At 39.9% G+C, this 107,654-nt stretch overlaps 1 protein-coding gene and 1 long non-coding RNA gene across 6 annotated transcripts; both read right to left on the bottom strand.

Annotated features, from left to right (window-relative positions):
• Positions 1–17,853: 17,853 nt before the first annotated feature.
• Positions 17,854–40,239, bottom strand: LOC106007477. Its single transcript, XR_001182230.2, has 4 exons — positions 39,468–40,239; positions 27,389–27,492; positions 25,011–25,086; positions 17,854–17,974 (listed from the first exon to the last, which is right to left on the bottom strand). It is a non-coding gene; the product is annotated as an uncharacterized LOC106007477 (long non-coding RNA).
• A 9,803-nt stretch (positions 40,240–50,042) lies between these two features.
• Positions 50,043–96,599, bottom strand: MBTPS2 (membrane bound transcription factor peptidase, site 2). 5 transcript variants are annotated; one of them, XM_004769187.3, is made up of 12 exons: positions 96,383–96,596; positions 93,167–93,315; positions 89,707–89,941; positions 83,117–83,220; positions 80,450–80,577; positions 72,371–72,489; positions 71,295–71,475; positions 62,983–63,077; positions 62,442–62,637; positions 60,982–61,057; positions 59,224–59,442; positions 50,043–50,602 (listed from the first exon to the last, which is right to left on the bottom strand). In XM_004769187.3, the coding sequence occupies exons 1-12, from the start codon at positions 96,455–96,457 to the stop codon at positions 50,551–50,553; spliced, it is 1,629 nt and encodes a 542-aa protein (XP_004769244.1). In that variant the 5' UTR covers positions 96,458–96,596; the 3' UTR covers positions 50,043–50,550. The 5 variants fall into 5 exon arrangements, with proteins under 5 accessions (XP_004769244.1, XP_012920357.1, XP_044945339.1 ...); XM_013064903.2 differs by lacking the exon at positions 50,043–50,602 and adding an exon at positions 56,522–58,514; XM_045089404.1 differs by lacking the exon at positions 50,043–50,602 and adding an exon at positions 56,522–58,457.
• Positions 96,600–107,654: the final 11,055 nt, after the last annotated feature.

The raw sequence follows: 107,654 nt of genomic DNA, 5'->3' as shown, positions 1-107,654 counted from the left end.
TTGGGGGATCAAATGAAAACCTCTTGGTTTTACTTACCTACGTTTGCATGAAAAATGGGAATGGTGGAGAAGCAAGTCAGAGAATAAGGCTGTTAATGCTGATTTGGGATAGTACAGATTCCAGAGTTGCTCCCCCATTACTGATGCCCCTGTTCGAGGTGGTGAACCTTTCCCCTGTGGGCTTCTCTTTGACTTTGGGCTTATGGCTGTATTCAACACGATGTGGCAAAGGAGAGAACATCAGCGCGCCCTAAAGCCCTCCTTGATTCCACTGAGAGTAGCACTGAGCAAACGGTTCCATCATGCCAGCGGTCTTCCGTGCGTCCCTCCGCGTCCGGAAGCTCCACAGGAATCACTGTAATGGCCAAACTTTAACTGCTTGAACTTCTGTACCCTCGTGAAAGAATAAAGAACCTAGGTATTGAACTCGCCTCTCCGGAGACCAGTCCCTAGTGGCTGTTTTTCAGAGTCTTTCACCTTTCTACAAGAACTGAACAGTACAGTCCATCCTGTAAAGAACTGGATCTCCCTTTTCGCACTTGCTCTGTGTATGTTCCTTTCTGGGATCCCAGGGTCTCAATTTCTCGAGCTATTCTGTTATCTCAGGCGTGCGTCTAGCTACCTTAGATTGCAGCTCCTGCTTTCATCCTTGGACATTCTCCAGTACTCGCCACTTCTCTGAAGTCCTGTCAGGGGGACACAGTTGTCCCTAGTCATGCTGCATGGACAGCAAGACTCCAAAGGTCCCAAGTGTACCTCCTGTCACTGTCACACAGTCGCAGGGCAGGCCTCTAGGGCATGTAACCTGCACATTGGCACAGCGCCTCGAGCTCAGACAGGCCCTGAACTTGGTTTCTCTGCTCCTTCTTGAAATTCTTAACCATTTTGAACAAGGGACCCCTGGCTCTCCTTTTGCACTGAGCCTGCAAAATATGTAGCCCGGCCAGCTTAGCAGCTTGTGTCCTTAAGCACGAGCAGCAGTGGCCAGTGAAGGTGTCTCCCCTTACTTCTGCAAGGTGGAAAATAGAGGTGAACTTCCTCAAGATGCTTTCTCATTAGCTAATCAGATTGCCATAAAAAAAAGTGGAGTTTAACACAAGTGGTTCATGATGTCAGCACAACATCAGTGATAAATAGGCCTCGAAATGGAGCCCACACTGTTGAGGTGCTTTTGGGAGTTATTATTTGCCAATGACAGAATCCTGGCAGATTTGCTAAAGGTAAGTCATGGGCAGAACCAAGGTCTTCAGCCCTCTTTAAGCATCTCCAACTGGGCTGTAAGTACCTGTTTGGACTCTAGAATGTGTTCTCATTCTCTGGGTTTTATAATCCAGGCCCCTGGCTTCAAGGCCTGTTACAGGATGAATAATCATTTTGTTTGTGGGAATTGCTTGTGCTACAGTTGACCAGTGTGTCCTATGCAGCTTTTGTCACACCAGATAATTGAGCAGCCTATCCTGCAGCAGAGAAGCAGGAGAAATTTACCCAACTACAGCCTGCGCTCTCAAAACAGCCTCCTAATCAACAGAATCTTGGCAATGGTGAAAATGTGGATATTCATGGATTCACATCCTCTGGCCTGACCTTGTCTGCTCTTGGCCAAAACTGAGGCCCGAGACAGAAAAGCAGCCCCTGCCATCTGGGAACTGGCCAGGCAGTCTTCCATTGAACATAAATAATTCCCCAGGACACCGGCATCAGACAAGGCCACTCTGTGGCCAGGATGGGACAAGACAAAAACAAGACCACTCTGTAATCCTGTGTGAACACGGAGAACAAGTGAACCTTGTCCAAATCACAAATGTCCCCACACATGCCCGCATCCTGACTAACAGGAGGGACTGCTGCTTCCTCACCAGTCGCAGCCTTTGTCGGGTCCTCCCTGCTTCTGGAGAAGATTGAGGGGGACGCCTGACCCTGGAATTACCTCGCTCCCGGCCCGCATCCAAACCAGAGCAACACCCAGCTTCCTCGAACGCTCCCCTAAAGCCCCTGCCACGGGCCCAGTCCGCCACGGGGTTCCGTCCCACACGGCTCCCCGTGGTCCGTCGCTGCCTCGAGAAGAGAACCGCTTGGTCCACGCCAGGTGCGGTCCTGGGGCCGGGGGAGGGGCGGCGGCTGGAGGGTGGTAACAACAGTGACAATAACCTTAGAGCGAAAACCGCGGGCTCTTTTATAACCAAATGCTACTGATGCTAGGTATTACTCTTAGCCAAAACTCACCTTCATATGGTCCCACCTGCTTCTTCACAGTCGGGCCAATTTAGATGTCTGCAACAGGAGTTTTTATAAATTCAGAGGAATAAGGGCGCCTAGGTGGCTCAGTTGGTTGAGCTTCTGACTCTTGATTTCGGCTCAGCTCATGATCTCAGGGACGTGGGATTGAGCCCCACATTGGGCTCTCTGCTCAGCACAGAGTGTGCTTCTCCCTCTCCCTCTGCTCCTCCTCTCTCTCTCTCTCTCTCTCTCTCAAACAGATAAAATCTTTTTTTTTTTAAAGATTTTATTTATTTATTTGACAGGGAGAGATCACAAGTAGGCAGAGAGACAGGCAGAGAGAGAGAGAGGAGGAAGCAGGCTCCCTGCTGAGCAGAGAGCCCGATGCGGGACTCGATCCCAGGACCCCGAGATCATGACCTGAGCCGAAGGCAGCGGCTTAACCCACTGAGCCACCCAGGCGCCCCAAACAGATAAAATCTTTATAAATTCAGAGGAATAGCCATAATGTCTGTCCAGCTCAGTTAGCAACAGTAACTCTCTAGTGGGAAGAACAAAGTAGAAAATGGAAAAAGGCTGTCTGTTCACAAGGGGAAGGTGGTGGCAGGGAAGCAAGGTGCTAAGTGGAAACCTCGCCAGGGTCTAAGAACCCAGAGGCCAACAACGGTGCTGCTGTTCCAAACCTTCTTGTGAAGGGAGGTGGGGGGCGCGGTGGGGACCAGCAGCCCTTAGCAGCTGCACCTGCCATCAAAGCCAGGGGCCTTTTGTTTTTTCTGTTTTCAGCAGTTCACTTGGGTCCCTTGGAAACACTCTGCCTCCCTGCCCCCTGTGTGCCGCTGTGGTGAAATCACTTCCTCTCTTAAAAAACAACAATAACAAACAAACTTAAAAACCTGGCCTTAGGGACGCCTGGGTGGCTCAGTTGGTTAAGCAGCTGCCTTCAGCTCAGGTCATGATCCCGGCGTCCTGGGATCGAGTCCCACATCAGGCTCCTTGCTCAGCAGGGAGCCTGCTTCTCCCTCTGCCTCTGCTTGCCATTCTGTCTGCCTGTGCTTGCTCTCTCCCCCTCTCTCTCTCTAATAAATAAATAAAATCTTTAAAAAAAAAAAAAAAAAACCTGGCCTTAGCTGTTAGGGTTGGAATGGCTGACAGAACCCTGTATCGCTCCCCTGCCATTCTTCAGATAGAGGTGGGCCTGGACCAATAAGCTGAACATGATTTGAATTTCTGATTAAAAAGACCGTGTAACTGAAACCATTCTAGGATCTTTGGCATAGTGATTCCCAACTTTGCCTCCGTAGTGGAATCACCCCCGGAGCTTTAAATCCTGCTGACAGGGATGCAGTCTTAACATCCAGATTGTTAGAAGAAACCAAAAACCCAGGAGAGCCCAACGTAAAACTGTGTCCCTGCAAAGCCAGAAAGTAGTGTGAACCACGAGCCATACGAGGCCACACCCACAAGGCTAGCTCTGATATAAGTAAACAGATTTTGAAAGCCAGGAAATAACAAGTGTCAGCAAGAATGTGGAGAAAGTGCTGGTGTAAATGTAAAATGCTGCCTCTGCCTTGGAAAACAGTTGAGCAATTCCTCAAAAATTTTAACAGACAGTTACCATATGACCCAGCAATTCCACTCTTGGGTATGTACCTCAAAGAATGGAAAACAGGTGTCCAAACAAACACTTGCACACAATTGTATTTACAATCGCCAAAAAGTAGAAAGAACCAAATTTCCATTGATCAATGAATGGATAAACAAAAGATTATTCCACCATAAAAAGGAATGAAGTTCTGACCCATGCCACAACATAAACGAATGTCAAAAACATTACACTGAGCACAAGAGGACAGACAAAAAGACAAATAATGCATGATTCCACTTGAAATGTCTAGAATAGGCAACTCCATAGATTTAGAAATCAGGTTAATGTTTGAGTGTGAGGTGTGACTGATTAATAGGTGTGGGGTTTCCTTTTGGGGTGATGCAGCATCTTGGAATTAGACACAAGTGGTGGTTGCCTAATACTGTAAAGGTACTAAGTGCCAGTGAGTTTTTCACTGTTAGAGAGTTAATTCTATGTTATGTAAAGTTTACTTCAACTTTAAAAAAAAAAAAAAGACTTGAAGACTTACCAAGTTGGTAAGGTGAAACTATACAGAAATTTTTTAAAAGATTTTATTTTTATTTATTTGAGAGACACAGATAGCAAGAGAGAGCACAAACAGGGAGGAGAGGGAACTGCAGGCTCCCCGCTGAGTAGGAGCCCAACTTGGGGCTCCATCCCAGGACCCCAGGATCATGATGTGAGACAAAGGCAGATGCCCAACCAACCAAGCTACCCAGCTGAGCTGCTCCATACAGAAATTTTTAATTTTTTGTTTTTTAAGTAGGTGCCATGCCCAGTGTAGGACTTGAACTGAAAACCCTAAGATCAAGAGTCACCAACTCTCGGGACTAAGCCAGCCAGATGCCCCTGCTGTAAAGGAATTTTTAAGTGAGCTGGATTCCCTGAAGCAAATTTCAAGTACATGACCCATCAGATGGAGTTGAAGTGAGGTATTTACAAAAAAGAGCAAAATTGAAGGTTGGTAGGAAACCATCCTCATGGTCATGGTTTTCCCAGAGAAAGGCATTCTTAAGCCTCAAATGCTAACTTACTTAATCCTAACAATAGCTGTAAGACGTAGGTATAATTATCCCTATTTTACAGACAAGTTAACTGAGGCATGAAGAGGTTCAAGGGCTAGAGAAACGGTCAAGCTCCAGGGTTGGGCTGTTCACCTCCTCATGGTACTGCCTCTGATTGCCCTGCCTGCTGGCTCGAGGCATCTGCGCTTTCCTACAGGTCCCCAAAGCCAAGGTGTATGAGTCCACCTGCCTCCCCATCAGGGTGTGTATGTAATCAAGAGGCTGTTCTGCCTCTCTCTCTCTCTCTCTCTCTCTCTCTCTTGAGCTCCCAGCCGAGCTCCACCAAACAAGGTCTGTGGTGAATTCCTAGCCCACCTCCCACCAGCTATGTGACAGTCGTCAACAGGTTCAGCAAGTTTTCTGTGCCTCCTTCGCCACGTCTGTAAAATGAGCTAATAATAGTACCCACCTCACAGAGCTGTTGTGAAAAATTAAAGGAGTCAATAGATGACAAGCACGGAGGGCAGTATCTGACGCATGATGAGTATTCAGGAAATGGTAGACAGCAGTGAAAGAAGGATATTGATTTCATCATTATTTTTTTAAGATTTTATTTATTTATTTTACAGAGAGAGAGCGAGAGAGCACAAGCAGGGGGAACAGAAGATGGAGAAGCAGGCTCCCCGCTGAGCAGGGAGCTTGATGTAGGACTTGATCCCAGGATCCTGGGATTGTGACTTGAGCGGAAGTCAGACACTTAACAGACTGAGCCACTCAGGCTTCCCTGTGGATGTCATTATTAAGGCACCATCTACTTTTGGCCCCGTGCTCCTTCGGGACGCCTGACCTTTTACCTTTACACTCCCAGTGCTTGGCACGGGGCCTAAACACAGTAGGCCTTCAACATCTGTGTCTTTGGAATGAACTGAGGAATAGATCATCATGCTCGACGCCCCAAAGAACTCCAAGCAGCGACCAGGTTCTCTGAGTTCAGATGCTGGAGAAGGGAGATGTGGATGCCAGGCAACCCGTGCAATTTCCCACTCTGTTCTTTATCATTTGACTCCTATTCCCAACCCCCAGGGTGCAGAGGCAGTCCACGGCCCATTCAGAAGCCTCTAAAAGTTTGTTGGTAGAACTCTCTGGATAATTATTTAAGAAAGGTAAATGACAAACTGGGTTTTCCTCAAGACATTTCAAGACAACGTTGTGGGTGCCATCCATAATCCTCATCTGTGTTTGGGCTGACTCTTTGATTTTTTATTTATTTACTTTCATTTTTTAAAAGATCTTATCTATTTATGTGTGAGAGAGACACACAGAGAGAGAGAGAGAGAGAGAGAGAGAACCTGCACTTGACACAAAGCCCCCACATGAAACGCTGTCTGACCCACTCCACTTCCTCCTTTCCTCTCACTTCCGGCAAAGAACGGCATTGGGGGAGGGGAGACTTAATTACTGCAATGCATTCCTTAAGGGCCTGTGCCCAAGTAGTGACGTAAGCCAAAGTGTTACCAAAGAACATAGAGTGTATTTGGGTTCAAAAAGTAAGGCCTGGCTTCTTGTCTGAGTGCGGCATCTGCTACAGCTGTACTTGAAGGTGGGTCTACATTCTCAATTATTAGTGCTACTTCCATATCTATTTTTCTGTAAGAATGATTCCTTAGTGCCTAAAGCCTCTAGAGAGTCAGTTCCCAGAATCGTTAGGGTCAGGGCCTTGGTCAGCCAGCCTGGATCCTAACCTTGATTCTCCCATTAGCTTGCGGGTGACCTTTGACGAAGCCTCTCAACTTCCTGTCAAGTGTGCGTCATTATAGGCACCTGCTTCACACAGTTGCGGGGAGGATTAAGTGAATTCATAGAAGTATAGCACTTAGAACAGTGCTTAGTGCATAGAAAGCCCCACAGAAGGATTAGTTACTAATTATTAATGAGTTGCGATTAATGTTTAGCTGATAGTTTCTTTTCCCTTGTCCAAATGGGGAGTACCTGGGCATTTACAGCGCACTCCCATTTCAGCTGCCATTTCCCTGCCGCAGAGCCAAAAGTTTTCCAAAGCCCACAGAGGGGCCACTTGTCTTAAAATGTATTTGATACGGGGCACCAGGTGGCTCAGTTGTTGGGCATCTGCCTTTGGCTCAGGTCATGATTCCCGGGGTCCTGGGATAGAGCCCCATATCGGGCTCCTGACTCAGTGGGATGCCTGGTTTCTCCCATTCCCCCTGCTTGTGTTCCCTCTCTCGCTGTGTGTTTCTCTGTCAAAAATAAATAAAATCTTTAAAAAATTTGTATTTGGTATAACCCGCCAGTCAGAGGTAGTCCCAGATGCCAGGCGCAGTGGGTTTGGAGTGGAGCTGCCGTTTTTGCAGCATGGCAGCCTCTACCCCCGCCCCCACTTTTAAAGTAGGTTCCAGGCCCAGCAGGAGCCCAGTGCGGAACTTGAACTCACGACCTTGAAATCAAGATCTGAGCTGAGATCTAGCCTCAGACACTTAACTGACTGAACCACTCAGGTGCCCCTGGGTTTTGCCGTTTTACCTACCAGAACTTTGGGTCTTTGCCCTCACCTGAAACATCCTTCCCCCACTGGAGAAGCCCACACACGAGCATTCGAGGCCCAGATCAAATGCCAGCCGCAGCCCCCTCATTTGCTCAGCCGAGTTCCCATAGGTCAGCAGTCAGATCTCCAATGAAGAACTTTCCACCTTGCATTAGTGGCAGCGTGTTAGAGCCCCTTGTACTTGGCCTGTGTTTCTCTCCAGCTAACACTCCTTCCTTCCTGGGGCTAAAATCCAGAAAGTTTGAGTGACCAGCCCAAGGTCAGGTATCAGGTGCTTGTTAGTGAAATGAAGGCTTAGGGACCAGGATCCTGGTGCCCCAATTTCCAGGCCAGGGCTCTTTTCTTTTCTTTTAAAGAAAAGAGCCCTTGGGCTCCTGGGTGTCTCAGTCCCTCAAGCGTCTGCCTTAGGCTCAGGTCATGATCCTGGTGAGCCCTGCCTCGGGCTCCCTAGGCTCTGCTGCTCCTCCTGCTTGTGCTCACTCTCTCTCTCTTTGTCGAATAAATAAATGAAATCTTTAAGAAAAAATAAAGTTAAAAATGGTCTTTTAGGGGCACCTGGGTGGCTCAGTGGGTTAAGCCTCTGCCTTTGGTTCAGGTCATGATCTCAGGGTCCTGGGATCGAGCCCCATGTCAGGCTCTCTGCTCAACAGGGAGCCTGCTTCCCCCTCTCTCTGACTGCCTCCCTGCCTACTTGTGATCTCTTTCTCTCTCTCTTTCTCTCTCTCTGCCAAATAAATAAATAAAAATTTTTTTTTAAAAAAAAGGTCTTTTAAAAAATAAACTATATTGCTGTTACGTCCAACTCCCACTACTGAATGTTGTTCAGTATGGGCCACAGTATTCGTAAAGTATGTCATTTCTAATCTTTCCAATTCAGCAAAATTTATTCCGTTTGAAGACATAATGGGGTGCCTAGCTCACTCCATAGAGCCTGTGACTCTTGATCTCGGGGTTGTAAGTTCAAGCCCCACACTGGGTATAGAGATTGCTTAAAAATAAAATTTTTAAAGACGTAGACACCGAGGCCAAGTGACCTGCTCAAGGCCACGTGTCAGTCTGACGCAGAGTAAGGTCTGGAATGTGGGTCAGATTGAGTCCAAAGTCAGGAGAATTTCTCTTCTATCATGTTGCCCTCAGGACTAAAAACGAGAGCACATAAAAGCACTGAACGGTTCATTTAAAATATAGTCATTCTGCATGCAGACAATTGTTGTTTTAAAGCAAAGGAAGAAGAAAAAGAGAGATTACATTTTGGCATGCAAAGGCAAAACAATAAATATTCTTTTTCCTGTTTCAGATCCCACTGCAGCTTCTTCAAAGCAAGTGAATTTATGCATGTTGACACAGCTCTTCTTTTAAAAATCTGCTTTGGCTCCGTTTTCAGCTTCTTCCCTTTGGCACAACCAGTCCCATGATTCCCCTCTGTCAGGCTCTGAGACTACCTAAAATCCTTATGCAGCAATTACTGTTAAGATCCATACTGCAAAGGAGACTTCATTCCTCCCCACTAAGCCACAGGTCTCTTCCAGTTTCATACTGTATTGCCAAGGCACATCAACTTGTTACTCATAAAAGTCTTGCACTGTAAGGATATACTCACATTACTATTTAAAAAAATGAGTTCATGGGTGCCTGGGTGGTTCAGTGAGTTAAAGCCTCTGCCTTCAGCTCAGGTCATGATCTCAGGGTCCTGGGATCAAGCCCCGCCTCGGGCTCTCTGCTCCTCTGCTCGCCTCTCTGCCTACTTGTGATCTCGGTCTCTCAGATAAATAAATAGAAATCTTTAGAAAAATAAAAAATAAGTTCATAAGTTTTTTCTTAATCTTAACTTGCACATTTTCAAAATCATTTACAAATACATAGTTTTCTCATTTTTGTCTGAAATAGATATTGTTTCAATCTACATATACCAGTTGACATTAAAATTCCACAACTAAAAATTAACAGATATTATTTTAAACATGCTTCCTTTAAAAATAATAGTTTATTGCATTTTGGTTATTTGTGATTAATTAAAAATAGTTCAGAAACTTTGCATAATCATGCTTGTGCAAAAGAGAAATTTGTACTGCAATGCAAGATGTCTGCCAAATGGGAAAAATAAAGCTAAAAGAACATTCCATTGCAGTTAAATAGCAAAGGTAAGATCAACAACTGGGCCAAACTGACCTCATATGCCTCCCACCGCGAGACACAGAGAAGGACCCAATGTCCCTTCTGTGATCTTCTTGCCAAAAATGCACACACAACCTGAATCAAATCATGAAGAACCATCAGACCGACTCAAACTAAGGGACCTTCTACAAAACGAATGGCCCATGTTCTTCAAAAAATGTCGAAGTCAAGAAATACAATGAAAAGTGGAGGAACTATTCCAGGTGAAAAGAAACTAAGACGATGTGACAGTTAAATCACAACATGTGATTCTGGATTGGATCCTGGACTAGAAAAGGAAAATAGCCATACGAGACATTATTAGGACAAATGACAAAAGTGGAACCGGGACTGTGGATTGAACAATCGCTTTGTGGTCAATGTTAAGTTTCCTGACTGTGATCAGTGTACTGTGACTGCATAACCCAATGCCCTTGTTCTTAGGAATTACACCCTGAGGCATTTTGGGTAAAGGGGCATAATGTCTCCAATGAACTCATGGTTTGGAAAAAAATTATAGATGCACATATAAATATGTATATGCACATACACATGCAGGGCGAGAGACAGGGAAAGAGAGGGAGACGATAATGCCAATGGGATAAAATGTCAATGATGGTTGAAACGGAGTAAAGATAAACAAGAGCTCCTTGTACCTTTTTTTGCAACTTTTCTGTGCGGGCATTTAGAATTATTATTATTATTTTTTAAGATTTTTATTTATTTATTTGATAGAGATCACAAGTAGGGAGAAGGCAAGCAGAGAGAGAGGGGGAAGCAGGCTCCCCGCTGAGCAGAGAGCCCGATGCGGGGCTCGATCCCAGAACCCTGAGACCATGACCTGAGCCGAAGGCAGAGGCTTAAACCACTGAGCCACCCAGGCGCCCCGGCATTTAGAATTATTATTGGGGGGGCCTGGATGGCTCTGTCAGTTAAGTGTCTGCTTTTGGCTCCGATTGGCTGTGATCCCAGAGTCCTGGGATGGAGCCCTATGTTGGAATCCCTGCTCAGTGGGGAGTCTGCTTCTGCTTCTCTCTCCCTCTGTCCGGGCCCAACCCTCCCCCTCCCCCGTGCATGTGTTTTCTCTCTCTCTCTCTCTCTCTCTCTCAAATAGACTTTAAAATGAAATAATTATCAAAATAAGGTTACCAGGGAACCTTGGTGGCTCTGTCAGTTAAACATCTACCTTTGGCTCAGGTCACGATTCTGGAGTCCTGGGATGGAGCACTGCATGGGGCTTCCTGCTCAGTGGAGAGTCTGTTTCTCTCTCTACCCCTCCCCACAGTCTGTGCTCTTTCTCTCTTCTGTCTTGCTCTCTCAAATAAATAAATAAAATCTTTAAAAAAAAAAAAAAAGGGTAGTAAAGTGGCGCCTGGGTGTCTTAGTCCGTAAAGCCCTGGCTCTTGGTTGCAGCTCAGGTCATGATCTCTCAGGGTCCTGGGATTGAGCCTGAGTCAGGCTCCCTGCTCAGCAGGGAGTCAGCTTGAAGGTTCTCTTCCTCTTCCTCTGCCCCATTCCACCCCACATGCTCGCTCTAAAATGAATAAATAAATCTTAAAGAAAAAGAAAGTTACCGAAAACAGTGACTGTACAGAAAACATAAGAATGTCAAAAAGAAGAAGGAAAAAAATCCCTAAGGCTCCTGAAGTGTAGATAACATAGCAGCATCTAAGACATGCTTGAATCTCTTGGTAACAGGCAAGCTTGACTTAAGGGAAACAGCCTGCTTTTTAAAGTGCAGGGTTGAGGAGGTGGCTCAGTGGGTTGAGCCGCTGCCTTCGGCTCAGGTCATGATCTCGGGGTGCTGGGAGCCTGCTTCTCCTTCTGCCTGCTGCTTCCCCCTACTTGTGCAAGCTCTCTCTCTCCATCTCTCTCTCTGTTACAAATAAATAAAAGTCTTTTAAAAAAATTAAATGCAGGGTTGGGGAAAATAGGAAGGTCTCCTTTTGGATACTTTCAGCTCATTGTTCACAGATTTAATAAAAATACCCAGTAGGTTCGTGCCTTCTCCAGCCTCTCCAGGAGGTCTCCAGGTCGCCGCTCACCTTCACTGCTGGCTTTGACACCTGTATAACCTCCGTTCAATGCCCGCCTCATCCTGGGTGGGGCTGGGCTTCTGGGTGGAAAATTTCAGTCGAAGCCCTATGGGCAGTTCCTTGATCACCGGATCTCCAGTAATTCTGGATGTGGCGCCAGGTACAGGCCGAGGGCCGCTCCGATCTGTGTGCTGTCCCTGATGTTAGATTGCACGAAGCCCTTCAGTCCCTCATCCCGCACTATTTCCTGCCCCTTCTCACTCTCCTCATCTCCATTCCCTCCCTATGGTTGGTCCTCACATGCTCAGCCCCTCAAGCCCTAGTTCTTGGTCCCTCTGCACTCCCAACCCTGGATCAGTCCAGCTTCCGGCCTCCTCCTGTCCTTTCTACTTGTTGCTCAGGATAACGAGGAAAACCTCACATTGGTGCCGACTGGTACACACACACACACACACACACACACACACGTGTAAGTGTGCATGTGCGTGTGCACACACGCGCGCATACATGTGTGCGCATGTGTGTTCTTTTACCCCCAACGCTGGGCTCTCACCACATTTGGCAATCTTTGTTCACCTTTTTTTTTTTTTTTTTTTGGTTCTTTTGTTACATGATCTTTCTTGGCTATTTTATATCTTTGAAACCTCTTTATCCCGTGGCTGCTATGATATCACTATCTCCGGGCTCGGCTACTTCTTTGACTTCACAGCTCCTTCACTAACTTCTTCATAGGTTCCTGTTTTCTGTCTACATGCTGGGTTTCTGCAGGGTTCCATCCATGGCATGTGTGCTCTTCTTATCATGCACCAAAGGTTCTCAAACCTGGCTGCATATTAGAATCACCTGGGAAGCCTTAAAAAAAATGGTCATGCCTGGCTCATCATCCCTGATTTGATTGGCTGGTGGTATGGCCTGGACATCGGGGTTTTTCAATCCCTCCAAAGGACTGTAAGGTGCAGCAAAGGTGGGGAACTTCTTTCTCCAGGTGATCCTATCTACTCCTACAATTCTAGCCACCTATATGCAGAAGACTCCTAGAGCTCTGGCTCCTGGCTCCCCCTCTTCCCCTGAGCTCTGCACCTGTCTGGTTATATTTACCCCTACAGAGTCAAAGTTAGATGACCCAACTGAATGCTTTATGTTCTTCCCCAACATGATCTTTCTCATGCAATCCCAAACCCAAAAGAGTCACATGTTAGTAAATGGAGAATAAAAAACAGACTGTCCCACTGTCCACTGAGTTGACCACATCAGAAACTTGAGACTCATTCTTGAGTCTTTCCTTTCCCTTCCCACTCTACCAAACATCAAATCTTTCTTCCTTCCTTCCTTCCTTTCTCTCTCTCTCTTTCTTCCTTCATTTTCTCTTCTTCTTCTTCTTTTAAAGATTTGTTTATTTGAGAGAGCGAGAGAGCGAGCGCACAGGGAGAGAATCCTCAAGCAGACTCTGCGCTGAGTGCAGAGGTTGAAGCGGACTTGATCCCAGGGCCCTGAGATCATGACCTGAGCCAACATCAAGAGCTGGATGCTTAACCGACTGAGCTACCCCGGTGCCCTGACCATCAAATCTTCCTTAACTCTGTCCCATTGTGTCCTCCTATCCCCTATCTCCCATTTCCTAAATTCAGGCCTTTATTCCTACTATCTTGTACAATAATAAGCGGATTCCTGAAATTCATGCCCCACTTCAACTGTTATCTTTCTAGAATACAAATCTAATGATACAATAACCCTCTTGCTAAAACCCAACGATGGCTGCTAAATGCCTGTAGAATAAAGATCAAGGGCTACCTATACTTTAAAGATACACCACAGTCTGATCTTAGCCTTAGTCTCAGCTACCTCATTGTCTTTCAGGAGCCAGTAATGTTAAAAAAAATTGTCCAAAATTTGGAAATAAGATTACTTATCAAATAATAAAAAGATTAGTCTATGCTCTTTCAATGTCATACTAGACTACTGTGTTACCGGATGCTGAGCAGCACTGTTTACTGGAACCACAAATGCAATTTTAAATTTTCCAGTAGGTACATTAAAAAAGGAAATAAAAACAAACTGGAGAATTCGATGCTAATACATATTATTTTACCCGATATATTCAAAATATTATCCTTTCAATGTGTAACAAAATAATTGTTTTTAATTAAAAAATTTTTTAAAATAATCTCTGCACCCAGTGTGGGGCTTGACCTTACAACCTCGAGATTAAGAGTCGCGTGCTCTACTGACTATGCCAGCCAGGCAGCCCAACAAAATTATTAAAGAGATATTTAACTTTTTGAAAATATTTTATTTATTTATTTGACAGAGAGAGAGAGCACACATATGTGTTAGCGCAAAAGCAGGGGGAGTGGCAGAGGAAGCAGGCTCCCCACTGAGCAGGGAGCCCAATGTGGGGCTCAATCCCAGGACCCTGGGATCATGACCTGAGCCAAAGGCAGATACTTAACCGACCGAGCCACCCAGGTGCTAAGGTGCCCCTTAATGATGTATTTTAGATTCTTTTTTTTACTTTAAGTCCCTGAAATTCAGTATGTATTTTACCCTTACAGCATATCTTTGTATGCTATGTTTGCAAGAGAAGTATTTAATTTGCATTTAGATTTCATACAAGTTATGAAAAAATTTAGTTCATAAAAAAGTTAGTTAATAAAACCAACTTGTTTTTAACATACCTAAAAATTTTCCTGAGTACCAAAAAATTGTTTTTAATATTTACATATACATTTACAAAACTAGTTGATTTTTTGGAAGACGTGATTTGTCTTTGAAGTAAAAGGGATGGCAGTTTCAAAACTATGTCTGTCGAAGCTATGTAAATTCATTAATTAGTGTCAATTCTGTATTAGTTTCAAAGGGGTATTATGCTACTTGAAAAGCAATGCTAAATTTATCAATATAAACAAAGCATCCTTCAATTTTTTTCTTACTTTTTACAACTAATGTACATAACACTATTACAATGAAAATCTTCCCCATATTGATTCATGTTAGAAAAAGGTGTAATATTATTATTATTGATTTGAATCATGAAAAGTGTCAATTTTAACATGAATTCTTCTACCTGTCTAGTTAAATGACAAATAAGCTTTTCTCTTCCTAGGAGCTTTGAACTCATCCATGAGAAAACATGTAAATCACAATGCCATTTTAAAAATTAATATTTAGCAAGCATTCTTTTTGTTTCAAGAATATATTCAATCGCTGTCAACAGCACAGTAAAACTTTGTAAAACTTTTTGTGGCTCAACCAAAGAGCACTGGCAGCAAACACAAGATCATTAAAATCATTGTCTACTTCTTTCAGCGGTTCTGTAACCACTGGTGATGAGTCACAGCACTTGTATATGCTGCATAGTTTTAACAACTGTATCCATGATGGTTTCATACGTTGTTTCAGAGGACTGAGCAATCTGAAACAGGTTTTCTTTTGTGTGCAGAGATCCAAGGCATTATCAAACCCGCCAAAGTGGCAAGTTCAGAGCCTGTTATCATTTTTGAAACAATTTTTATTGTACATTCAATTTTGAATGTAGGCAACTAATTTTATTGATTTTTTTCTTGATTATTCTCATCAAATTCACTCTGTATCTGCCAAAAAGTCCATTATTAATTGTTCACTTTATTATCTTTATTCAATTTTTATACAACAAACAGCTTTTCTGCTTTGGTTGGCTACAGCAAATTATATGACACTTACAACACACTTACTTCAAATCTCTGTCTTCTTCTTCTGGTACCATACGAGTATCTCCATCTCCACTCAATTCTGCCTCAGGAGCATGCTTTCAGTTTAAACTTAAAATTAGACCATACTTATGTCTTATTTTTAAAACAGTTTAATTCAGGGTGCCTGGGTGGCTCAGTGGGCTAGGGCCTGTGCCTTCGGCTCAGGTCATGATCTCAGGGTCCTGGGATCAATTCCCACATCGGGCTCTCTGCTCAGCAGGGAGCCTGCTTCCTCCTCTCTCTCTGCCTGCTTCTCTGCCTACTTGTGATCTCTGTCAAATAAATAAATAAAACTATTTTAAAAATAGTTTAATTCTATTATAATCGAAAGCATAAGAAGTATTTCATTTTGGGGACACCTGGATGGCTCAGTCGGTTAAGCATCTGCCTTTGGCTCAGATCAGATCAGGTCCTCGAATCAAGCCCCGCACTGGGCTCCCTGCTCATCGGGGAGCCTGCTTCTCTTCTGCATGCTGCTCTCCTTGCTTGTGCATACACTCTCTCTCTGACAAATAAATAAATAAAATCTTTTAAAAAAAAAAGAGGTATTTCAGTTTAGGAGCACCTGACTGGCTCAGTCGGTTAAGTATCCAACTCTTGATTTCAGCTCAGGTCATGATCTTGGGGTTGTGAGACTGAGCCCCTAGTGAAGCCCCACGCTCAGCATCCTTCTCCCTCTCCCTCTGTCCCCCCCACCCCCTCTCTCCCTCTCTTAAAAAAAAATCAGTTTAGTTACAAATTATGATTTACCCAGGTATGCCTGTAAATGGTAAAATCTGTACAAAAGGTTCAAGTAAACACATTTTGGTGTTAAATTAGTGCATAGGAATTTACTGAATTACTGAATTGAATAGACCTTTGACACTAACTAGAGTGATGATGTGTTTTTGTGTCATACTGGAGATAACTCAGGTACTCAGCACAGGCCTACAGTACGGCAATGTCTATGAGCTGTAACAGTTAAAGTGAAATGCAGTCCTACTTAAACAATGCAGTTGAGTTTCATGGAAAAATATTTTACACCATTTCAATTTTAAAATAAAACTTAAAAGATTTCCTGAACTCACCTTAAGAAAAGCTAAGAAGGGGCTCCTGCGTGGCTCAGTCGGTTAAGCATCTGCCTTCAGCTCAGGTCATAATCCCAGGGTCCTGGGATCGAGCCCCATGTCAGGCTCTGTGCTCAGCAAAGAGCCTGCTTCTCCCTCTCCCTCTGCATGCAGCTCCCTTGCTTGTGCTCTCTCTTTCTCTGGCAAATGAGCAAGTAAAATCTTAAAAAAAAAAAAAAAAAGAAAAAGAAAAAGAAATATTGCCATGTGTAACAGCATGGATGGATCTAGAGGGTATAATTCTAAGTCAGTCAGAGAAAGCCAACATATAATTTCACTCATATGTGGAATTTAAAAACAAAACAAATGAACAAAGAGAAAAAGAGACAAACCCAAACCAAAACGAAACCAACCAACCAACAAAACCCCAGACTGTTGGCTACAAAAAACGAACTGGTGGTTGCCAGAGGAGAGGTGGGCGGGTGGGTGGGGGGGAATACATAAAGGGAATTAAGAGGACACTCTCTGTGATGGTCCCTGAGAAATAGAGAGAACTGTCGAATCATATTGTACACCTGTAACTAATATAACACTGTATGGTAATTATATTTGAATAAAAATAAGTAAATAAATCATTTATGGTGAGAGGCATACGTATGATATCAAAAAAGAAAAGAAAAGAAAAAAGCCAAAAAACCAAACCCAAAAAACTTGAGGTTCTCAGTCCCACTAGCCTATCTTTTTTTTTTTTTTTTGAATTTTTAAATTTTTTTACTAACATATAATGTATTATTAGCCCCAGGGGTACAGGTCTGTGAATCGCCAGGTTTACACACTTCATAGCACTCACCATAGCGCATACCCTCCCCAAGGTCCGTCACCCCACCACTGCTCCCTCTTCCCCCGTGCGCAACCCTCAGTTTGTTTTGTGAGGTTGTCTCTTATGGTTTGTCTCCCTCCCGATCCCATCTTGTTTCATTTATTCCTTTCCTACCCCCCAAACCCCCCACATTGCCTCTCAACTTCCTCATATCAGGGAGATCATACGCACGCTAGCCTTTCAAGTACTCAGTACATGTGGCTAGTGGCTGCCATACTGCCTAGTGCAGATCCAGAGAAATGTAACCTTAACCTAATGACTACTATTGGCTGGAGCTGAGACATCATGAAGTTACATATATGCTTGTTAACTTGTAGAAAATATTGATAAGACGGGGTGCCTGGGTGGCTCAGTCAGTTAAGTGGCTGCTTTCGGCGGCTCAGGTCATGATGCCAGGGTCCTGGGATCGAGTCCCACATCGGGCTCCCTGTTCAGCGGGGAGCCTGCTTCTCCACTGCCTCTGTGGGTTTTTTGCACTAATCCTTCCATGTGCCCAAACTGTGAATAAACTGAATGACAATGCCTTGTACATACAACAACAAATGCAGCGCATATTTCTATCAGTCCCTGTCCCCTCCCAAATTTTATTACTCACTGTTTATGTTTCTCTCTTGCCCGCTAGCCTGCGAGCCCTTGGAGCAGGGGCTCTGTTTTATTAACCTCTGTGGTTCAATGCCTAGGATACTTCCCAGCATAGAGCAGGAGACTGGGCAGGCTGTCATCTGTGAGGAATGAGGACAAGAATGAGAACGCCCATGTATTCACTTCCGCGTGCACGCACACAGCCCCTACTATGTGCCAACCTAGGCACCAGGGATAAAGCCATGAACGCTTGCAAGTTTGGAATACAAAAGGACCATGATTTAAGCGCTTGGATATGATCAGACAATGGATTTCAAAGCAGAAATCAAAAGACATAACCAAGAAGGCAACATAGACCAGACTAGCTTTACAAAGTGGGACCTTCGTCCCATCTAGGAATCAACTGCATCGCTCTGAAAGTGAGAAGTAGTGTCCTTAATAGACTTCTTCCTCAGTGGGCGTCCCATCCGAACACCTTATGAAAAGCCTGAAAGAAAAGGACAGCTCTTTGCTTCGTTTCTTTCTCCCAATCTCGTGATTCGGGATCAGAATCACAAGTTGGCAAACCTACACAGAGTTTGTAGCATTCTGTTTCAAGCACAGACTCTGTTGAACTACAAATAGAATTAAGTGTTTTCATCACAGTTGGACTTCCACCTTCTCTGCAAGCCGTGGAGTCCACCTGCTGGGTAATCAGTCAAAGGCACTCCCTTTCTCTCTGTATTCCTATGGCATCAAGGCCACTATTTCCACAGAGAAAAATCTAACTCTGAAGTAGGGTCCTTTTATCGCAGTTATGGTGCTCTTACGTTCACGTAGCAAGATGAGACACCCCAGGGATAACTTATTAATTATAATGGAGTGATCTGGGAGATGCGACCTGAACCAAATGATCCAACTTTTCGACATGGATAACAGGACAAACTGACATCATGTGTCTCATGGTGTGATGCTGTGGTCTCTGGTTATCCACTGTTGCGACATAAACCATTCCAGAATTTAGTGGCTTAAAATAACAATTCAGGGGAATCTTCAAATCAAATACAAACAAATGAACAGAAGCATTTTTTTTAAAGATTTTATTTATTTATTTGACAGAGAGAGATCACAAGTAGGCAGAGAGGCAGGCAGAGAGAGAGAGAGAGAGGGAAGCAGGCTCCCTGCTGAGCAAAGAGCCCGATGCGGGACTCGATCCCAGGACCCTGAGATCATGACCTGAGCCGAAGGCAATGGCTTAACCCATTGAGCCACCCAGGCGCCCGAACAGAAGCATTTTTCAAACGCATAACATAGTCCCATCGGGGAAGGGGTCATTAATCCAAGTAATTCTGATATTCAGAATTTGGACTACATGCTCTCAAGCTAAAAAGAACTCCAGGCAAATATTGAACTCTAGTAAGAAGATCCTTTTAGCACAGGTATGAGATCACAATTCTGAAACTACTTTCTATGCATTCTAGGATTAATCGAGTAAGTCAATATATTGTGAATGGTGGGATCCCGATATTCATTGTTGGAGAAGGTAGAAACCATTATGGAAAAGGGGAGGAACAGACTGAACATTGCTGTGTTGGATTGGAACCAAAGGTATCAGTTTTTGTGGGTTTTTTTTTTTAAGATTTTATTTATTTATTTATTTGACAGGCAGAGATTACAAATAGGCAGAGAGGCAGGCAGAGAGGCAGGCAGAGAGAGAGGAGGAAGCAGGCTCCCTGCTGAGCAGAGAGCCCGATGCGATGCAGGGCTTGATCCCAGGACCCTGGGATCATGACCCAAGCCAAAGGCAGAGGCTTTAGCCCACTGAGCCACCCAGGTGCCCCAAAGATATCAGTTTTAATATGTAGAGATAGCTAGATATAGAAATGTTACAGATACATGTGGCTGTTATGTATGTATTCAACACATATGTGTGTACATGTGTGTATACACACACATATGTATATATACATCTATTTCCCAGCTCTGTCTGCTGCTTAAGGGCTCTTATTCTGGTTATTTTTAATTCGACTTTAAAAAAATACATTTTCAGGGCACCTGGGTGGCTTAGTAGGTCAAGGTGCCTGCTTTGGGCTCAGGTCATGATTCCAGGGTCCTGGGATTGAGTCTTGCATTGGACTCCTTGCTCAACAGGAGGTCTGCTGCTTCTTCTGCCCCTCCCCAACTAGCTCTCTCGTGTGTGCTTTCTCTCCCTCAAATAAATAAAATATTTAAAAATAAATAAAAACAAACTTTGTAAGGCGTGGAGTAAAAAACGTTTTAAAAAAACATTTTGGGGCCTCCTGGGTGGCTCAGTGGGTTAAGCCTCTGCCTTCAGCTCAGGTCATGATCTCAGGGTCCTGAGATCAAGCCCCACATCAGGCCCTCTGCTCAGTGGGGTGCCTGCCTCCTCCTCTCTCTCTGCCTGCCTCTCCGCCTACTTGTGATCTCTGTCAAATAAATAAATAAAATCTTAAAAAAAAAACCATTTTGAAACCAAATAATTGACTTAATGTAGCAAAACAACTTATTGATTTATGATAACTCCTTTATCATGTATTAGATTATTAAATGTACTAGTGTATACGTCTTGAATACATAATTCTTTTATTCTTATGCCATTCCACTCATGTGCTATATGTCGACTCACCTAATTACACCTCTGAAATTTTGGACATTTGAACGATAATAATAACAACAATAAAATAATATTTTAAAAGAAGTGTTCAAAAATGCCCTGTTAAACAAAAGAATGTCTAGCCTTGAACTGAACTATTGCTATCCAGAGATCCTGAGCCTCTGTATCTTTCAAGCCTCTTTGAGTACTAGCAACAGCAAGAAATATATTTTTGCCTTGGAACTTATCACACACATATTTATTTACTTGTGGTTTTTTCATTCATTCATTTAAATGTGGACTCATATATTCTTACCTTATTCAATAAAATATAACCCTTAATGTTATTTATGTTTATGCTCAAACTGTTTCAGTGTTTTGACCTGTATTCTGTGACCTAGTAACATGTCCGCACCATTTCTCGAGCATCCCTTCTTTGATGGCACAAGATGATCCAGGCTTATCCTATCCTAAGTTGGCCATTTCTCCGAGGATCCCTGGTTCCTTTTATTTTATTTTTTAAAAGATGTTATTTATTTGACAGAGAGGGAGACAGCGAGAGAGGGAACACAAGCAGGGGGAGTGGGAGAGGGAGAAGCAGGATCCTGCTGAGCAGGGCTCAAACCCAGGACCTGAGCCAAAGGCAGACACTTTACGACAGAGTCACCCAGGCACCCCCAAAAATAGACTCTTAAATACAGAGAACAAACTGGTGGCTGCCAGAGGGGAGAGGGGTAGAGGGAATTGGTAAAATAGATAAAGGGGATTAAGAGGTACAAACTCTCGGTTATAAAAAAAAAAATAAGTCATGGAAATGAAAAGTACAGCATGGGGAATATAGTCAACAATATTATAATAATGCTGTTTGGTGACGGATGGTGACCACACTTACTGTGGCGAGCAATGAGCCATGTGTAGAATTGTTGAGTCATTATGCCATACACATGAAACTAATGTAACATTATATTTTAATTATACTTCAATTTTTAAAAAAGCTGAAGTTGTTTAAGGGCAACTTCCCTTTTCCAAGTGTTTATTTTTAACCCAAGTTCCTTAAAGGAGTTATGCTGAGTTGAGAGAGGCCAATGGCATAGACTCTACCAATGGTTTCCTTTTTTTAAAAATTGTATTTATTTATTTTTAAAGATAGTTTTATTTATTTATTTGACAGAGAGACAGCAAGCACAAGCAGGGGGAGCCGCAGAAGGAGAGGGGAAGCAGGCTCCCCGCTGAGCTGGCAGCCTAACATGGGGGTCAATCCCAGGACCCTGGGATCATGACCTGAGCTGAAGGCAGAGGCTTAAATGACTGAGCCACCCAGGTGCCCTAAGTGTTTTTATTTTTTTAGCTTTTATTTATGTATTTGAGAGAGAGAGGGCACAAGGTGGGGGAGGGGCAGAGGGAGAAGCAGACTCCCCTGCTGAGCAGGGAGCCCTGCCCAACATGAGGCTCCATCCCAGGACCCTGAGATCATGACCCATGGTTTTCTTTGAATTAATTTTATTTGAGCTCATTGAGCGTATTTCAGATAAAAGATTCCTCATCTTAAAATGAAGAGATTGGACTGACCCAGGGGTTATTAACCTGAGGTTTGGCATATCAGTGACTTTTAAAGAAAAACATCTGCTTTTCCTTTTCAATGAACCCTACCAAAAGTGTTTCCTTCAGTTGCAAATATAAGTATCAAACCGCAATCCCGCTAGCAGGAACTGTGACTTGTCACTAGTAGAAATCACAAGTACTTTCATATCACATGACTGTTCTTGCAGATATCTTAAAATATCATTTATGATCAATATTACATCAAAATCATGGTAGTTATTAGATTGCTGTTAGATCTTGTATTTAGTGGATTAAATAAAGATCTACATATATCACATATTTATACATTTTTATACTTCAGTAACCATATTTTCAATGCAATTGGTTTCCTTTGTATCCCTATGTAAGATGTTTTATGCATCCAAAAACATTGTTCTGGGGCACCTGGCTGGCTCAGTCAGTGGAGCATGGCAACTCTTGATCTTGGAGTTCTAAGTCTGAGCTCCACACTGGGTATAGAGATTACTTAAAAATAAAATCTTTTAAAAAATAAAAATAAAAACCAGACATTATTCTGAGAAGCCAGACTGAAAGGGCCCCTGGCTGGGTCAAAAAATATTTAGAGCCCTTGAACAGGACGCTCTGGTTTTTGATGTCCACATTGGTATGTACACAGGATCTCTATCTGTCTCTCTGGGAACACTGCCCATAATTTAGATAATTATCTCTGTGACAAGGTTACACTGACATTTTGATCATTCCATATCTGACTTCAAATACAAGCTAGTCCCCAAGCCAAAACACCGAAACCTTTAAACTCAACCTTCCATACAAACCCTTCTCTTCAATTATTCTCTAACACTTTCACAGCAAAATGTGGGAAAAACAGAACGAGAAATGGAACCAAAAAACCCATGTCTTGTTTTTAGTTCTGCTCTCCGATCCTGGGAAAGTCATGTAATTTTTCTGAACCTCATCTATAAACACATTTAGATCATCTTTAAAATCTGTAAGTTCCCAAGGCAACTGGGTGGTTCAGTTGGTTAAGCATCTCCCTTCAGCTCTGGTCATGATCCCAGGGTCACAGGATGAAGCCCCACACATAACCCTAACCCTGCTCAGTGGGGAGTCTGCTTCTCCCTCTTCCTCTGCCCCTCTCCCCCATCCCCCAGCTCACCCTCTTTCTCTCACTCTCTGTCTCTTTCAAATAAATAAACAAAAGCTTTAAAAAAATAAAATCTCTAAGTTTCTTTTCAGTTGTAAACTTTTATACTTCTGAAATTGTCTGATTTTCTGCTAGGTGTGTTCTTTGGCATTCAGTTCTTAGTATTCTATCTTTAATTAATTCATTCACTTATCAGTTATTGATGGGACTAATTAAGCAACTAAACCAGAGGGTCCTGGAAACATTTTCTGATGAGCCATATTTAAGCTGAGTTTTGAAGACTAAGTATGAGCCCATTAAGCAAGGACAAGACAAGAACTTTCTAGGCAGAGAACACTGCCAAGGCCCAGTGTGCTTAGTGCCCACAGTGCACTGAAGGGCTTTACAGGGGGTCAAAGGGTACCAGATCTGTACAGTATCTTTCTTATAAGCCTGGCCTCCTTGGCTTATAGGAAATGGGAGAAAGTGTACGAACAGGTGAAGTGACATGGTCAAGTTTGTGTTTTGGGTAAACAGCCTTGAGAGCAATGAGAAGTAAAGGGGAAACTGAAATCAGAAAGATCAGTTAGAAAGGAGGATCCTGCAATATTTGAGGTAAGAGATAATGGAGACTCAAATCAAGGCGCTGGCAATGAGAAAGAATAGTCAAATGAGTAAAAAGAATGGAAGTAAATGATCTCATGAGAAACTGGATGTGATGATGAAGGAAGAATCTAGGGCGACCCTAGCTTCTAGTGAGAACACCTGAGTGAAGAGTGGTATTAAGGAAGCAAATATTCACCAGAATAGGGAAAACCAGAAGAAAAGGCTCTCTGGGGAAGAAAGCTAGGCTTTGAAATGTTGAGTTTGAGAAGCCTATTAGACCTCCAGAGAGAAAAATTCTGGCCAGCCCTTGGAAATGAGAGCATGGAATTCTGGAGAAAGATACTCCTGGAGATGTAGAATTATTTTTTGTTCCTGGAGATAAAGAATTATAAAAATCACATGAGGTAGCTGAAGCCATTCAATTAGCTCCTCCCTGCCCCCTACCAATAGCACCACCCATCCGGCCCCTCTGCAGAGCCTCACCTCACCAAACCCAGTCCTGAGTCCTGAGCTTGCTATTAAGGTTTGCAACAGTTGCTTCCTCCTCTTTCTCACCTTTCCCATTGACCGTTGCTACTCGGTAACACATCTCTGTGTTCTTTAGGATACAAGCAAAATCACTGTAGCAAAGGAACCCCAAAGTACAATAGCTGATACATGACAGGAACTTCTTTCTTTCTTATGTAACAGTTCAGGGCCCACAGGCCAGCTCTGTTACATTAAGGATACACAGGAACCTAGACTGATGGTCAGCTCTTGGTTCTCAGCATCCCACTTAGGACTCAAGGAATCGTTCCAATCCTTGTCATTTCAACTGGGGCAGCAGGGGGTGGTGGCGGTGAGAATCCAGGCCAAGAAGCTTCATCTTTTTTAAAGATTTTTAAAAAATTTATTATTTATTATTATTGTTGTTGTTATTATTTATTTGACATAGAGAGATCACAAGTAGGCAGAGAGGCAGGCAGAGAGAGAGAGGGAAGCAGGTTCCCCGCTGAACAGAGAGCCCGATGTAGGGCTCCATGCGGGGATCGATCCCAGGACCCTGAGACCATGACCTGAGCTGAAGGCAGAGGCTTAACCCACAGAGCCACCCAGGCGCCCCTTTTCAGAAAAATTTTTAAGTAACCTCTATGCCTAATGTGAGGCTCAAATTCACAACCAGGAGAGTAGAGTACTCTACCAACTGAACCAGCTAGGTACTCCAGGAAAACTTCATCTTTATTAAAGATAAATACACATGACTTCTGCTCACATCCCATTGGTCCAAACTCAGTCATGTGACCACACCTACCTTCATGGGAGACTGGGAAATGTAGTATCTTGCCGGGTAGCCAGATGGTAAGCTCACACTCAGAGAGGCCCTGATACTAAAATGTAGAAAGCAAAAATGGATACAGGGAACAATTAGCGAACTGACATTTCCAAAGCCCTGGCTATCTAAATATTCATGCACACCCTTATTTACACACATAGAATGCATTCATCTCTCCCCTAAAGAGATAGCCCAAAGTATAATCCATTCATTGAATGTAAAATAAAGTTTAGCATCTCTGGGTAGTGTTTGGTCCTCTCCATCAGGTCTAGCACCAGCAGTATATCTAACAGAATGTAATTCCTCCACCATTACTCAACTCTCAGTATATAATGTGGAGTGGGAACAGGTTAGCTACAGTGAGAATTCCTGTTTTGTAAGGGGAAGAGTGGAAAGCATTTAGCAGTCACAGGTTCATAGCAATGATATATTGTGTTGAACAAGAAAGGCAGATTCCCTGTCTTGGAGTAAAGGAAGTCCTTGTGTCAGACCTTGGTGATGCATTCTGGGAGGAATGTCTTGAACCTTGTCCTCTCTGGAGTTTAGCTTTGTCCTTGTTCATTATTCTACATGGTCATAACTACATGGGCTGTGGAGAGGATCCTGTTCTTTCTGTCTGTTGGTTTACTTGTTAATAAGAAAGTTGTATTAAAAACTCCCACTATGGGATGCCTGGGTGGCTCAGTTGGTTAAGCGGCTGCCTTGGCTCAGATCATGATCCCAGCATGCTGGGATCGAGTCCCACATCAGGCTCCTTGCTCGGTGGGGAGCCTGCTTCTCCCTCTGCCTCTGCCTGCCAATCTTTGTCTGCCTGTGCTCCCTCAGCTCTCTCTCTTTCTAACAAAGACAAAACAAAACAAAACTCCCCCTATAACTAAGAACTGTCTTCTTCTTGTTGTTGTTTTATCAATTTTTATTTAATGTATTTTAAAGCCATGATATTACCTACATAGAAATGTAAAATTGTTCTATCTTCCTGGTAAATTGAATCTTTTCTTAAGAAAGGAGTTGCTCTGGGGCTCCTGGGTGGCTCCGTTGGTTAAGCGTCTGCCTTCAGCCCAAGTCCTGCTCCGCGAGGAGTCTGCTTCCCCCTCTCCTCTCCGCTCTTGCTCTCTCTCACCGTCTCTCTCTCTCAAATAAAGTCTTAAATAAATAAATAAAAATGTTTAAAAAAAAAGAAATTACTTGCTTTATTTCTAATAATGCCTTTTGCTTTGAAGTCTATTTTGTGTGATATTAATATAGGTAGACCTTTTCATTAGTCATTGTGGGGAAAATGTTTCTACCTCTCTATATCATTATGTTTTAAATATAGCTATTTATTTATTTATTTAAGATTTTATTTATTTATTTGACAGACAGAGATCACAAGTAGGCAGAGAGGCAGGCAGAGAGAGAGGAGGAAGCAGGCTCCCTGCTGAGCAGAGAGCCAGATGCAGGGCTCGATCCCACGACGCTGGGATCATGACCTGAGCCAAAGGCAGAGGCTTTAACCACTGAGTCACTCAGGAGCCCCTAAATATAGCTCTTTAAACACATAGTTGGATTTTGTTTGTTTGTTTTTCATCTCACAATCTTTGTTTTCTCTCTGGAAAACTTCTTCCACTTACAGTCAATGTAATTGCTGGTATAATTGTATTCAAATCTACCATCTTCTTATGCACGACTCTTCTTCTGTCCTGTGTTCTGTTTTCTTTCCTTCCTTGCCTTCTTTTGGATTGATGATTTTTATCATTAAATTTTAAAGTCTCGTGTAGTTTAGGTATCATGTACTCTTTTGGTGGCTATCCTAGTTACAACATGCACACTTCACTTATAAATATCAAATGCGAACTGCTATTTTTCCTCCCCTCTAAATGTGAGAAATAAATATTTAACCTCCTCTTAACCTTTTAGGCTATCATTGGCAGGCATTTTAAATATCTATTTCCACTGGACATCATAACAACTGTTTCACATAGTCAATGATCATTTAAATTTACCCAGTATATGGAGTTCCTCGGAGTCTGTTTTGCTGTTAATTTTTTCCTGGTGGTTGTGGCTTATGGTTTTCCATCTCCTATTAAGGCTTAGTTATCTTTAATTGTGTGGTAGAAAAATAGTTTATAGAAAAAGTGGATGCCCAGGTTGATGTTTCCTTCTAGACAAAATAGTCATTTGCTTTTTTCCAGGATCACTTTAGTTCACGATCAAGATTTGAGATTTTTTTTAAGCAAGCCACTTCCAGTTCACCTTTCCTTCTGGGGGAATGTGTGCGTGTGGAATGGGAAATGGTTTACCAGGTCTCCACCCTTGTCAGGTTGTGATCTGACTTTTGTTCTGCTCATCCCATAAAGGTTGATAAAAAGACAGCTTACCCTTTCAATTGTCTCTTCAGGATCGGCTAATGTCCATAAGGTGAACACGTCCAAAAATGACCAGGCTCACTCCTCTGGACTTCCATCCTGGTCAGGGTCTCACCCTAGGAATTTGTCAATATTTTGTTAGTGTTTTTATGCTTCTAAAAATATTGTCAGTAAATTATGTTCAGCAGGAAGGATGATCTGAATTAGCTAGTGTGCCATTATTGAAATTGGACGTGTGACTTCCTTAGAGTTTTAGAACAATGTTTCTTCAGATGGGAGTCCATGGACCATGTGTATCAAAATCACATTATATGCATTAAAAAACTGGGATTCCAGAGCTGCCATCTCAGACTTCATTCAGAACCTACTGTCCTAAACCCAGAAGTCTGCCTTTTGGGTAAGTTCTCGAGCTCTATTTCTTAAGACTTTAAGTTTGAGAAATTTTGCCCCAGAGCACAGTAATGGACATTCAAGGAATTTGACTTGTTTTTTGTTTGTTTAAGGGTCATGTAGGTCAGAAGAAAGCCAAATAAATGCCCCAGTCAGAATTTGGTCAATGTTGAAATCTCCCATCTCCTCACCTTTTGAGAAAAATCCTCCTTAAGACAAGATGATCTCTAAGAAGAACTCTAAAGAACCAAGACCTTAATCTAGAGCCAAAGTCCAATCCCATCACACTCCCCTTTCTCAGGAGTAGCATTTGTTTCGATCAGTCATGGATGGCAGATACTTTAGCGTGCTTATTAGTCACTAATGAAAGGTTTGAGAAAGAACCTAAGTTACCCTACAGATATCTTGACCCCAAATCTACTATTTTGTAAATAATTGTAAATATTTGTAAATTGTAAATAATAGTTCATAATTGTAAATCCAATTATGAACTAGCCTCAAAAAGCAAAAAAACCAAAAAACTCCCAAACCTAACCCCCAAATGGTTTTTTTTGAGACTAGTTCATAATTAGATGTCAATTACAAAGTGAAAATATTAAGATTTTCCCCCCAATATTATTGTTTGCCAAAATGATTTAACACCATATTGGCCTTCAACTTTATTTTGAACTTTACTGGTCCAAGAACTCTGTAGATCTTTAAATCACTGTCTTACAGCTCCTCAAGCCACTCTAGAGTCCAGTATTTTTAGCCTGCCTGCTAAAGTTTCTGCAAATAGCAGGCAAATCTGCATTCCACCCTGTCAGGAACATGATTAATTATCTATTAGGATCAGCCAACAAAAATCTATGTTCCTGCATTTCTGTCACACACTTACTTAAATTTCTTAGCTTTGGTCATGCCTTTAAGTTAGAGAGCTTTCAAAAACGTTTGTCTTTGCTTTCTTGCAAGACTAAAAGAAAAACAAAAGAAAAACAAAACAACCAAACAAAACCCACTGCCAAGCAGTTGGCGACCAACATTTAAAGATTTCTCGTTGCTGCACCAATGTGTGGTCTTAGATTTCTTCAACTTTTAAAGGAAAAGCTTTGCGTGCATTCTTGTGTTTTCCACAGCTGAATAACCTTAATATGGAAACGTGCTCATGTTACACACACCATAGACATCAAGAGAAACTTTTAGAAAATTTGAGCTTTTTAATCAGATGATCTTGTGCTCTACTCAGAAAATGAAATTCCATGGGGGAAACTGCTACTCAGAGTAGGCTTTGTTCTTTTATAATATTCATTTTCTTTCATTGCTTTCTAACCAAGAGGATACTTCACCAACCATTCGAATAGGGAGGATGGTATTACAAATGAGCCGTTATGGAATTTTTAAAAATCAGGTCTGTTTTGGAAACTACTATCAGCTGAAGAGTGGTTGATACGTGAACTGTGCTAAATTCCTTAAAGTTAAGCCAACTCTGAATATGCTTGACTGAGGAAATAATATTTGTCACTTCAGTAAACGAATAGGCTAGCATACATTACATGGGCTATAGTAACCTACGTAACATATGATTGAAAAATAATCACATGTCCTTATGGTTTCCTTTAACCAGATTAATCTGCTTTGGTAATGGAATCACTTATGCATAATTAAATATATCTAGATTATGATTCTAAGGAAAGGGTAATTTGTACCTAAAAAGATATCTCTAAAACCTGCAGGTTTGGAGCAACTTCACAATTTTAGGTTTTTAAAAATACCTCTTCACGTGTACCTCTAAGGCAGAAAACTGGCCTTGCTTTAAATAAATCACATCTCTTATTTCTATAGGCTCTTTATAAATCCATTCATGGCCCTTTATTTCATCAGCTCCCACTGTACTGGGTTTATAACCCTTAAGGTGAGTGGGATGTATGCAACATTTCATTATGTGAGGAAAAGTTACCTAACATTGGAACCAAAGGAAAAAAATGACTGCTTGTCCTTTGAACATTGGACTAAAGCTTTATTTCAAGGCCTTTATCTAACAGCCCCACTCAAGGAATATTTAGTTCTTGAGAGGAATGCACTGCTGCTTGGTTAAAGCTCAGACATGTTAACTTGTAGATTTTTGTCCAGGAGCGATACAAAAGATTTCTGTGCAGAGGTTCTGGATTTATTGTCCTATTTTGCTTCTAATTTAGTAAACTAATTTCAGCATGCTTTTCCTTTAGGAACATATACATCTGTCTTTTGAATTCTCCTTTGTACCATATTTACCATTCTCCCGCTTCTCTCATTAATGCATAAAACCTGGGACCAACAATATTCATTCTATATTTTCATTAGGGTCATGTTTTTGAACGTTATACTTTGTCTCTATGAAGAAAAAGAGATGGTGCTTACAAGACACCCAAGGAAATGAATCTCCTTTCTTTAGTTCATGCAATTTCACCTGTCTCCCTGGGGGACATGTTTTATAGGTACCAAACCAATGCATTTTGATTGCCCCCCCCTTAAATCCCAGGTCCTGCTAGCCTTCTGACAGAGTCATCAACTTTACTGTCCCAGGGAAGGAAGGATGGACAGGTGCTCTCATAAGAGAGAGGCCCTTCACCTCTTTTTAGTAAGACAATGTACAGAAAACTCGGGCTTTTGGGGGAAAGGGCTTTCTAAATGACAAAGCTTTCTTTTAAATACATAGGGTCTGTGTGCACAATAGAAGGGAGACCCCCCCCCCCGCCCAGGCTGTAAAGAATGAGGGGAAAAGCAACTGTGGATCAGTTACAGGGAAACGGGGTTGGGGGGGAGTGGAGTTCGGGAGGAAGGTCACAAGACATAATTATCCTGATCTCCTCCTTCCAGGCTGAAGTCCTGGGGCAGGAAGTAGGTTAGCCAGGCTCCTGGGAAAGCAGAAGACAGAAGTGGGGCCATCTGGATTCTGCTTTTCTTTGGGAGGATTAACATATGCCCTTTGCCTCTTTGAGGTCATGACAGCCATACCCCTCGCTCAGACACCTGGGTGTCTTCTTGGAGAGGAGTAGAGGGAGAGAGGAAATCTGAAGGACTGAGTTCTTCACTGAGTCATCCAAGTAGAGACTCTTTACCTACAAAGACATTTTACAGGATTGAATTCAGGTAAATAAATTAGACTTGATCTTCTTCCTCCTACCAGTGTCCACACAGAATACAAGAGCTTGTAAGGTCGATGAGGGCAAACTTACCGAAATAAGAAAGCTACATTTTTAGCCCAACTAGGTATATCATGAATAAATTTGAAAGGTTGTGTCAAGGAGGAAAAATTTCTTCTGCCCTTCAAGGTCCTTCCAACTGGACCAAGAGTCAAACTGACATGAGAAAGATTAACAGGAATAAATCAAATTTAATTTCATGAGTATGGGGAATCCACAGACAAGGCTGATAGTAAAGGAACAAGAGCCTTAAATGAGCTCAGGAGCCCGGTAGGGGTCTGGATACAAAGGGGAGAAAACCATTAGCAGAAAGATGAGAGGTGTTTGGAAAACAAAGTTGCTCTATTATTTGGTGAAGTCTCTTGGGTAGAGAGGAATCTTTGTAAATAGCTCTTTTCCTGGGACCAACAAGCAGTTGAGGGAGAGGTAGAGAGTTTTTCTTGAATGTGGTGGGTTCTGATTGCTTTTGACTCAAACTAACATTAATGCCAAAGTGGCCCATCTTGGGACATAATTCCTTGGCCCTAGTTTCCTCCTCTGAAACTTCTCCTAAGTTTTACATAGAAAATTTAATCAGGGGCACCTGGGTGGCTCAGTGGGTTAAAGCTGCTGCCTTCGGCTCAGGTCCTGATCCCGGGGTCCTGGGATCGAGCCCCGCGTCGGGCTCTCTGCTCTGCGGGGAGCTTGCTTTCTCCTCTCTCTCTCTCTGCCTGCCTCTCTGCCTACTTTGATCTCTGTCAAATAAATAAATAAAATTTATAAAAAAAAAAAAAAAAAAAAAAAAGAAAATTTAATCAGGTAGATCATTCTGTCTTGTTGAACCAGCCCCTGCAATAAGTTAGTCCATTTAAACTCATTTCAGGAGGCAGTGATGCAATTGTGTTCTCAAAGTTAGGCCTATGGTTCAAGCAATCAGGTTTTAAAGTTTTATTTATTCACTCGACAGACAGAGACCACAAGTAGGCAGAGATCGCAGAGAGAGAGGGGGAAGCAGACTCGCCGCTGAGCAGAGAGCCCGATGCGGGGCTCGATGCGGGGCTTGATTCCAGGACCCTGAGACCATGACCTGAGCCGAAGGCAGAGGCTTAACCCACTGAGCCACCCAGGCGCCCCCAAGCAATCAGGTTTTAAATAAGAGGCATTTCTATGGAAACAAAAGAAAAAGAATGGTTAATGGTTGGATCAAATTATAAACCAGTTTCTGAGTTCTGAGGCTAGCCAGCCAGTTGAGATTTCTGGATGCCAAGCTTGAATCATCTTTGGAGAGCGTGACAGCAGGCAGTGTCAGTCTGATAGATTTTCTTGGTTTGTAGTTCAAATGTTTGTGGTGATTTTTTTTTTTCAAGGGGAGGTTCATTTAACATTATTTCTATTAGAATTACATATTTCTGGAAACCTAATTTCTTTTTTAAGTAAGCCCTATGCCCAATGCAGGGCTTGAACTCATGACCCTGACATCAAGAGTCACACACTCTAGTGAAAGCCAGCCAGATGCTCGTGTTAATCTTTTTTGAATGGCCCAAAGAGCAGTAGACATGTAGATTGCCTACATGTGAGCTACTGAGGCTCAGTCAGGTAAGTGTCTGTCTCCCTTCAGCTCAGGTCATGATTCCATCCTGGGATCATGCCCCGTGTGGACTCTCTGTTCATCAGGGGGTCTGCTTCTCCCTCTCCCTCTGCCCTTCCCCCCAACCCCACCTCACATGCGCCCTCTCTCTCTTTCTCACTTTCAAATAAACAAATAAAATCTTTTTTAAAAATGGGAAATATAGAGAAGACATAGCTATTTAGAATGCTCATAGAGCTTTGGTAACATCGCAGGTTTTTAGACTGAGGAACATTCTCCCAAAATATGAAATGGCACACACTTTTGGTTGTCTACCAAAAACCTATTCCTCTCTCTCTTTTACCTTCTGGAAGGGTCTGCATCCTACAATAGAGGATAGTAATGCCAGATACTCTCTTTCCCACTCTCCTTGCAGGTAGCCAGGCCATGTGGACCAGGTTTGGTCAGTGAGGCCTTCAGCAGCACTCTCTTTAGATGCTTCTAGAAGGATTTTCCATCCTGATGAAAGCAGGATATTCAAGGAGAGCTTTCTTTCCACTCTTCCTTCCTGTCATTTCATAGGCTATGGGAGCTGTGGAACCATATTGCAGCCATTAAGCACTAGACAAAAGTGCATGGGTCATTAACAATACTGTTTAGCTTGGGATGACTGTCTACCTCTAAACTTCTTGTTAGGTAAGACAATGAAACTTCCTGTTATACTGCCACTTTTAGTTGGATATTCTTATTCATAGGCAAACGCATCTTAACTGATTCAAGATTTTAAACATAATCCAGAGAAATCTATTTTATACCAAATATTTACCAATTTTCCCTCAGATATTGGGAAGGCATGTTACTGAACATAAGCATATGAGAAAGTCCTTTCAACATTGGGATAAAGGGAGGCTCCCAGCACAGAGCCCTGAGGGTTGACCTGGTAACATGTCAAGTTTTATGGTGTCAGAAATAATTGTTCATAATGTCCAAGAAAAGACATACTACCACAGTGAAAATATATGTTAGAAAAATTTTTTGGCTAAATTTATTGGCACAATTATTAGAATATAATTCAAAAATAATTGGTTTAAACTTTAAGAGCAAAGATATGACTGCTAATCTTAATTATTTGAGATTCTTCTTAAGGATTTAATTCAAATGTGTCATTTATTCTGATTGTAACAGGAATTTTGAATTGTCCTATTTGAAATGCCATATGAATTCTCAAGATTGAAAGTAGAATTCATAAACAAAGCAGCTTTGAAATTGTTTCTGAAATGTCTTAGAAAACCCAGATGGGGCGCCTGGGTGACTCAGTGGTTAAGCGGCTGCCTTTGGATCGGGTCATGATCCCAGGGTTCTGGGAGTGAGCCCTGCATCAGGCTCCCCGCTCAGTGGGAAGCCTGTTCTCCCTCTTCCACTCCCCCTGCTTGGGTGTCCCTCTCTCACAGTGTCTCTCTCCGTCAAATAATTAATTAAAATCTTAAAAAAAGAAAACCCAGATATCTGACCTGGTATTTTACCTAATGAAACAGAAAAGGCCATTTGCTAAAAAAATTGTTATTCATAACATTATGAATTACATTATAGATAATTATATTATGAATTACATTGTTTTTAACCAGCATTTTGCTAGAAAACTTTCTTCATTAAAATTTTAGATTTGGGGTGCCGGGGTGGCTCAGTCAGTTAAGCATCTGCCTTTGTCTCTGGTCATTATCCGAGGGTCCTGGGATCAAGCCCCACGTTGGGGTCCCTGCTCAACCCTTCCCTCTGTTCCTTTTCCTTGCTGTGTTCATTCTTTCTCAAAAAAATAAATAAAACCCTTAAAAATGTTTAGATTTACTGTAATTTATATGGAACACACATATTCTACTTACAGATTTGGAACACTTAGCAACTGACTCCCATTTTCCATTTGCTTTGACAAGGCATATAATTTTTCTAAAATGTATTAGATCAAGTTGAAAAAGTGAAATTAATATGAAAATATCTATTAAAGGATGTTAGTATCCAAGCTGTCCACCTTTTCCATCTGTCATTCATCTAGATGTAACCAGAGTTTATTAAATATACCATATGTACCACAACCAGGATAATTCTGTCCCCCAGGGAACATCTGGCAATGTCTAGAGACACTTTTGATTGTCACTACTGGGAAGGGGGCAGGGTGCTGCTGGCATCTGGGGGCCAGAGGCCAGGGATGCTGGTAAGCATCCCACAATATACAGGTCAGCTCCCCAAAAGAAAGAATGATCCTGACCCAAAATGTTAATAGGGTTGAGAAACTCTGGCCTATACCAAGCATTTTGATGTTTAAAATGCTTAAAAAGGGCTGCCTGGCTGGCTCAGTCAATAGAGCCTGTGATTCTTGACCTTGGGGTCATGAGTCAAGCCCCATGTAGGGAGTAGAGTTTACTTAAAAAACTAAGTAAGGGGTGCCTGGGTGGCTTAGTCAGATAAGCATCTGACTCTTGATTTCAGCTCAGGTCATAATCTCAGGGTTGTGGGATCCAGCCCTGTGTTGAGCTCTGGACTCAGTGGGGAGTCTAAGATTCTCTCTCTCCCTCTCCCTCTGCTCCTCCCCTGCTCTCTCTCTAAAATAAATAAAGATAAAAATCTTTAATGAATAAAATTAAAAATTAAATAAAATATAACACAAAATGGCTCTTGATAAGGGAAAAATAGATTATTATCATTTTCAAGTCATCTTTAGAGATTGTCAGGGGAAACCTTGATTCTTACACACTGCAAAATATTAGGTTGAAGTCTAGCTTGTATTATGTATGTATGTATGCATTATTACTATTATTATTATTATTATTATTTTGAGTGTTTTTTCAAGTAATCTCTCCACTGAATGTGGGGCTCAAACTCATGACCCCAAGATCAAGACTCAGATGCTCTACTGACTGAGTCAGCGAGGGCCCCTGTGTTACTTGTTTTGTAGGAGAAATTCCTTCTTTTGATGTGATAATATTTTCTTTCATGTAAAGATGGAACTTAGATGGAGCCTTCCTTCCTGGAATTCCATCTTTGAAAAAAAACCTGTTGTTTTTCTAGTCTGTCTGGAGGTGAACCTGAATGTTACTAACATTGCAAAGATTTCTCACCAAGGCATGAAACTATAGATGTGAATTTAGTGTAAATTATACAACTATAGGAAAGTCAATTTAAAAACTTTTTTAAAAAAGATTTTTATTTATTTATTTGCAGAGAGAGAGCACAAGTAGGCAGAGTGGCAGGTAGAGGGAGAGGGAGAAGCGGCTCTCCACTAAGCCGGGAGCCTGATGTGGGGCTGGATTCAGGACCCTGGGATCATAACTCATGACCCAGTTTGAACTCATGATCAAACTGAAGGCAGCTGCTTAACTGACTGAGCCACCTGGGCACCCCTAAAAACTTTCTTTGTGTCTCAGTATTTCCCTGTCCATAGAATAGATACCCACTTTGCTTATACAGATAATGTGGTAACATTTTATTTGGAAGGAAAGTCACAATCCAAATCTAAGATCTGATATAAGAGAGCAGGTCAAGAACACCAAGTCCATGTTAACCTTCCTGGTGTTTGTAATTTATATGTCTTTTTAAAAAAGATTTATATATTTATTTGAGAGAGAGCGAGAGCGTGAGCATATACACATGTGAGTTGAGGGGAGGAGCAGAGGGAAGAGAGAGAGAAAGAATCCGCAAGCAGATTCTCTGCTGAGCGGGGAGCCTGAGGTGGGGCTCGATGCCAGGACCCCGAGATCATAACTTGAGCTGAAAACCAGAAGTCAGACATTTAATTGACTGAGCGACCCAGCAGCCCCTAAACATCTTTTCTTTTTAATTGAGAGATGGCATACATTTCTTATGTCTGTGAAAGTTTAAACTGCAACACAGAGAAGGAAATTTGCTTTCTTTTTTTTTTTTTTAAGGTTTATTTATTTATTTCAGAGAGATTCAGAGAGAGAGACAGAGAAAGAGAAAGCAGGGAAAAGGGCAGAGCGAGAGGAAGAGGGAGAAGCAGACTCCCTGCTGAGTGTGTAGCCTGATGTGGGGCTCAATCCCACCACCCTGAGATCATGACGTAAGCCAAACTGACTGAGCCACCCAGGCACCCCAGGAAAGTTCTTTTCTTTTCTTCTTTTTTTAAAATATTTTATTTATTTACTTGAGAGAGAGGGAAAGCAAGAGAGATCACAGCGGGAGAAGGAGAAGTAGAATTGCTTCTGAGTGGAGAGCCTGATGTGGGAATCGATCCTAGGACTCTGGAATCATGATCTCAGCTGAAGCAGTTGCTTAACCAGCTGAGCCACCCAGGCACCCCAAATTTATTTTGTTTTTAAAGATCTCTAAGGAAAGTTGTTCTGTAGCTCATCCGGGTGTTCTAATATCTAACCTATGTAAGATATGACACATTACAATGTAGACTGATATAACTAGTTTGGAAAGCAGTTTGACAATATTTATCAACTAACCTCAGAAACTTCCAGGGTGCCTGAGTGGCTCAGTAGGTTAGGCACTAACTATTGATCTCAGCTCAGGTCTTGATCTCAGGGCCCTGAGCTCAGGCCCTGCATTAGGCTCCACACTGGGCATGGAGCTTACAGAGAGAGAGAGAGAAAGAGAAAAGAAAAGAAATATCCATGGCCTTTGAGGCAGTAATTCCTTTTCTGAGAATTTACCCTGAAGTGTCATCCTAAATATACACTAGCCTTTCTATAAAGAGATATTCCTAAAAGTGTGTTTTACCCCAGTGAAAAAGTAGAAAATATCTAACTGTACCACAACTAAAATAGTAGATTAAATTGACTAACTTGACTCAGCTTTACGTCCACATAACAATATTAAAAATTGGGGACCTGTCTGGCTCTTAATCTCTGGGTCGTGGGTTGAAGCTCTACGTTAGGTACTGAGATTACTAAAAGAAATAAGCTTAAAAATTGTTTTACAGAACACATGTGATAACATGGGGAAGTATTTTCATTAAAAATAATACAGGATATGAAACATCATTTGCTGCATGACTATAACAGCATAAGAAAATAAATCATTTGAACCCACCAAGGACTCAAAAAAAAAAAAAAAAGAAAGAAAAGAAAAGAGAAAAGAAAGAAAGAAAGAAATCAAGCAAAATCCTATAAACTCATATAATCAAAACTGTTTACCCAGAAATTCCCTTTCTAAGAGATTATCTTAGGGACATGATTGGTATAAGAAAATTAATCACTAAGCAAAAAAGTTTAAATGACTTTAATGGTTTTTTAGTAAAAAAGTAGAAACAACTCAAATGTTCTATCTGTGTGGATACACTGTACATTTACTATTAAATTTGACTTTCTTCTACTGATCTGTCTCATGTCACTTTGACATGAGCTAGAGGGTCTTTTTAAAAAAGATTTATTGGGGCACCTGGGTAGTTCAGTGGGTTAAGGCCTCTGCTTTCGTCTCGGGTCATGATCTTGGGGTCCTAGGATCGGGCCCCGCATCAGGCTCCTGTTCAGTGGGGAGCCTGCTTCCCCCTCTCTCTGCCTGCCTTTCTGCCTACTTGTGATCTCTGTCTGTCAAATAAATAAATAAAATCTTAAAAAAAATAAAAAAATAAAAATATAAAAAATATTTATTTATTCACTTGAGAGAGACCATGAGCAAGCAGGGTAGGGGCGGGTAGAGGGAGAGAGACTCTCAAGTGGACTCAATGCTGTGTGTGGAGCCAGGTGCTGGGCTGGATCTCACAACCATGAGATCACGACCTGAGCCAAAATCAAGAGTAGGGTGCTTCATCAACTGCATCACCCAGGCACCTCCCAGCTAGAGGGTCTTGAAAGACAGAGGAAAGTCCTCCTCGCCAACAGCTGATGCAATCTGGAGGAAACTTGCATTCGCTGAGCACCTGTCACCCTGAGAGACCCTTGGGACATCTGACATTCAGCCAGTAGCAGGTAAGATTTCTTACCACGTATGTCTCCTAGAATTGCTGTCTGGGGAGGCAAATGGAACCAGAGTGGTGAGAGGCCTTTTTCTCTCTAAGCTTAGATTAGCAGGAGAAAATACTTATGGAACCAGTTCCTTGCGCTAGGTTACTCTTTGGCTATATTTGGTAGAGTACTCTTTGGTCCCTGATCCATTTCCTCCCAGAGATGGTTTTTGTTTCCCTTTGTCTTGTCTTCAGTGTCCCTTAATGCCCGCTTGAGGTAAAGGCTGTTGCTAAGGAACGTGTTGGAAGCCGAAGCTGCAAAATTTTAAGTGTTTTAAGTCAAACACTTAAAAACTGTTAGAGTGTTTACCACCTCAAGAAGATTCCAGTAAGTTGTCACAGAACAGGTTAGATCAACACTATGTCACCCCTGAACCTCAAGAAAACACCCATGCAATGAGATATACTGTAAAACAACACATAATTCCTAACCTCACTGCACTTCCCTCCTAAGTATTAGTGTGGCTGTGGCTCCAAGAGACCCAAAGCCTAGCCAAGGCTGTTAATGTGCATGTAAGAGATTTGTCCTTTCCCTCTTGTCCTCTGTGTGTGTGTGTGTTTAAAGATTTATTTGTTTATTTGAGAGGGAGAGGGAGCATGAGTGGGAGACGGAGAGAGGGAAAGAATGCCAAGCAGACTCCCTGCTGAGTGTGGAGCCCAACATGGGCTGAACATAGGCTTGGATCCCATGACCCTGGGATCGTGACCTGAGCTGAAATCAAGAGTCAGATGCTTAACCAACTGAGTCACTCAGGTGCCCAGTCACGTGTTCTATGTCTAAGAGTATAGCCGGGGCACAGGAGTGCAAAAGCACCTGGCTCTGGGGCTCCCAAACAGAACAAACAGGTTTGGCCACTTGCCACTGAAAATCCAAAGGCAGAGAAGGGAGTGGTGGTGAAACAAGAATGGAATTTATTTCAGTGAGGCCAACACCAAGAAGACAGTGGATTAGCATCTCAGAGACTATCACCAAAGTGCTAAAAATACTTCCAGGTTTACATCAGGAAAATGTGGGGCAAAGGTGGTCCGTACCTGCAGGCGGGCAGTGAAGGTCAAGTGGATCATTGTCCTGTAAGTCAAGCACGGGCAGGGTCTTGCTGGCTCAGGACAGTCCTTCTTGCTTGAAGTAGTTTTGGTTCCCAACAGGAGTGCTTTGCCCACAAGGTCTTTTGCCTGAGTTAAGAGATAAACAGGAAAGAAGAACTTAATCAATTAGAAAGTTTGAGGTCAAATGGAGGTAGTTTAAGTCCTCTTTTAAGAGCCTTGCTTTGTGAGCAGTGAGAATATTCTCTTGGTCTCCACCATTCAGAGGGTGCACTTTCTTGAGTGCAGTGGGTGGCCAGTCAAATACACGGAGATCCAAGGCTCGCTCTCTCTGTCCGGCCGTGGGAAGTTTGTCATAAGAGGTTCCCGCCCAGAGGAAACCCTGTCATCTCAACCTTCCTTGCTTGTCAGTGCTGGAAAGTCCCATTCCAGTAACACCTGCCCCATGTCACAGATGACCAGGTCTCTAACTGAAGGCATCTCACGATTTTGTGAGGACCAGAGACTGTTTCCCCTACAGCATCCTTCCCTCATATGCAAGAAAGGCCTTTGCTTTCTCAGATGAATTCTAGAAGTTAACTTTTGAATCACGGATGCTGTGTCATCTAACCCCTCTTTGGATGCCTTGTATCTCCAGTTAAACTGTTAAGGCTTATTGGTTTATTAATACATCCTACTCATCAATGGCTGAAGGATGGAGCCTTTAAATTGGTTATATTAAAAACATTTTTTAGGGGTGCCTAGGTGGCTCAGTTGTCAAGCGTCTGCCTTTAGCTTAGGTCATGATTCCAGGGTCCTGGGATGGAGCCCCCTGCTCAGCAGGAAGCCTGCCTCTCCCTCTCCCACTCCCCCTGCTTGTGTTACCTCTCTCGCTGTCTCTCTCTGTCAAATAAATAAAATCTTAAAAAAAAAGAACATTTTTTTAATAGACAGCTCTCAACTGTCTTATTATTATAGTGGCTAGCCTTAGGGATCTCCTTGACAAGATGAAACAACAGAAATTAGACTTATGACTTAAAAATAAATGTCTAGGGGCACCTGGGTGGCTCAGTCCGTTAAGCAGCTGCCTTCGGCTCAGGTTATCATCCCAGGGTCCTGGGCTCAAGCCCCGAATCGGGCTCCCTGCTCAGCAGGGAGCCTGCCTCTCCCTCTCCCTCTGCCTGCTGCTCTACCTGTGCTCTCTCTCTAGCTCTCTCAAATAAATAAATAAAATCTTTTTTAAAAAATAGAAAAAAATAAATCCACATCCAAAGTAAATTCCCCTTTTTTTTTAAGATTTTATTTATTTATTTGACAGAGATCACAAGTAGGCAGTAAGAGAGAGAGAGAGAGAGAGAGAGGAAGCAGGCCCCCCACAGAGCAGAGAGCCCAATGCGGGGCTCAATCCCAGGACCCTGGGATCATGACCCAAGCTGCAGGCAGAGGCTTTAATCCACTGAGCCACCCAGGTGCCCTGTAAAGGCCCCTTCTTAAAACCCAGCTTCACCTGCCTGTTGTAACTTCCCTTTCCCTACAAGACTTACAGGGAGCACTCCAGCCTAATCCATAGGCTCAAAGTATACAGGTTGGGTTCCTGGGTGGCTCAGTTGTTAAGCATCTACCTTTGGCCCCGGGTCACGATCCCAGCGTCCTGGGATCCAGCCCCGCATTGGCCTCCCCTTTCCGCTGGAAGCCTGCTTCTCCCTCTCCTACTTCCCCTGCTTGTGTTCCCTCTCTCGCTGTGTTTCTCTCTGTCAAATAAATAAATAGTCTTTTAAAAAAGTATATAGGTTGTTCATGTAAATATTATATGATTTTTGTCCCCTTAGTGCCTGTGGTTCTGGGTCACACTGCTTCGAAGAATGAAGAGGTAGACCAGATGCAGTGGTGGGCAGCAAAGCAACGTTTGTTGAACAAGAGTATAAAGCTCCCGGAGAAGTGGGCCCAAAAGGGTTGCCCTCAGAGTTTCTAAGGTTAAGGATTTTTATGAATTCTTTTGCAGAACTTTCTCTCTCTTTTTTAAGATCTTATTTATTTATTTGACAGAGAGAGATCACAAGTAGGCAGAGAGGCAGGCAGAGAGCGAGGGGGAAGCAGGCGCCTGCTGGGCAGAGAGCCCAATGCTCGATCCCAGGACCCTGAGGTCATGACCTGAGCCGAAGGCAGAGGCTTAACCCACTGAGCCACCCAGGTGCCCCTTGCAGAACTTTCTTACGCAATCAGGGCTTTGGCCACATATCTGTCTACCTATTAGGTTAATGTCTCTGAGCTGATGGTCCTTTTTGCTCACATCTGGAGGCTTATGTCTTAATTGCCTCTTGCCTGTAATAGAGACAAATGCTTTGTGGTTAATTGCCTTATTTTAGGACGTTTTGCTGAAGTCATTTCTGCAAAAGCTGCAAAGCAGAATGCTAGTGTGGTCCTGTCTAAGCTGTAAAATGAGATGTTAGTGTTTTATCTTAGCTGTCCTGACTCCATATTTTCTTGCTGGGGACTCTGGCCCTGACTACCTACCTGTCCAACTAACTCCCAACAGTATTGCTAAAATTAACTTGTAAAAGGGATGTATGTAGCCAGTTTGAAGGCAAGAGCTTGTAAGATTAGGCATATAAAACTCAGAATGACAAAAACTAACCCAAATGTTTTTCACTTTCACATAATCTGGGGAAGTATTCAATATGAATGCTAATTTAAGGTTGTTGATTAAATTAAAATACACATTTTTAGAGTTAACAGCATTAAATATAAAACTTATAGTCTGCCTGTATTCACTGAAAGTCAAATAAGTCTGTCATTTCTGCTGGAAAATTTGTCCAAAAAACCCCAGAGTAATGGTTGACTTTGTCCAATGGCTCATAAAGTTTTGTGGGTAATCTAAATGTAATTGTTAAGAACAAGTAGATTAAATAGATGTACAAAGGCTTATAAGTAAACTTGTAAGTAGTTTGAATACCTAAATCATTTCCAAATAAGACAAAATAATAAAGCATCAAGTACTAAACAGAAATTTATCTGTTTTTCTCTTATACAGAGAAACTAAAGATAAATACGGGTCTATTAGTAAACTTGGCTTTGTTTTATTGAAATATTATACTATGAAAAAGCACATTTCTGGAAATATTAAATGTATTCATAAATTTGCTAATGTAAAGAATAATTGTGTAGCAGATGGCTCAGAACTGCTTACCAGTTTTCACTAGAAACTAAGTTTTCAAAAAGTTATGATTTCTAATAAATGTAAATGAAACTACTGGAAATAATAAGGGGAATAACTCTGTATGCAAGGAAAATACGACATTTGTTTTTGATAACAAGTAGTATAGGGAATAGAAATGCATTTTTGTTGCGTTGAGGGAAAGAAAATGATTTTGTTCTAAAATGAGGCTGATCATTTAAAGTGGGAAAACTGGGGTACCTGGGTGGCTCAGTGGGTTAAAGCATCTGCCTTTGGCTCAGGTCAACCCTAACCCAGGGTCCTGGGATCAAGCCCCGCATCGAGCTCTCTATTCCGCAGGAAGCCTGCTTTCCCCCCTCCCCTTTCTCTGCCTGCCTCTCAGCCTACTTGTGATCTCCATCTGTCAAATAAATAAATAAATAAATAAATAAATAAATAAATAAATACATCTTTAAAAAAATAAAGTGGGAAAACTGAGGACAAATGGGAATGTAAAAAGAATTGCAGAAGGTTTATACAAAAGGAATCTTTTGAAAGGAATTTGTGTGGTCAATACTGGCTAAGATTAAGATATATTTAAGAAAGTAAATGAATTTTAATATAACAAATGAGAATTGTGCTTTCTCTTTACTAAAAGGATGGAGTTTTCTTGAACTATTGGTCTTAATAAGAAATTCTTAAGAACTATCGTTCTTAATAAGAAATTATAAACTTAAGTTTTTCTTTACCTTTAATGTTTTCTGCCTAGGGATGCCTTGGTGACTCTGTTAAGCATCTGCCTTAGGTTCAGGTCATGACAGAGTCCTGCACTGGGCTCCCTGCCCAGTGGGGAGCCTGATTCTCCCTCTGCCTCTGTTCTCCCCCTGCTTGTGCTTTCTCTCATTCTCTCTTCCGCTGTCAAATAAAATTAAGTAAGTAAGTAAATAAATAAATTAATTAAAGTTACTTGCCTAAAAAACAAGGATTCTATGTTTTGCCAAAATAATTTCCTTTTTGTCAAGTCTTTATTTGAAAAAAAAGTCAAAACAAAAATTAAAAAAAAACTCGAGTCTTAACATTAAAAAAGCTAAATTTTGTTTACTATTATATAACCTTCTGTATTTGCCTTTAATATATTTTATTGTCACTTTGGTTAAATGGATAAATACCATTTTGTAATAATTTGTGATTTTATTTAATCACATGTTCAAACCCTTTAATATTTTTAACATACTTCGCAAAATCAAATTCTTTTTTTAAAAAAAGATTTATTTGTGAGAGAGAGAACACATGAGAGGCAGGGAGAGGCAGAGGGAGAGGGAAAAGCAGATCCCCCACTAAGCAGGGAGCCGGACTTGGGGCTCAATCCCAGGACCCTGGGATCGTAACCTGGGCCGAAGGCGGACACCTAACTGAGCCACCCAGGCACCCCACAAAATCAAAATTCTAAAATAAAGTCTTTTGGCCACGATCTGTGGTATTAAAATGGACCCATGGAACATTTTAAAGTTTTTGTGAGACATTAAACTAATTAGACTTATTTGATATGTTAAATCACATAAGGAGCAAATTCAAAAAAGTGGTGCTAAACCCTCTTAGACTTTGAGTAGATGTGTTATTAAGATGAGTGTTCTAAAAATGGTATGAAATGCCAAAAATCTGACGTCCTGGTATGTAATTAACTTGAAATGTTCTTTTACAGGTACTTTACTCTGATGCTGTTACAAATGTGTTTCATATTCAAAAATACTCATAGAAAACCTCTGGGTATAGGTTTCTGATAACCTTAAGATCCTAAAACTGAATGAGTAAGAATTTCTAAAACAGGGAAAACTGGATTTAAGTAGAACAAAAAGTACTAACATGGAACCACATGAACTGAGGAGGGTAATTACAATTTTTATGACTTTGTTTAAAACATTGCTGAGCTTTTAAAAAAATGCTTTGTTTTTCCAGATTTTAAAAAAAGTACTCTTAAGCTTATTGATATATAACAACTTGATAAAATGTACTTTTGTGAACAGATTGAAACATTTATCTTTTGTCCCTACATGATCCCAGAATTCAGAAACTGTCAATGTTATTTTTTTTTAGACTTTAAACTTTAAAAAAGATTTTATTTTTAAAGTAATCTCTGTACCCAACATGGGGCTTAAACTCACAACCCTGAGATCAAGGTTCACATGCTCCACTGACTGAGCTAGCCAGGCTCCTCGAGTGTTTCTATATTTTTATGGCAATATATATTTGTATATATTCAATAAGAATTTGTTTTCCTTGTAGCAGGACACAGTTGGAAACATGGATTATACGACACAATAGAAAATGAAAGACTTTGGCTGCCTCCATTTTGACCTCAAACTTTCTAGCTGTGTTCTTCTTTCTGGCTTATCTCTTGGCTCGGGCAGATTTTTTTTTTTTTAAGATTATTTATTTATTTATTTATTTGAGAGAGAGAACAGAGTGTGTGAGAGCACAAGTAGGGGTGTTGGGGCAGAGGGAGAGGGAGAAGCAGACTCCCCACTGAACAGGGAGACCGATGTGGGGCTCAAAACCAGGACCTGAGCCAAAGGCTGAAGCTTAACCGACTGAGCCACCCAGGTGCCCCTGTACTTCCCATTTTGATTTGAAAATTTTAAAAAAAGGAAGGAAGATCCTTTGAGATAGTGTGTGTTGTCTGATCTCCACAGAGCCTGCATGTTCAAAACTTGTGTTTTTGCAGACACCCAGAGGGAAGTCATTTAGTGTACTGAACAACTTTACTTTTCAGGTTGAATCTAATTATTTTATGCCTCCAGTGTCTGAAGTGTGGTAGAGATCCTGGCTCAGAAACACATGGGTGAATGCCTCAGGCTGTGTCTCTTCTGGGTACCCTTTCTTGAAGAAGAGTTAGGCTGGTTGGGGCAGAGCCTTTCTTCCTAAGGAGCAGGTGGCCTCTGCTTTTTGGACATCCCCCTTGAGAGGTCTGCTTCAGGAGTAGGACTGGTGGCATGTGGTCCCGCAGCATCTTCTGTTAGACAAAGGGATGAAGGCCTTCGATTTTCTTGGGGCTGCTCCTGACAAGACTACAGCCTCTCTGGCCTCCGAGGCCAGGTTGGCCCTTGAAGTTCTGTTACTCCACATGGGTGAAGGCATGGGTGTACTAGTGAGAAGGGACTGCAAAGTCTTCCCCTCCTTGAAGTCACGAGTAGGTGGAAGAACTAAAACTTGGACTCAAAATATTTCTTACTCCATTTCTCCTCTTTTTATCCTTTAATATGTATAGGAACTATGTAATAATCAAATAGCATGGCAAAGGCAAATGTATCCCCAGCACACTCCACTCTGATGACATCAAGGATTGATGACCAATCATCCAAAGAGTTCATTCTTACCAGAATGTGGCAAGCCACTTTTATTTTTCTCAGGGGAGAAAACAAACATTACCAAACTTTCATTCATAGGACTACAAGATTTTTTCCTCTTTTTAAAGACTACTGCATATATGATTTTTACAGTAAGCAGGGAGCTAAAAATCCATGAGTAAAATTCCTGTGCCATCCTTCCAAACCTGGGGAATTTTTTAATGTTATGTCTGGCCTTCCACTGTAATAGTAGAGAGAACAGTTCTGCTCATCCGTCTTCTTGGCTCCAGTAGCTGAGGGTAGGTGTGAAATTGGAATGTACCATATAAGAAGGAGGCTCATTTTCTACCTTATAGAATGGCTTTAGCCATCTGCTCAAGAGAGCTCATTGACTACCATTATGACCTAGGCCCTATGATGGTGGCCATACCAAGGGGAAACAAAGAGTCACAGCCCTCAAGGACTTTATAAACCAGGAAATGAAATAGGACACAGGAGATCATAGGTAAATGCCATGAGTACAGATATTTATAAAACACATGCTACAAATGGATAAGCCTCGAGGACACTAGGCTAAGTAAAATAAGACAGTCACAAAAAGCGAAATACTTTATGATTCCACTCATACGAGGTAGCCACAGTAGTCAAATTCACAGAGACACAAAGTAAAATGGTAGTATTTCAGGGGCTGCGGAGAGGGGGGAATGGGAATTATTGCTTAATGGGTATGGAGTTTCAGTTTTTCAAGATGAAGAGTTCTAGAGATGGACAGTAGTGATGGTTGCATAACAATATGAATGTATTTAATGCTGTACAACTAAAATGGCAAATTTTATGTTATGTATGTCTTACCACAGTTAAAAACAACACTTGAGGAGAAATATCAAATTATGGTGTAACAAAAAACACAAGAGTTGGAACTAAAAGAACCTGAGTTCTCATCCTTACATTTCTACTGACTGACTGTGTGAGCCTAGCCAAGTCATTTAAGTTCATTAAGTGTCCTAATCTATAAGGCAAAGAAAATGACTGTGAGGTTATTGGGAGAATTCAAAGATGTAATGTATGAAAGAGCCACTTAGCTAAGTGTAGGGGTGATACAAAATAACTTATCTTGGAGGTGATGAGGGAAGGTTCCATAGGGCACTGTAATTTGAACTGGTCCTGGAAAGGTAGGGGAAAACATTTATTGAGTGCCAACTTTGTGACTATTTCAGTTAACACAACAAAGTTTTGAAGGTATCATTCTCAAAAAGAAGAAATTAAAACACAAGGATATAATTTGCCCAAATCCAAAAAGCAGCTCTGTCTTTAAAATCCCTCATGCTTGCCATTTATAGGAAGCTGTGGAATAAAAAGTGTTGAAATTGGGAATCAAATAAAATAGAAAGCTAAAAAGTGGAGATTCAATAAATGCAGAAGCTGGTTCTTTTTTAAAAACATCATTTTATTTTGAAGTAACTTCAAACAAAAATTTCAAGAATACAAAGGGAAAAAAAATACAAATGACTCCCTCATGCCCTTCAACGAGCTTCAACAATTGTTAACATTTTCCATTTTTTGGAAAGATTTATTTATTTTACAGAGAGATAGAGAGAAAGCACGCACAAGCAGGGGGAGCAGCAGGCAGAATGAGGGAGAGAGAAGCAGGCTCTCCGCTGAGCAGGGAGCCCAACTCAGGACTGGATCCCAGGACGCTGGGACCATCACTTGAGCCCAAGGCAGACGCTTAAGCGACTGAGCCACACAGGCAACCCAACATTTTGCCATCTTGGCTTTATTATCTCTCCCTCTGAACCATGTGAGAGTAAGTTTCACGTATCATGCCCCTTCAGTCTATCAGAGAAAAAAAAACTTTTCCTCTACTCTGTTAGGTTAATAACTTGATGTCTGCAAATTAAACTAGACAGATAAACAAGAGAAAAAAATAAATTTATTTACACACACAGCACAGGAGTTCACAAAGACATGTGACTCAAGGCACTTTGAATTTGGGGCTTATCTGGCATCTACCAGGGGACAGATAGGAGCACAGAGTCACTGATGGGAGAATAAATGACTTCTCAGAAGGAGGGGAGAAAGGGCACTTATGAAAGAACAAATGGCTTTTCGGAAAGATAAATGGGCTCCTAAAAGAACTGGTGGGAGATATGATAGTTTTGTGTCAATGCCTGTTTGAAAAGATTTGAGGGGCTCCTGGTAGAAGATTCATGACAACTGAGTTCCTTTGGGAAGCCCTGCTTTTAGGCAGATAAGGCATTTTAGGAACTCAAATGTCTTTAGCTCAAAATCGTTTTTATGCCAGACTGTCTTATTCTGGACCCTTTCAACTTCTAAACTTCTGCTCTGTGTTTTCCAAGAACTTAGGTAAACATAGAACATTCTCAAAATCAGGAAATTCAGTGCTATCATCCCAGAGCTGAGTACTCTGTACCTGTTCTTCAATTACCTCTGCCAGTGTGTCTTATCTAGAAGGGGGGTTGGCTCAACTGCTCCTTGCAGCTATAGGAGAACTCCATCTTACTCAACAAGGATTTCTGGAGTGCCTACTCTGTGCCAAGCCTGTACTATACACTTAGGATTCAAGATAACTCTATTTGCATCCATGTTTCCTCTTCCCCCCGCTGACACAGGGCATCTCTCTTGCTGAAGGCTATTGCTCTACTTGTGCTCTAGAGCCCATCTCCTCCCTTGACGATCTGCTTTCTTTTTCTTAGGTTCTTCCCATCAGCACCAAAAACATGCCCATGATTTTCCTATTGCTAAAACAGTGACAACAATACTGACACTTTCCTCTATATCCTTTACCAAGTCCCATTTCTCCCCACCCCTTCCAAATAGAACTTTGTTTTTTAAGATTTTATTTATATTTATTTATTTATTTGAGAGTGAGGGAGAGAGAACAAATATGAGCAGGGAAAGGGGTAGAGAAAGAGGGAGAGAGAATCTCAAGTTCACTCTGCACCATGCCCAGGGTTCTACCCTGCGACGCCAAGATCACAACATGTGCCAAAACATATAGTCCCAACATGAGTCAGATGCCCAATCAACTGAACCACCCAGGCACCCTGCCCAATGGAATTTCTTGGGTGTTTTCTGCATTTGCAGTCTCTCCCTGCACCCCCACTCCCCACCCCTCCATCCACAACAGCTAGGCTCAGCTTTCTGTGCTGTATTGGGGCTGCTCTCTCAAGATCACCTATGAACTGCTAAATGGACATCTGGCAGCCTCTCTCAGTAACATCTCATGTTATCGACATCTTCTTGCTACATTCTCTTCCCTTTGTTTCTCTAATACCAAACTCTCACTTGTGATTTTCTTCCTAATTTTCTAAAGTTCATTTTCCTCTTCCATTGTACCCTTTTTACCTAAATGCTGGTGTTCCTGAGTGCTCTGTCCTAGGACACCTACTCTTTCCTTTTCCTTTTCTCCTCTCCTAGACTATCCATTCTCATAGGTTTAATCACATATTTGGGGTAAATCAGCTTATACCTGGTGTCTCCAACTAGCTTCTCCAGAGTTCCAGACCTGTCAGTCCAACAAACTACTTGAACTTCTCCAGGGCAGTCAAACTCAAGAGTTCCAAATTGAACTGCTCCGTGTCTGGTGTTCCCTAGCCCCCATTCAATTGTCCAAGCCAGAAACCTGAAGTCTTCTTGACTCCTTCCTGAATCTAAACCACATGAAACCATCAAATAGAGTGAATCCTACTTTTGATTTGTCTTTCTCTCTTTCAACCTCTACTATCACCATCCTATTTTATATCACCATCAGCTCTTGCCAAAAATAGTGAAATAGTCTCCTAACTAATTTCCCTGCCTCCAGACTTGCCTCCCTCCAATCTATGCTTTAGCCTTAGTCAAGGTGATCCACAAAATGCAAATATGATTATGTCACTCTTTTGCTTGAAACTTCCAAACACTTCCCATTTGCAATTAGGCTAAAGTCCAAAACATATTTGTAGGACCTGGCCTCTACCAACCTTCCTGGCTTAATCTCTTGTCACCCCATGCCTGCAACATTTAGTAATGCTTAGCATATATATTTTGTTTTAAAAATAAATGGTATTTTTTCCTTACAAAATACAAAAGAAAAAAAAATTGACTTATTTATTGCTGTATCCCCAGAGCCCAGAACCGTGCCAAGAACACAGTAAGTATGCAATAAATGGTTCTTTAAATGAATGGAAGAATATTTGTATCAGTTCTAGTGGCTATAGAAAGGGAATAAGCAAAAAAATGGAAACTTTCAAATCCAATAACCATCTCCTGGAATAGCGCATTTACAAGAGTCATATTCTAAAATTTGGCAAATTTAAAAACCAACTACAATGATCTCAGAGGAAAAACATTTTGAATGGGGAAAAAAGCACCCTTATTCAAATTTTATAAGAAATAAAATACAAATTCATAATATCTTCATTATCTCTTATTTTCATGATTTTAAATTATGACTAAAAATGCATATATGTGAACAAGTAATCAAGGAATGCAGTGTTTCAAACTTAATCATTATATAATTAAAACAGATGAAGATAAGATACTTACTTTAAAGTTTGGACATCTATTCCAAAGACAGTTTTCTTTTTAACCTTTAAAGACTAATATTAAACAATCCACAGAGAGAGGAATTAAAGCTTGAAAATCTAAGAAGCAAAAAAAATAATTAAGAAGATGATGAAAACAATACCTTTTAGATAATGATATATATATTAAGGATAATCTCCAGATTGCTAATCTATATTGCTTAGGAATGAGAAACACTATTTCAATAAAACTAAAAATGCCTCAGGGAAAAAAATGATTTAAGGACTCTTGTCAATTAAAGTACAAGACGTATTCTCAATTCACTGTATTACTAAACTGAAAAAGTTAATAATAAATAACTGCCTCCTATATGAATAAGAATGGTTTATTAAATGAGCGATAATTTCATGTATTATATCCGTTCTCTCCAAAGGATATAAATTCATGACTTCTTGGCTGGCATGAAATATCTCTTAAGACTAGCCATCTCCTTTCAGATGACTGGCTGATCATTTGGGGATAACAAAGCACAAGGTTATATTCCTACTTTGCACCGACATCAAAAGACATTGCTTGTAAATTAAAGATTATAATATTTGAAAAAAATGAAGTCATAAAATGATCATAAAATGTTTGTGAATATTTATGAAATCTTGAGAAGACTCTGAAAACATTTCACCAAAGGTAGAAAACATAAGGCAAAGGTTGACACATCAGGATATATAAAAATGTAAAAATAAGCATTAGCATTATACTTAAATGTAGTTTTAATTTATTCACATGTAACAAATCAAATGGCAGAGCTGAGCTCATGGTGAAAAGCAGTAAGACAATAATCATTCCCATGAAAAACGGGCAAAGGATAGCAATAAATGAAAATAACACAATGGCCAATAAATACATTTTAAAATGTTCAACCTTTTTTCTAATCAAGGAAATGCAAATTAAAATGAGATGCTATTTTACATATCTAATTAAGAGAAAAAATGTAAACGCAACAAGGCAATATGTATATATAAAACATTCACATTTTGAGACAGTGATTTTTCTCTTAAGATTATTGTAAGAGTTTCTAGAATTATCCAAAAAATCATAGATATGCAAAAAGACTCAGTTATAAGTATGTCCCTAACTGCTCTGTTTATAACACTGCAAAACTGGAAATAATAGGGGTTGGTTAATTATGCCATATTCAGGTGTGCCTGGCTGGCTCAGTTGGTAGAGCATGTGACTCTTGATCTCAGGGTTGTGAATTTAAGCCCCATGGTGGCCATAGACCTTACTTTAAAAACAACAACAAAAAAGAAAAAAATATGGTACATTCAATGCTGCAATATTATATATCCATTTAAATAACACTAGAGTATTAATAACATTGAAAATTGTTTATAATACATGATAAAGTTTAAAAAGCAGTTTACCAGTTAATCTATAATATAATCCTATTTTTCCAATTACAATTTACTTTAAGGTGTTTTCTATAACAAATGTGTATTTCTTTTTTAGTAAGAAAATTGTTTTTCTTATAAAGGCCAAAGGAATCACATTTATCTCCCTCATTCTGTTCCAATTCTATACTCTCCAAGTAAATTCCTGATTATCAACTTCTTTTTCCCAGGTATTTCTGTAACAAAAAGGGGATGCCCTGGACTGGAGAAGTGAACATTCTGTAAATTGCAAAGTGCTACCCACTTCCCATTGTGGATTTCTGGTGATACATACAGCCTAGAAAGAAAATTAGAAGCCATTAAAGGAGGGAAACAAAGTGACTGAAAGGGAAGAAAACAATGTTCGGAATAAAGTATTAAAGTCAGGGACCTATAAGAGAAGGTAAGGTATGGTCAAATGTATTTGTAAACTCTTGCAACAAATGTGAGTCCTGAGTAATGAAAAGTAGTAAGAAGGTGATGATTACTGCAGGGAAAGAGGGACAAATGATGTGGATTTAAAAACCAACATAAGAACACACATTAAAAAAGAAAGCTTAGCCTCTTTTCTAATTAATTAATGCAAAATAAAATGAACACGTAAAAAATATAGCTTATTTTGAAATACAATATCCTAAACTTTACACAGAGTAGACAGCTTTCTATAATCTGATGTAGTCCTCAAAGTCCATTCTATCTCAAATTCTCTTTCATATTGGTTCATCAAAATGTGTCCTTCTGAGTTAAAATGTTTGGGTAAGAGCAGGTTTAAATGCCCAAGTTACTATCAGTACACATACCCACAAAGGTCATTTTGAATTGTTTCACTGAGCAAAATCTTTAGCCAACATCTTAAGTATTATGATTTTTGGCTCATTTTGATTGGAGGAAGAAATATTTTAAAGGGTCAAGGACTGGAAAACATCTGGACAACAAGAGCGAGCCCAAAGGCCGTGGAAGCCAAGGAGGCATATCAAAAGGAGGCAGGATCTGCCACTGTGTGATCAGGGATGTCAAGGCAAATTTATGTCATAATTCTGCATTATGAAAATAAGTAATTTAAGTATATAATATCTTGAACATTCCAGGCACCATATTAAGAATTTCATGTAAACTGCTTTAACAATCTTAAAAAGGAAAATACTGTTATATCTATTTTTATTTTTATTTTTTAAAAGATTTTTATTTATTTATTTGACAGAGAGAGATCACAAGTAGACAGAGAGGCAGGCAGAGAGAGAGAGGAAAGGAAGCAGGCTCCCCGCTGAGCAGAGAGCCCGATGTGGGACTCGATCCCAGGACCCTGAGATCATGACCTGAGCCGAAGGCAGTGGCTTCACCCACTGAGCCACCCAGGCACCCCTGTTATATCTATTTTTAAAAATAGGTCATGCTACATAGAAAAATAAACCTGGAACCTGGATTTCCTACCTCACACCATATATTGTAGAAATCAAAGATCTCATTGTGAAAGTACAACTCTAAAGTAAATAGAAGAAATTGTAGAATATTACTGTGACTTTGGGAAAGGACAGGACTCAAAAAATTAATGGATTTTACTGTATCAAACTAAAGATACACTTGTTCAATGACAAAACCTCATGAATAAAACTTATAAATGGGTGACAGATGGAAAAATTATTTGCAACATCTAAGATGGACAAGAGATTGATATCTAGAACATGGGCTATTCTATAAACAGTTAGTAAATATTTTAGGCTTTGGAGGTCATATGTTCTTTGTTGGAACTGCTCAGCTCTGCTGTTGTAGCATGAACAGAGCCATACACAATATATAAATGAATGAATGTAGCTGTGTTTTTTTAAAAATACTGATTTATTTCAGAGAGAGAGAAAGAGAGACCGAGAGAGCAGGGGAAGGGCAGAGGGAGAAAGCGAATCTCCAGCAAACTCCCCATTGAGTGCGGAGACTGAAGAGGAGCTTGAATCCCAAGACCCCAAGATAATGGCCTGAGCCAAAGTCAAGAGTCAGAGGCTCAAATGACTGAACCACCCAGGGGCCCCTGAATGGGGCTATGTTCTAAGAAATCCTTATTTACAAAACTAGGTGGTGAGCAGGATTTGGCTTGCAGGCTGCAGTTTGTTGACTCCTAATCTAGAATATACAAAAAATTCTTAAGGATCAATAAGAAAAATTTAGTAAACTCAATGGACAGCCCGGCCAAGGATATCAATAAGCAGTTGGCAAAATGAAAAATCGAAGTGGCTAAACAAGTATATGGATGCCCAACTTTATTAATCGAGAAATGCCAATTAAAAGTAAATACATTTTGTACACATCTGTGAGAACATGAAAGTCAGACAATTCGGGTGGAGGCAAGGGCATGGGGAAACATGGAACCCTCAAGGGTCAGTTAGACATTCTGCAGAGCAATCTAGAAGTGCTAAGTTAATAAGTATATGTTTCCATAATCTAAATAAAGGAGAACTCCTTGATAAAGGGTAGCAGGCGCCTTATAACAACAAAAATATATTTGCCTTATTTTGTAATTAGATTTAACATATTTTTCTCATTTCACTAGAGATAGACAAAAACACCATCATAGACTGTCACTAGTCTACAGATCAGCTGTTATAAACTGCTTCTATCAATGTGTTTTAGATATGGAAAAAATATTAATATTCTTAGCATCTAATTCTTTCACTGTTTAGAGTTTCGTATCTTTAAGAGAACTGGTTTTAGATACTAGACTGAGTGCAAAATTTACATAAACTTAAGATAAAGCAAGACTTCAATTTTGTAGGATGGACAGCCAATTAGAGGGTTCTATTCTTAGATCTTTCTGCATTTTTTCTCTCTTCTGAAGAGTGTCAAGAGCACATCAGCAGAAAAATCTGAGAAACGATCAGTTAATAAGAAGGGATGATTATTGAATATCCATCAATCTTTAGCTAAATAAAACTAAGATATGGCCAAAACACCAAGAGGAGCTTGCAAATACACTGATTAAAAAGGTGTATTATCTCGGGGTGCCTGAGTGGCTCAGTGGGTTAAGCCTCTGCCTTTGGCCCAGGTCATGGTCTCAGGGTCCTGGGATGGAGCCCCACGTTGGGCTCTCTGCTTAGCAGGGAGCCTGACTCCCCGGCTCCCTGCCTGCCTCTCTGCCTACTTGTGATCTGTCAAATTAAAAAAAAAAAACTAAAAAAAAAACTGTATTGTCTCAAAGAAAATATATCCACATGCTTTATCTTTTCTTTTTTTTTCTTTTAGCAGGGGTAAGGGCAGAGGGAGAGGGAGATAGAATCTTAAGCAAGCTCTACACCCAGCATAGAGCCTGACATGGGGTTCAATCTCACAGCCTTGAGTCATGACCTGAGTCAAAATCAGGAGTAGGATGCTTAACCGACTGAGCCACCCAAGGCACCTTCACATGCATTATTAAGTAATCTCTACACCCAGCATGGGACTTGAACTCACAGCTCTGAGATCAAGAGCTGCATGCTCTACTGACTGAGCCAGCCAGGTACCCCTTTACATGCTTAACCTTAAAAATGATTTATTTAAACTCTATTCTAGTATTGAAAACCACTTGCAAGTTAAAAGCTGTGAAATAAATGAAACATTTTCTTACTTTCCAGTGTTATATCACATGTTCATTTGCTTAAAAGTTAGTTTATACTAAAGCTTATGTATACTATTGTTTTTTTGAGTAGTCATTGAAAGAAAAGTAGTTTACCCAGTGAATTGTACATGTTAAACAGGTAGATTTTATAGTATTTAATTCTATCTTCAGCTGCTAAAAAAAGTGGTTTCGATAATAGTCATCTAGTCTTGTGGCTCTTAATCGTAGCACAATGGGATCAGAGGCAAAAAGGAGGAGGGGAATGATGCCAGCCAATCGGGATTTGGGCTAAATTCCCAGTCTGTTTTATCTGGCCTTTAGGTAATCTAGAAAGAGAATATGTGCCCGTGTGTGTGTGTGTGTGTGTGTGTGTGTGTGTGTGTGTGTATGTGTGTGGTGGGGGGAGGTGTAGAGAGGGAAAGTGAGAGACAGTGGGGAGGGGGAGAGAGAGGAAGAGAGGGAGAGAGAGATTGAGGCTGGCACTGTGGACAAGGGAGGGAGTGCTAGAGCAAAAGTTCAAGATGAACCAAATGTCAGAGTTGAAATACTTTTCCATGAATTCCTAAGAAATAGAGAAGACTTCTGTTGGACACTACTGAAAGGAAAAGTAACAGTCCTCTAAAACAGTAGTGGGAGCCCAGGAATCTTATTTAAAAAAGATTTCTTTCAGGTGCCTGGGTGGCTCAGTTAGTTAAGTGTCCACCTTCAGCTCAGATCATGATCACAGGGTCTTAGGATTGGGTCCCACATCAGGCTCCTTCCTCGGCTGGGAACCTGCTTCTTCCTCTCCCCACTTATGCTCTCTCTTGCTATCTTTTTCCTCTCAAATAAATACAATTTTTTTTAAGACTTCTTTCTGTGGCCTGCAACAACTTTCATATAAGGACTGCTTGAGTGGAAACTGAAGGTTGCTTTTAGAAACAAGAATTTAAAAACGAAGATCACACTGTATGTAAAGGGAACACTTTTGGTAGAGAAGAACACTTTTTTAAAAAAAAGACAACACATAGATATGATAAAACACAGAGTGCTGGTACACATTTATTCTTTTATTGCTAAACATCAAATGCCAGCGGCTATGGTATCTTCAACTTGAATACTAGGAATGAATTACAGCATAGTTGAAAGAAAGATCCGTAGAAAAAAATACCTGTGCACCATTAATTAGTATGTGGACATTCAATAAATACCACAGGACAAACTGATGATGGAGAGCCATGTATCCATTAAGTGCCTGTCTAAAATTTGCTGTTAGAATAGATGACAATGACCCTATAAGAACGATTATCAAAAGGTCAAGTTTAAACGCATGTCTTTTCCAACTGAGATGAAAAGAATATATACGTTCTTTACACATTGTAGGTGATTTAAAAAACTGTGGAAAATGTAAACAATGTAGAGCAGAACACTGAAAATATAGTACTGTTGAACAACGTGACAACACAGAAAGCACATTTTTTTTCAAATCCTCAAAGTAATTCATTTTTCTAATTGCTCTATGTTAACCAAAATGGGTTATTTTCATAAAGATGATAATATACTAGGGACACAAAGACTTTCCAAGTTATTTTGTTGTTAACATATATTTACAGTAAATATTCAATAATACTATTCATAGCTTACTTAAATAGAAACATGCTTTTCTAATCCATAAATACCAGTATTCATCATTCATTCGACCACGTTTATTAAGTATTTATGATGTCTCATGCACTGTGCCAGGGATGCAAAGCTGAGTATGGCATGGTCCTTGCTCTAGAAGTGCCCACAATCAAACTAAGAGACAACAGATAATATTTCCTTTCTTACACGATGAGGCCATTTCTATGCAAATGCAACTGATCTACTCATTATCCTAATAAGAGTGGTTCTCAAATCCCAACCCTTTAGAGCAAGAGACCAAGATGTTCAAATGCTACAAGAAAGTGAGGTGTTTGGTTGTAGCTGTTGGTTTTTTTTTTTCCCCACCCAGAAAAAGAAGTTAATGGGTAGGATTTCCTCTATTAAAATTTTTTTCTGTTTTAAAAAACTGACCTGCACATATACAACATGTTCATTAGTAAACTGCATAGTTGATGTTACCAAATTAATTATGCAAGTATTTCATGGTATTCTCCAAGTTCTACTATCTAAACAGGTCTGAGCTCTCTGCTAACAGACTTTGATCCTGAATGACTATCTACCTAAGAATACAACAACCACCTTTTTCCTGGGATAAAAGAATAACTTGTATGATTTTAGTAGTGGTAATAACTGATGACATCAAGTCATTCATAAAATCTTAACAGTATACTCAATAAATAATTTCTATTTAAGAAGGCAGGCAAACTTGCAATACAGTCTAAAGAACTTCTTAAAAATTAAAAACCTTTATTGCTGAAGAGCAGCTTAATAATCAGAAAAAGGTGAACCCCATGGAATGCCTCACTTAGTGAAAAAGTTGGGTACACAGTTGTTAATGTTCTTGAGTGTATGAAGGAAGCACGTATTTTTCAACAAAGAACAGTACGCTCAGACACTTAGAAGACCAAGAGCTTCACAGTGGCCTGTTGACTTCCTGGGTCTTCCAGGGTTCCAGCTCCAGTCCAAAAGACCTTGAACTACTCAGGGCTCTTTTGGGCTCAAGAGTCAGTTCCCAGGCTCTGGCAAATCCACATCTGTACTCATGTGTAGTCATTCTCACTGTACTACCAAGTCTTCTGTGGACCCATAGAGGTAGCTTAGGAGAAAGATGGAAAGCAAGGACTGGGTGTTTACAGTCAATACAGAGAAACATGGAAGCTGCTGGTGAGGACAGAGTATGGTTGAGAGCTTAAGGTAGTTGCTCCTTGAAGGCAAGAACCCAGGACCGAGGCCCCAGATAACCCCAGCAGCACAAGAGAAAACGTCTACCCTGAAAGGGTTTTGAGCTTCAAAGCTTTGTGGAGAATGGTAACCAGGACTGCAGCAGATCTGTCTCGTGATCTGGAAGAAGACCAGGCTCAGTTCTGATGCTCAACTTTAACTTCCTCAGCTCACATGCTGCAAGTGGAAGATACTTCTTATAGCGCACTCTGAATGTCAGAACACAGTGCTGCTTTATGAGGGTACGTACGGGGACACTTTATCAAAGAGGCAACTCTTGTAGGGCAAAGCATGTGTCACTGTAAGCCCTACTTCCTACTTTGTTCCCTTATTTGGTATCATTTAACAAAGATTTTCCCTTTCATGTCAGCAGATGCTTTTATAGAATTTTATTAATTGTAATCAGACCTCAGTTGTCAGCGTACAAAATAATATATCAATAAATCTCAAAATACTTTTCAAACTAAGAAAAAAGACAAGAGATGTAGGCCAAGGAAATGCTCACCCTTCCACTTGGCCAGAGTTTGGTCTTCTTCAAATCTGGGTTAATGATGCTTTTTCAGAAAGTTTGCCCCAATTAATTCCACTCAAATCTCTTCTCCTTTACACTACTGCAGTATGATATGCAGTCACACGGAATGGTTTAATATAAATTTTCACTTGTTTAGAAATTGTTTCACAAGCATCTGAAATTTGTTAAGTTCAGTCTTTAAAAGTAGGATGTGGTCAGGGACTATGCCTTTCATTTCTTCTGTTTATCCCCCATTCCAGAGTTTGGATATTCTGATACAGGAGGAGCTTAAAGTTGTTGGTTAAAATGTAATTTTAAGGAAATGCTTTCTCTTTCATATAAAGTATAATTCTGCATGATGATTGCAAACATTACCGTGCTGTAACCATCCAGAGTCCCAGGGTCACGTTGGCAGCCAGAAGTACACTACCACCAAGCAAGATGAAAAATCCTATCAGATCTTTGATATCATTGTCTCCAATCACTGAGGTAAGGGTAGCATCTAGGAAAGAGTTTAAAATCCACTGACCATCCAAGGCAAAGCAGGGCACTGCATTAACAATAGCCAGAGCTCCTGAGAGAGAAATCAGGTACCTGGTTGAAATGAGTTAAGGAGCCGACTGTGAAGTCTGAGTGGAAAACACACATTTAATAATCAGAAGAAGATATTTTACTAGGACTACATTTGAGATTATACTTGACTTCCCTCCTTTCTTTAAATTTCTGCCCACTAGTATAGGATATTCCTTCTTAGATCCTGGTATTTACTTATTTATTTTTTAAAAGATTTATTTGAGAGAGAGAGAGAGAGAGAGAGAATGTGGGTGAGCAAGGGGGAGGGGCAGATGGGGAGAGAGAGAGAATCCTGAAGCAGACTTCTCACTGAGCAAAGAGCCCCATGAGGGGTTCAATCCCACAACCCTGAGACAATGACTTGAGCCAAAAACCAAGAGCTGGCTGCTCAACTGATAGCCACCCAGGCAATCCAGATCTCTACTATTTCAAACAAATCATTTATATTATTTTAAAGCTCAAAAACCTTGACTAGAAAAATAAAGGCCAACCATTTGCAAACTAAAGCAATCAATAACAAACTCAGAGGAAGATTGAGTCTTTGCAATCTTCTAATGACACAAGGAGGGAAAGGAATGTGGAAATTAATTAGAAATTAATTAATTAGAAATAAGGGAAAATCACTTTTTGATCCTTACAAAGTACTAACTTATCTTAGGAAACATGAAGATTCTGGCCCCTTCAACTCTGTTTTACTATTATCTATGAGGTGATAGAGTTAATATAACTATAACTATTTTATTATCATCTATAAGGTTATGTCTATCATAAATCTCTGAGACAAAAGTACAATCTACAAGGTACAATCTTGACTGTACATATTTTCCAGTAACTGCTCATTTGTTTTCCCTTTCACATTTCTGCAAATTATTGAGGAAAGAAATGAAGATGATTTAAAAGCGACAAAAATATGTATTGTGCACGTGAAACTGATATAACACTGTAATGTTAACTACAATTGAATTTTTAAAAAAGATCCATACTTAGATATAAACTTAAAATCTAGAAAGTTTTTAAAAAAGTGACAAAAAGAAAGAACCCTTACAAACTGCTCAGTTTGTTCAGATTCCTCATAATGATGGATTTAAAAAATCAAGTTTTATATTCAAACAAAATATGCTGAAGAACTCAAGATATTGTCCTCTGAATTGCTATTTTGATAGTGGAAACCAATTCGATCTCCTTTTCTCATTCCTCCATTTAGTCAGAGTTAACAGGCTCAGACAGGGCAGAATTCGTCACCGTGGTAGAAATTGAAGCTTTCAATCTTTATAAACTTACTAAGGGGCCTTAGATCAGTAAATTCAACTCTCAACTTCCAATTTATAGTCTCGGTTCCTTTTCTTCCATATCTTAACTTTTTTCCTTCCCGGATCTCTCTCTCTCTCCCGTGACTTCTTCCCTCCTAGTTACAATTTGATCTTTTTCAACTTTAAAGTCTCCTTTTTAGTTGTTAGCAATCAATCAATATTATAAGGTACGTGCATGCTCTATTCAAGGTAAGCCTGATCATGTTCCAAGTAACACTTTTAAAAACATTCTTCACACCAGAAAGGATACTTGACAAATGTCTCCACAACCACAGGCAGATCTATGCTTAGAAAGTTGAAACGTGGGATAAAACTGGTGATGCTCACTAAAAAAGAAAAATAAGGAATAATGAATATTGTTCATACAGGTAAGTAACAGTATTATAAAAATTTTTTCTATATGGTCAAAAATTAGGCTAGCCTATTAAATTGGTTGAGAAAGCACTTCCCAAACATATGCAGGCAGCCTATATGCCCCACATATAAAACAATTATTCTAGAACACCTAATAAATATAGTGGAATATAGAAATTCATGTTCCAGTGTGTACTTATATTCCACTGTATACCAAGTATGACTACCAAATACAGAGACTGACTTAAAAACTATGGCAGAATTTATCGAGTCCTTATCCTTCAAAGAGGTATAACCTTAAAATCATATTAATTCTAACTATTAATTAAAAAGAAGAATGACCCAGGTTGTAACTCAGAATATGACTATGAAGCAATGGGAGAGCATTTTAAAGAGTAACATAAAACCTACATATTCATCAACTGAGGAATGAATAAAGAGAATGTGGTATGTCCACAGAATGGAATATTTGGCCATAAAAAGGAAGGGCATACTGTTGCTTGCTACACCATGGATGAACCTTAAATATATTATACTAAGTGAGAGAAGTCAGTCACAAAATATTCTACTTATATGAAATGTAGGACAGGCAAACTTATAGAAAGTAGATTAGTGGTTGCCAAGAGGTGGGGGGCGGGGTTGGGAAGAAATGAGAACTGACTGCTTAATGGATATGGAGTTTCTTTTTTGGGGTGATGAAAATATTCTAGACCTAGATTGTGGTGATGGCGACACAACTCTGAATATATTAAAAACTCTTCAATTGTACACTCTAAAAGGGTCAAATACATGGTATGTGAATTATATTTCAATGCAATTGTTATAAAAAAAGAGCAAAATGAGTTGGATCATATGATCTTCATCCATATGGAGAAGCTATCTATTTAGTCCAATCACGTAGCCACTGTTGAAACAATTATGCTGGCCCAGTTTTGAAATTTATATTCATATAAAATTCATGTGTTACACACAAATTATAGTCTTAACACGATAACTCCTGGATTCTCTGGGATATGTTGCCCTTGCCACTGTTTGGGGAGTTTAGAGAGATGTAAAAAGCTCTCAGAGAACATCTGAGAGCGCAACTATGTGACTTGGGAATAAATGGTGGTGAAAAGAAAATACATTACTCTCTATAGGCAGACATGGGAATCAGCTCCATCTTGCTTCATAAATTCAGATTATTTTCCTAATGGTAAATTTCATACAACACTTAAGAACAAGTCAATAAGACTTTGAAAAGTGGTCACATTTATATAAATAAAATTAACATAGGATTTGTACTGAGTTTCTGCCATGGAGAGAGAATATATACCATCTTAATGATTTTGGGGGTCAACCACAATAAACACTCACCTGTGTAGTGAAGGTGCAGTGGATGGCCTACATACAACATATCAATTTGAGGTGGATGTTTCACTTTTATTAAGCGAGTATGAGTTTCCAAAGAAGGTATTATACAGAAACTTGAACTTGAACTTTTTTTACAATCTTTATTGGTTCTACAAACTTGCGTGGCTTCAACTGCTTTCCGGGCAGGTAAGCATGTGTGCTATGAACAAAATATTAATTAGTCAATACTAAAAATAATTTACTAACAAGAAAGTTATAGGTCTTTAATATCTTTTATGTCACAGAGAATATAAGGAACAAATTCACAGAGAAGAAATGCCATTTATGTGCACCTACTATAAATTAGATTCAAATATTCCACTTTGGCCAAATAAGGTATCACACCTGTAAATTGTTGAAAAGTCTCAGTTGAAATGTGACAAGTGAAATGTAGAAATGTTAATAAAACAACACGAAGCAAAAGGGAAAAGTTTTCAGAGATTCCATTTTAGATCTATATGATTATTTTGTAAAGACTGTATCAGACAAGCAAGGGACAACTCACCAAACGCTTATTAAAGTTATTTCTGTAGGAAAAGCACACATCCGTGAGGCTGTGATTGTTACAGCATTCGGTCGAACCATCTAGCCGTTTGTATGCTGAAGAGAAATAATTTTTTAGAATCTGTTATACATAAATACATTAAAATTTTTTTTACTTATTTATTTGACAGAGAAAGACACAGCAAGAGAGGGAACACAAGCAGTGGGAGTGGAAGAGGGAGAAGCTGGCTTGCTGTGGGCAGGGAGCCCGATGCGGGGCTCGATCCCAGGACCCTGGAATCATGGCCTGAGCTGAAGGCAGATGCTTAATGACTGAGCCACCCAGGCTACCCCAGAAGTACATCTGTAATAAAAATTTTGCTTTCAAGACAAAAAATGTAAGTAAAATGCACATAAATTTGGAAACAATTGTATGATTGAGGGTTCAGTTTGACAGGCTACTTGCTGCAGTGACTTTATGGTACAAAAAAGGACATGATACTACAAAAAGAGATGTGTCTGGTTTGGAATCAAGAAGCAGTACTATAAGGGCGCCTGGGTGGCTTAGTGGGTTAAGCCTCTGCCTTCGGCTCAGGTCATGATCTCAGGGTCCTGGGATAGAGCCCGGCATCAGGCTCTCTGCTCAGTGGAGAGCCTGCCTCCCCTCTCTCTCTGCCTGCCTCTCTGCCTAGTTGTGAACTCTCTGTCAAACAAATAAATTTTTAAAAAAGAAGCAGTACTTACCCTAGATTACCTGTCCTCACAAAAACTTACCTACAAATAAAGCTGGAGTTCCAGGGTCTCAGCAGGTTTTGCAATAACTCCAGCAGGTCAAGCACAAATATTTAATGAGCCACTATTAGCAGCTATAATGCTACTGATCTAGGATTACTACTCAGTTCCTGCATTGTAGTGTTAGCAGAATGGGCGAGAGGATGCCTAAGAGGCTCTTATCCCTAAAATCCCTATTATAGCAACTATCTATCTTACCTCCATGCTTACCTTGGGGCTTTCCTCATAAAATCAGGGAAGCCCAATTTGACCCCAGAGATGTGCAGTATTTGACTGCCTACCAGTAATCCAGTTACCGTTTTTGGAAGACAATGGAAACAGGGCAACTACTTATTCCCATTATTCATTTATTTTTAAAAGTTCTTTGCTATAGAGGGCACAGATTGCATGGAGCACTGGGTGTGGTAAAAAAATAAAAAGAAGTAATAAATACTGTTTTTCTGAAAATAAATAAATTAAATGAAAAAAAAAAAGTTCTTTGCTAGACTGCCTCACTTGTATTTAGGGCAGAATAAGAAAGCTAAGTCATTGATACAGGTGGGATAAAAAATTATTTCCATGTATTTATTTTGGAAGGTTTCCTGTATTCAGCATATCAAACTTGTAAAGCATAAATCGATGCACAACAGGGACCAATTAAACTTAGAATCTTATATTCGCACTACCATACTCAGATGTGCTGAGGAAGATAGACTCAAGAGCAAAGTTACCACAGAACTACCAAAAAAGAAAAGTACATTTTTCCAGTCCACAGGAAGTTTTTCTATTACAAGAGTGTCTTCAGGAGCACTGGCAGGAAAATCTTAGTCGATGTGCAATGTGATTTTATAAAGATTTTCTATTTTTGCCATCAGTTGTTGTTTGCTTTTAAGGTTTTTTTTTTTTTTAAAGTTTTATTTATTTAAGTGATCTCTATACCCAACGGTTGGCTTGAACTCCTGACCCTGAGCTCAAGAGTCAGATGCTTTACTACTGAGCCAGCCAGACACCCCAAAACAGTTAAAAAAAAAACTGGGTTATTTGAGGGGTGCCTGGGTGACTCAGTCCATTAAGCATCTGACACCTGATCTCGGCTCAGGTCTTGATCTCAGGGTTGAGAGTTCAGCCCTGCACTGGGCTCCACACCCAGTGGGGATCCTACTTAAAAAAGAGAGGAAAAAATACATCTTGTATTGGTTAGACTGTCACCATCTTTCCTTGGCCAACATAAAACGAAGAACCAAACAGAGATGACAAAAACTAGCTGACAAATCAGTTTCTTCTCTGCATTGCTTGGGTGTGTGGGTAGTTTTGATTTGTTTTCTTAGCATAATTGAACAGGTATTTAAATTTTGGATGATGAGTTGTCTTTGAAATATGAAAGCAAACTGTGACTATCTAATGGCACAGACAAACCTGTGCCTGAAATCATTCATCAGCCCTAACTGTAAAGTATAAGGTAAAAAGTTGTTTAGGATTTTTTATTTTTTACCAATTCAGGCTACAATTTCAATGTTCTCTCTGATTAGTTGCCAAGTCCCACCAATTTTAACCTCCTTATTATTTTTCTCCCTATATATTCCCATTTGAGTATAGACTCTATTTCCTCTCATGTGACCCATTTGAAGAATCCTAGTAAGTCTTGTTTGCTCACAAGCTAGCCAACACATGCAAGCCTTTCCTACATAATGAATGCTTCAGATTAACCTTCCAATGTAGAACTATGAGACTATAACTCCTCTAATCCAAAACTTCCAAAGATTGCACTGCTCCCAAATAATGCTAAATTCCATAGACTAAAATAGAGAGACTAGAAACTTTTATCATCTTATCTCATACCATTAACTTGCTGAACCAAATTACCAGCAGTTCCCTGACCACTTTCTAGTCTATGGTTACGAGGTTCATTTCTATCTTGGCCTCCTGAAATTAAACTCACTGCTGAAGCCCAACTCAGGGGTTGCTGCTATGAAATCTGCCCTCCTCTTCTCAGTCAAGACTGATTGCCACCAATTCCCATAACTCCGCCAATTCCAGTCATTACCCACAGTTAACCTTGTATCGCAATAATATGGCTATGGTCTGCTTCTTTTTAAAAAAAGTTTGTATTTAAATTCCAATTGGTTAATATACGGTGTAATATTCATTTCAGGTATAATATAGTGATTCAACACTTCCATACCTCACCCAGTGCTCATCACAAATACACTCCTCAATCCCTATCACATGGTCTATATCCTTGACTAGATTGAGCTCCTTGAGAAAAAAATTTCTCCATCTTACATAAGGTACATAACTCAATATACATTGACTACATTTGCCTTTGTTTTAGTAATTATTTACAAAATTTACATCTGATGCTTGATCACTAACTTTTCTTGGAGGAATGTATGCAATACAGAATTGAAAGTCAAGAATCTGATATCACTTTTGATACAGCATGTCTGGTAACACAAATGCTTAAAGGGGCCGACCAGGAAGCAAATAAAGGAAGTGCATAGTGTTTGGAAAAAATAGGAAGTGTTGGGACTGTGATGAATTAGGAAACATACATCCTGTTTTAAAGGGTTAGCAGCTAGGCTACTCAACTTGGGGCCCTGATTTCACAGATCATCTATTTTATTCCAAAAGAAATCTGAAATCTGTACTTTCATGTGAAACCTCTTGAATTTTAATCATTGGCATCTAATTGATATTCATATTAAAAAAAATTACCACACAGACCAAACCAAATGTATCTGTTGAAGTTGGCTTTGGCCTCTGGGTTATCATCAATTTTCAACCTCTATGTTGTGACTTCTTCTTATGATGAATACTCCAACCAAAACATAAATCCATGGCTGTGGCCATCCTGACAAGTTTAAATACCTCCTGACAAACATAATTTTCCAATAAAGAGTTAAATATTTTGTTGTGACTTGAGAAGTAAATTTGATATTTCTATTTATCCATTAAAAGGAGTTGTAGTTTTAAAAACTATTTTATAATCTTTTCTACTGGGTCACATTTAAGGACAAGTTGCTAAGCCAGTTTTTGTAACTCATTTCTTAACCTATAAGATAGGAATGCCACAGACAATTTTCACATTAGTGTACATAGTTTTATTAAGGATGAGAGACCAATCTAATTCTACTTTAGAACGAGAATTCAAGATTGCAATGAGAGGCCCTGGAGGCATTCATAGGTTGAATTTAACTCTAGATGATTAGAATTGTCCTTTAAATCTCCTCAGTCTGGGAGACAATTAGGTAATTCAAGAACAGATCAGCGGCAGAATTCTACTACAGGGAGAATCTGCATACTCTAAATATACACTAAGATGGGCCTCTACACAGTTGTTGACATAGTCTAGCCTCTAAAGACTGGTCTAGACCAGAGGCTTATTTTATTATATTTTTAATTTTTTTTAAAAAAAGTAATCTCTACACCTAAATGTGGGGCTCAAACTTAACAACCCTAAGATTGAGAGTTGCACGCTCCACTGGCTGAGCCAGCCAGGTACCCTACCAGAGGTTAATTTTAGAATAAGACTGGAAAGAAGAGACTTTTTCAATCTACAGTTCATAGTCCCTACTACTTTCTTTTTTTTTTTTTTAAAGATTTTATTTATTTATTTGACAGAGAGAGAGAGAGAGAGATATCACAAGTAGGCAGGGAGGCAAGCAGAGAGCCCAATGTGAGACTCAATCCCAGGATCCTGGGATCATGACCTGAGCTGAAGGCAGAGGCTTTAACCCACTGAGCCACCCAGGCGCTCCCCTACTACTTTCTATATTACTAAAATGAACTGAACAATTTTCTTACACTAAATATATAAATGTAGTTAGGGCTCCAACATAGGGAGGCAAGCCTAGTTATTTATTCTTAGTTCCACAGTAGAATTTTTATCAGCATCACCTAGTAACCGGTAGTTAAAAAATTATAAACTTACACATACAGACACATGCACACACACACATTATCTCTTCAGTTTAGGATAGCAAAAAAACCTCTGGATCATAACTTGATGTTCACAATGGAAAAACAGATACTTTACTCCAAACATTAAAGAAGATTCAGGCATAAAAACAATCTAGGTACTCAAAATATATGGAAAGTCTTTCTGAAATTTTCCTCTTATCATCTTAAACCAGGTGGGAAAGGGTCTTTTCTCATTTGAGGTAAAGATATGTGGGACAGGACAATATTCTCATTGCCAGGCAGTTACAGGGATATACTCTTGCCTCCTCCGAATAGGCATGCAGGCTATTCAAGGGGGCTATCTGAATCTGAGCTCAAAGCTTCATTTTAGGGAGCAGTTGCTGTTTTTTAAAAAAGATTTTATTTATTTATTTGACAGAGAGAGAGAGAGAGCGAGCACACAAGCAGGGGGAAGGGCAGAGGGATAGGAAGAAGCAGGCTCCCCCACTGAATAACGAGCCCGATGTGGGACTTGATCCCAAGACCCTGGGATCATAACGTGAGCTGAAGGCAGTCACTTATAAAGCAACTGAGCCATCCAGCTGCCTTTAGTTTTCAATCTCATGATCCTGAAAATGTAGTTCAAATGGTGGACTTGTTTAGTACAGCCTTTCTTACTCAAGATAATGCTTTCAGGAAAGAGAAAAAAGGAAAGGATTAACAGAAGAAAAAGTAGGTCTAGGGCGCCTGGGTGGCTCAGTGGGTTAAGGCCTCTGCCTTCGGCTCGGGTCATGATCCCACGGTCCTGGGATCGAGGCCCGCATCGGGCTCTCTGCTCAGCTGGGAGCCTGCTTCTTCCTCTCTCTCTCTGAGGACTGCTTCTCTTCCTACTTGTGATCTCTGTCTGTTAAATAAATAAATAAAAATCTTAAAAAAAAAAAGTAGGTCTAAACAATTTAAATCACAAGGTAGATTAACCACATTTTTCTAACTTGACAGAAATCTATTTGTTAATACTTTTAAGGAGAACTTCCAGTCTGCTTGATTATATTTTAAAAAATTTAATAATATACCATGAGAGGTAAGTGGCCAGATATGACTGGTTGGGACAGCTTACATGCACTTCCAGGGTCAGATCTTTCTAAGGTGGCTTTATTTTTCTGCAGTGGTGTAAATTCCTAGAATTTTAATTATGTATACTAAATTCCACTCCAAAATGAACACAAATCATCACTTTTGGATTACTGGCCACTTTGTATTACCATATTTAGCTGTATGTTTCCCCAATGTTTATAATGAAGGATAAAAAACCATATCTAGATATTAAAATACTATTATTAATCCATAGCTTTTTAAAAAATGTCCACAGCCCCAGTGGTCAAGTCTGCCATTAAAAATTAATCTGGTATTTATTTGAAGTTACATTTACAGTCATTAGGATTCCTATAAGCTAGCTAAATATATGTACTCCATTTTAAAATGGTTAAATAGAGGTAAAGGTTTATCAGACACAGTCATCATGTAGAACCAACCTGTATCCTAATACAGTCACTTCTAAGGAGATAAAATGAATACTGAAGAATTATTTGGGGGCTGATTTTTTTTATTAGTGTGCAAAGAATAATCACTGCTTTAGGTGTTTACACAAACATCTCCAAAATACAGCATATGACCCACAAAAGTGAAATACTCAGAAAGTAAATAAGAGCTTCAGAGTATTTCAGGAAGATTTTCATTTCCATTCTGTCTGACAGGAAAGGACAATACCTTAAATTTCTGAAATGCAGTTACCCTAAATAAAACAGTTCTACTAGAAAGAACTTGACTTGATTACTGTGTCAGTTTGGCTTTTGTAATTCAATAGAAATTATATCAAATTTAAAGAAATTGGGAGGAAAATTATAAAGGACTTAAGAAGTATGAGATAATGTATCATTTTTCTCAGAGAAGAATGCATTATAGGACATATACCAACCTTGCGTCATCTGAAATGTTTGGGAAGATGGTAAATGGTTCTTGAGAACAAGAAAAATTGATAAATATTTCAACCTTCAAGAATCAGGTTAGCCCACTGAACAAAGTTAACATTACCACAGGGTGTAACACTATGTGCCTCTGGACATGATGCAATAGGAAGTAGTGAGCAACAACTATGAAATATTTTCACCCCCTCAAAAGATGGATCCAGAATTTAAGCAAGCCTCTAAACCTAATGACCATTTATAGGGGATTTGGGAGATAACTGAACATATTAACAACATCATAAGGATAACACAGAGCCAGACAAATCCAGAATACGGGCAATTTGACAAAACAAATGACTGTTTCTTAAATGATATCCTCCCCCCCAAGAGGGGGAACTGTTCCAAGTTCAAAGACACTTAAAGTGCATACCATTCAACCTAAACCAACTATGAGAAAAACAATTAGGAAAACGTGAATGCTAACTAGTAGAACAAATTGGTGTTAATTTTTCTTAGATGTGAATAACAGTACTATGGTCATGTTTAAAAGGTCATCATATGCTAAAGACATGCTAAAGTTCGTGGAGAAATGATATGATGCCTGGGATGTGCTTTAAAATACTCCCCCCAAAAGTGGGCTAATTAGATAAAAAAAAAAAAGCTGGCAAAATGCTGATAATTGCTGAAGCTGGGAGAAGGATGCAGGAGGTTTCATTTATACTACTATTTTTTTCTTTTCATTTTTTAAAAGTTTTATTTATTTAAGTAATCTCTACACCTAATGTGGGGCTCCAACTTACAACGCTGACCAAGATCAAGAGTCGCATGCCCCTTCGATTGAGCCAGCCAGGCACCCCCATACTACTTTCTTGACTTTTATGTATGTTTGACAACCTTTTATAGTAATAAAAGTTCTTAAGATTGTATTATACATAGAAGATTACACTTGAAAAAAATTTAAAAATCAGTTCCTACTACTCTGCCATTCTTGCACACAGTACTTAAGTTGTTCTTGATTATTTATATTTCCTAGCCCCGAGTAGATGTGGACAAGCATCCAGGGTACTTCTTGACTTAAAAATATAGTCTGTGAACAAAATTTGTGTTTTTCAACACTGACAATAATCTGGGCCCCATGATTTTGTATAAAGACTTGGGAGGCTGATTTTTCAGAGCTGAAAGAATTCAAAATAAATCTGGCAGCTTCTGAGAATAAAGTTGTTTCACCTTGTCACTTGCTACACAGAACAAAAGATCTGACTTCAGAGTGCTATTTTTGGATGCCAAAATGATTTCCTCTAGATGCCTGCCACATAGAATAACTCTATCCCAAATAGCTTTGGATATGATACCACCCATACAGCAAGGGGGTATTTAATTACTGGAATTTAGTTAATTGGTTATGGTTGAGCTTGAATGCTGACTTAACACAAGTTCTTCTAAATGAACAAAGAATCAGATACCAAAGTCCTAGAAGTCAAATATAGTATTATGAAATTAGTTAGAAATTCAGTAACAATTAAAAATATTAGTACCCAACTTACCAAGAAGAAAATTTCCTAGTTTGGGCCTACTAGTACTTTACTGATTTGCTTTAAAGAAATTAGAACAAAATAAATCTATAGACATGGTCTAAGAATTGATGAATGGCAAGCACTGTTGCTTGAAGCATTATATTATACTGAAGAAATATACACACCTCTAACTGGGAAGCTTAACTGCTGTAAGGTTGATGCACTAATACAGTAACCAATTTGGGGCTCATAGGCGATGGTATCTAGACATTCATTCCAATCTTGTACATTAGTAACAGGACAATCCTGTAGATGGGTGACAAGGTCTCCCACAAAAAGGCCTCTGGGTCCAACGGCAGGTGAGTCCTTGGGAAGAGGGTACAACCAAATCAGATAACGTATGAAGACAAGCTATGATTAATCTGACCAAATAATAAAGACACTGAGCTACTTAGGTACAATATTTTCACCAATGCAAAAAATAAGCCGGCTTTGAATCCAAGATGTATAGTCCTGGAACATTAACAAAATACCTAACAATTTTCCTACTTTTCCAAGATTCCGAATTTTTCATTACTGAAAAAAAACCCCACTTGCCAACTATCAAGATTAAAATGATAAAGTTTTTCCCAAACTATTAGAATTTTTTTGTGTAAGTAGTCATCAGAATGCCTTCGTTATCTTGTATACCCTCAGTGGATAAAATTATAAGACAAGTCCTTATCTAAACACACTCCCAAATATGCAGACAATACCATCAGCACAATGAACATGTGAGCCAGGGACTCACAAAGGTAATTTTCCTCTTCGGAAGGTCTGAATGGAAGACTTGATGCCATTGTAGTAATTATTGCCTAAGGCAGTGAAATGAAGAGTTGAAGAAAGTAACTTAAACTCCTATGAAATGTTCTGGCCATCAGTTTCAGTCTTTTTACTTAGGACTAAGGACATGTGACTCAAAAACCACAGTTACAAAAATAAACAGTAAAGGCAAATGATGCATTTTATCAACAAAGTACAGGCAGAAAATCTTGATACTCTCTTTATTTATAACTCAGAACAGAAACAATTTTAAGTAATTTTAAAAAGCCAATGGGTTTCAAAATACTTTTTGCTCAACTTAAAAGGATTATAGTAATTTCTTCAGGAGAAACTGAACATTCTGCATGTGAAAACTTGAATATATGTTCCTAACATAAAATGCAAGTGTTATACCATGAAGTCTGGTAAATGAACACCCCACAAAATCCTCATTATTTACCTCAGCAACTTCCGTGATAAGCACCCCGACTCCAGTGTAGTAAAATGGCAAGAGAATTACAGGGAGGAGCACAAGAGCTAAAATACCAAGGAGTGCAAGGACGAAATTATGCCAGATACCTGAAAAGAGAGGAAAAAAAAAAAAGAGTAAGCTCAACCGGGTACAGGAATGATCTAGGTGTGTGACTTCGTAACATCTGGGCATTCTGATAAATTAGCGAAGTAATCACAAGAAGCTGTGAAGCAGATAGATCTACTTTAGTACTAAGGAAAGATGTTCAGTTAGAGGCCTCTTCCATTTCAGGTACTGAAATGTAAAATGAGCATTTTAATACCACATTAGGAAGACCATATACTAATATGATTTAACATTAGTAGCATCTATATATTCTAATATATATATATGTAAAAATATAAAGTGAATTAATATTTTACTTGCTTCATCCTCTTTTCAGAAAATGTATACATTATTAACTAAAGCATACTTGTGATCTTTGAAAAAAATTTCAAAGCTATTCAAATGAAAGATGAAATTAAAAAACATTCTTGCTGAGCTGGTTTATGGAAATCCAAATGATACTTGGAAAAAGGGAGTGTTTTAAGAATTAATTTGTTATGGAGAATTACTATTGATGGACCAAACACAGTAACTTACACCATGTCACAGACTATAACCATATGTACCGTATATACAGAGGTTTTCTTTCTTTCTTTCTTTTTTTTTTAAATACAGAGAAGGTTAAGGTGAACTCAGTGGTGTGCTGGAGGCTGGTCCTACCAGCTCGCCACAGCTGACTGTGTACATCTCTTCCTAATTCCTCCTTCAGGGACTTTGGGCTGGCACCTTGAAATTGGCCAAGGCAGGAGTAATTATACCACAGAAACCAGCAAATACTACATATGAGAGCTCCTCATTCTCCCCTCTAGAGAGAGGGCTTAAACAATCATTAGCATATCCACTAGATATCCTTCTCTTCCATACCTAGCCTTTCCTTCTTCTACAGTATTTCTCATGCAGCAGGGTGTGTGCTCTACCAGCACTCTGAACCTCGCAATTCTTTGTACAAGTCTGTCCCTTGCATTACAGGATATTTAGCATTTTTGACTCCCATCCACTAAATGCCATTAGTAGTCTCTCCTCACTGAGGCACCCAAAGAATGCACCCTATGCCCCACACATTCCAAACGTCTCCAGGAGGGTAACAGCACCAGTGGTTGAGAATCAGTTATATAACGACAGAGATGTAACCTAAAGTCATTTCCTCTACTCACAGGAAGCTGAGTATGGCCATATGCCACTTTGGCTAACAGGATATAAGTGGAGGTGATGGGGACAGCACTACAGCTACATTGGAGCTATGATGGAGATAAACCTGAGTCCATGACGTAGAAGCTGCGTGTTGGGAATAGTAGAGCTAACAAGATAGAAAGGGCCCGAGTCCTCCAAATAACAGAATTAACATATCAGTGCTGAACTACCTACATCTGGGAAGTTTCACGAGTTCAAGCCATTGTTATTTTTAGCTATTATAGTAGTCAAACACTGGCTAAGACATGTTTCATGTACCTTATTCACACTGTTAAGATGTTCTTCCACTTTTTGAGTTTTTTAAGCTGCTTAATTCCAGAAATATCGAGTAATTCTAGTCCAGGACACAATGGGTAAACAATCTTTTCTGTTCTATACAGAGAGAAATCTTTTAAATTCACCAATGGTATCAAACCATTTATTGGAAACTATGTTTTGCTTTTCCATGTATGTACTTTGGACTTTCCCCTCAGCTGCATATTCATATCTAGCCCATTTCTTAAATCCACTACTTTATTTTATTATATCCATTATTTTACTAATTTATCAGAATGCCCAGTTCTTATATCCATTAGAGTAATCCATGTTAAAAAAAACACATACGGACTTATTTATAAGTTTCCCTACTAATGATCACTTAGGTTGTTTTACATTTTTCATACAATGCTGCAACAAAAAGCTTTGTTCATATTGTTATATATCTAAGTATGCATCTGTGGGGGTTTGGCAAGTTACCCAGAAATGCAATTGTTGGGTCAAAAAATGTGCACTGAAATTGACCTCCAGGGCTGCCTGGATGGCTCAGTCAGTTGAGCACCTTTAGCTCAGGTCCTGATCCCAGGGTCCCGGGAACAAGCTCCACAATGGGCTGCCTGGTCAGTGGAGAGCTTGCTTCTTCCTCTCCTCCCTGCTTGTGCTCTTTCTTAATAAATAAAATCTTTTTTTAAAGATTTTATTTGACAGACAGAGATCACAAGTAGGCAGAGAGACAGGCAGAGAGGGAGAGGGAAGCAGGCTCCCGGCTGAGCAGAGAGCCTGATGTGGGGCTCGATCCCAGGACCCTGGGATCATGACCTGAGCCGAAGGCAGAGGCTTTAACCCACTGAGCCACCAAGGCACCCCAATAAATAAAATCTTAAAAAAACAATTGATCTCCAATGAGTCTGCATTAATATTCTCATAATTGGCATAGGTTTCCTTACCCTGTAACACTGGATGCTATGATGATAGATTTTGTCATCTGCTATGTTAGAAGTAAAACCTGTTGTGATTTGTTTAAGCTTGTACATTTTCCATGTTTATTAAAGGACTATTTGTATTTCTGTTGAGAACTATTTCTATCCCTCACGTGTTTATATATATATATATTTTTACTAATTTGTATATACTATGCCTGAATGTATATATTGAAGAATTTGGTCCTTTTTTTAAAAGACTATTTATTTGAGAGAGAGAGAGACAGAGATAGTGAGAGAGTAAGAGTACGGCAGATCCTATCCAACCAAGCCACCCAGTGCCCCTGAATTTGATCCTTTGTAAGAGGTATTACAATTTTTCTTCCAGTTTGTTTTTTGGCTTGGTTTATAGTTTTGCCTATGCAGACATTTTACATTTTGGTGTGGTCAAATTGCTCCTTTGTGTTGTCTTTCCCAGTTCAAGATTATAAAGATACTCACCTGGTGTTTTCTTATACTGCTTTCATAGCTTCGTTTAAAAAACAAAATTAAAACAAAACTTTTTTTTGCCCACTGGAATCTACTCTAGTGAAACAAACTTAGGCATACAGTTATAATCCCCCGTCAATTGCTAGTCCCATTACAATTTCACAAGATAATCCATCCCCAACACTGATTAGATTTGCCACTGCTAACATGTGTTAAATCCAGCTTTTCCCCAACTCCTCAGGATGACAGTCCATGAGCAGATTGTCATGAGAGTTACACTCTCACTATTTCTCCCTTATCAGGATAATTCCACCACACAACCATAGCATAGACCCTAACATCTTCCCATCCAAACAGGGGCGGGGCACAGAGCAGCACTGCTTTCCTGAATCTCCGGGCAGCTTCTTTTCTCTTGTTAGGGATGCAGCTGGTATCACATCACCCCGCTAAACTCCAGATTTGCCCATGATGGCTAAGTGGCAATAAGGGTGGTAGAACATACACATTTCCCTTATTTAAACAACCTCTTGTCCATTAATGATTTGTTTGTAAGTATACCAAAGGAATCTTTGTTACAACTTTTACTTTTTCTAGAGCAGAGTTTTTTGACAGTGACACCAGTGGCATTTTAGGCCACATCATTCTATGATGTGGGGAACTATCTTGTGCACCTCAGGATGTTTACCAACATCCCTAGCCTCCACCCACCCAATAACAGTAGCACCCTCCCCATTTTCTCTGTTTTCTAGCTATGGTATTTATATAGGCACTTTTTTTTTTTCCTTCTTCAGAAGAGGTATTTTATTTTTGCTTTTTCTATTACACAAGATATACACATCAAGTGTTAAAAAGTCAATATATATACAATATATTCTACAACTGAGCACCACTCTCTAATTGAACATGCAAAGAAATTATACTAAACAGCAGCACCCAGCAGTATTTTGGGGAAATAAAATGACTAAAATAGATTTAAATTGACCAATACTTTTAAGTCACATCTAATTCAAGACCAAGGAAAACAGTGCAGTTAAAAGTTAGCTTTGTGTTAACATCAAAGAATACAACCAAAATTAAGATAGCAAACAAAACCTACGTTTTTTTTTTAAACAGGAAACTATATACGTATGTAATTGTTCATTGTTATGCATGCAAAACATTATCAATCTTCAGAAAAAAACATACAAAGAATTACCAAACATATTCCTAAAAGTATAAATATGAACATTTGGAAACTACAGAATTTTAAAAACTTGCAAGCTATACATGAGCTTCATATTTTAAAAAACCCTGAAAAGAAGTTCCATTTTTAGAAGAGCTGTGTAATGAACTGTCTTTTGATATGACGTTCACAAATTATCCTCCTATTGGGACCAAATTTTACAAAACTACCATGTATTTCAAATAGCATTACAGAACAAGATATAACATCTTAACCATGTATTTTATATAAAAGAATACTTTTTTAAAAATTTTACTTTCACTTTTACTAGTCTACTAAAACATGACCCTTAGATGTGTAGGAATCATTAAAAAATTATTTCCCTAGAAGCAATACACAAGAGAGGCATATTTATTTGCAATCACACTCCTAGAAGACACCTCCCAAGTTTAGAAAGGGTCTTCTCTTTTTACTGGCTGTTTTTGTTCCTCGCATGTGTTAAGATATGAGATTTCAGGTTAGTTGACTGAGCGAACTTCTTACTACAGCCATCAAACGGGCACACGTAGGGCCTGTCTCCGGTATGGATTCGCACATGTGTACGCAAATTGAAATCCAGGGAAAAGCGTTTTCCACAGCCTTCAAATGTGCACTGGAAGGGCTTCTCTCCAGTATGCACCAGTTGATGTCGTTTTAGTTTTGAGCTCTCGACAAAAGCTTTGCCACATTCTGCACATACGTGGACTCGAGGACCGTGAGTGTGCAGATGTTTCCGCATAGCAGAGTTATCCTTGAACATCTTCACACAGCCTTTATGAGGGCAAGCTATGGTTCTTGGCGCATCTTCTTTGGATTTTTTTGGCTTCATTCTAGTAAATTCTGCCAGTTGTTTAGGATCTGAGAGATCAATACCAGGTAATCCTTCGGGAGGAAGCTTCTTTCCGGTCATGTACTCTGAATAATCAGGAGCTGAGCTCTCTATCTGTCCTGTCTCATCGTCTTTTTTCTCGCTCGGGGACCACATGGTGACGGAGAACTCACCCTCCAGAGTTTTGATCTGCACCTGCTTCTGCTCCCATTTCTTGGCGCCCATCTCGGAGTTGCTACTTCCCGCCCGCGGCTCACTGGTCGTGTAATTTTTCTTACAGCTGGCCTTCTTGCTTTGGCTGCTGCGCTTCTTGCTGCGGGTTGATGAGGATGCGGAGGCAGACAAGGAAGCCAGGGTCTGCTGGAAGCATTCATCTTCATCAACCGGAAGGACCACCTGGTCCTCGAAACTGCTGTGGGCCTGCAGGTTGTCTGACTCGTAGTAGCCCACCACTTCCTCCTGTGTCTGCACCATGATGATATCCTGGTCGTGGTCCCCTTGGTTCGGGTTGTTGGTAAAGAGTGGCTGCAGCGCGATCAGAGGTGGATGGTGGTGGCCACCGTGGACCCAATTGCCGCTGATAATCTCGTACTCTGCGATGGTTTCCATCGCCATAGCCTCCACAGGGATGGTCTCGAAAGGAATGGCCTCCACCACGGGTATTGTCTCCACAGGGATGGTCTCCATGGGGATGGACGCCACAGGGACAGTCTCTACTGGGGCGCTCTCCACATGGATCTGGTGCAGCTCCACAATATCTGTAAGGAACTCCGAACTTTCCGTGGAGATGTAGAGAGTGTCGTTTGAAGCCATGGCTGGGAGCTCCATGAAGGCTCTGGTTCCCGGAAAGCGAGCGGGCGGCTGGAAGGCTGTGTTAAAGGCTGACAGAAAAGCGAAGCGCTCCAGCGGAAAGCGGAAAGCGGAAAGCGCAAGCGCCAGAGGCAGGGGTGGGCGGTTGAGCACGAAGACGCTGAAGACTCGGAGGACGCGGAAGGACTGGAAGACGCGCGAGGGACTCCACTGAAGCCGCTAAAGATTCGGAAGACGCAGAAGGAGTAGAAGACGCGTGGAGGACTCCGCTGAAGCCGCTAAAGATTCGAAAGACGCGGAAGGAGTGGAAGACACGCGGCAGCCTCCGCTGAAGCCGCTGAGGACTCGGCAGACGCGAGTGCTTCTGGGAGCGCCAGGCGCATGCGCTTCCCACTACCTCAACAAACGCGTGCTTACGTTCACACTTACGCGCTCGTGGACGCTCCAGTCCTCATGAACACGTCACCCTCCCCTCCCCACTCCGAATGCCGCGCTATTGTTTTTTGACTATTAATTCGGTAAACCAGGTTCTTCACTGAATTTTTCTCCTTTCTGTTGATTTTCCCTTTTCCTTCCCCCACCAAAGTATGTAATAGTACCTGAAAAAAAGGCTTACATTATTTTTGCCTTTTCTTCCCTCTTCCTGTACTGACCCACATTTAGGGACCCATTTCATAGTATCAGTGATAATCGATAATGGGACTGCTTGTCTTGTCCTTTAATAAGAATGCGTGTTAGTGTTATGTCATTAGGAAGTATCCGGCTATTTTTATTTCTACTAAGGAAATTTTTTTTTAGCCATTAATGATGGTAAATTTTGTTAAATACCGAGTCCGATATCTGCTGAGATGAAGATTTTTTTCCCCTAATGGTAAATAAAGCTTAACAGTTTCAAATAGATTTCCTATTGTTGAACCATACTTGTGTTGTGTAGAGACACCGTATGTAGTTTTTGGTACTTTACAGGATGTATCAGTGTTCTATTAGCCTAATTTAAAAAAAAAAATTCCTTCTCCATGCGATACGGAAAATCTATACTGAATTGGAATTAAATAAAAAGCCAACTTTCCTTGAAGACTGGAAAGAATTACACCTATGAAACTTTCAGGGGCACTCTTCATCAACTTTCTTCTCCCGTTGTAATTAATTAGCCTATTTAGGTTTTTTAATTTCTATCTTCTCTGGAGTTTACATCATTTATACTTTTAAATAATTACCCCAGTTTTAGAAAATTTTTGGCAGAGATGAACAAAGAACAATTTTATAATTTTAATTTTTTTCTGTATCAGTTATCATTCCCCAATCTGGCTGCAAATTCTGTCTATACTGCTTTTTACCATGTTTACTCCTTTTTTTCTTCAAAAAGCCTCTTGGACTTAAGTTTGTTTTTTTTCCTAATTTATAATTTTCTACCTACATTCTTATTAATTATATTGCTTCTTAACTGTTTTATAGTTTTTTCCTTACTTCTTCAGTTGAATGCTTAACTGACTTATTTTCATTTCTTATTTCATAACTGCATAAGACAGTGAATTTTCCTTTCAGCAAACTTTTACAACTGTCATTATCATTTTTAAATATACTGCAATTATATTTTGAACTAAATTTGCCAATTTTCATGTTTCGTGGTCACTTGAAAAGAAGCTGTGTTGATATATAGTTTGATCTATTTATTGAATTTTACTTTACTAATTTGAGTTTTAATGATCTGACTTTTCATACTTTTCTGCCATGTACTGAGAGATGAGATGAGCTTCCTTTATTACATTTTTGTTTTTTCCATGCACTTGTACCTTTTTCATTTTTGTTTTGCTGGTTTGTTACTTGATGCAGTGAGTTCACAATGATTACATTTTCACTGTGGATTACACACCTTTTGATTATTAAGTCACCCCCTATGTCTAACTAACCTAATGTAGATATAGTTCCTGTTCACATTTGTATGGTATGTCCTGTTCATTTTACTTTCAACCTTTTAAAAATTGTTGTTTTTGTAGATACTGGAATATAAATTATTTTGCTTTATTACTTAAGAAAAATAAAATTTAAGTAATCTCTGTACCCAACAGGGGGCTCGAACTCACAACCCTAAGCTCAAGAGTCACATGCTTCTCAGACTGAGTCAGCCTGGAGCCCCTTGTTTTGTTACTTTTAACTGAGAATCTTACAAACTGAATTTATCAACCAAAAGGTGACATGTTTTCATTTGTGATATGAATATTTTCTATAATGATACACATATGAATAAAGAAATTTAAGTCTGTTACCTGCACAGAATATCCTTAGTTGCTGGACTGGTGAGATAAGTTGCAAATGAGTAGTGAACAGATCAACAAATGCTCCAGGATAAATAACGAAGAGAAAAATCCCAAAGCCATTAAATCGAACTTGTTCCCTAAGAAATCATAAAGAAAAAGGAATTTACTACTAGTATTGCAGTTTTCAAATTAATAATGTATTTAATCTTAAAACTTGCCACTGTGATTTAAATTCTTGCTTAACAAGTCTCTCTGGACAATTGAGAAAAATAAACTCATATGATGTATATTTATCTTATAATTTTACAGTAGTGTATGGGTTTGGTTATCTATGAAACTGCATTATGTAAAACAAGGGCATTCTGAAATAGGCTTAAAACTTTGAAAACTTTTTGAAACCAACAGGCTGAGCAAATAACTTGAAATTAGTCACGTATATAAAGCAATGGTTAATATTTCTGTGAGAAACTAAATGAAAAACATTTTTATGGTTCACTCTGAATTATTTTCAGAGAAGGACACAAAAAATGTAAAGTATCTATATTTGTTTTAGCCATTATTAATAAAAGTGTAGGTTTATTGAAGTACATTCCTGAATTATTGTTAATTCATAATACATAAGGCTCAGATTGTTCTTAAGAGGACTATTTTTTATCAATTCATTCTTTAAAAATGGAATTACTTCTAATAGTCTCATAAGGCCAAACAGCTATGTTAAAAAAAAAAAAATTCCCCAAATATATTGTGCTGTCATTTAGTACTGATTGACTTTCACTTGTCAGTTGGATTTTATAAGATTACTCACACTGTTTCACAAACATGCATTGAAGTATTAAACTGTTAATAACAATGATTTTATATGCAAAACCCTAAAAGCTGCAATGCTAAAAATATGGAAGCAAAGGAGAGAGAGAAAAAAAGTAGCCTCCTACTTAAACCACTATATGTCACACTTGTGTAACAGTATACGCTCTGTCAAGATGAGAGTTTATTGACAGCCAACAGACTCGTGTTCATAAGCAATGGGAAAGTAGTAAGAAGAAATTTCATCTTCTTCTATAAAATCTTTTATCTGGTACACACACCCAGGGGATAAAACACATTCCCATCAGTATGTGTGTTCATCATGGCAGTAATTATCAGAGGGAGTGAAGCGGGCACTGTGCTTCCCTATCACAACTTTCTAAGTTTAGGAACCTTTAAAATGCTCAGGTATAATTACAATGACATATTTGTGTAGTGAAGACAAGAACATGGTATGATACTTGAGCAAGTTCCAGGTCTCATCCTCTCTTATCTTCTACTTGGGTTTCTAGACAGGCTATGATATTTGTTAACAATCCCAGAGCTTTCAGTGTTCTTGCTTTGACCAGCATAGGCTGTGAGTAGAAGCAGGAGAGCATTTCAGCCAGTAAGTCAAACAAAGTACTAAGAAGGCAGACAGGTGGGCTCAAGTTTAGCAGTTACTATTCTAACCTAATGATAAATACAAAGATTAGGTTTCAGTTTGAGGAGTTCCTTATAGATCTTGGATATCAGCCCTTTGTCTAACATGAACAGACACTTCTCCAGTGAAGGCATACAAACGCTATCAGACACATGAAAAAATGTTCATCATCACTAGCCATCAGGGAGATTCAAATCAAAACCACATTGAGATACCACTTTACACTAGTTAGAATGGCCAAAATTAACAATACAGTAAACAACATGTGTTGGAGAGGATGTGGAGAAAGGGGAACCCTCTTCACTGCGGATAGGAATGCAATTTGGTGCAGCCACTTTGGAAAACAGTGTGGAGATTCCTTAAGAAATTAAAAATAGAGCTACCCTATGACCCTGCAATTGCACTGCTAGGTATTTACCCCAAAGATACAGATGTCGTGAAAAGAAGGGCCATCTGTACCCCAGTGTTCATAGCAGCAATGGCCACAGTTGCCAAACTGTGGAAAGAACTAAGATGCCTTTCAATGGATGAATGGATAAAGACGTGGTCCATATATACTACGGAATATTATGCCTCCATCAGAAAGGATGAATACCCAACTTTTTAGCAACATGGATGGAACTGGAAGAGATTATGCTGAGTGAAATAAGTTGAGCAGAGAGAGTCAATAATCATATGGTTTCGCTTATTTGTGGAGCATAAGGAATAACACGGAGGACATGGGGAGATGAAGAGAAGGAAGTTGGGGGAAATTGGAGGGAGATGAACCATGAAAGACTGTGGACTCTGAGGAACTGAGTGTTTTGGAAGGGAGGAGGGTGGGAGGTTGGGTGAGCCTGGTGGTGGGTGTTGTGGAGGGGACGTATTGCATGGAGCACTGGGTGTGGTACAATAAACAATGAATTCTGAAACACTGAAAAGCAATTTAAAAAATAAATAAAAATTTAAAAAAAAAGATTGGTTTTCAGGGTTTGATGAAAATCTTGAAGCACCATGAAGATATAAGAAGGCTGGCAAAGGATAGAAAGACCTAGATTATAGATGTGCATAGTTAACTGAGTATTCATCAACATATTAATCTTTATAAAAGAGTAGGTACCTCAAAATAATGTGGATATGCACCAGGCAATATTCACAGAAAGAAAAAAAATCTATCAAATGTAGCAGATTTTTGTAATAAACCCTAAGTAAAAAGTTATTACATGTAGTAGAAAGAAATATATCATTACCTAATAGCGGCTATCCCATGTCCAATTTCATGTACAACACCACTAATGAGAACTGCAGCGAAGAAATAGGTCAGTTGGTTGACAGGTAAATTTATACCGGGAACCTGTTCACAGACACAATGATAAATACACATGTGGGCACAAAGAAACCACGATGTTCACTCCGTGTTAAAGCTTAAACTTCCAGGCTGAAGGTTCTGTAAACTAAAAGTGGGGGTGCCAGTTGGTTAAGCATCTGACTCTTGGTTTCAGCTCAGGTCATGATCTCAGGGTCATGAGATCAAGTCCCACCTCGAGCCCCACTTCAAGCTCAGTGCTTAGCACCGAATCTGCTGGAGATTCCCCCGCACGCCCCACCCTGGCTTGTGCTCTCTTTCTCAAATAAAGAATAATTTTTTTAAAAAAAGTAAGTAATATGACTATCAGTGGTTACTTCTCTACTTCTATCATAATAAAAGTAAAAACATCAGTTTTTTCGAACTAGGCAGTTTTCGAATTAAGCACACCACCAATCTAAAGATAACAGTGAACACCAGGTTAAAAAGTCAAAACTTTCATGTCCTGAAGTCTTCACCATGGGAAAGAATTAGGAAGGCAGGCAAAGTGCCAGGGAATGTGGAGTGACAGTGACAGAGTCAGCAACTGTTCTAGCCTCTGGAGCTGGAAGCCTGATTGGGAAATTCTTGTTACAATTCCTAGTCCTTTCTCTGAATTTTTATTGCAAGGTTCCAAGTACTTAGGTGAGTAATATAGGATATTCCTGCCTCCCATCAATGAGTTTTCATTTTAGTATTCTTAAATTACATGAGCACTGGGAATCAGGGTAGTGTAATCAAGTGCCTCACTGGTGTGGGAGTGGAAGCACCCTGCCCTCCATTTCTTTGATGCCAATAATTTGTCTAGTACATTGGTCAGAAAAATATATCAAAATGATACATACAATTTTTACATTAACATTCAATGCAGGAAAGAAGTCCTTTGGAACGTACAGACATATCAAGGACTTACAAAGCAGCAGAACTTGTCCTGCAAGCACATGCTCCCAAGATGATGTGCATGTACGTATCACTGAATACACAAAACAAGTTTGCTGCTGTAAGTGTTATATGGTATAGTTTTTTATATACCCAAGAATCATCTTGTCAGGTAAATAACCACTCCCAAGTTATGTCATCTGTTAAGGAAAAATTCCATATATTAGGTTAAGTGGGACACACCACGCATTTAATATTATTCACACACTGAGCATCTGTTTCTCATAGTCCAGGAGCTGGACCCTAAAAATATCCTTCTAGAGGAAATTCCTCCTCTGTCTTATTATTACTTTAATTATAAAATGTGTTTAAAGCAGGAAAAACAGGAAAATTCAAAGAAAAACAGAAGCCTATAATGCTGCTCCCAAAACACAAAACAAAAAACCATTTTCGATGTTTTAATTTATGTCCTTCTAGTCTTTTCATATATATAAATATATATATATGCATTTTAAAAAATTATACTTTTATTACACCTCTGGTTTTGAAACCTGCCCCTTTCACTTAATGATATCATCAACATTTTTCCATGAGTGTTTTCTGGTTCAATGTGATTTTTAATAGCTGTATTGCATTCTATAAAATAGACTGTTAGGCATTTAATCATTTTAAAAAGTTTTTCCTCTTATAAATATTGTGATGAACATATTTGGGCATATATATTCAAATATTTTGGGTGAATAATTCTTAGACAAACATGGTTGGTTCAGGTTCTGGACACATGTCACTTGGGTTTGACATTCTGGATCCATCTCTAACTAGCTAAAGTGACCTTAAGGAAGTTTGGATTATTACCCCCAACATTGCAATTTCTTCACTATTAAAACGGAAATAACCACACTTACATAAGGGGAAATTCTGAGGATTATATAAGAATCCTTGGGGTGCCTGGGTGGCTCAGTGGGTTAAGCTTCTGTCTTTGGCTCAGGTCATGATCCCAGGGTCCTGGGATCAAGCCCTGCATAGAGCTCTCTCTCAGCAGGGAGCCTGCTTCCCCACCCTCACGCCATCTCTCTGCCTGCCTCTCTGCCTACTTGTGATCTCTCTGTCAAATAAATAAATAAAATCTAAAAAAAAATATCCTTGCCCCATGTTTAATATTATGTGGGTAATAAATGCTGTCATTACACAAAATTTAAAGGACTTTGATACATATCAAACTGTTCTCCAGAAGCAGACCCTTCCATAACCTTGGGCAAACTTGTATTATTCAAGTCTTTCAAATCTGTAATTTGAGGGATATAAAAAGTATCTCATTGTTTGATTTGTATTTCTTTGATGATTATTAAAGCTCAGTTTTCCCCCTGCTTCTGACCACTGACAGGTCTTTTGTGAGCCAGTCTACTCATGACTTACTAGTTTTTTCTCCTAGAGTATTCTTTTGTTCTTATTGCTGTGGAAGATCACTTCAAGTATCAATGATCAGTCCTCTGTAATACATATCACAAGTTCTTCTGATTTTAATTTTACTTTTAGTTTTTTGATATATAAAAATTTTTATGTCATCAAATCTATCAACATTCATGGTTTGTGCCATTAGTGTTATGCTTATGTCATCCTAATTCTGTGTTCATATAGCAGAAGCCCGTTTTTATCTTTTGCTTTCTTATGATTTTGTGTTTCAATTTTAATTCAATTGAAATTTATTTTTGTGCATAGAGGAGTTTCACTTTTAAGTCTCCTTTAGTGACTGAAGAGGAGATTCAAGCCATGTTGCTTGGATCACTTTCTTTCTTTCTTTTTTTTTTTTAAAGATTTATTTATTTGACAGACAGAGATCACAAGCAGGCAGAGAGAGAGGGGAAAGCAGGCTCCCTGCCCAGCAGAGAGCCTGATGTGGGGCTCGATCCCAGGACCCTGAGATCATGACCTGAGCTAAAGGCAGAGGCTTAACCCACTGAGCCACTCAGGCGCACCTCTTGGATCACTTTCTAAATTCATTAATTGCAAGTGTCTTTCCCTAGTTATGAAACTAGTTTTCATAACCTTCATTTTTAATGTATGCATAATATTTCACTATATGACAATCCCATAACTTAAGCATTCCTCAATTATACACTGTGGTTGTGTCTAATTCTTCATAATAATAAATGATGTTAAGGTAAGATTTTGAAGAATACTTTTTTTGCATATTTGTAAGTGTTTCCTTAAAACTAAAGTCCTAGAGTCCTAGATTCAAAAAATATGAATATTATTGATGCTCATTATCTGAAGTTCTCTTTACTCAGCCCCTACTAGCCAACTCTTTCTTTTTTTTAAAAGATTTTATTTATGTATTTGACAGATAGAGATCACAAGTAGGCTGAGAGGCAGGCAGAGAGAGAGAGGAGGAAGCAGGCTCCCCGCTGAGCACACAGCCCGATGTGGGGCTTGATCCCAGGACCTTGGGATCATGACCGGAGCCAAAGGCAGAGGCTTTAACCCACTGAGCCACCCCGGTGCCCCCTAAGCAACTCTTTCTAAGAATATCAGGGTATGCTCTTCCTCATACCTGCTCCGTTTCCATGTTGTCAGAGGTCTTCTGCCTGTTAAGACCACTAGTTTCCATTTCTCTGACTTCTCTTTTAAATTTATGTACTTAAGATTAATTTTTTAAAAGATTTATTTATTTATTTATTTATTTGACAGAGATCACGAGTAGGCAGAGAGTCAGGCAGAGAGAGAGGAGGAAACAGGCTCCCTGCTGATCAGGGAGCCTGATGCGGGGCTCGATCCTAGGACCCTGAGATCATGATCTCAGCTGAAGGCAGAAGCTTAACCCACTGAGCCACCCAGGCACCCCAAGATTAATTCTTATACATTCTCTCTATATCACAAAGTATCTATCTTATTTTACCTTCATTTCAAATACGTTAGTAGGCTGGATTCAATAGGATATTGGTTCCTTTTGCTTTATTATTGTTTTTAAATGATTTCATTTATTTCAGAGTGTGTGCATGAGAGAGAGACCATGAGCAGGGGGAGGGACAGAGGAAGAGGGAGAGAGAATCACAAGCAGACTCCATGCTGAGTGCACAGCCTGACACAGGGCTTGATCTCATAACCCTGAGATCATGACCTGAGTCAAAATCAAGAGTTGGATGCTTAACCAACTGAGCCACCCAGGCACCCCTTTTGCTTTATTGTTTTATGGATATAATGATGAGATAAGGTAAGGATTTGAGTGTGTGACTATACTAACAGATGGTAGGTCTTATTTGCTGGCAACAGTATGCGAATGCCCATCTGTCTTGGCCATGATCACACAGGGTATTAGATGTACCAAAATTCTGATCTCTCAATGACACACAGTGCCAGGTTTTTGGGAATTAATACTGAATGAGGCTGTAGGGAATTATAATGTAAACAGAAAGTACATTCTCTGAGCTACAAGAACTCTAACCAAAACCAGGAGACCTAACATTCTTTTTTTTTTTTTAAAGATTATATTTATTTATTTGTCGGAGACAGATGGAGAGAGAGCGAGTGAGCACAGGCAGACAGAGAGGCAAGCAGAGGCAGAGGGAGAAGCTGGCTCCCTGCCGAGCAAGGAGCCCGATGTGGGACTCGATCCCAGAACCCTGGGATCATGACCTGAGCCGAAGGCAGCTGCTTAACCAACTGAGCCACCCAGGCGTCCCGAGACCTAACATTCTTAAATGTATACATAAATATGCACAGTGGACTACAGAGGACAGCTGACTTTTTCATGGTTCTGCAGCATGACTCTTCTAACACAGTCAGTATTTTTGTGAACTCTATGAATAAACTGAGAAGCAGAAAGAAGAAATAATAATTACACTTTTGTTATTCTAATCCTAGCGGGCAGACAGGTGAATGATCACATTTCCTCTCAACCTGCTTCTTTTTCTACTATCCTCTTCTTTAGCGCGCAACAACCAATGCCGAGTTTAGGATGGCTCCAGCCTCACTGAGCCAGCCAGATGCCCCCCAAGATAAAAACTTCTTAGAATGGTCTTTCATAACCCAGACCCTATCTGTATTTCCCATCTTATCTTCTACACCATATGCCATACACCATATACCACCTAGACATAGGTGAAAGTTACTTTCTAGTTCCTTGAAGAATTACTGGTCTTTCCTTAGGGAGTAGAGCATAATGGCTCTGAGGGCAGTGGTGGGTCCACCATTTACAAGCTGTGACTACAGGCAAGTAAGTGGCTTAACATCTGTCTTCCTTGGTTTTCTCCTCTGTGATCAGATAGTTATCTCTAGATTGTTATAAGAATAAAATAAAATGGAAAAAAAAGAATAAAATGGGCACAAAAACCTCACACAGGAAGCACTGTATATTACCTAGGTTTTATTATTATTCTACTATTCCCCCCTCCCTAATGGGGAACACTTTACATAGGGTTAAAATGCAATTCATTTATATGGTATAGAGATCTTAAATAGGCAAATATGTTTCTGTTACCGGGATCTCAACTGCCATCTTTCCTTAGAGGCTATGGGGACTTTTCTTATCCTTCCCTTAAAGGTCTCCTCTCCACTCTTCCCAGTGCCAGAGACATCTCAGCATGCATTTTCCCTGTACCATAGTACCTGGTACTCTGTGAACTGTAGCACAATCACAGCAGCTGTCCCTCTAGACTAACAGCTCCATGAGTGCTGGGATTGGATTTTGTTCCCCATGCAAGCAGGACTCAGCATAGGGCCACGAGGCAGACTACATTCAGTAAATGTTGAAGAAATAAATCATTTCTTCTGAGGCTTCACCTAGCAAATCCTTTGACCCTCTAAAAAAGAGCTATGACCATAGGTGAGATTCATTATCATTCTCTACAAATGACTTCTAAATCTACCCACGGTGGCCCAGCCTAGTAGAAACCACAAAAAGAAGAGTTAAAAAAATTGGTAACTAGTTCTTAAGTCGTTTATTCCATTAATAAAAGCATGATAAAGAACATAACACCCGTGACTCCTGGAAATAAAAACATATATGTAAAAAAATCTGAAATAAAAGTTACTCAGTGGTAAAGCACCCTTCTACACTCTGGAGACATGTGTCAGTAAGGTATATAGGTTTATACGTGTGCTATCAAGTGAGAATTATTATAAATAGCTTATAGTCAAAGGAGTAATATTCGGCATATTCTTCCCATCAGGAAATCACAGTGACCATTCAAGGTCTTTTATCTTTAAATAAAAGGATATTACTGGTTAGAGTCTGAAAGCCATTCAGAGGAGAGGACTAAAATGCAATGCATTTATTCAGTATAGAGATCTTAAATACGCCAGCTCATTTCTCGATAGAAACAGTCATTTAAGACCTCAAGAAGACAACATGAATTAAATCAAGTATCTGTGTAATTGCTGACAGTCGATGGTGGTGCATTTGTTGCACTACTGCTACCACATATTCCAACAAATCCTTCCTAGATTCCCATTAATATATTAATATATTAATATATTTGTTTAAGCAGGCAGTTTGAGAAATCGTGAGACTTTTCATATATTTCCATATTTATAACATGGAGAGGAGTTATGCTAGCTAGATAAAATACCTTCTATTTATGTTGCGATAAACTTAAAAAGCAAAAACAAGGTACTTACCACAACTTGGAGCACTTGCTCATTGTGAAGTGAGGAGGAGGAGGAAGAGGATGAAGAGGAAGATGACGAAGAGGAAGAAGCAGAAGAAGAGGAGGAAGAAGAAGAGGAAGAGGAAGAAGCAGAAGAAGAGGGAGAGTCAGCCATCATTTGCGCCAAAGTCTGCATCAGTGTTTTCCCGAGGAGGAAAAAAGAGCTGAACATGGCAATTACACCAAACACCATTCCAAAATTGAACCTGTTGGGAGGAAACAAAATCACATAAACATACAATTCCATATAACTCATGGGTTAACAAATTAATCGACAAGCCACATTTCACAGCTTCAAAATAATGGCTAAAATTTCACTGTATCTGCCTCGTTTTCTTATCTGAATTTTAGGTATGTGACTGAGGCACAGGCATGGATCTCTCCAAGCAATTGTAATAATTTATGATTCTCTCATAACTGAAGAGGCTGAATACTCTTCCCAATAAAAAGCTTCTTTCCTCTCATGTCTTTCGCCCATTTACAAAGAACTGTTTTGATCTCGTTCTCATATAATTATGAAAGCTCTTTTGACATTGTAGACATTCATATCTTTTTTCCTCTGCCAATTCTTTTGTTTGCATTTTATTTTAGCTATATTTTGTGATGAGCTTAAATATTAACATGGTAAAATTGAACAAGTTTCCTTCTACTGTTTTAATAATTACAAATTACGCTTCTATAATTGGCAATAATCTATTACATTTTTGAATTTTTTATAAGTTTTTCAAGGAACTTGTCTGTTTCATCTAAATTATCAAATTTATAGGCACAGAATTGTTCACAATAGTTTCATTTTTTAAAAAGTCTGTGGAATAGGCAGTAATGTGCCTTTTTCTCAATTCTGATTTTTTTAAAGTGAAGTGCAATTAACATAATACTGTATTAGTTTCAGTTATACAACATATTGATTCTATACAATATTCAATACTCATCATGCTATGTGTAGTCACCATTCTATATCATTACATTATTATTGACTATATTCCCTATGCATTTTTTAAAAGATTTTATTTATTTATTTGACACAGAGAGAGAGAGAGAGAGAGAGATCACAAGTAGGCAGAGAGGCAGGCAGAGAGAGGGGGAAGCAGGCTCACTGCTGAGCAGAAAGCCCAATGCAGGGCTCGACCCCAGGACCCTGAGATCATGACCTGAGCTGAAGGCAGAGGCTTAACCCCCTGAGCCACCCAGGCGCCCCTTCCCTATGCTTTTCATCTATATTCCCTATGCTTTTCATCTCTGTGACTTATTTTGTAACTGAAAATCTGCACCTCTCAATTCTCTTTATTTATTTCAGCCATTCCCCTGCCTACCTCCTGTGTGGCAACTAACAGTTTGTTCTTTGTATTTAAGAGTCTGCTTAGTTTTTGTTAGCTGTTCTTTTGTTTTGTTTTTGCATTCTACATAGTGTATGGAATCATACACTATTTGTCTTTCCCCAACTTATAATAATACCCTCTAGGTCCACCCATGTTGTTGTACATGGCAAGATCTCATTCTTTTTTATGGCTAATATTCCATTATGTATATATACCACATTCTCTTTATCCATTCATCTTTCTTTAAAAGGTTGTATTTATTTATTCAAGAGAGAAAGAGAGAACGAGAGAGTCAGTGGGGGGACAGGCAAAGGGAAAGAAGCCTTGAACAGACTCCCTGCCAAGCGCAGAGCCTGACATAGGGCTTGATCCCACCATCAATGAGATCATGACCTGGGCCGGAACCAAGAGTAGGATGATCAACTGACTAAGCTACCAAGTAGCCCCTCCATTCATCTTTTTTTTTTTAAAGCTTTTATTATTTTTTATTTATTTTTGGGGGGGGGTAAAGGTGAGGGGGTGGATAGAAAAATAAGGAGGAGAGACAGAGTCTTAAGCAGGCTCCACACCCAGTGCACAGCCTGACACAAGGCTCGAACTCACAACCCTGAGATCATGACCTGAGCTGAAACCAAGAGTCGGACACTTAACTAACTAGGACACCCAGACGCCCCTCCATTCATCTATTGATGGACATCTGGGCTACTTCTACATCACAGCTACTGTAAATAACACTCCAATAAACACAGGGGTGCATCTATCTTTTTAAATTAGTATTTTTGTTTTCTTTTGGGTAAATATCCAGTAGTGGAATTACTGGATCATATGGTACTCTTTAAAAAAATTTTTTTTTAAACTGACATATAGTTGGCACACAATGTTACATTAGTTTCAGTGTACAACACAGCAATTCAACAAGTTTATACATTATGCTGTGTTCACTATAAGTGTAGCTACCATTTGGTGGTATTTTAGTTCCTTTTTTTTTTGACAAACCTACATATTGTTTTCCACAGTGGTTGCACCATTTATATTACCAACAACAGTGCACTAGGGTTCCCTTTTCTCTGCATCCTAGCTAATGCCTGCTACTTTTTATCTTTTTGATACTAACCATTCAATTCTGATTTTTAGTTACCTGTGTTTTCTTTTCTTCTTGATAATTATGGAATGGGTTTATTGGTTTTATCAATCTTTTCAAAGAGCCAACACTTGGGCTTTGCTGATTTTCTTTCTGTATAATTTTTATTGCACTGATTTCTGCTCTTTATTACTTTCTTCTTTCTATCTTGTTTGATCTGCTATTGTTTTTTTGCTTTTTAATGATTTTTTTTTTTTTTACATTTAGCTCTATTCCAGTTGGAGCTAACTTTCTAGTAAAAAGGAATTTAGACAAAGGCCTCCTATGCCCACACTAGACATTCTGCCAGCTATAAAATGTGTCAGTCTCTAAGGTGTCCAGGAGATTTTTATAAACCTCTTAACAATAAACACTATATGGTCCTTGATTGAAGAAATTTGTTAAAATAAAGGGGTATGCCTGGCATGGCCAGGGGACTTCAAAACCCTGCTGCTACAATCTGGCTGGCCATTTTCCCAGTTGGTGTGTGTATATGCCTTACTGGTTGTGACATATTTTAAGTATCATTCCCCTGGAGGGGGATCACAAAAGAGGTATAGGAAAAAGCCTGCAGACTTTTGGACATCCTATGACTCCCAGGACCTTCGTTTCTATGTGTGATGACAGGGGACAGAATTCTACAGAATTAGTTTCCTGATGGAAAGCGCTTTTTTGCATTTCTCTTCTTCGTTTTTCATTTCTAGTAGTGTATAACTTACACAGTAAAGTACCCAAGTCTCAAATACACAGCTTACAGAACTTTTACATGTGTACCCATGCATCTACTACCCAGATCAAGATACAGAACCTTGATTTTTGATGTATGCAAAAGTACAATGATGTAATCTCCTAAGTTCATATAAAACCAGAAAAGTTTTATACTACTGACATTTTAACACTCAGTAGATTGGAAAATAATGGAAATAGTTCATTTAACAAGCATTTCTCATGATTATGACTGATTTAAGCCAAAAAAAGAAAATGAAGAATACCACTGGTAAAGCATCCTTGCTTTCCGCCGTCCCCAACTGTAAAAGGCACGATTGAAAACAGCAGTTTGCCATCTTATGTGAAAAGGGGAGATGCTCAGTCCGTTGTTTTCCAGCCAGTCTTCATAGGAATGTTTAAAATACACAGATGACTAGGAGAGAAAGAAAAGTTCCGTATCACTCAGTTTTGAAAAACATGTATGAAGTTTAAGAAAATCAAAAAAATCTTTTCTATAGGAAAACAAGATATTGACTGTCCAAATACTTATAAATTAAAAGCTTTATGTTTATTCTTCAGAATATTAAATGTCTCAGACTAGCTGGTCTGTTGAGGTCAGGGTCTGGCAAACTATGGTCCATGGGCTAAATGTGGCCCACAACCTGTTTTTCTTTTCTTTTCAAGTAAACTCTATGCTCAGTGTGGGGCTCGAACTCACGACCCCTGAGATCAAGTCACATGTACTATTGATTGAGACAGCCAAAGCCACGTAATACAGCCTGTGAGCTAAGGATGGTTTTTACATTTTCAAGGGATTGTTAAAAAAAAAAAAAAGACAACAAAAACCCAAGAATATGTGACAGAGATGCTATGTGGCTCACAAAGCCTAAAATACGTATCATGTGGCCCTTTACAGAAAAAGTTTGCTGAACTCTGCTTAGAGGAGCATTGTCCAATAGAAACATGAGCCACAAATGCAAGCCAGATATGTAATTTTAAATTTCCCAATTTTAAAAAGTAAACAGAAGCAGATTAATTTAAATATATTTTTAAACTAAAAATATCTAAGATACCATTTCAACATGTAATTAATAAAAGAAACTACTAAAATACTTTACATTCCATCTACTTATTCGTATGTAAGTCTTTGAATCCAGTGTCAGTGTTATTGCAATTTCAATTTGGACTAGTGCCATTTCAGATGCTCCATGACCACATGTAGTTAGTGGCTACCACACTGAACAGCAGAGTTCTAGAAGCCTTTTTACAACAAAAAGAGATCTTGTATTATAATTTAAGAAGACCCCCAACCAATCCAACACAGGGAACAAGTTAGTTGGAATCAGTGCTTTTTATCCTCTTATGAGCAACAACCCTAAGAAATTAGGCTGCCTTTGATCATATAAAAGTACAAAACCTACATAAAGCCATCTTGGGTCTTGTAACTTAGATTTTTCAGGGTTGAGGGGATCTGCTTCTACACAGCCTAACAAGAGTTTTATCTTTAGGGAAGTCTGAAGTCCTTGAGTAATGTAGGATTTTGAATAACATAAGGTTGTTTTATATATCCTGACACTGACCCCTATTACTCCTCAGTTACAGTAAGTTTTTTGTTATCCATTTGAGAAATTTGTCTCGAAGGAAGGAGATACCTCAGCCCTATCTGTCATAAGAAATGATCTAACCGAATACAGGTATCTGTTCGCCTTTGGACCCATTCATGTTCTCTGTTCTCAGTCTTCAGGTGAAGTTTTTTAAAACTTGCTTGTTTCCCAGGACTTGGGAAAGTAGAGTGACACACTCCTTCAGTATATGTCTACTGAGGAAATCTGACAAGAACCAACCGTGGAACAGCAGACCAAGCTGGAAGCAGAGGAGCCGAAGGTGTGCAGACTCCTGAACTTGAGGTCTCTCCATTCCCCAGGCAGATATTCTGAGTGAGAGTTAGGTTTTTTGCTCAAGGGGTAGTTAGTGCTCTGTTGGGGACCTAGGGGGTTATTACTGAAAGTGAAGTAACCTGACCACCTCACACACTTGACCAGAGACTGTAGAGGTTTGAAAAGTTCTTTTTATTTTGGATTTTTGTCACATATGCTACATGAAGAAATCATGTGGCTTTGTTTTTTCTAAACAACAGAATCCCTGTTTAAAGAAGCAGTGGCCGGTATTGCTATGATATGCTAAACACTATGCCAAGTACTTGGAGAGGAAGCACCTATGGATCTTGTAAATACACAGATTCTGATTCTGTAGGTCGAGATTCTACGTTTCTGACAAGTTCCCAGATAAAGTGCTGCTGGTCCTTGAATTTCAGGTTGAGTAGCAAAGTCTTATGTGCACGAACTAATGTAATTCCCTCTACAATCTCAGAAGATCCTCACTATTATTAACTCCATTTTGAAGATGAAGAAACCCAGGCACAGAGAGTAATTTGGCCAAGGTCACAAAGGGTGGGAAGTGGCTGAACCCAGCCCTTGCTCTACGGACTCTACTGTAAAACCTATTCACTTGCAAGTTTAAATCCAAGAAAGCAGCACAGGTATCATTTCATTTTACTGTTACACCTAAAACACACAATACTAAACTCTAATATTCTATTTAGAACGGTATTTGTAACATGAAGGTTTTATTAAACACTTAAGAAAGGTACTATGGAATAAAATCTGTATATTGTAATGACTTTATTGTTACCTTCGCCCCCCGCCACTATTCCATTCCAAAGGTTGCTTGAAACACGTGGTCAGGCAAGTGTGCCTAATTTCTGTTACCCTTCCCAAATAGCTAAACAGTGGACCATGCACCGGGGTTGTACGTGTGGGTGGGGAAGGAGGGTAGTGTGAAGAAGCGGGTGCAAACTAGAATTGAAGTAGTCAGAACCTGGTTATCTAAATGCTTATTACCTGAGTATGCTACTTTGAAGTATGGGCTATAGACTAAATACACCGGTAACACCTGGGCACTGCTTACAAATGCAGTCTCAGGCCCCACCCCAAACCTGTGGACTCAGAAAGCGATTTTTAACAGGGACCCCAAATGATTGTATACACTTTCAAGTTTGAGACCGCTGGTCTAAATCGCAACTTGATTTAGATTCATTCCAGTACCACAGTCTTTGGAGGGTCGTGGCCTTAAAGACAATGAGGGAGAACAATGCCTTTTCTAGGCGGGCTTTTTATTTTCCTCCCAGGTGCTGCCGCGGGGTCTGGCAAAGCCCAGGCCCTCCCTAGCCCACTACTGGCGCCTCCCTGGCAGGACCCGAAGGCGTCGGGGCCTGCACCGCCCCGCAATATGACTGCGGCAGCTGCGCAGACCGCCACACCCCTCCCGCGGTCCGCCGTGTTTTATTTACTCCACGGGGCCCGGGCGCCACGCGGAAAGGCGCACGTGGGTACTGGCCCCGCGGCTTCCAGCCCGGGAGGCGCGAGCCAGGGGGAAAGGCCTCGGGCCTTGCGCCCGGCCCTGGAAACCGCGGGCTTGGGCTTTAGGCCCGAGGCCCTCACCTTCAGTACCAAGTCGGTCAGGTAGACGGCAGTCCAGCCGCCCACCACCACTACCACCAGCGACACTGGAATCATGGCAGTGGCGGAGGCAGCGGAGGGATAAGCGAGCCCGGGCGTCCTCCTCCCTGTGAGCCGCAACGAGCCGAAAGCGCGACGCCTACAGCCCCAGCATCCGCGCAGGAACCAAGCTGTCACCGGTTCCTTTCTCCCGGTGGCGACCTTTCCCCCCCGGACTCTTCCGGAAAGCACACAACCAGCCATGCGCGCACCGGAAAAGGGCGCGGGGGCTTATTTCCGTGGCACACCCTGGAACCGAGGCGGGTGCGTCTGCTCGGCTCCCGCGCCCAGCCCTCTAGCGATTTCTTAGGCTCTGGCCCTCCCTGCTGTTGGCTCTGTATTCTCTCTCTCCAGTTCTGGTCCGGGCTTTACTGTTCCCTTTTAAGCCAGTGAGAGTTTGGGGTCGTGTGAAGACAGCGGGTCATGTCTCCGTCTCGCAGACGCTGTCATAGGCATCCAGATTTAATTATTATTATTTTTTTTAAATTTGAGTGTAGTTTACATAAAGCGAAATCATAGTGCAGGTTTCAATTGTCCATTTCAGTTAGTTTTGATAACTGTGTATATCTGTGTACCCTAATCTAAATAGAGAACATTTGCACCTCACGAATTTTCTTCCTTTCTCTTTCCAGGCCGTCCCCCGCACCCACCCTTGTTCTAATGTATTTAAACTGTATAAATAGAGCTATACAGTAAGTATACTCTTTTGTGTCTGGCTTATTTTGTTCAACATAATTTTTTTTCTATTTAAAAATTTTTGTTTAATTCAATTAGTTAACATATAGTGTATTGTTAATTTCAGAGGTAGAGTTCAGCGAAGCATTGGTTACATATCATGCCCAGGGCTCATTACATCACATGCTCTCCCTAATGCCCATTGCCCAGTTACCCCAAACCCCCACCCACCTCCCCTCCAGTAACCCACCGTTTGTTTCCTACCATTAAGAGTCTCATACGGTTTGTCTCCCTCTCTGATTTCATCTTATATTTCCCTCCCTTCTCCTGTGAGCCTCTGTTTCGTTTCTTAAATTCCATACATGAGTGAAATCGTCTATTTGTTTTTCTCTTATTTCACGAGCATAATACCCTCTAGTTCCATCCACCAACACAATATTTTTGAGATTCATCCATGTTGTTGATTAAGTTAGGTCCTTTTTGCAATCCCATCCATTACGAAATTTGAGATTGGTGCTATGTTTAAAAACTGGAGCTCCAAATATCTGCACATATTTGTATGCTGACCTATACTTGATTAAGTGTTGACCTGGAGTAGTGGTTCTCAGCCTTGGCTATACAGTAGGATCATCGTGGGGCTTCTAAAACTTCCTATGTCCATTTGCAGCCTAGATTAATTGAATCAGAAGCTCAGAGTGGGACCCGAGTCACTATTTTTTTAAGGTCCTTACATCATTCCACTGTGTAGATGAGATTGAGAATCACTAAACTAAATGACTTCTAAAGGGAAAGAAAACCCTTATTTATGGAATGTTTTTCTGCATTCTCTTAATGTTCATATTTTTGTAAGCCAACTTTTCCAAAGAAGCATCATTAGCAATAATAGTATCGATATTAATATAGGGAACATAATACTATTTTAAGAACAAGTATCCCTAATAAAAATAGACCCTCATATATAAACGGCTTCCAATTTGAAAAATGACAGTATAATACTAGAAAGCTGTATTACAGATATTGCTACTAATTTGCCTCATTCTCCCATCCTTTTCCTAAAGTTTTAATAATTTAACACCATGTCCCTCCAGCTCCAAGAGACCTCATAAGTCAGTTTTACATCTTGCATACATGTGTGCATATATGTTGTTATAAAATGTTTCAACTTATTTTGGATGTAGTTGGGTGTAAATTATAAAAGTTTATATTCAAGCACTCTGTGACCCCACAGTTTTCCATGTACAGGTGCCCCAACAGTCTTAGTGTACTTTAAGGTTTTGATAGTTTCAGAAGTATAGTTGCTACAAACTTGTAAAAGCCATCACTTGAAAGTTCATTTAAATTTCTTTTATATTGGGGCACCTGGGTGGCTCAGTGGGTTAAAGCCTCTGCCTTTGGCTCAGGTCATGATCTCAGGGTCCTGGGATCGAGCCCCGCAGAGGGCTTTCTGCTTAGCAGGAAGCCTGCCCCCCCACCTCGCTCTGCTTGCCTCTCTGCCTACTTGTGATTTCTGTCAAATAAATAAATAAAACCTTAAAAAAATAAATTTCTTTTATACTTATTTCACGTTCTGAATTTTGGATAATTTTAAATTTCAAGTGTTTTAGTCTCAACTGAAGATAAATGTTGAAAAAAATTGAAATACATTACTGTTTAAAAATTTTCAAGACTAAGCATGAAAGAAATTTAGGTATTTTTTACTTTTTTAAAAAAAAGATTTTATTTATTCATTTGAGAGAGAGAGAGAGAGAGTTCACAAGCAGAGGGCAGAGGGAGAAGCAGGTTCCCCAATGAGCCCATGAGCAGGGACCCTGGGGCTCAGTCCTGGCTGGGTCCCAGACCCTGGGATTATGACCGAAGCCCAAGACAGACACTGAACCAACTGAGCCATCCAGCTGCCATAGTATTTTTATTTTTAAAAGATGTTTTAGGGACGCCTGGGTGGCTCAGTTGGTTGGGCAGCTGCCTTCGGCTCAGGTCATGATCCCAGTGTCCTGGGATTGAGTCCCACATCGGGCTCCTTGCTCTGCAGGGAGCCTGCTTCTCCCTCTGACTCTGCCTTCCACTGTGTCTGCCTGTGCTTGCTCTTGCTCGCTCTCTCTCTGACAAATAAATAAATCTTTAAGCTTTAAAAAAAAAAAAGATGTTTTAAGTTTGTGGAATTTGTACTTCTGAAGTTATTAAAACTGCACTAACACTGTTGGTAGGCTATTGTGTTTGAATTGGTCTTTGTTCACTCTTACATAATGACTGCAGTTTTTAACACTGTTCTTCCCGGGGAAGAGAATAAGAACTTAAGATCTTTTTTTTTGTTAGCCTGGAGCCTTGTCTGGACCCCTTGCTGGGACAAGTACCAGCTACTGTGTGGCTATCTGATTACCTAAATATGTAGGAAATGAGTTGATTGTGTTTTTCTGTTCCCAACCTAAAACTTTACTTATTCAGCTGACTTGATGTTCAGGGACCCAGCAGCCAAAACAAAACACTGAATTGAATCCTGCTGGTTTCTGGAACTTATCAGTGGTGGAAGCCAGCTGGTGGCAGCAGATGAGACAAGATAGAGGATGCAAGATGGCAGCAAAAAAAAAAAAATACCTGAATCCCAGAAGATCAAAGTATTTTTCCTAAAAACAAATTTGTGACCTAGTTTACAAGTCGCTTCAGGTTTCTGTCGGTAATTAATTAATTAATTGATTAATGGAAGCTTTACACCCAACTTGGGACTTGAACTCATGACCCCAAGATCACATGTTCTATTGGCTGAGCCAACCAGGCACCCCTGTCAGGTAACTATTTTAAATAGAGGACACATAGCCTCCATTATTATAAAATTATTCATATAATTTTATCATTTTTAGAGGGGGCATCAGATATGTATTTTTGCTGAATGTAAAATAGCTTCATTATTAAAAATCAATATTTGGCTGAAGCAGAATATCAACATCATTCAATAAACTTCTGAGATACCAGATCAACTTGAGATATAACATCAGATATTAATTTAAAATACTATTACAAATTCATTATGAAGAATATTAGTATTTAGATTTTTAAAGTCTGATGTTTTGTGCAGAAATATTTCTTTTTTTAAGGTGCTCCCAATTAAAAAATCTTTAAAGTAAATTAAAATTTAAAGTAAAAAAATCTTTTAAAAAATCCCAAGGGCTAAAAATAGCAAAGAATTATTTTTTTCTTTGTTCTCTGTATCCATCATTGTTTGACATGCTGATGGAGACTTGACCATTTTATTATGCTCAATATGAGGTTCAGCATTTACTGGGACAGAGAAAGAAAAGACTAGAGTATATACCACTGGCAGTAAAGTACTATGGCCCCAAAGTGCATATGTTGCTTCTGTTCATGTTTCATTAGCCAAAAGTGGTCAAATAGTTGTACTTAACAAAAAGGGCAGAGGGAGAGGTTGTCTGGGTGGCTCAGTCAGTTAAGCGTCTGCCTTCCGCTCAGGTCATGATCCCCGGGTCCTGGAGATCGAGCCCCGCATCAGGCTTCCTGCTCAGCAAGGAGTTTGTTTCTCCCTTCCCTCCCTCTGTTCATGCTCTCTCCCTCTCTCTCAAATAAATAAATAAAATCTTAAAAAAGAAGAGCAGATGGAGTGTCATCACCTGGAAGGAGAGAAGAACACCTGGAAATACACAGTAGTGTAATCTACAGCCTAAACAGCCATTCACTCTCACCTAGGGAGGGTATGGTGGCACAAAATGTTTGGTTAGTGCTGTGATTATGGGATATTGCTAGTGTTGATGCTGCCACACAATTACTAAGTCTTTCTTTTCCATTTAAAAGGAACCGACTTAAGGTAAAGACTCCTTTCCATTTTTTTAATAAAGATCTTTTTAAAAAAATTTTATTTATTTGACAGAGAGAGATCACAAGTAAACAGAGAGGCAGGCAGAGAGAGAGGGGGAAGCAAGCTCCCTGCCGAGCAGAGAGCCTGATGTGGGGATCAATCCCAGGACCCTGAGATCATGACCTGAGCTGAAGGCAGAGGCTTAACCATCTGAGCCACCCAGGTGCCCCTTCTCTCCATTTTAAATCCAGTCTTGGTATGGTTGCTGAAGATGGCACAGTTTGGTTAAGCAGTCCCACAAATGGAAGTTTCTAGTGCCAGTTGAAGAAAATATTTTCTGAATCTCCTCTGAAAGTGCTGTCTTCACTTATATTTCATTCCTAATGTATATAGACTTTTTGACCTCAACTGCTGCTTTACAGTCATGTAGATAATGTTTGTCCTTGGGGTGCCTGGGTGGCTCAGTGGGCTAAGCCTCTGCCTTCAGCTCAGGTCATGGTCTCAGAGTCCTGGGATCGAGCCCTGCATCGAGCCCTACATAGGGCTCTCTGCTCAGCAGGGAGCCTGCTTCCCCCTCTCTCTGTCTGCCTCTCTGCCTACTTGTGATCTCTCTCTCTGTGTCAAATAAATAAATAAAATCTTTTTTTAAAAAGATCGTATAAACCTTTGTTCTAAAAATGTGCTAACGGAGCAAGATAATTGCTTTCAAGAAACCAATCATCTAGGTTTTTCCACCTGCATTTCAGTTTCACTTCGTGTACATTATTGTCTTCATCTTTGTGGAGTGAGAAGAGAATCTTTTTAGCAGCTATCATGTAACACATACGTGTACTCTGAAAATATCAGTTTGGTTCCTTCATCAGGTTCCAGCAAGCAAAGTACTTTCTCTGAAAGCAGTTTTAGTAAGATGTACTGTTTTCATCCAAAAAGCACATAATTTTGGTTTTGTTCAAGATGGCTTCTAAACACACTTAGACATCTTGTTAAATATATGACAAGGCAATTCCAAATCTTTGGACATCTTTTACCTTTGTCTTTGACGGAAGTGTGATGATATGGTCCACTATCCTTCTGCTTATAGACAGAGATAATGGCTTTCTGATTATAGTACTGAAATGTGTATCAAAAAAACATTGTATACTTATGATTCCTAAATCACTCTTAGCCTTTACCATGTTAGTTCTATTATTAATAATAGTGACACATTTTACAACTGGTTTTCCATCTTACAAGTAGTTCTTCAGTCAGAACTACTGAACAGAAGCAGAGTGGAATTCATTACTAATCTACCATATCACCTGACTTAAATATGACCTGTAATTGTTTCTGCATATCCAAATGTCTGATGTCCTAGATAAAGTAGCACATTTAACAATATTGTAGCCTTTCCACATACAGAACACTATTCAAGAAATTTTCCAGTAACACATTTTCTAGAAGGAACTTAAGAACTAGCATTCATAGCTTCAGCAAATACCAAAAAAACCCCTTTCATCTTTGACTATTGAAAATAGTTCATCGTATGTAGTAGATGTCAAATTATGGCCTGAGGGTCAGATCTAGCCCTCTGCCTGTTGTGTAAATGACTGGAACACAGCCATGATCTCTGTTTGCATGTTACCTACCTTTGCACCACGGTAGAGCTGAGTAGTTGTGACAGTGACCTAATGGCCTGCAATGCCTAAAATGTTATCTGGCCTTTCAAAGAAAAAGCGTGCTGACCTATGATCTGTAGTAATATTGTTGATAAGACTTTCTTTAACTTTTAGCTTCCCTAATAGAACTATAAGGACTTCTATTCTTTTTTTTAAAGATTTTTTATTTGTTTATTTGACAGAGAGAGAGATCACAAGTAGGCAGAGAGGCAGGCAGAGAGAGAGAGAGAGAGGAGGAAGCAGGCTCCCTGCTGAGCAGAGAGCCCGATGTAGGGCTCGATCCCAGGACCTTGAGATCATGACCTGAGCCAAAGGCAGAGGCCAAACCCACTGAGCTCCCCAGGCTCCCTAGGACTTCTCTTTTTAAAGCCTTCTCAAGAAGTCTATTATTTAGAGATTTGCACGTGAGAATAAAATGTGGTTTTGAGATCTCATTTTGCTTTAGCATTTTCTTTTATTCTTCTTCTGCTTTACTTTCTTCATGTATAAACTGAAGATATATATATATATATATATATATCAAGGATGCTATAGAAGGGGACTTGGGAATTTTTCCTGCTTGTGAAATTTTGACATGGTAAACTGACATTTTGTTGCTAATTTACCCTTGCAAGATGTGAATAATTCCTTAGTGAGATTTTTTTCTTCTAAGGCTTATAACCTAAGTGGAAGTGAAGAAAAAAATTAAATACAGTTCTTTATTTTAGAATTTGTTGCTACATCATAACCTAGCAAAGGCCAAGCAATTCATACTCTTAATTGGTTCTCTACATAAGCTTAATAGTTTTTTTAAATTAATTTATTTATTTGACACAGAGAGAGAGAGAGCACAAATAGGCAGTGCGGCAAGCAGTGGGAGAGGGAGAATCAGGCTCTCAGCTGAGCAGGGAGCCTGATGCAGGGCTCAATTCCAGGATCCTGGGATCATGACCTGAGCCAAAGGCAGCTGCTGAACGACTGAGCCACCCAGGCGCCCCATATGCTTGATGGTTTTAAAAATTATAATTATCATAGCATTTTACTCTTCAGTAATGGGTATACATTTGCTAATCAAACGATGGATTTAAAATAGCATGTAGGATCCCTGGGGTCCTGGGATTGAGTACCACGTGACCCCATCAGGCTTGGGCTCCCTTCTCGGTGGGGAGCCTGCTTCTCCCTGTGTCTCTGCTTCCTCTGCTTGTGTTCTCTCACTCTCTCTGTCAAATAAAGAAAACCTTTTAAATAAATACATAAATAAATAAACTTTGCACGTAAAATTTTTTTCACCTCAAGTTATTTTAGTCTCTGCAAGTGTGTATGTTTGAAAGAATATTAAAATATTTTCAGTACATTCAGTGACATACCTTATTCATAATATTTACATTGTTTCACTACTTATATATGATGATATCTACTCTGTCATATGATCACTGGTTGTGCAAATTTTCAGTTTCCAGAAATTATGTTGAAGTAGGCATTTGGCCATATAGGGAAGGAAAAATAATTTTCCCTCTACCCTCTGAGTTCCTCGGCTGAGACTCACCCACCATAATAAAGGATTAACAAGAGAAAAGCAAACAGAAACTTAATAAAATGTACACATCCTGTATACAGGGGAGAGACCCAGGAAAACTGAGTAACTCCTTGAAATGGCCTAAGCTACTATCTTAAATACCTTCTGCTAAGAACAAAAGACGTTGGTGGGGGAAGCCAGTTATGGGAGGTGACCAGGAAAAGCACAACGAACAAGGGTAAGGCTGTTAAGCTGATTTAAATTGTTGCCTTCTGCACAGATAAGAGTTTCTAGAGATTAAGAGTCTTCCTCCTCCTTCTGGTGCAGAGGGAGACACCCCTACACAGAGAGATTCCCCTTGTAAATGTTTCTTTCTTACAAAGGGTAACTTGTATTGTTTTCAGAGCATCCTCTGTGTCAGTTGTTTAAGAAAACAAAAAACACACCAAAAAACCCCCCACCAAACTAGTTTAAAATAATCAATGTGCCAAAAAGGCATATTCTGGGGTGGTATATTTTGCTCTGCTGCAGCCATTTGGACTTCCAAGACAAGGCTCAGGGGGAAACAAAATCCCAAATACTAAGTTCTAAGGTTTAAACAAAACTCCAGTGTATCCCTGTTATCTAATCCAGCAGGCTCTAAAAGTAATCTCTTCCTGCTTGTCTGAAAATATCTTGATTTCCCTCTTATTTTAGATGATAGTTTCATAGGGCATATAATACTAGGTTGAAAGTTATTTTCATGCAACATTTTGAGAATGTTACTTATTTTCTGGCTTCTAGCTGCTGTCAAAAAGTCTGTTGTCAGTTTAATTGTCTCTTGTTTTAGGTAATGGGTCTTCTTTATGGTGTTCCTCTTCGGCATGTTTAGATGTGCATTTCTTTTTATTTAACTTGCTTGGAGTTTGTTGGGATATGGGTCAGGGTCCAGGCAGGAAAATGGCAACCACACTAGGTACTTCAAAACAGGATTTTATAAGGGAATTGGCTACACATATATTGGAAGGTTGAAAGAGGAACAAAGGTGAGGTAGCTGGGAGATTGGAAAGCATAAAGCAGCTATTACATCTCTAGGGCTCAAGGCACCAAAGGGAGGAGGTTATGCTACCAGAACCTTGGAGGCGAGGAGAGGGGGGCCACCATCCCAGGAATTGTTGGGCTGGATGATTGGAGATGTTGTGCCCAAGGGCTTGTGGCCAGAAGGAGAAAAAATAAGAGAGCAGGTGTGAGAGAAGAACTCCTACTATTACCCTCTTTCTACTTATGATTAGGTACCAATGCCCCTTCTTGGTGGAATCCAGAAGGAAGGTATCTGCTAAAGGAGCCTAGGACAGCATTTTGCAGACATCCAACCCCAGGGCTCCCTTGCTGGGAACAGAAGGATGAATGTGGAGCGGAAAGCTAGGTAAGTATCCGGCACTATTCAGCTTGCTGAATTTTAGGATTTGTCATCTTCATCAAATGTGGAAAATTCTTAGCCATTCTCACTTTGAACATTCTTTTAACCCCTTTCATTTTGAAAGTCCGTTTAGATATAATAGTTTCTTTATCCTCCATGTCTTTTTCCCCTCTCTTTAATATTTTCCATGTCTTTATCATGCTGCATGCTGGGTAGTTTCTTGAAATCCATCTTTCAGTTCATTATTTCTTACTTTGGCTGTGTTTATTTGCTGTTCTGACCAGTCTGTTGATTTTCCAATTTTAATTATTTAATTTTTAATATCTAGAAATTACATTTGGTTTTGTTTCAAATCTGATTTGCTGCTTTTTTTTTTTTTTACTTTCTCTTGTTCCTTAGTCATGTTTTCAATTTTACATATTAAACATACTCATTATATACTGTGTATCTGGTGATTCCAGTATCTATAATATTGGCTGTTCTGATCCTTTGTTTCTGCTAATTATTGCTCATGATAATGTGTGTTTTTTTCCCTTTTTATTGCAAACTCATGTTTGTTGGAATTCTATCTGGTGGAAGTAATTAATGCCTGAGCTTAAGGTAAGTTCCTCCAGAGAGGAGTAACATTTACTAAAGTACCTAAAGACCCCACTAACCTGAGGGGTCACTTAAATCTAAATCATCAATTTTTTAGGTCTCAGTGAGATGGATTAGAGGTGTGGAGTCCAGTTGTGATAAGCTGCTTCTGAAATGGCTCCCAATGATCATTGCCTCTTGGTGATTATGCCTCGTGTAATCCCCTTGCTTTGTGTGTGGACTAGACCTAGTGACGTGGTTCTAACAAATACAATACTGTCAAAATGATGGGGTGTGACTTCCATGATTATGTTATAAAAGACTGTGCCTTCTGGGGCGCCTGGGTGGCTCAGTGGGTTAAAGCCTCTGCCTTCGGCTCGGGTCATGATCCCAGGGTCCTGGGATCGAGCCCCGCATGGGCTCTCGGCTCAGCGGGGAGCCTGCTTTTCCCTCCCTCTCTCTGCGCCTGCCTCTCAGCCTACTTGTAATCTCTGTCTGTCAAATAAATAAATAAATCTTAAAAAAAAAAAAAGACCGTGCTTTCTGTCTTCCTTATTCTCTCTCTCTCTTTCTCGCTCTTCTCACTCGCTCACTCTGATGAGACAAGTTACTATGTCCTAAGCTGTCCTGTCAAGAGGCAAGGAACTGAGTGCAGCCTCAGCCTAATGCCTAGTGAGAAACTGAAGCCTTCAGACCAACAACCTCATGAGCAGGGCTGGCAGCAGATCCTTCTCAGACGGAACCTTGAGATGACTGCAGCCCAGATGACAACTCGACTTTCACCTTGTGAGAGACCCTGAGCCAGGGGACCCAGCTAAGCTGTGCCCAGATTCCTGACCCACAGAATGGTGAGGACTCAGTTTTGGTGTAATTTGTTATCAAGTAGTAGATAAGTATCACACCAATCACCAGCAGTAACAGTCCTATTCCATTCCGTTCAGGTTGAGCCAAATCCATGTTATTATTTCCCCTTGTGGCCATCATTCCTGAAGAGGATACTGGAACAAACCAGAAAGTACCCAAAGAAAGACTGTTAGTGGGGTGAGAGGTCTGGAAAATACGTCATATGGAGAACAGGTGAACGAATTAAGTGAATTCTACTGAAAGACCCCCTTCCTCCTTGGTAAAGGCTTGTTTTAGCAACCTGATGTCCCCACAGCCCCCCCTTTCCCCTTGCTGAAGGCTTGATTGTCCCCATAGCCAGATGGCAACACATACCAGGATGTCTATTGTGTGTGATCACCCGGTCTGTCAAGAGAAAAGACAAATGAGGAATAGAGTGTACCTGGGACTTTCCAGAGTGCTGAGCCAAGGCCCACCAGAACAAACCGTTGTGTCCTTGCCTTAAACCCAGTGCCTGACAATGCTTGATTTAAGTTAACCAATCAGATCCCTGTAACCAAGCATCTGCTTCTGTAAACTCGCTTCCCGCCACCCCAACCTTGCCCTATATAATCTGCTCCCCAATTATCCCGGCACATTCAGTCCACAAAGGCTAATGCGTCTGCAGGCGCCTGTGTAACCAATAAACCTCTTGCAGTTTGCATCCAGTGGAGGCATGCTGTTCGATTCTTGGGTGCGGCTCCAGGGTCTTTCACTACCTGAAAAGT

The sequence above is a fragment of the Mustela putorius genome, unplaced genomic scaffold (assembly GCF_011764305.1).
Source record: "Mustela putorius furo isolate JIRA1106 unplaced genomic scaffold, ASM1176430v1.1 tig00003836_pilon_pilon_pilon, whole genome shotgun sequence".
Classification (NCBI taxonomy): domain Eukaryota; kingdom Metazoa; phylum Chordata; class Mammalia; order Carnivora; family Mustelidae; genus Mustela; species Mustela putorius.
This window is presented reverse-complemented; position numbering and strand designations above follow the sequence as displayed.

Bases quoted from the DNA above. Each gene is read 5' to 3' on its own strand.
- MBTPS2 (XM_045089403.1), bottom strand. From the start codon at position 96,457: ATGATTCCAGTGTCGCTGGTGGTAGTGGTGGTGGGCGGCTGGACTGCC. The intron at 83,221-89,706 runs GTAAGTACCTTG...GTCTGTGAACAG, and splicing joins AGCAAGTGCTCCAAGTTGTG to GTTCCCGGTATAAATTTACC. The intron at 78,254-80,449 runs GTAACAGACTTA...CTTTTCTGTCAG, and splicing joins ACTAAGGATATTCTGTGCAG to CCTTTAACACAGCCTTCCAG.